Genomic DNA, 139,047 nt, shown 5'->3' with positions numbered 1-139,047 from the left:
TGGGCTCTGCAGGGCAGGCGAGTGTATTGCCCAACGGAGGCGGGGGTGCGCTAGCGGACGTCGGAGCTGTCCGGAAGTCTTCGGGGCTCCGTACTTAGGGAGGCATAGGTAATAAATTGAAATGAGGGGGTGGTGACCATCGAGGGGTACCGAGAGGATTGCCGAATACGGGGGCTCCGAGGTTAGTGAGGGAGGAGCGGAGTTAGAACGGAGGGATCGGAGGGAACGGAAGTCGATGGCCGGGAATGGATATGACAGACCTGGCCTTCCACACTCTGAAGGAAGCCATCACCACTGCCCTGTCCTGTCCTTCCCCACTGACTCCAGGCGCTTCAGGCTCAAGTGTGACACCTCCAACTTCGTGACCGGTGCAGTCCTCTCCCAACTCCAGTTGGATGGGGAGTTCCACCCTGTTACGGATACGGAGTCTCCAACGACCATATCCGTCACATGGTCAAAGACCCCTCCTCACTATCGTTCCTCCTTTCTTTCTCCCTTTCATCCTCTATCCCGATACTCTATCCTCCTTACCCGTTCTACCCCTTTCCCCCCCCCTCGTGCAAAGCTTTCCCCAACTGGGGTTTTGGTGCTGGCTGAGGTTATTTGTGTTTCGCGGGATTTCCCGCGACCTTACCATTTGTAGATAGTCACGCGTCATGTACGGAAACCGCCGAAGGCGGTTCCCGCTAACTAACAACTGCTCTACAACTGCTTCGTGTACCGTCTTCTGTAACAACCCTCCCTGTGACTCAACTGAACTCGTGTGACTGTACAACTCTCAATATGTCTTATAAGTCTGGGTATATCGAGTCCTCTAACGGCCCTCGCCGCGAGAACTCGAGGTCGAGAGTCGAAGACTCTCGACATGTGTATCGCCCTATTGAATCTGTACCCTATGGTTCTTCATCACTACGCTCTCCCCCCAGTACTCAACATACGACATCCCATCACGATCATAGTGATCGCGAACTCTATGAGGCCCCCTCACCCGCGATGCCGGCACGCTCGCTACGCGAACGCCAAGTAGCCGCCCATCCGCCGTCTGTTACTTCCTTTGCCAGTCAACACGTGTCCCCGCCAACGGTACGTTCCCCTTGGGAACGCCAAGTCACCGAAGGCCCTAATAGCCAGTCCTCATTGCACGCCTATGATATTAACCCGTCACCGGTACGTTCGCACTGCGAACGCCAAGTACCCGATGGCAACTACACGAGGTTCTCGTCCATCCCGCAAGTCGTAACCTCGCACACGGTACGCTCCATTGAGGAGCGCCAAGTACCCGTGGCTGGCCCATCTGTCCTGGTATCTCCGACTACATATCATCAACCCCTTAATAGCTCACTACATCACCCATCACGATCGATGGGAATTCGATCGTCCATTCCCGGGCAAGACTCATCGATTACACTTCCAGTTATGGTACAAACTATACATGACCCTCGTCATCCCACTATAAGAACGGATCGAGGAATGGGGAATTTCCCCCATCCCCGTAACACACCCAGTGGCGTTCATGTCCAAAAGCTTCATGGATGTAGAATGCAACTACGAAATATACAACAAGGAGATGCTTGTGATCGTCTGAGCCCTCAAAGAATGGAAACACTTCCTGGAGGGCACCCAAGAGAGAGTCGAGGTCTACACAGACCACCGTAACCTGGGGTACTTCTGCACGGCCCAGAGGCTGAACCAGTGCCAAGCACGATGGTCCCTCTTCCTCTCCCGCTTCTACTTCACCCTCGTCCACCATCCAGGGAAACTCATGGGGAAACCTGATGCACTCTCCTGCCGTTCAGACCACCTGAGAGGGAAGGACGACAACAAAGGGCTGACACTCCTTCAACTGGCCTGGTTCGAAGCCCAGGAAATGGAGGCGATCTCAGTAGAGGGTGAAGAGGCAGGCATCCTAGAGAGGATACATGAGGCAAAGGATCATGATGAGAGGGTGGTGAAAGCTATGTGAGAACTAGGAGAGGGAACATGTCACGACCCGACATATCCGACACTTCCCTCTACGTGTCCTAGTGCCACTTGGCCCGTCCCTCCCGCTATCATCATCATCCGTCCACCCATCCGTCCACCCGTCACCCTCATCCGCACTTCCTCCCTCACGCACGTACCTTCCAACCTAGGTTGCCCGCTTCATTGTTGTCCACCCCCAGCCAGACGGCTTGCTAGACGGCCGGATCGCCTTTTCTCTTTTGTCCACTTGCGGACTATTGTTCCTCCTATTGTTCCTTGCTTGCCTTTTGTTGACCAAGTTTGCCGATATTGATTATTTGTTCCTTTCTTCATTCATTAATATCGCGCTTGATCCACCACTCCTTCCGGGCTGGTCTCATTTAGTTACTTGTGTTTATAACGCATGTAGGTTACACCGGATGTACCTCAGTTCGTATATCGACTTGGATTCCCCCTCTAAACTCTTATCCTCATCGTAAGGCTTCTGTCTGAAATTGGGACACCAACGTAAGAACGAAGCGCAGCGCTCCACCTGAGTCACTGAAGCTAAAGTCCCGCCCCTCCGACCTTACGAGCCCAGACGACTTCGCATGCCTTGCAGGTCACCTGGATATGTGTCTGACACGTTCCTGACAGAACACTTAGGTCAGATGAGTGGGAGAAGCAAGGAGAGCTGGTCCTCTACTGGGGGAGGGTGTACATCCCAAAGGACCCTCAACTCTGCCATGATCTGGTATGGCTACACCACGATGCACAGGTGACAGGGCACCCAGGGCGATGGAAAACCCTGGAACTTGTCTCCTGCGACTACTGGTGGCCCCAGATGGCAGAGCATGTCAGGCAATACATATGCAGGTGCGACACCTGCAACCGCATCAAGCCCTTCCCCACATGCAAGGTTGGGAAGCTCACCCCAAACAAGATCCCTACCCACTGCTGGCAGGTGATCTCAGTAGACATGGTGGGAGAACTCCTGGAGTCGAAGGGCTACAATGCTGTCATATCTGTGCATACCCGACCCCGACCCGACTTCCGGACCTCCACCCTCTTCACCTCCGGAGTCATAACCTACCGCTGCCGTTCCGATACTCACCTTCGGTCCTGGCAACACACCTCCTCCTTACCTCTCGCCACCCTCCTACTACTCCGCTCCCCCTTCACAACACCTCCACCCTCCCGTTATCCTCCTACGCTTCCCCCGTCTGCTCCGATACTCACCTTCGGACCTGACTACTCTCCTTTCCGCCACTCCTTCTCCCCTTACCTGTCCCCTCTCTCCTCCCTCCGTTACTCCTCTGCCACCCTTCCACCAAGTTACGACCCTCCACCGCTGTTCCGTACTTCGCACTCGGACACCGCTCGTACCTTACTCCGAGCCTCCATCATAGTCCCTACCTCGGACTTTGACTCCACCTCGGTCTTAGTCCATTGCATTGGTGACCTCATACTACGTAAACACCATTGCCAATATTCCTCGGACTTTCAACCCCGCCTCCGTAACCTCCGTAAGCTCCGCAATCCCCGAGCTTCGCGGACCGCCTTCGGCACTCTCGCCACCTGTAATGTATTTCTCACGTTTTCCCTTCATCCCTATTTGGACTACTGCTTCCTTCTATTCTAGCCAGTTAGTCATCATCCCCACTTCCCCTCATCCTCTTGCCCCTCTGGGCCTCGCCCTCCCTACCTCCTTTCGGATGTATCACAGGTCCTGCCTTATGACCTTCGGTACCTATCCGCTCCTTCTACCCTTTGTTCCTGTTCGGATGTCTTCGTTCCGATTCGGTTACCCTTTGTTTTCCTTGTGCTTTTGCCCCTTCCATTATATATATCGGCGCTTGTACATACTCGTTTTGGTTTAGTCCGAAATCGACCTGAAATGCCCCCTAGAAACTTCCTGCTCACCTACTGTGAAATTAAGGACCAAATGGACAAACAGCAATGGCACAGCGCTCCGCTTGAGTCGCTGAGGCCAAGGTCCCTCCATGCTAAGTCTCCGATTCCACTTCGGAGTCATCCGAATCCGCCCGTTCTAACAAATGCCATCCTAGTTGTAGTGGACTGCCTGTCCAAACGTATCCATGCGATCCCCACCATGACATCAGTGGACTCAGCTGGTATCACGTGGCTCTTCCTGGATCATGTCTGGAAACTGTTGAAATCCTTGTTTTTCTTGGTATGCTGTGGACCGTCCATTGAGTCCGTCGGACTATACATCTTGCACACGGGCATTTCCATGAAGGATTGCCCGATGCTTCTACTTTTGGCATCCATGTTGATGAACACAGTCGAGGATGGCTTAAAAGCCACCTTGCGTGATTTTTCTCTTTCCTCTCTCCTCAGTTCACATCCTTGGAACTGAGGTGAGATTTCTTTTCATCACTTGGAGCAGACTTTAGTCTGACGCTTGTATATATTTCCTAGCACTAATTCGCAACTAGGTAATGACTAATAATATTAGTTCACATCCTTGGAACTGAGTGCTAATTTGCGACTAGTTCATAATTCCAATAGGTTATTTGCCCAGTCAACTCTGAACCTAGTGAACTCCGGACCCTATCCTTCCTTCCCCACTCCCCATGTCCCAAACCAGCTCAAATCCAGCTGCTACTGCAGCCGCTACCACCACTTCCTCATCAATCGACAACCCTAGATTTCCTATCATGGCCTTAGATGCTGAGGGTAAGAATTATCGAATATGGGCATCAAGAATGGAATCTGTCCTCAAAGTCGGGCATATGTGGAACATAGTCAAAGCTGTGTTGGACAGCGGAGAACCTACACCGTCAATGATGGATCAGAATTATACAGAATGGATGGAAAAGGACGAACGCACCTATGCCTACATCAAATGTCACATAAACGACGAGTGTATGACTTTGATCGATAATGCATCTCACGTGCGAGAGGCCTGGAAGATACTTCTGGACCGTTATATCAGTACAGGCCCCAACCAGGCAAACATGCTACATACCTCTCTCTATCAATTCCACATGGAAGATACCAGACCACTGGAACCTCAGATCAATGAGATATGATGAGTACGTGACCAATTGGCAGCTATGGGCTGCAAAGTCGATGACCAAGACTTTGTCGCTGCCCTCTCCTCAACCCTCCCCAGTACTTACCACAATCTCAAAACCTTCACCATCGTCAAGATGAAACACTCCAGACACCTAGATTCCCTAACCTTCATTGACCACATACTTGAAGAGGAACGCATGAGGCGAAACGATCCCACTATCAGCGCAATGTTCACCAACTTCGCAAAGTCCAACTGCTGGGAAAAGAAAAAAGGTGAGTCAAACTCTAACAATGCAAAGTCGACAGTCCGCTGTACGAATCCCAAGTGTGGCAAGGAAGGCCACACTTTCGAGCAATGTTGGGTGGAAGGTGGCGGGTCTGAGGGTAAAAGACCGAAAAGGCCGAAGGGGAAGCGTGGTAAATCTTTGGGAACGCTGAAGGAATCAGCTAAAGTGGCGACCTCTTCAGAAGCCAATGATCAAGTCTTGATTGCTGATGTATTGGAGACACTAAGCACGGCACTCACAGAAGCTCGGCAAGGACAATCCAAGTGGATCATTGATTCTGGAGCTACTGCTCACTTATGTGGTAACCGCAAATGGTTCACCACTTATTGTAGTCTGAACCCCCCTTGGAGGATTGTTCTAGGAAATAAGAAGGTGATTTTAGCACCGGGTATTGGACAAGTAAGAGTTACGTTCAACTCTGGACACTCACCACAAAATGCGACAATATGCAATGTCCTTTATTGCCCCAAAATAGCCCACAACCTCCTATCCATCATCCAACTCAATTCTTCTGGTGCGTATGCAACTTTCCAACATGGAAATTGTCAAATCTTCAACTCAGCAGATCAACTGATTGCTGTTGCACGCACCGAGAATGGTCTTTATAGACTACCCGTCACCGTCACTGCCCTTGAAAAGGCTTACATAACTACCTCCCACTCTGACGATGCTGCTAACATGGCATGCACCACTACTGCGAGTGCTTCTATTGATGTATGGCACAAACAACTAGGCCACATCATGAAAGACTCTATTTTTAAAATGATGCATAGTGGAATGGTTAGAGGCATGGATGTGATTGGACACAGAAACAATGATGGAGTGGCTTACTGTCCAGAATGTGAGCCCTCATCCCATCACCATAACCCCATCCCTTCTGAAACCTGTCATATCTGTACATACTCGATCCCGAACCGACTCCCAGACCTCCACCTTCACCACCTCTGGAGTCCTACCCTACCACTGTCCATTCCGATATTCACCTTCGGTCCTGACACCACACCTCCTCTTACCCCTCATGCCACCTCCACTCCTCCATCCTTCTCCTGTCCTATCTCTGCCCGCTCTGATACTCACCTTCGGACTGAACACCACTCCTCTCGCCACCCTCCTCCTACTCTTCCTCCCACTCCTCCTCTTCCTCCTCACAACACCTCCACCCTTCCGTCATTCTCCTACCCTTCTCCTGTCTGCTCTGACACTCACCTTTGGACCTGACACCTTTCCTCTCCTCCACCCCTCTCCCCTTTCCTCTTTCCTTTCTCTTCCCTCTGGCCCTCTTCCGCCGACCTTCCGCCAAGTTATGACCTTCCGCTGCTGTCCTGTACCTCGTACTCAGACACCGATTGCACCTTTGCTCTGAGACTCCATCATAGTTCCTACCTCGGACTTTAACTCCACCTCGGCTTTAGTCCATTGCATTGGTGACCTCATACTATGTAAACACCATTGCCAATATTCCTCGGACTTTCAACCCCACCTCCATAACCTCCATAACCTCCGCAACCTCCGAGCTCCATGGATCATCTTCGGCACTTTCACCACCTGTAATATATCTCTCACATTTTCCCCTCATCCCTATTTGGACTGCTGCTTCTTCCCATTCTAGCCAGTTAGTCATCATCCCCACTTCTCCTCATCCTCCTGCCCCTCTGGGCTTCGCCCTCCTTACCTCCTTTCAGATGTACCACAGGTCCTGCCCTATGACCTTCAGTACCGCTCCACTTCTGTCATCCCTTTGTTCCCGTTCGGACGCCTTTGTTCCAATTCAGACCCCCTTTGTTTCCCTGTGCTTTTGCCCTCTCCATTATATATATCGGCGCTTGTACATACTCGTTTTAGGCCTTAGTCTAAATTCGACCTGAAATGCCCCCTAGAGACTTCCTGCTCGCCTCATATGAAATTAAGGACCAAATGGACAAACAGCAATGGCACAGCGCTCCACTTGAGTCACTGAGGCCAAGGTCCCTCCTTGCTAAGTCTCCGGTTCCCCTCTGGAATCATCTGCCCTTGCCCAGTTCTAACAGTGAGCTAGATCACTGCCCTTATTCCTACTGTTGGAATTCCACACACTCTCACCAACTCTAGCATGTCCTACATCAGCAAACCCAACCAGGAGGTATGAGAGCTCATAGAGCTCTCAGAGCTTTTAGAGCTCACAGAGCTATGAACTTTGAAAATTGCAGGTCCCCCTCTCTGAGAGCTCGGGAAAGTAGCTCAAAGCTCTGAGAGCTCATAGAGATATATTTGCCCACAGAGGACTATTAGCTCTATGAGCACCCTGAGCCCATGTTTAATTCAAAAAAATAAAAAAGCTTGACTACAGTATCATGTGACTGGCCATAGTCAAGTTCCTACCCTAGGGTCAACTGGACAACAGTCTACTTAACTTGCAACCCCTCATGTGGCACTGCACACCAAGGGCACACAACCCAATTGATATATACACTGAATTTAGGGTTATAAATAGGGTTAATCCGAAATTACTTAGGGGAAAATGGGGGAAAATGGGGGGGGGAAATGAGGGGGAAAATGAGGGGGAAAATGAGGGGGGAAATGGGGAAATTTGGAGGGGGGATGAGGGGGGAATGAGGGGGAAAATGGAGGGGAGGAATGGGGTGATATTTGGAGGGGGCAATGAGGGGGAAATGAGGGGAAAATTGAAGGGGGGAATTGGGGGGGGAATGGGGTGAAATTTGGAGGGGGAATGAGGGGGAAATGAGGAGAAAATTAAGGAGGAATTGGGGGGGGGGGGAATGAGGGGACAATTGAAGAGGGGGATGGGGGGAATTGAGGAGGGAATTGAGGGGGGGAATGAGGGGGAAAATGAGGGGGAAAATGAGGGAGGAAATGGGGGGTAATTGAGGGGGAAATGAGGGGGGAATGGGTGAAATTTGGAGGGGAGAATGAGGGGGAAATGAGGATTAAGGAGGAATTAGGGGGGGGAATGAGGGGAAAATTGAAGGGGGGGATGGGGGGAGAATTGCAGAGGGAATTGGGGGGGGAATTGAGGGGGGGGATGAAGGGGGAAATGGGAGGAAAATGAGGGGGAACTGGGGGGTTTCTAAAAACTTGAAAAAAAGTCAGGGAAAATTAAGGAAAATTCAGGGAGAAATGGGGGACTTTCAAAAAAAATTGAGAAAAGGAAAATTTCTAAAAAATCAGGGAAAATTAGGGAAAATTCAGAAATCTTGGGGAATGTTAGGGAGAGAAATTTCAGGACATTTAGAAATAATTTTAAAAAATTGAAATCACCCTTCTATCATAAAATTTTTGCTATCTGAAAATTTCAAGGCAAACTCCAAAATCCAAAAATTTACACTATATATTTCATCTCCTTTCTCACCCAAAACTCACCCAATTTTGACAATTCAAAAGGCCTGGTATGGATGTATGGATGATATCTGAAGGATACATCAGCTTTCTGTTTGCTTTATTGGGCTGTATTTTAAATTTACTCTTTTTGGGACACTTTTCAAAACTGATTTATACCCTACATAACATGCATGGTTACATTGCCACACTTAAGTGCTTTCCAATGCACACAGATAGAATCATCAAAATTGGATGAGTTTTAAGCAAGAAATGAGATGAAAGATAAAGTGCAAAGTTTTGAATTTTGGAGTTTTCCTCAAATTTTACAAATAGCAATAAACAAAGTGCCATATCTCAGCATATTCCATGGATACATCAGTAAACACAAAAGGTCTGCTGAGATCATAGAGCTCATAGAGCCTTTGGAGCCTTTGGAGTGATGAGGATGGCTATTTTCCACACATTTACAGAAACATATATCCATATTACCATTGCACTACTGGTGCCAAGATAACTCAGCAGATTCCATGGAGACATGGAGACCATTCATTAGTACAAAAAACACAAAGCTCTATGAGCTCTATGAGCCCACTGAGCTCATAGAACTCATAGAGCTTTTCGAGTGATGATGATGGCTATTTTACATGCATTTCCAAAAATGGATATCCATATTATCTTTGCACTTCAGCATCCTTATGAGAACAAAATCATATATATATTTCATTTTCTTGACTCTATGTGTAGAGGGTGCACAGCAAAAGACTCAATTTGCTCACAGAGCTCTGAGAGCTCTGAGAGGTCTGAGAGGTCCATACCAGGTTTGCTGATGTAGCACCTTAGAGAAATTGGGGGAGGGGAGAACTTCTCTTCAAAAATCCGGTACATACAGGATTATATCTAATAATTATTTTTAGAAATAATAGATAGCAAATATTCGTCCCATATATGGAATTAAGAGCATGAATTGGAAATGAAGCCAGAGATAACTCTCACACAGCGGATAAACATTTATTAGATGCTGTGGGAATGAGTGAGGCTGGAATTCTGGGTTGCCACTTGAGATTCCCATGCCCACACATACTCATGACCTGCCATCCCTGACCTGTCCAACACATAACTCTGTCAATTCTCCACTGATTAGGACATTCTTGATATCATTGGAATCGTAAGAATTAGGACTATTTTTAGATGTCAAATTTGTATCGGGTTGTAGCATGAATGGAAGGGGTTTACTGAATGGTGGAAGCGGGTATCTGTCAGGGACAGTACAGGAGAGGTGGGGGTAGCGGCATAGCCCCTGGCACTAGCGGCCCAGGTGGTGGTGGAGTGGCAGGAATGTATAGTGAATGGCCCTCACTCAGGCTTGCGTCCCTGTCTGGCTTCTTAGGCTGAAGCAGTGGTGAGAAGAAGGCTGCTTCTTCGGTTCTGCTTCGGCTCGGTTTATATACAGGTGGGAATGGGTCATGTGGGGGGTGCCATGTCAGCCTGGGTGGAGCCGGGTTATCGTGGATGGCTCTGCAGGCAGTCCCGAGTGTCAGAGGGGAGAAGTACAAGTGAAGATGTGCAGCATATTGTCAGGGCACGCCTGACCTGGCTCCACCCACCTGTCAGGGCACACCTGCCTGACCCGGCCCCACCCGGCCCCACTTCACCCGGTACCCCGCCACCCAGCCTTCCCCTACCTCCTCCCCCCTCCTTTCTTTCCTTCTTTCTCCATTCCACTCCCTCTTTACTTATTTCACCTTCTCTTTATTTTCTCCTTATTCTACATGGACGACCTTTCCTTGTATCAATGTACCATTGACCCACCTGCAGCACGCTCACAACACGCCCAGCCCAGGCGCCTCGGGCGACCCCTGCTATCTCCAGCTTGCGCGTTCACAGCGGACGCCCTCGGGATCCCCCACGGGGACACCCGGGTGACTACGGCTGTACACGAGGATGACATGGCACCCGTCATGTGACCTAAGCCACATGTATATAAACATACCTGAAGTGGGAACCGAAGAAGTAGCCTTCTTCTCATCCTTTCCCACTTCAGGTAAGCAACATAGTGTTCCCTTTTAATAATAATAACATCCTTTCCCACTTCAGTCTAAGTGGCCAGGGACTGCCTCCTGAGCCGGGCCTGCCAGTACGCACGCCCGCTCCACCCCCCGCGAGACTTCCAGTGTCAGGCGTCTCACCCGGGCCCCCTCTACCCCGGACGCGTCCCTGACACCACCCTGACCTGGTATCCCACTCACCTCCACCCCCCACCCTTCATCACCTTTCCTCAACTCTTGTTCTTCTTTCTATCCCTTTGTCCTTTTATTCTTTTGTTCTTTCTTCTATCTTTATCTACACAGACGACCTTTCCTCATACCTATGTATTATTGACCCGCCCACAACACGTGCACAACACACCCAGCCCCGGACGACCCGGACGGCCTCGCGGTGCAACCCAGCATGTGCGTGTGCAGCACATGCACGGGGACACCCAGATGACTGCGGCTGTACGTGGGGTGATGTGGCAAACCTCATGTGACCCAAGCCACATGTACATAAAAGTACCTGGGGTGGGAACTGAAGAAGTAACCTTCTTCTCACAGTTCCCACTTCAGTCTGAGTGGCCAGGGACCATCGTCCCAGACTGGGCTTGCCAGTACGCTGAAGGAGAGAACAAAGGAAAGTCAGTTGGGAGGTTCAAACGAGACCACCACCAAGCTGTTCCCTGGTTCTCTAGTTAGGATGGGGAAGTGTACTAGTGTTATTTATTGTAAATAAAGTACCAATCCGAGTGTTTTGGCTAATTCTATTTTTATGAGTTAGTTTTAAAGTTCCTGGGAATTGACTTACAGATAAACCGAGCCCTGCGGAGCTGTTTCTTTATTGAAATTTATTAATTTGTCTAGGTGTAATTCTGTGTAGCGTTGTTTAATTTGGATTTAAACTTGAATTTAATCTTCTACTTGGTGAAGTTTCAAAGATTCTATTCAGTTAATGAATTTGGATGGTGTCTGGAGTGTCCCTTGAGTTCGTTTTTATTTTTGTCTTATTTTATTGCTTGTTTTAACAGTAGCAAAATAACTGTTTTGTGTTTACACTTTGAAATCTGGAGTGTTAACCACCTCTCCTGTTGAAATATCTACTTAATATTTCTCTCCTTATTTGCTGCCTTTTACTACAGTGGCAATCTTAACTGTATATCACTTTTTCGCACTGGAGTGACAACCAGAAATGCTTGAGAAAAATAATACTCTATTTTCTTACTTCTCTAAGGGGGGCGAAAAGTCGCAGAAAGGGTCTCCCTTTTATACTCCTTGGGTCGCCTTCCTTTTTCACGCTCTACCTTCTATTTACAGGATTTATTTACAGTGTATTTTTCTTAAACTGAATAAAAATGAAATTTTCATGCTATAGTTCTACTGTGCTTTTGCTGCACTGAACTGCGGTTCTACTGCGGTCAGACTGCGCCTAGAATTCTTATTGTCCTCCCTCGCCTAAGCTATTTTAATGGTTAATTAGAACTTGGCTGCGCTGCATTTGCCGCAGTTACCTATTTCAAATTCTATATATATACCATTAAATTTGCTATGACTCGATGACTCTGAATTCAAACTTCGCATTACTATGCGTACGGCTGTGTTGAGACCTCCAGCTGATTTATTCCATTTTTATTTAGTGACATTTAGTTAAAATGAGACTGAAATGGTAAATGAGTGAATTATTCAGGTTTGAAACTGAAAGAAAAAGTTGGTAGTAGTCAAGAATTACTCAAACGAATGTGTTATAGCTCTCCACCTCATTAGAATATCGTTCCCTAAAATTCCCGCCATGGTCCGTCGTAGTTTAGTGGTTTTCGTGAATTTTGTTCATATTCTCTGATTTCCTTTTGTATTATCGCATCCTAATCCTCCATATGTATCGTTGGTTGTTATAGTAGGTTGTCCTTGAAGATATCATATTTTTATCTATTTTATTTAGGACTCTGGACCTCTTGAAGCTGTTTTCCCGCGCATTTTCAGGTTTCTAACTTCATGTCCTTGTATCTCATTCATTTCTGGATGTTTTCTCACGTTCTTAGTATCATAAATTTTCATTTATTCCCACCTTTCCAATGGTACTAATATTGTGTCCTATTTCCTGGTATTCGTTGAGTTAGCAAAGATTCGCGCGCACATTCGGTAATCACGTGCGTCGTTCGTATGCGGGAGCCGTTTTCGTTTATTTGTTCGGGATTTATGATATGCGCGGGTGTTTATTTCTTTCATATGGGCTTCTGTGATTTATTTCAGATTTTTCCCTCATGATCTAAGGTTGTTTTGCACTTTCCGTGCTTTGTTTTGACCGGGCTCTTCCTTATTTGGACGGAAATTGGTCTTCGCGATCTGCCGAAGTGCGGATCTCGGTTCCGACGGCCGGTTCCCTGCGCATCGCCACCCTCATGTGTCATTACACATGATGCGGATTCCTATATTCCCGTCATGGGTATAACTTCACAACGGCTGGACCGTTTGGGCTGAGAATTTGCATAGCTATAGTTTCCTATTTTTCATAATTTCCGTGTAAATTTCGTTGTATGTTTTAATTATGGATCCTACGCAATCATTGTCTTGTCCCTGAGCTCGGACTTTTGATGTCGCTATTCCCGTTATTGGATTTCTCATTAACGCATGATCCTTTTATTATGGAAATTTGGGAGGATTAAGAGTAGATCCCTTCCTTTCTAATGGGCTATCAAGCTTGTCTCGGTTGTTACTAGTTAATCTTCGCGCTTGCTTTTTAGACATTGTCCTCGTTTTGCAGGAGTTTTAGTCATATCTCCGTCGTTTATGGGTAGTTTCCCCTGTAATTACTCTCATTGGTTCCGTTTGGGGGACATCTACATTTCCTATTATAGACACGACTTTGACTTTTGCATTAGTTCCTGAGGAATCTTTGTTCCGTGGTACTTCCATCCTTGCTACGTGTGCGGACGTGGGAAAGTAGTTTCCATGGAGGTTCTCTGATTATTTTTATAGTCAAATCTTGGTCGATTGTCCTAATTCTTGGTTTAATATTTGCTATAAATTCCCCCGAGAATTCCGTCTCGTTGATGGTAAGCTTGAAGTATTTTTGTTATTTTTCTTTCTTTCGATTTATCGTGTATAGTCATAATAATTCGTAAAAATTCGTAAAATTCGTTAAAATTCAGGTTCTTCTATGTTCTCATATCTACTTGTCGTATGAGGTTTTGTGATTTATCTGGCATATTTCCATAATGGGTTTCCATAGTGTGGCCGTTATTTCTCCTACAACGCATGCCTGCTCCACACCCCGCGACAGCCTCAGTGCCGGGCATTACCCTCTGGCCGCCTTGACCCCAGACACATCCCTGACATGTATCCGGCAGTGTAGTATCCATGCAGGGTACTCGGTGCCGGACATGTCCGTGCTACATGGGTGAGGGGAGAGGTCGTTGTAATGGGTCTATCCAACTAGACTCACAACTCAGGTCTGGGGGGGTAGGTCTCTCTCTCTCAGGTAGATGTGGGTCCTGCGAGTACGGTGCTGATACTCTCTCTAACCTCTAACTAACTATCTGTACAGTTGTCATGGAAGAGTCCGATACAAATATAAAAGGAAAGTCACGTGTGTGAATGAATGAAAATAGTAAGGAAAATAAAGAAAAGGTCATATCTCCTCAACCACTCCACCAAATCCGACAATCTTGGACTCGTCAGAACCACCTCCACAGTCTACAACTCCCACTATTACCACGACCCACCAATCCTAGTCCCTGATGCAGTAGGGGGTGAAATGCGTGATAAGGGTTGGTTTGACCTGCACGGACTTGTCCCCACAACATCGTCTGTATAAAGAAAGAAAGGAAAGAAAGAAGACAAATGAGAAAGGGAAAGAGGGAGGAGAAGGAAAGAGGGAGGAGAAGGAAAGAGGGAGGAGAAGGAAAGAGGGAGGAGAAGGAAAGAGGGAGGAGAAGGAAAGAGGGAGGAGAAGGAAAGAGGGAGGAGAAGGAAAGAGGGAGGAGAAGGAAAGAGGGAGGAGAAGGAAAGAGGGAGGAGAAGGAAAGAGGGAGGAGAAGGAAAGAGGGAGGAGAAGGAAAGAGGGAGGAGAAGGAAAGAGGGAGGAGAAGGAAAGAGGGAGGAGAAGGAAAGAGGGAGGAGGAAAGAGGGAGGAGAAGGAAAGAGGGAGGAGAAGGAAAGAGGGAGGAGAAGGAAAGAGGGAGGAGAAGGAAAGAGGGAGGAGAAGGAAAGAGGGGGCAGCGGGAGGGTCCAGCGCGGTGTGCCCTGACATCACCCCCTCCTTAAGCCACTTCGCCTCGAAGTGGTTAGGGGGTTTTCTCGCTCTCTTCCCAGGGCGTCTGGGTGTGCTCTGTAGAACTCCTCAATCCGGTCGCATGCGTTGGCCAGGTTGTTGCAAGGGAGCCACTCATTTTCGGAGTTTGGCCAGCCTGTGAACTTCACCAGGTACCAGAGCTTCCTGTGGCGCCAGTGGGAGTTGAGGACCTTCTCGACTTCATACTCTTCCCCTCCGTCTACAATTTTGGGGCCTGGGCAGGGGTCAGCAGGTCATTTGGCAATCCCATCTGGACGGTAGGGCCAGACATTTGTCACTGATACCACTGGGTGGACTCCCCTCTGTCACGCTGTGAGCTGGAGTTTGATGGCAGTGGGGGATACGACCTTAAGGATTTTGAAGGGGCTGGTCCATTTGTGGTCTAGCTTCTTGGTAGGGTGGTCCATGGTGTAGTTTTGGGTGCTGAGCCAGGCTTGATCACCTTCTTTGTACTTGGGCGCTACTTCTCGGTGTTGGTCGTAGTAGCGGGCCATCTCTTCTGCTGCGTGCTCTAGTGCCGCCTTCGCCTCTTCCTGCATTTTCATCAGTCTCGAGGTGAATGCGTCTGCGGCTTCGACTTCTGATACACGCATGGGTTCCGTCCCCATCCTGGGGTGTTGGCCTGTGTCGAGCTCAAAGGGGGTGTGGCGGGTCGAGGCATGGATGCGGTCATTATGGGAGAACTCCGCTAGTGGGAGCCAGTCTGCCCAATCATCCTGGTGGTGGTTAACGAATACTTGGAGGTAGGCTTCTATCTCCTGGTTCACTCGCTTCATCTGTCCATCCGTCTGTGGGTGGTAGGGCACCGAGGGGGTCAGCTTGACCGCTAGCAGGGCCGCTAGCTCTTTGGAGAACTGAGAGACGAAGGTGCTCCCTCTGTCGCTGAGAATCTCTTCAGGGAGCCTGTGATGCTTCCAGACATGTTCGAGGAAGAGTCAGGCGATCCCGGCCAAGTCTACCGCTGTGACTGTAGGGATTGCGTGGATGCACTTAGAGAGGCGGTCCACCACCACTAGGATGGCATTGTAGCCCTTAGACTCAGGGAGCTCTCCAATCATATCCACAGAGATTACCTGCCAGCAGTGGGTGGGGATCTTGTTTGGCATGAGCTTCCCCACCTTCCACGAGGGGAATGACTTGACTCGATTGCAGGCGTTGCACTGTCAGGGTCGTGCGTGCTCGCAATGAAGGATGCCCCAGAAACCTAATGATATCAAAGCTGGGGGACATGCCCATCCCAGCATGCGGTCATATATACACGATAGAGATGGCAACTAGTCAACTAGCTAATAACCGGTAGTATTGGATCAAGAATGATAGAAGATCATGTGGCATCATAACTGACAGCCGCAGATCGGATCAGATCGGAGATGAAGAAGAAGAAAAGAAGTAGAAGCTGATGGAGATACGGGTCATGTGGCAATGTGCTACTTACGCTAGCAACCCGAAGGTGTGCCCTGACACGCACCCCACTGCGTAACGGCCTACATACTCTGCCATCCAGGGCCACCAGTAATCGCAGGAGATGAGCTCCAGGGTTTTCCATCCCCCTGGGTGTCCTGTTGCCCATGTGTTGTGGTGTAGCTGCACCAGGTCGTGGCAGAGTTGTGGGTCCTTCAGGACATACACCTTTCCCCAGTAGAGGACCAGCTTGTCATATCCGTGCATACCCGACCCCAACCCGACTTCCGGACCTCCACCCTCTTCACCTCCGGAGTCATAACCTACCGCTGCCGTTCCGATACTCACCTTCGGTCCTGGCAACACACCTCCTTCTACCCCCCATGCCACCTCTACTCCTTACCTCTCCGACCCTATCTCCTCCACTCCGATACTCACCTCGGACCGAACACTGCCCCTCTCGCCACCCTCCTACTACTCCTCCTCCTCCTACTCCGCTCCCCCTTCACAACACCTCCACCCTCCCATCATCCTCCTACGCTTCCCCCGTCTGCTCTGATACTCACCTTCGGACCTGACAACTCTCCTTTCCGCCACTCCCTCTTCCTTACCTTTCCCCTCTCTCCTCCCTCTGGTACTCCTCCACCACCCTTCCGCCAAGTTACGACCTTCCCCGCTGTCCCGTACTTCGTACTCGGACGCCGCTTGTACCTTTGCTCCGAGCCTCCATCATAGTCCCTACCTCGGACTTTGACTCCACCTCGGTCTTAGTCCATTGCATTGGTGACCTCATACTACGTAAACACCATTGCCAATATCCTTCGGACTTTCAACCCCACCTCCGTAACCTCCATAAGCTCCGCAAACCCCGAGCTTTGCGGATCGCCTTCGGCACTTTCGCTGCTTGTAATGTATCTCTCGCGTTTACCCCTCATCCCTATTTGGACTACTGCTTCTTCCCATTCTAGCCAGTTAGTCATCATCCCCACTTCTCCTCATCCTCCTGCCCCTCTGGGCCTCGCCCTCCCTACCTCCTTTCAGATGTATCACAGGTCCTGCCTTATGACCTTCGGTACCGCTCCGCTTCTTCTACCCTTTGTTCCCGTTCGGATGTCTTCGTTCCGATTCGGTTCCCCTTTGTTTCCTTGTGCTTTTGCCCCCTCCATTATATATATCGGCGCTTGTACATACTCGTTTTGGTTCAGTCCGAAATCGACCTGAAATGCCCCCTAGAGACTTCCTGCTCACCTACTGTGAAATTAAGGACCAAATGGACAAACAGCAATGGCACAGCGCTCCACTTGAGTCGCTGAGGCCAAGGTCCCTCCACGCTAAGTCTCCGATTCCACTCCGGAGTCGTCTGTATCAGCCCCGTTCTAACACAGCTCTCCATCTCTGCTCCATTCATCCATCCTGAGGGTTCCATCTCCCAGCTCCTTCAGCGCTTTCACTACCTTCTCATCACGGTCTTTTGCCGTGCGTATTCTTTCCAGGATGGCTGCCTCTTCTCCCTCCACTGTGATGGCCTCGGTCGCACGGGCTTCAAACCATTCTGGCTGTAGGAGGGTCAGGCTGTCGTTGTCATCCCTTCCCTTCAGGTGGTCGGCGCAGTGGGAGAGGGCATCTGGCTTCCCCATGAGTTTCCCTGGTCGGTGGATGAGGGTGAAGTGGAAGCGGGACAGGAACAGTGACCACTGCGCTTGGCAGTGATTCAGCCTCTGCACAGTGCGGAAGTAGCCTAGGTTGCGGTGGTCTGTGTAGATATCGACCTTCTCCTCAGCCCCTTCTACGAAATGATGCCACTCTTCTAGTGCTTGGACTATCATGAGCATTTCTTTGTTGTAGATTTTGTAGTTGCGTTCTACTTTGGTGAAGCTCTTGGACATGAAGGCGATGGGGTGGAACTCGCCATCGGTTTGGAGCTGGGACAGAACGGCACCAGTGGCAAAGTTGGAGGCATTGCATTTGAGTTTGTAGTGGCCAGTGTTACAGGAATGGGTTCCGGGGAACCCAACCTGAGCCGTTCAGCTCACTAATGGAGGTGGCTGCATAGCCATCGGAGGGAGAGCAGAATAGGATGAGTGTATGGAAGTACAACCTGTGTGTCGGCCAACGGTAACTTGGCGCTCCTGGGAGCGTACCGGTAGCGAGTATGATGTGGGCTCCTTGAGGGAGCCACCTGGCTGTCTGCTAATGGGGACTTGGTGCTCCTGGGAGCATGCCAGTAGCAGGTGTGCTGGGAGTGTTTGGCTAGCGGTGATTTGGCACTCAATGGAGCGTACCGGTAGTGAGGGATACTGGGACTCCCAAAGGGAGTCACCCAGTTGGTGGCTATCGGTGACTTGGTGCTCATGGGAGCGTACCGGTAGCGGGAGTTGTTGGGGAAAGCGGGCTGGTGGACCAGTGCACGGTAGTGGGTGACTGTGGGAAGTGGGACCCATGGGTGTGTGGCCAGACATCCTGGAGCTGCCTGGACTGTATCCTTCTCCTGAGGAGGTGGGATAGGCTACAGTTCCTGATAGGGAACTTCTGGTTGGATGGGAGTAATCACTCGACCACCCAGTGGACTGGTGGGAGTGGGCAGCAGGAGGTTGGGCATGTGTGAGGTCTTTGGGTAGCTCAGCACACAAAGCTGTAAGTGATACAAGAATGTGTATTTTATGGTGGTGTGTAAGCAGTTACCCGGAGGTTCCCGCTTACCCACGTGACTATATGTATCTAATTTACATATGACTCGGGGTTCGGGGCTATTGCCCTGACATTCTCCCCCCTTGCGTTGCATTTGCGACGCATACAAGGTTGATAGTGAAATAAAACAAATTTTTAATAATTGATTTACATTGAATTTGGAATTGTCAATGAGTGTTTTTGTTGTCGCCACTTTAAAGTGGGCGATTTTATACATGTCGGTGAAGGAGAGAGGAAAGGTTTGAGAAGTAAATGAGTGTGGGCCGTTACTTTGAAGTGAACGACGATACATGGGTATTGCAGGGAGAAAGATAGTGGAGTTTGTCGAAAATGAATTTTGACCCAAAGGTTGTATGTCTTTGGTGTTCCTCACTTGTTCCGTGAGGGTTCGTGTGTAAGTGGTGTTTACACACGAGCAGTGGTGGATGTGGGTCTTTTGGTGGAGTGGAGATTTCCGCAATTGTTACTTGCAGTTCCTCACATACAGTATTGTGTGTGGGGCCTCGAGTTGGGGGAAGGTGTTTTCACGGGCGCCTCGATGGCATATTACCATGTCACTTTCCCCTTTTCTCAAGGGTGGAGTCATTGCCCTGGAGGAGGGTTTTCCTCCGGGTTGTTCATCTGGACATCCGATTGCTGCGTCGGATGCGATGACATAGCCTGGGCTACATTGTCGGGCTGTGGGCTTGACGAAGTGGGTGCTCCCTGGGTGGGAGCGGGTTGTTGTGTTCCTGAGCTACTTGGCTCAGGTGTGGAGTACGGTAGGTCTACCGTTCTTCCCATGGGGAAGGGTGGTCATTGGGCTGGTTGTCCAGCGCAGAGACTTGCGTCTCTTTCCCGGTATTTGGAAGCTTTCGCTTCCCGTTCCGCAGTTCTTGCAGCACATTCCTCAGGAGTCCTGAGTGGTTTGAACTGGGACTTTAGATAGGTGGCTTTGCCTAGGCTTTCCCAGGAGATTTTTCCCTTATTCTCCAGGGAATTATACTCCTCCATGAGTCTTGCAATACTCAGGAGTCCCAAGAAGTATTTCTCGGTTTCCTTCGCTTTATCGCAAAGGGTTCTGTGTACCTTGCCGCTTTTGAAGGCGGCTTCGGCCTGTTCGTACCAGTGTATGAATTCTTTCCCACTCATGCTTGTCCACCAAGCGTATGCGGCGTCGTGCACCGCTTCTGACCCCGCTATTCTCCTCATGGGGAAGTTGGGGTCGAATGTTACATCGACTGGGGCTTCGACTTTGCCGAACTCGTTGAGTTTGGCGGTCTCGTATAGCATGTGGACACTTCCCTGCAGGGTAGCTTGCCCATAGGGTGCTGAGGTACTCAGCGGCCCGCTGCCTCTGGCAGTGGTCCCCGTTTTAGGGTCTGCTGTTGGTTGCCTACTGCTCTCCCTCTTCCCCTCGACATGGGTTTGCCCTTCTGAGGGTGGGCCCTTATGCAACCCGGACAGGGTCGCCTGCCCACAGGGTGGCGGGATAGTCGGTGCCCCACCCCTTGATGCGCTAGTCCCCATGTGGGGTCGTGCCTCATGAGGCCTGGAACCGTATCCCCTCCCCCTGACCTGGGAGGCCCCCATCATGATGGGTTTGGCAGCGAGGTCTGCCAGTGCGCGTGCCTCTCTGAGCTCGCGTTTCAGTAATTCGATCTCCCTTTTTTGGAGATCGACTTCTCTCTCTGTGTCTCTCAGAGAGTCGAAGATGCCCTCAGCATCTCTTCGTGCTCTGTTGTATTCGCGCCTCCAGTGGGCGCAATGGTCGCAGGCATCTTCTGACGCCCTCAAGTTATCAGACCATGCCCATTTGGATGGTCTGGACGAGGAGCCGCTGTCGCTCCCTCGTCTCCCTCCTATGAGGGACTTCATTTCTTTCAGCTCCTTGCGGAGCTGACCTGTCTGAGCAGCTACCGCTGACGCGATGGCTGATTCCCAGCCTGCATTTGGCTGGGGTGTTGTTGGACCTGGGCTGAATTGGCTGATCCAGGGGTTAATCTGGCCAGGGAAGTTCCCTGGGGTGTATGCCTGGGGCTGCAGCAGCAAATGCTGCCCCAGGAATGGCGCTTGTTGCGCCATCGGTGCAGTTTTCACCGCATATGGTTGGAAGCCCCTCTGAGGAGGCTGAGGGTATGCGGTGCCTGTTAGCAATGTGGATGGTTGTTGGTTCGTGGCACTCATTTGTGCTGCGTGTGTCGTGTAGTCCATGGCACTTATCTGTGCCTGGTGTTGTTGTTGTTCCGGGGAGCCTTGCTCCCCAGGTTGTCGTATTTCGATATCCAGTGGCTTATTTGGATCGAACCAAGGGTTGCCTCCCCCAGAGAACGACATTTTGTCATTATGTTTCTCGTGGTGGTGGGAGGGGTTTTCGTTCTTGCATGCATGGGATTCGCCGCAGTTGTGTGTTCTTTTGCACATGAGCCTGTGGTTCACGTGGTCTAGGCGAGTTACTCACCTAGCCCATGTGATCTCTAGTACATGGTGTGGCTGTCCGGGCAAGTTACTCGCCCAGAACTTTCCCACGCTCTTGGCTGTGGGCCATTGTCCCTCGGCTTTACTTCCTCCGCCTCCGTTTTTGGGGGCGTAGTGATGCCGATAGTTCCCTGTCTTCTTTGATAGGGAGTTTTTCTGGTTCCCTTACATTTTGTAAGGTGAGGTACTCGTCCAGGTGGATGAGGTCGTTGCAATTTCCTAGGGGTTCCCATGTGGTGTCCCCATTTGACCTTAAACCAGAGTTCGTTGTGAACCCACGCGTGGTTTAGGATTTTGCGAACTACTGCTTCGTGATCGGGGTCTTCCCCAAAATCGTAGAATATGTTTACTTCCCTATTTGGGAAGATTTCCTGGTCATTTGGCTCGTGAGGTACGAGCCGGGATATGTGGAATCTTGGGTGGATTCCGCGTTGTTCAAGTTGTGGTGGCAACTTGAGGATGTAGTTTGACGTCTCTGGAAATGTTTCCAGAATTTCGTAAGGCCCTATGTATAAGGGCTTTAGTTTTCCTGCCCTTCCTTTGGGTAGGTTCAGCTTATCTGTGGATAAGTATGCAAGCTCACCTTTTCTCAAAGGCGGGTCCGGGCGTCTTTTCTTATTCGCCTGGATTGTTTGGGCAGCGCGATTGTGTATTATCGCATCATGTGCTGCCATGAGGTTTTCCTTCGCTTTTTGGGTGAAGTCATTTACTCCTGGGTAGTCCGAGAGTGGTGCTGTTAGGCACATCTTTGGCATATGGCCGTAGATTAATTCGAACGGGGCAAATCCTGTTGATGTGTTCGAGCTCGCATTGATCGCGAATTCCGCCATCGACAGTTTCGCTGCCCAGTCGCATTGATCTGGTCTAACCATCGTGCATAGTATTTGTACTACTTTTTGTATCATTCTTTCCGCTTGGCCGTCACCTTGCAGGTGGAATGCAGTTGTGAATTTCAACTGCACACCGAGTATTTGGTGTAGTTTGCGCCAAAATTTTGATGTGAATTTCGAGTCTCAATCTGATATGATCAAGTGTGGTAGACCAGGGAGTCTTACAACTTCACGAAGAAATACGAATGCTAGTTCTAGTGCATTCATTGTTGTCTTTATTGGAATTAGGTGGATGTTGGACGTCAACCTACAAATGATTACCCAGAGGTAATCATATCCCAAGCTTGTTGGGAATGGACCTGTGAAGTCCATGGCTATTGACGACCATGGTGTCTCCAGGGTTGGGAGTGGGTGAAGCATTCCGGGATTTCTCCTGGTGCTTTTCTTTGTCGTTTGACAAGTTCCGCAAGACCTACAGAACTTGTGGGTATCCTTCCTCATTGACTTCCACCAGAAGTGTTGACAGAGGGTTTCCACTGTTTTCTTGGATCCTAGGTGTCCAAGTGTTTCGTGGATGTTCTCGAGGATTATTCCTCGAATGGACTTCCTCTTGTAGTTCCCTTTCGGGACTACTATTTGGGTCGTTCCTCCTTCTCCAAGTTGGGTTATCAGCCCATCTTTTACAGAGAAGTTTTTGAAATTTCCTGGGTTCTCTAGGATTTCCTGGTGGATCTGGCTTTTCGAGTATCCAGATTTTATTGCCTCAATGAGGTCTTCCTCTTCGAATTGTTTTCGAAGGTTCTCTTCTGGAATTATGATTTCTTCCAGATTTTGGGCACTCCCCCCTAGAGCTTCCTCTAGGGTATTTCTCGTGCATATCACTGCGAGTCTCTTTCTCTCTGAGTTTTTACTCAGGGTACTGCTTAGTAGCAGTTCTTCGTATTCCTCGATTCTGTCGGGGATAATGTCTTCTGCATTTTTGTCCAGGTGGATGTCTGCCGACACATAGTCATCAAAATGCAGATCCTCGTCCGTTGACGAGTCGTAGTATCGTGAGAGTGCATCTGCCACTTTGTTCTTGTGGCCTTCCACGTATTTTATTTCGCAATTGAAGCTTGCAAAAAAGGCTTGCCATCTCAGGTGTCTCCCTGAGTTGTGGTTTTTTGCTTTGAAATATTCCAAAGCTTTGTGGTCCGTGATTACTGTGAATTCACAGCCTCCCATGAGGTCGTCTTGCCATCTCATGAGTGCTTTGAGGACGCCCAGTGCCTCGAGCTCGTAGGTGAAGTACCTACGTTGTGTGTTTGTGAACTTTTTGGACATGAATGCGGCCGGGCGGCAAGTTTGCCACCTTTCGCCTTGTCTGTTAGAATGGGCGGAAACGGACGACTCCGGAGTGGAATCGGAGACTTAGCGTGGAGGGACCTTGGCCTCAGCGACTCAAGCGGAGCGCTGTGCCATTGCTGTTTGTCCATTTGGTCCTTAATTTCACAGTAGGTGAGCAGGAAGTCTCTAGGGGGCATTTCAGGTCGATTTTGGACTGAAACCAAGATGAGTATGTACAAGCGCCGATATATATAATGGAAGGGGCAAAAGCACAAAGAGAACAAAGGGTGACCGAATCGGAACGAAGACGTCTGAACGGGAACAAAGGGGAGAGGGAGCGGAGCGGTACCGAAGGTCATAGGGCAAGACCTGTGATACGTCCGAAAGGAGGTAGGGAGGGCGAGGCCCAGAGGGGCAGGAGGATGAGGAGAAGTGGGGATGATGACTAACTGGCTAGAATAGGAAGAAGCAGTAGTCCAAATAGGGATGAAGGGAAAACGCGAGAAATACATTACAGGCGGTGAGAGTGCCGAAGGCGGTCCGCGAAGCTCGGGGGTTGCGGAGCTTACGGAGGTTACGGAGGCGGGGTTGGAAGTCCGAGGAATATTGGCAATGGTGTTTACGTAGTATGAGGTCACCAATGCAATGGACTAAGACTGAGGTGGAGTCAAAGTCCGAGGTAGGGACTATGACGGAGGCTCGGTGTAAGGTACGAGCGGTGTCCGAGTGCGAAGTACGGAACAGCGGTGGACGGTCGTAACTTGGCGGAAGGGTGGCAGAGGAGTAACGGAGGGAGGAGAGAGGGGAAAGGTAAGGAAGAGGGAGTGGCGGAAAGGAGAGTAGTCAGGTCCGAAGGTGAGTATCGGAGCGGATGGGGGAAGCGTAGGAGGATGACAGGAGGGTGGAGGTGTTGTGAGGGGGGAGCGGAGTAGTAGGAAGGGTGGCGAGTGGGGTGATGTTCAGTCCGAGATGAGTATCAGAGCGGACGGAGATAGGGTCGGAGAGGTAAGGGGGAGGTGTGTTTGCCAAGACCGAAGGTGAGTATCGGAACGGCAACGGTAGGTTATGACTCCGGAGGTGAAGAGGGTGGAGGTCCGGAAGTCAGGTAGGGGTGGGTATGCACGGATATGACATTGTCCAATTAATGCACCCATGCCCGCTGGGCATGCGTCTGTCATGACCCAGACATGGAGTTTGGTCCTCTCTTCTTCTGAGAGGCTTTCCGGTGGGTTCCACTGGATGGGCTTCAGGATCGGAGCCCTGCATGCTAGACGTTTGATCTCGTCGAAGCATTTCTGGTGGAGTGGTGTCCACCTGAATGTCTGCTTGTTTGAGCAGATTGTTTGCAGTGGTCCTGTGTAACCGCTGACGTTTGGCATGAATATCGATAGATATTCTACCATTCCCAGGAATCTTAGGACTCCTGTGTGGTCTACTGGCTCTCGCCAGTTGCGGATTTTTTCCATTTTATCTGCTTGAGCATGGATGCCCTGTTTGTCCACACGGCTTCCTAGAATGTCTAGGATTGGGGCAAATGGCTGGAATTTTTTCCGGCTTATGTAGAATTTTGCCCCTTTCAGGCAAGTGAACAACCACAATAGTGCTTTATTGTGGTTTTCCACCAAGCTTGTGCTGGTGAATATATCGTCGAACCAGACGTGTAGGCATCTGCCTACTTCTCCTTGTAGTTCCCAGGTCAGTGCATGCTGGAAGGTGCAGGGAGCATTGCAGTCTCCTTGCTGCATCGTGTTCAAGTTGTACGTCCCATGGGGCATGGAGAATGTTGTCCTATGGACGTCATCTGGGTCCACACGTATTTGTTCGTACACGTCCGACATATCGATCTTGGATTGGTATGTTGCTCTGGCAACTGATTCTTGGATCAGTCACATGTCTGGCATTGGTGTGACGTCGAGGATCGTGTTTGAGTTACGATTCCTCACGTCTATTACCGTGCGCAAAGATCCATCTGCTTTGCGGATGCACAGTAGCAGGCATGCTTGCTCGCTGTTCACAGGATACCACCATCCTGCTTTTACATAGCGATCTATTTTGGTCGCTAGTGCTTCCTGCAGTGCTGCAGGACATCTCGGGGTGTTTTCCCGAAATTTCTTGTTCGGATCCTTCAACGGGATTTGATGGTTCACCTCCCTCAAGGGAGGCATTTCTAATGGCACTGGCACCATTACGGTTTCGAATTTTTCTCTCCACCACTCCCTGAGTGTTTCGAACTTGGGGTTGTTCATGGAGAGACCTTCCAGGTGTGGTACATCTGGAAGTTCTAGTCCTTCCGGACTAGGATTGGGCCAACCTTCAGGGTATTTTCTTTTGATTACCCTGAGGTGTGTTTCAATCCCGCCTCCCTGTCAGGGGGGCTTCTTTTTTGGTTGTTCTCGAGCTCTTGCTCGAGTTTTCCATCTGTATGATCTCATCACACAGTCTTCGCTTATTCCAAGGGTGTCTATGTTGCCCTTGTTCACTGTTCTCACTTTGTGGGACCGGAAGTCTAAGCTTACCTGGTTTTTGTTTAACCAGGGGGCACCGAAGATGGTGTTGTATCTGTCGATGTTGATTACATCGAAGTAGTGTTTTTCTACGTGGCCGTTGATCTCAATGTCCACGTTTGTTCCAAACAGGATCTGTGATCTTGTTCCTTTCGTCCCCATTTGAAGGATGACTGGGTTCTCCAATTGGAGAATTGGGATGTGGACCGCGCGGACAAAGTCCGGCGATAAAGTGTCCGTTTCGGCTCCACTATCGAATAGCGCATAGGCTTTTATGCCTCCTATTTTTATGTGAGCCATTAGCGTTCTCTTCGTTGAGAGCGGTCTGTTTGCGGGGTATTTTCCCGCGTCTTTTGAGATGCAGAATTTTGCATCAAACAAGGGGGACTGGGTTTCGATGGACTTTTGGTCCTTCTTCCCTTTGTCCTTGTTTTCCTTGGGTACTTTGGTGTATTTCCCCAAGGTGTCTTTTCTTGGTGCTTCCACCAAGGCTCGGCGACTTTTTTGTCTGCTGTGTTTTCTAATTGGCATGCTACAGCCAGTTTGATTTTGTAGTTTATGTCGTCGTGATCGACGACTGACATTGGGCCCATCCTTATGGTCCCGACGTTGACTTCCTCACCCTCTGAGTTGGGTGAGTATTGAGGTCCTTTGTATGGGTCCTCTACTTCGAAGCTTGATGCTTCGGAGTTACCAGAGTTGTTCTCTGGTTTCTCATCTGATGAGCCTTTCAACTCTTCATCCGTTGAGGTCGCGATCTCCATGGCAGCTATGCGCCTTGGTTTTTCATTGCCCGTTACATTGTGTCTTGGGCAATCTTTCGTTTGCCCTATTTTGCCGCATTTGCCGCAAATTGGAACTGACTATTGGTCAGTTTTCCTCGAGTTTTTCGAGGATGTATCCTCTTTCCATCTGGGTTTCAGCTCTTCAGCCTTTTTTCCTGATGGGAGGACTCTACCGCGGCTCGTGGTTGCCGTGGTAATTGTTCAGGTATAGTAACCTGATTTGTAGGCTGAGGACATCTTCAGCCCGTCGATTATCTCATCTACACGAGATATTGCTTTTAACATCTCCTCGTTTGAGGAGAAGTCTGCTCTGATTCTATCATGAGCAATCATTTCCCTCTTCCATTCGAGGGGAATGTAGTTTAGGAACCTGGCGTTGAAGGACGCCTGGTCTGGCAGCATCACCATCTGGGACGCTGCTTTGGACAGCTCTAGGTAGAACTGTTTTAGGCCTTTTTCCGCTTCGTATTTGACGTTGCGGTACTTCTTTGTTGCATTCAGCACAGCAGAGGCTTTAATGAAAGTTCTCATCAATATGTTGAGAACTTTGAGGAACATGCCCTCGTCTCCTCTGAGGAGAGTTTCGTCTCGGAGTCTAATTCCGAGGTCAAATGCGGGCCACCCTAATCCACGAATCAAGCAGTCCAGGTGGACTCCGTCGAATTGGGGACCTTTGCATCCTCGTGAGGCGAGGAATCCCAGTAGTTCTGTGAACCACTGCCAGAACAATTCCATGTCGTTCTCCCCTGACCATTTCTTGTCAGGGAATGCCGGCCCATTCTTTAGGGCTTCAGGCTTCACTCCTTCTGGGTAGGGAGTGAGTATTCTCACTTCGGCCATTCTTATGGCCTTTTCGTACCATTTCTCCAGGTACTCTTCTTGCTCCCCTGCCTTCGCAGGGTCACTATCCAATGGAGATCTCTCCTTTGGGGGGGTTTTTGCTGGGGGAAATCTTCCTCACAGCATTTCTTTGGTTTCAGGCGAATTTGCCTGAAGTTGTATTTGTATTCTCTCATTGTTTTGAGAGGGTGTGATTGAGTTACCTCTCTGTTTGAGAGGTCCATCATAAGTGGATGATTGGCCGAACCTTTGGTACGTGCCAATTCTCCTCCTAATCTCTGAACGATGCCTTCTTTCAGCATCGTCTTCTCCTATCCTTGGGAGAAGGATCTCCTTAGCGTCTCTGTCAAGTCGCTGATGATATTCCAGTGTGCTTTCACTGGTGGTTCTTTTCGTGAAATTTTCACGAGTTCTATTTATGTCCTGGACCGTGGTCCAGGGGTGTTTATTTGTTTCCTCACTTTTTTGTGAGAAATTTATTTCCTTCAGCAAGTCTGTTTGTTCGCTGATTTTTTCAGTCAACGCGTCTATTGCATTGGCCATTCTTTCTAGAGTTATCTCTAGACGAGCCGTACTATTATGGTTCATTTCCTCGATCTTTTTTTGGATCGAGTTTATCGCGTTTATTATGCACGATTCCTGGTTTTCCAGGAGGAAGTTTGGTTGGGCAAGCAGAGACTCTCCCCAGTTGACATTTCCGCTTCTGGGGGTTCCAGAATGGGTTCTTGGAGTGAACACTCCATGCTTGCTTTGTTTAGGTGAGGCCGTTGCGGAGGGTGCTTCCCTTTCATAGAGGGGTCTGTTCGCTGGTTTTTCCTTACTTTTACGTAAGGCTTCCTCAGCGAACTCCCTCATTTCAGTTTGCCTCCTCTTCATTATCTCGGAGACCTCCTCCGAGGTTGGCGACCTTGCCTTGTCTGGCATGGTGTGTGGGAGTGTAAACTGCGGAAGTTCTTTTGGAGCTTCCGCGCTCTGGGAGATCCTGCTCTCAGGGCGTATCTTCGCACCTTCTCAGGCTTTTAGCCTGAGAAGAAGTTGGTCTTCACTTTCCATCCTCCATTCAGACGGAACCTGGAACAAGTCCAGTAGTTTTTCAGATAGCTGATGCGGGGGCTCTTCCCTTTGTCTGCCTTTGGGGCTTGACTTGGGGACGTGAGGGGGGACTCCAGGGGATAGTGGGGCCCTGGAGTTTCCTGCGACTCTATCCGATCAGCTTTTTGGGCTGATCGTTTGGCGCTTATGCGTTTTTCGCGCAAGTCAATCACCTTGTGTGGAGGTGAGGGATCTTCCCCAGCTTGGGTTAGATCGGGATGTCGTGGAGTTCTGGGGGTATTTGGCCCTGCACTTACTCCACATAAGTTTCTAAAACCTTCAGGGACCAGCCCTGAGGTGGTTGCTAATGCCGGATCATGTTGATCCTCGCCGTCGTCTGACGATGGCTTTTGGTTTGAATCTCCCATCATGGGAGATTGCGGTTTCTTAATAAACTGCTCGTTTCTTTTTAGTGTCGCTGCAGATGCGACTTTGCCCTTGCAGGTGTGTTTAGGTGCCATATGTGCTACCGAGTCAGAAGTTAAGATTATGTAGTTGTTGTGGGTTGTGTTGTAAAACACACCTCATACACTTAAAAAAGTGTGAGGTCTTTGGGTAGCTCAGCACACAAAGCCGTAAGTGATACAAGAATGTGTATTTTATGGTGGTGTGTAAGCAGTTACCTGGAGGTTCCCACTTACCCACATGACTATATGTATCTAATTTACATATGACTCGGGGTTCGGGGCTATTGCCCTGACAGGTACATCCGAAAGGAGGTAAGGAGGGCAAGGCCCAGAGGGGCAGGAGGATGAGGGGAAGTGGGGATGATGACTAACTGGCTAGAATGGGAAGAAGCAGCAGTCCAAATAGGGATGAGGGGGAAATGCGAGAGATACATTACAAGCAGCGAAAGTGCTGAAGAAGATCCATGGAGCTCAGAGCTTACGGAGCTTACGGAGCTTATGGAGGCGGGGTTGAAAGTCCGAGGAATATTGGCAATTGTCAGGGATGCATCCAGGGTGGAGGGGGCCCGGATGTAGCGCCTGGCTGAGGGACCCTCTCGGGGAGCGAAGCGGGTGCGCATACTGATGGGCCCAATCTGGGACTGTAGTCCCTGGCCACTTAGACTGAAGTGGGAAACGTGAATTGTTATTAAAAGGAAGAACTACGCTACTACCTGAAGTGGAAAATGTGAGAAGAAGGTTACTTCTTCAGTTCCCACTTCAGGTACATTTATGTACATGCGGCTTGGGTCACATGATGAGTGCCACGTCATCTACGGAGGGAGCCACAGCCATCCGGGTATCCCCATGGGGGATCCCAAGGGCATCCGCTGCAGGCGTGCGTGCTAGGCAAGTCGTCCAGGGTGTCCGAGCCGGATGGGTCAACAGTACAATGATACAAGGGAAGGTGGTCCGTGTAGATAGAAAGAATAAACAGAAAGGGAGAATGGAGTAAAGGAGAAAGAGGAAAGAGGGAAAAGGGAGGAAAGGGAAGAGGGGGAAGAGGGTGGGAGGAGGGTGGAGGAAGGATGGGCAGCGGGGAGCGGGTGAGGTGGGCCCAGGTGGGCCCAGGTGGAACCGGGTCAGGCGGGTGTGCCCTGACAGCAATGGTGTTTACATAGTATGAGGTCACCAATGCAATGGACTAAGGCCAAGGTGGAGTCAAAGTCCGAGGTAGGGGCTATGACGGAGGCTTGGAGCAAAGGTACGAGCGGTGCCCGAGTATGAAGTACGGGACAGCGGTGGAAGGTCGTAACTTGGTGGGAGGTTGGTGGAAGAGGACCAGAGTGTCAGAGACGGGATTATTGTCGGAGTCGGGAGTACTGTCAGAGTCTGGAATATTGTCAGAGTGAGGAATATTGTCAGAGCCAGGCAGACTGTCAGAAGTTGGACTGAAGACGGAATGGGTTTCTGTCTGAGTCGGGGTCGGAGTTGATGCAGAGGTCTGTTGGAGCGTGCGCGCGGATATGCGGGTGGAAATGTGCGGCGCGTCCGGAAGCGCTGTTCAAGGTTAGCAGATTGGGATCGCGGCCTCAGCGACTCAGGTGGAGCGCTGTGCCCTGAGCTTGACGTTTGGGGGAGATCCCGTATTTACGGATTGACACTCACAGCGGACTTCAAACAAGACTTGTGGGCGGAGCGGACCTATAGGAGGAGCACGGACTCCGCGAGCACGGACTCAGAGGGGGGGAAGCCCCCTTTGCAGAAGGAGGGACTCAGACCAGACAGGGGGGTACTCTAGTTGATTTCAGACTGAGGTCCCCAAAAGTATTTACAAGGTATATAAATAGGCAAGAGGGAATATAGAAAGGCCGGTCAGTCCGGCGTGGTCCGGCGCGGAGATAAGCGGGGATTGTCAAACTAAATAAGGACAAGAGCCCGGGAACTGGAAACGAGGAACAGATCAATAAACAATAAGTGGCAAGGGTTATTGATGAATAACTGAATGAGATCAATAACCTAGTGCCAATAAAGAGGGGATCGAATGCCGATATTGGCAGGGAAGCAAACAATAAATGGCACTCGGCAAGGAATGAATGATAAGCCGCCAAGTGACAAATGGCCAGAGGAAAAGCAGAGGTCAGCGCGCGGCACTGATACAAGTCCGCAAATCAGGATGCGGGGTCGGTGCGATGCCGACACAAGTCCACAAAGGGATGCGGGAATCAGCATGGTGCTGATGGGTCCGCAAAAGGGGGTGGTCTGTCAGTGCTGTCATAAAAGGACAGCATGATGGCCAGCAAGATACAGAGGGGAGTGTTGACCTGACCAGAGGTGTCAAGGACAACCAGAAATGGACAGAGGTTGCGGAAGGTGCGGAAGCGGTGCATGGTCGATAGAACAGACATCGGGTTGGGGCTGGTACGGATGGGTTCGGGTTGGATGAATCGCCTGTCGGCATTGATTCGCCGCTGACGGAGCCCCGGGATTTGTCAGTCGTGACACAGAGGGAAGAGAGAGGAGAGAGGGAAGAGGAGGAGTGGTGGAAAGGAGAGTTGTCAGGTCCGAAGGTGAGTATCGGAGCAGATGGGAGAAGAGTAGGAGGATGACAGAAGGGTGGAGGTGTTGTGAGGAGGGAGTGGAGGAGTAGGAGGAGGAGTAGGAGGGTGGCAGGAGGGGTGGTGTTCGGTCCGAGGTGGGTATCAGAGCGGATGGAGATGGGACAGGAGAGGGACAGAGGAGTGGAGGTGGCATGGGAGGTGAGAGGAGGTGTGGTGCCAGGACCGAAGGTGAATATCAGAATGGACAGCGGTAGGGTAGGACTCTGGAGGTGGTGAAGAAGGAGGTCCAGGAGTCGGGTCAGGATCGGTATGCACAGATATGACAATTTCTATATTCCCGTCATTGGTATAACTTCACAACGGCCGGACCATTTGGGCTGAAAATTTGCATAACTATAGTTCCCTATTTTTTCATAATTTTCGTGTAAATTTCATTGTATGTTTTAATTATGGATCCTACGTAAACATCGTCTTTTCCCTGAGCCTGGACTTTTGATGTTGCTATTCCCGTTATTGGATATCTCATTAATGTGTGATCCTTTTATTATGAAAATTTGGGTGGATTAGAATTAAATCCCTTCCTTTCTAATGGGCTATCAAGCTTGTCTCGGTCATTACTGCTTGTTCTTCACGCTTGCCTTTTAAACATTGTCCTCGTTTTCTGGGAGTTTTGGTCATATCTCTGTCATTTATGGGTAGTTTTCTCTGTAATTCCTTTCATTGGGTCCGTTTGGGGGACATCTACATTTCCTATTATAAACACAACTTTGAATTTTGCATGAGTTCCTAAGGAATCCTTGTTCCGTGGTACTTCCATCCTTGGCTAGGTGTGCAGACGTGGGAAAGTAGTTTCCGTGGAGGTTCTCTGGTTGTTTTTATAGTCAAATCTTGGTCGATTGTCCTAATTCTTTGTGAAATATTTGCTAAAATTCCCCCGAGAATTCCGTCTTGTTGATGCTAAGCTTGAAGTATTTTTGCTAATTTTCTTTCTTCCAATTTATTGCGTGTAGTCGTAATGATTCGTTAAAATTCATTAAAATTCAGGTCCTTCTATTTTCTCATATCTACTTGTTGTATGGGGTTTTGTGATTTATTTGGCATATTTCCATAATGGGTTTCCATAGTGTGACCATTATTTCTCCTACACTGCCGATACAGGTCGCTTCAAACTCGAGTGCGACACCTCTAACTTCGTGACTGGGGCAGTACTATCCCAGCTCCAGACAGATGGAGAGTTCCACCCCATAGCCTTCATGTCCAAGGGTTTCACAGATGTAGAGCATAACTATGAGGTGTATGATAAGGAGATGCTTGCAATAGTGTGCACCCTCAAGGAGTGGCAGCATTTCCTACAAGGAGTGGAGGAGAAAGTCGAGGTCTACACTGACCACCGCAACTTAGGATATTTCTGCACCACACAATGGCTAAACCGGTGCCAAGTGCGGTGGTCCCTCTTCCTCTCCCAATTCCACTTCACCCTCATCCACTGCCCTGGGAAACTCATGGGAAAGCTGGACATGCTCTCACACCATGCAGACCACCCAAAAGGCAAGGACAACAATGATGGGCTAACCCTCCTCCAACCTGCTTGGTTTGAGGCCCGTGCAGCGGAGGCAGTCTTGGTGGAGGGTGAGGAGATGATTATCCTCGAGAGGATCAGCAGTGTTATAGGAATGGAGTCTCTCGCGACCATGTCGACTGAACATCCACCACAGCGGGCCCTCCTTCTCCATATCCTCCCTTCTCTTTGTTACCTTCTCCCCACTTCCCCCCTTTTCTTACATGTTCACTCCACACTAAGCTTTCCCTTATCGGGTTTTGGTGCTGGCCGGATTATTTATTCTATTTCGCGAGATTTCTCGCGATCATTTCTTATTCAATAGTTAGCGTCATGTTCATGTATGGCAACAGCCAAAAAGACGAAACCTAATGAATAACACACCATCCTCTTCTGTGCAACAACTGTAAACCTCCTTGTGCCAACACTGTATCGTCTGTGTAAGATTGTGTATGTCTCGGTCACCATCTATATGGGTCATCCCTGCTGAGGTTGACGACTCTAGCCATGGATCATCAAGTTTGCATGCGACTCAACTCAGGTATGCACGAACACCTTTTGTTACGACTCACGTCGCTCGCCCAGGTACTGGGCTCACGTCTGTCTCACCTTATGGTGAGCATCTGGTTAATTCTACGGACAGATTGGTATTCGATACAAGCCCGTTCCCCTCGTCACCGGTACGCTCTCGCGAGCACCAAGTAGCCATCGAACCCACCATGTGTCGTTCGACCTACGATCGACTAACCCCTCCGTCACCGGTACGCTCTTATGAGCGCCAAGTACCCGTTGACACATATACAGACCATTTGCCAGATGAACGGTCTCATACCTCGTTGCCGGTACGCCCATCTAGGCGCCAAGTATCCGTCAACCCAGCCTCTAGCAGCTCCCTCAAGGAGCTAGAACATCACTTGTTGCCAGTATGCCCAATTGGGTGCCAAGTACCCATCAACCAATTCTCAGGAAGCTCCCTCAAGGAGTCGTTATCTCACTCGCTACCGGTACACTCCCCCGAGCGCCAAGTACCCGCTAGCCCTATGTCCTCGACTAGTCCCATTCTGGACATTCTCTCAACCTGTTATCCTATACACCCACACATGGTACGCTCACGTAACGAGTGCCAAGTATCTGTCGTAACAGACTCCCATTCACCGCGAGGTCTCAGCTTTCTGTCAAAAGCTCCAAGGCTATCGGACAATTCTAATTACACGACTAGGCCACCCTACATACATGAGGTGGACGATTCCAAGTCATTTATAAGGATGGAAAGAAATGGATTGCCCTTAACCCATTTCTTTAACAAGCAGGGCAAAAGACCTGGATGAAAAGGTGGTGAAGGCGATGTGCAAACTGGGGGAGGGCACGCTGAGGTCGGACGAGTGGGAGAAGCAAGGAGAGCTGGTTTTGTACAGAGGGAAGGTATATGTCCCGAAAGACCCACAGCTCCGCCACAACCTGGTGTGGCTACACCACAACACGTGGGCGATGGGGCACCCAGGGCGGTGGAAAACCCTGGAACTCATCCCCCGCGACTACTGGTGGCCACGGATGGTGGAGTATGTTGGGCGGTATGTCCGTGGATGTGACACCTGCAACCATGTCAAATCCTTCCCCTCCCACAAAGTGGGGAAGCTCACTCCAAACAAGATCCCTGCCCACCGCTAGTGGACATGATTGGAGAGCTCCCCAAGTCGAAGGGCTACAACGCTGTCCTAGTCATAGTGGATTGCCTATCCAAACGCATCCACACAATCCCAACAGTGACGACAGTGGACTCAGTGGGGATCACACAGCTTTTCCTTGAACATGTCTGGAAGCACCACAGTCTCCCTGAGGAAATCCTCAGCGACAGAGGGAGCGCCTTCATCTCACAATTCTTGAAGGAACTTGTGGACCTCCTTGGCATCAAGCTCACCACCTCGATGCCCTACCACCCCCAGACAGATGGGCAGATGGAGAGAGTAAACCAAGAGGTAGAAGCCTACCTCTGGGTATTTGTCAACCACCGCCAAGACGATTGGGCAGACTGGCTCCCGCTAGCAGAGTTCGCCTATAACAACCATGTCCACTCCTCCACTCACTGCACCCCTTTTGAGCTCAATACCAGCCAACACCCCAGGATGGGGACAGAGCCCACACGCACATCCAAGGTAGAAGCCGCTGATGCCTTCTCATCAAGGATGATGAAGATGCAAGAAGAGGCGAAAGCGGCACTAGAGCATGTGGTGGATGAGATGGCCTGCTACTATGACCGGAACCGCAAGGTGGCCCCTACATACCAAGAAGGCAACCAGGTCTGGCTCAGCACCCAGAATTACACAACTGACCGCCCAACCAAGAAGCTAGACCATAAATGGACTGGCCCCTTCACGATTGTTAAAGTTGTCTCCCCTGCCACTGTCAAACTCCAGCTCACCACCTGACAAAGAGGGATCCACCCAGTTGTATCCATGATGAACATCAGACCGCACTGCCCTGATGAAATTGTGGAACGCTGTAACGGGTCTATCACCACTAGACTCGAGACAGAAGAGAGGGGGAGGGTTGGAGTGGTTGCATGCACAGGTTCGTTGACTGGGAGTGGATTCCACTACTCCTCACTGTCTAGCTAACTATACAGCTGGTCACGGTATCACGGAAGAGTCTGAAAATGACAAATAAGGAAAGAACAATAAGAAATATGCAGGAGAGAACATTGGCTAAGGGTGGTAGAATCGCAGGATTTGGCTTGTTTATGGTACACCAGCAAATCCCCGTTACAACGCCCCGCTGACCCCCACCTGGGCCCAGACCTCATAGATGGAGAAGAGGAGTATGAGGTTGAGAAAATCCTGGACTCTAAGTGGCTACGCCGAAAACTCTGGTACCTGGTAAAGTATACAGGCTGACTGCACTCGGAAAACCAATGGCTCATGCACGACCACCTGACCCATGCCTCCAACCTAGTTGAGGAGTTCCATTGAATGCACCCCCATGCCCTGGGGAGAGAGAAGGAGAACTGCCCAGCCGCTTCAAGGCGAAGCAGCTTAAGGGGGTGATGTCAGGGCACACCCACCTGACCCCATGCTGCACCCCACACCGTACTGCACTACTCCGCTTCCCCCACTATCACTCCCCATCTCTCCTTTCCCATTTCCCCCCTTTCTCTCTATTTCTATTCTATGGTCAATTTCCCTTTCTCCATGTACCACTACATACCTAACCCCACCCCCCCTAATCGCTGCATGCGCTGTGCACACTCCCACCTACTGAGTGGCCACCTCCGGGATCTCCCATGGAGACACCCAGGGAGGTGCGGCTGTGTGCGGAGATGATGTGGCTTCCTCCACATGACCCTAGCCACATGTATATAATAGCACCTGGGGTGGGAACAGAAGAAGCAGCATTCTTCTCAACTTCCCACTCCAGGTAAGTACCATAGCTTTTCCCCTTTAATGATAATTCAACTTCCCACTTCAGACCAAGTGGTTGGGGATGCTCACCCCACAACAGGATCGCCACTACGCATAGCCAGTATTCGTCCCACCGAGTCCCACACACCAGGACCTTGCCGCTTTTGGAGCTGTCCCTCACAGAACCGAAGAAGTAGCCTTCTTCTCACCCTTTTTCACTTCAGTCTAAGTGGCCAGGGACTGCCTCCTGAGCCAGGCCCACCAGTACGCATGCCCACTCCACACCCTGCAAGGCTTCCAGTGTCAGGCGTCTCACCCAGGCCTCCTCTACCCCGAATGCGTCCCTGACACTGTGCCCTGAGCTTGACGTTTGGGGGAGATCCCATATTTGCAGACTGACACTTACAGCAGACCTGTAGGAGGAGCATGGACTCCGTGAGCACGGACTCAGAAGGGGGGAAGCCCCTTTGCAGAAGGAGGGACTCAGACCAGACAGGGGGGGTACTCTAGTTGATTTCAGACTGAGGTCCCCAAAAATATTTACAGGATATAAATAGGCCCACCAGTAGTCACAGGAGACAAGTTCCAGGGTTTTCCACTGCCCTGGGTGTCCTGTCGCCTGTGCGTCGTGGTGTAGCCATACCAGGTCATGGCGGAGCTGCAGGTCATTTGGTATGTATACCCTCCCCTGGTACAGGACCAACTCTCCTTGCTTCTCCCATTCATCCAACCTCAGTGTCCCCCCTCCCAGTTCCTGCATGGCTTTCACTACCCTCTCATCATGGTCTTTTGCCTGACATATCCTTTCCAGAATGCCTGCCTCTTCACCCTCTACTGAGATCGCCTCCGTCACCCAGGCTTCAAACCAGGTTGGCTGGAGGAGGGTTAACCCCTCGTTGTCGTCTCTCCCCTTCAGGTGGTCAGCCCATCGTGAGAGTGCATCTGGTTTCCCCATAAGTTTCCCTGGATGGTGGACGAGGGTGAAGTAGAAGTGGGAGAGGAAGAGGGACCACCGTGCTTGGCATCGGTTCAGCCTCTGAGCCGTGCAGAAGTACCCCAGGTTGCGGTGGTCTGTGTAGATCTCGACTTTCTCTCTGGCACCTTCTAGAAAGTGCCACCACTCCTCAAGGGCTCGGACAATCATGAGCATCTCCTTGTCGTACACCTTGTAGTTGCATTCTATGTCCATAAAGCTTTTAGACATGAACACCACTGGGTGGAACTCCCCATCCGACTGGAGCTGGGAAAGGACTGCACTGGTCACTGTCATATCCGTGCATACCCGATCCCAACCTGACTCCCAGACCTCCTTCTTCACCACCTCTGGAGTCCTACCCTACTGCTGTCCATTCTGATATTCACCTTCGGTCCTGGCACCACACCTCCTCTCACCCCCCATGCCACCTCCACACCTCCGTCCCTCTCCTGTCCTATCTCCGTCCACTCCGATACTCACCTCGGACCGAACACCACCCCTCTCGCCACCCTATTACTACTCCTCCTCCCACTCCTCCGCTCCCCCCTCACAACACCTCCACCCTTCCATCATCCTCCTACTCTTCTCCCATCCGCTCCAATACTCACCCTTGGACCTGACAACTCTCCTTTCCACCACTCCTTCCTCCTTCCCTCTCTCCTCTCTCTTCCCCCTGGTCCTCTTCTGCCGACCTCCTGCCAAGTTACAACCTTCTGCCGCTGTCCTGTACTTTGTACTCAGGCACTGCTCATACCTTTGCTCCAAGCCTCCATCATAGCTCCTACCTCGGACTTTGACTCCACCTTGGCCTTAGTCCATTGCATTGGTGACCTCATACTATGTAAACACCATTGCCAATATTCCTCAGACTTTCAACCCCACCTCCATAACCTCCATAACCTCTGCAACCTCCGAGCTCCATGGATCTTCTTCAGCACTTTCGCCACTTGTAATGTATCTCTCGCATTTTCCCCTCATCCCTATTTGGACTGCTGCTTCTTCCTATTCTAGCCAGTTAGTCATCATCCCCACTTCCCCTCATCCTCCTGCCCCTCTGGGCCTCGCCCTCCTTACCTCCTTTTGGATGTATCACAGGTTCTGCCTTATGACCTTCGGTACTGCTCCGCTTCTGTCATCCCTTTGTTCCCATTCAGACGCCTTTGTTCCCATTCGGATCCCCTTTGTTTCCTTGTGCTTTCACCCCCTCCATTATATATATCGGCACTTGTACATACTCGTTTTAGTCCTTAGTCTAAAATCAACCTGAAATGCCCCCTAGAGACTTCCTGCTTGCCTACTGTGAAATTAAGGACCAAATGGACAAACAGCAATGGCACAGCACTCCACTTGAGTCACTGAGGCCAAGGTCCCTCCTTGCTAAGTCTCCGGTTCCCCTCCAGAATCGTCCACCCTTGCCCAGTTCTAACATAATCCTTCCTAATTAATAGTCCACCATATTCTCATCTAGCTGCCCTCAATTTGGTTTCCTCTACAGGGTAGTGGGGCACCAGGTGGAGTGGGGCCAGGTGGAGGTGGGTCAGGCAGGTGTGCCCTGACACCATGGTAACATCTCCTGCATACTCTGTCAGATATGACAATCACAGTGATTTTAATTCTCTAAGTCCTTGCTCAGCTGACAAAATAGAACCCTTCACCAAGTTCCATCCAAAAGAGTGGAGGCTCTGAGGGAGCTCACATACAGGAGCCTCAGTAATAAGGTTCCCAACCCCCCAAAGGTCAACCTCTGCACCATGACCATCCTTAAATACTTGTGGTGCATGTGTTTCAGAATCCAAATTGAGGGCTGCTTTTGTTGGAGGGATTGCAGCATCTTCCCAGTCAATGAGGAACCACTGCTTGGAATTGGTGAGGTTTTGCATGACATTTGGCCAGCGAATATCTCGATGAAATACTGGTGGCTCAGTGTGTAATACCTGCAGACTACATGAACTCAAACTAATGGTCCAATATAAATACTTACTTGGAGAACCTCAAGAACACAGATGACTGCATTTTTAACATCTTCAGCAGACTCTGGACCATGGTGGTTACCTCGAGGTGCAAGTTCCACAAAGCAACCATATTCTGGATGGGACATTCCAAATTTCATAAGGGTGTCAACATTTGGCACACTTTTTGCTTTGAGTTTTCCATATATAGATTCAAGAAAGGAAATCTTGAGTCCATCTTCTATGGGATAAGTCTTCCGTATCTTGTCCCGGAAAAATTCAATGCATTTCCTATTTTCACTGGCTTCGCAGTTAGGTTCATGCAAACAGGATACACAAATGACACTCACCGACCCAATAGAAACATATCAGTATCCACATCTCTGTCCACAATACATTCTAATGCCCGGAGAACCTTGACGAGTCTGATCATCATTGTCGCATTTCTAATACGTCCCTGCCTTGTTGACAGATCTGCCTTTAGAATGTCTTGTACAACAATTTTTTGGATCCCCTGTGCATTTATGACTGGCTGGATAGCTACAAGCGTGATATTAGCACCAATGGCATAGTAGCCTAAATACATGGGTCAACAACAGGTGGTGTTGGAGAAGAATCACATACCGAGCACATATGGAGCACGACCATAGGCCCAGCGAGTCTTGTCAACAAGCTCCTGACGAGGATGTTTTCCGAAGAACGATGGACATTTCTCCTCCCCCCGGAATAAGCAGACCGACTGCAAAAGGAGACCCAAGCCAGGGCGGAAAGATCCAGTATTCGTGCCACGGTTGTTGTTGCGTATCCACTTGAGTTTGCCAAGACCGGCCTTGAGGATTTTCAGAATGTTTTCGTCCCAGAATGAAATGAAAGAGCTTTCAGTTCCATCTGAGTCCGGTGGAGGGCCGTGAATTGCCACATCTAATAGACGCCAGACGAAGCTAGCCGTCTCGTCCTCATTCTCGATGAAGAGCATCTCCAGGTCTGCTGGAAAACAAAGAAGCTCAGGACTACGTGGATCTGTGTGCAGGAGGCTCCGCCATTGCGGATGGGAAATCGGGATTTTTTCTTCGGTCTCAAGAGGTGCGTCCAGATAGACACCCAAATCGGTAACATTCAGAAGTCTTGGGAGGGGAACGTTCCATTTAAGGTACAGTTTTGCTGAAATATCGACTGCAGACGAGTGAGGAGTTTGGCCATAAAATACAAAGTCGCAAAGACCTACCCGATTCCTCACGCTTCCTCTTTCTATCATGAGGCACTTGGACGATGAGATGGAGATCGCTTTCCTCGGGACCGTCCTGCCAGTATCTGGATATCTTTTGTGCAGGGCTGAGAACCTGCACGGGGCCATTCCCCTCCAGCGCCTCGGAGCGTGCAGGATTAGGGAACTCAATTGCTTTGATCCTTTGATTAAAAGTTGTGGCTTCGGCTTCTGTAACCCCCGTTGGTATTGGTGGCGAGAGCTTCCACAAAACCAGCTGGTCTGCATCCAGGTGATCCAGTTGGTGGGATTTTTCAGACTTGATAGCCCTGCGAAGATGGCTAACCAATGCACGAGGCGACACATCCATAACAAACACGGTACCGAGGGGGTTTCTTCCGCGGTCAACCGCCAAGCAGGTAAGAGTGATGGAAGTGGCCATGGGCAACAAGCGTTCGCTCTGAGCAGTAAATTGCACAATGCCAACTTCGCCAAATAATCAGTAACCATAATTGTATTGACAGTAGGAATAAAGGCTTCAAACGCACAACGGCCTAATATTAAGCAGTCACAGAGGATGGAGGCCTGGCGATGAATGCTGACGTCACAAAAAATGACTCAATCGGCTTGCACCGAATATTGACCATAGCCTCAAACTAATCTCTCACGCCAGGAAGAATAGTAACACCAGCACCTGCAGAAATAGATCCATTCTCCCAGCCCAATCACAATGCCCCGGGCTAGTACGATTTCATGAATATTTTTGCGGTGTGCCGGGACACGAGTTCGCCCAACGACGATCGCAACCTGTTCCGTGGGGCGATTGGTGGCACCAAATCCAACGAGATGCCTGAGCCGAATGAGGCGTTATGGCTTCTTTCACTCAGTGGGCACCCGTGAGCACCGGAAGGTGTTGTGCTATACATTCCATGTTACGCTGCCAACCGTGACATCTCTACGACCCAGCCGTTTGCACGCTTACAGGCCTCACTCGTGTTGCTGTGAATTTTCGTAAAACAAAATTTTCGCGCTGTTTAACTTCGACCGTAGGCTTGTTGGGTTACCCAGCACTGGTGGCGACGTCGAACCATCGTCAAAGCAAGATTATCAACGCAGCGCAGGCTCGACATCAGTGCCGCGAACGCGAGTGGAGACCGAATGCAAATATTTCGTCGCGAAACTAATGATAATTCGCGGTTTCCGAGCAACGGTGTAATGTGAACGTACGATTCCCAGAGGCATTGACAGCCCGTTCGGGCTCCGGTGGACCGTCGTGCTCGACGGCACAGGTACATCGGCTTCGGGCGTGGCTCGTCGGTTTGGGCTTTGGCATTGATGGATGCGGTGCAGTTTGGCGGTTTTCGTGAGTGGTCAAACGCACTGTTCTCGAAGCGCTTCGCCCCCCGACAAGCAAATCCGGAGCCTTACCGCTTGGATGGAGCGGACATGGTATCATATTCGATCTTGGTGCGTTTGGCTTTTTTCTTATCTTATCCTCATTGCCGACGTCCTGATGTTTTGTTCAGACGTCATTTATGTGTGGTGAAATTGCCCAATATCGGCAGCGTTCAACGCTCGCCCTTTAGCTTACCTCGACACAGCCCACCCCACCCGACCAGTATAGGTGTGATGAAATCGCCACACGCTAGCAGTGTTCATCTCACCTCTTTTCTCGCACCAACCCCCATCCTGTCGTTTCGGCTCCATGCATCTTCGGTCGCTTTCGCTATGCCACCTACCGCCCATCCTGGCATGCCTCGCTTCCAACAACATTTTCACGAACCCCTTTCTTTTTTTCAGGTACAATACTACCAAGGTGCAAAAAAAAATCGTGCTGATGTTATATACCATAGTGGTGGTGGTGGCAGTGGTGGAAAAGGCGCCAAAGGTTTACCATAAATGATTCCAGTATCTAAATATCAAATGACAAAACTCATTAGCCCCACGAAAAACAACCACACTCCACATTATGAAATCAGAACTGAAAATGTTAATGGTTATCTGCACACCACGCTGGCCTCAGGCCGCGTTACTCAGCAGGACTAAGGTCGAATCATCACATCATGAGACAGGAGGTTTGATACTCACCCGTGACACGAAGGCCGCGGAAACCAAGACATTCCTTGATGTCAATCACATTTGGACAATGTTATGGGGAGCGAGAACCACTGGATCTGAAATTCATGTCGCTTAACCGATCGAACAATAACAGCCTGCTCTTCAGCTGGCTGGTTAACGTGAATAACACCTATACCGCCCAAGAGCTGTTATCAAACAAGACACTGTCATATCAACAAATGAATCGTAACGAGAAAAATTGTTCTTAGAAGGATAAAATCGATTGGACTCCAAGTAGGAACAACTCACAGCCATCTCAGTCACCGTGTCCATTGGACTGCTCGGAAAGGGAGTCTTCGAAATCCCGAATAACCCTACCCTCCGCGACAACATCCTGAGCCGCGAAGCCTATTTTTTCCAGGCAACATGACAAAATCGTCGTATGTGAAGCCACCATTCTTGATCGAGTCGATGAGCTCAGCTGCAGAAAGCCCATCTTGTTGTCATTCATAATTTTTTAGCTCACCAAAGGATCCAGGTAGGGGGAGCGAGCGAAATGTTCGGCATGGCGCTGCAGGAGGGGTGAAGTGGCATAGGCATTGGATCACCTTATATCCGAAATTTGAATCCGGTTTGGCTGGATCGCCGGTGTCGTTTTTTTCCCACCCCTGCCCTCGGCGCTCTCACGAGCAGCCTAAAGTTTGCAGGATAAATATCCAGAATAAACAACAACAACAACACGCAGCTGTGTTGGATTGATACGTTGTGGTGTTGTTGTACACGCACCAAGGCGTTTAGAAACCATGCCTAGGACACCAAGGAATGATTCTCTTATCTGGTTTTGATCATCGTTACCCCGAAGCTTCCTTGACCTCCGCTTGCTCACCCGTGTCATGCGTGTGTATACAGCTGTGCATCAGATGGCTCCCACCCGCACACAGCCTCGACTGCTGGAGTCCCGTGCATAGCACAGAAACCTGTCGCAATGCCATTCTTTGTAAGACTGAAATATGATTCCAAGGTGATGTCTCCTATCCAGAGCCCGGTACACGAGAACGAGCCGGACTTCGGCTGAAGAACAAGAAAGTACCAGAGCATCATTGGGTGCTACTTAAGCATCATTCCTGTGACTTATAAGGTGTGAACTATAAGACCTCAATATCACGTCCGGAATGACACCTGGGCCCTCTGCAGGCTATCGCAAATGCCATCGGTGAACGCCCACCCCGCTCAGGAGCACACATAAATCTCGTTACCCGTTCAGATTCCCACCTTCCCGCAGTGGGTACAGCGGTTCGTTCCAACCCATTTGCGTCTTTCGTTCCATGCCACCGGGTCATTGAATCAAATCCTGGGATTTTTCAATGAATCAGGGATAGTAAGGTCTCAAGCAACCCAGTGAAGTCATGAGCCCCTCTTAGAGGTGTTCGAGCTTTTTCCCATCACCCGTGCCTTTCGGGTACGTGAAAAATTTCATGTTGTGATTTCGTCGACGTTGCGTCTCGTCCGGCCTTCCCGAGCCACGCACTCCCTGTCCTCCTGGCCATGGTCCGGCATACTTACCTTATCGCAAACCACTGTGCGATACCGGAATTGGTCGTTGACGTTAGGGCAGAACATGTCAGATTGTCAGCGCAAGCGCAAGAAGATCAAGGGGTTGATCAGCATGCACCAGGATTTGCTAAATTACTTCAATAGATGCAGCAGTAAAAGAGGCCATCAAATGGGTCCAGTGTAAAGGGGTGGAACAGGCGCTGTGAGTGTAAGGGGTGGGAATCCAGACCCCCAATCAGGAATATTGCCCACGGCCACACCTTATCATCTCCAACGATCTCTCGCCTTGTCGTCGAACATGGTTACTTACGCAATAGCCGATCCTGCCTACAAGGGGCCTGAGCCATGCGGCATAATGGCATCCACGAATTGATATTTCAGCCAACATACGAATCAAATACACCCGTGTGGCAATTACCCCTTGGTGCCCCATGCAATTATGGGAGGTGACGTGCGGGGTGTGAACTTTCCGAACGTCCATCGTGACCAGTAGTCAGTTCGCGCAGAAGCCCGCATACTATGGCTCAGAAATTCTTGCAAGTGAAAAGGCCTTCATCTGTCTGATAGATATAGAGACAAAGGCAATTTCCTTCTCTTAAGAGTGCTTGTCCGAACAATACTTGATTGCAAATATTGTCATTTGGGGGTAAAGCATCTTATGAAAACCACAAGGGCAGCGTTCTGCCTACCACCCCACCCAAATCTTCCAAATGGAAGGTAAAGGACCGTCCCAGATGAGAGGTTTCCTTGTATCAACGGGTCGTTCTGGCCAAGCATTCAACAATCCGTCCCAGAGCTCTACATCCGACACCCGCACGCTGGTGGCATTCGTTCCGCCTGAAGACACGAAGCCCACACCCTTCGAGGCGGCAAGCCAAGGGTAAGCTCGGGTAGTGATGACAGCTTGGTCGTTCGCATAGACTTCAACGATGGAGCCATCAACAAAGACAGAGAGAACAAGGGGTTCGGGCGAACTTGTACCCCCCTTTTTCGAGTTAATACGGTAGAGGCGGAGCTTAGCATACTCGGCTTCGTTCCCATCTATCAGGTGAGATAGGTAAGCAAGACAGGAAAATGACGAGTGCTAAAGACAACGCACAGGAATTGATGAGAGAGTGATGATCACGTTGGACAACAATGGACTCATTTGCGGGGTCGTAGTACACGTCGGTCCACTCGGAATCGCTCGCAAGGACCCTAAATCCGACCATTGGCAAGGTGTTAAACTCACGGACCGGAAAGTTGAATGTGCCCATGACAGCGTAATGCTTTCCCGATGGCTGGATGGCGAACGGAACGTATCCTCTATTTGCACTGAGTATGCGAGGCTGGGGTTTACTAATGCGTGATGCTGCCTTGTAAGCGCCTAATATCTCAGGGATGACTCTTTGCCCCAGCGTAACTACTGATATACTGCCATCTGGTTCAGTGCGCGTGCCCCAGCTTGACGGCTCGTGGAGGCCAGGCATAGTAGAATCAACATTCCTAATGACCTTCACAAAGAGGTCTCGGTATAGCGTGAAGGCACCTTGGTAGCCTCGCTGCTTCGTCAAGACCAGATCCTCATCATCTTCCTGTGCCCATTTCATAAGACATTATGCCAACAGCCAGGGGAGGTACTCACGTATGTCCATCCAACCATCACCATGCGCTTCCATTTCCCCTTCGTTACGGGGAAGAACGTAAACGCATAGGCCCTCCCCCAATCCAACACCCCAGCAAACTTGATCGTACTCTGTACCGATCCATCGGCTACATTAAAGTCTACCGCACTCCAAAGAGGCCAATGATCCTCGTGCGTGCCATCCCTCCCCAACTCTGTCCCATAAGTGATAATGTCCAAAGCATCCGGGTCTGTACCAGCATCAGTAGCATGTCCGTGCTCATTCAGACGGGTAACCGCGGCCGTCTCGAAGTTAGAGCCAGCGTTACCTGACCAAGGACTGAATGAGCCCCAACGCGAGAGTGAGACGACAGGGCCCAGGTACGTCCATTGAGTCACATCATCAGGATAGGTCTGGCGATAAAGGAAGAGGCGAGGCCCTCCATCGGGATAAGCTTCTGGACGGAGACCGCTCGATATGGCTATAAGGATGTAGCAAGGTGAGCAGACCAAGAATAGGGCCGAAGAGCTGGGAACAGTTTACTAAGAAAGTAATCTCCGGAGAGGAGAGACGAATTTCCTGGCGCCGACTTTCTAAGAAGTCGGGAAAGAATCGGCGACTCGAACGCATACGGATCTCGGAACCCAGTCAGATTCGTCATAGGCCATTTATCTGAGTCGGAGTTTAGATGAAGTGATTCCTAACAACAGAAGCAACGACGCTCACAAATAACTGGATTGACACCAAAATTCAGTTTGACCCAGGTTGCACCCCCATCAGTTGTGTATGCGAGAGCTTGCGTCTCGGTTCCTTCTTGCTCCGGAGGTTGTACGTCTGCCCCAAGAGGGAAAACAGTCGTCGCTGCGTAGATGGTTGTCGGATAGCTGTTCCAACCTTTGATTATCATGCTACCGTCAAACACGCCTCGAATGTCGTAAACTCGATCAGGATACTGGCGTAGAATCGAGTGAGCACGATGGAAAATTGGTGCGACCACAAACTAGATCTACCATCGTCCGAGGGTCTTCCCAGCGAGGCAGATCAATCCAAGTGACTAGATCCTTTGAGTAGGCAGAGCACTGGCTAATATTCCCCCACAGAAGATGCTGGGGATTACATTGATATCCAGCATGGAACGATCCATCAGCACGTTGAAAATGGCCTTGAGGGTCATTTTGCCACCCCTCGGGGGCGATGAACCTAGCCTTGGGCCGCCAAATGAAAAAGAGGGTACTGTTCCCGCAGGCTGTGAGATCACCAGGGGGCTTGGACTGATCAAGGCTACAGGATGAGTTGTTAGCTCTACCAAAAGACCCCCTACTCCCCAGGCCAGGGGTGTCCCACAACGGGAAGAGGGCATTCACGGCGACCGCCAATGACACCAGTTGAAGAAAATGGTACATTGCAACTTTCCGCACCCAAGCCAAACGTGAAAGGCTATTGAGGATAAAGGCGATGGGGGGTTTTAAGAGACGTTATCGGGGTAGCTGTGGAAATCCCCGCAATACATCCATATTCCATATCGCAACCATGGGAATGGGAGCGGAGAGGGAAAACGTCGGCCAGCCGACAAGTTGAAGAGTAAAAATTGAATTGAATGACCAGTTCTGATTGATTCGCTTCGTGACCAAGCCTCGATCCCAGCAAGGTGTTTTTCCGTGGATCCTCTGGCGCTCTGGCAGTATATCCTTGTTACACGGGTGGGACGGCCACGCTTATGCCTAGTTCAGCTTTTTTGGTCGAGCTGATCAGGGAATCGTCAAAGACGCTTGAAAAGCAGAGGGAGGCGGAAGAACGAGGAAGTCGACGTCGCACTTACTCTCTCAGGCACTTCCTCCCCTTACTCCCACATTTGATGTACAGATGCCCACGGATCTCATAGATAGCTGAGAAATTCGCCACACTGAGCTGGCGTCACTGGGCTCTTTGGTGGGCGGCGTGTTCGGTGTAACAATTTCTCGCCTCTGTATTCATTTGAGCCTGCCCCCAGAGTGATTATGATTTCCCCTTTGATGGCATGTGCTCTCCGGCGCGAACGTCGTTAGAAGCATTCACGCATCTTCCTCTACAATCATAGAAGCTAGAGGCTGGAGTCCTATGAAAGACGCAGACATGTGACCCCTTTTTCAAATGATGTGCCATCTTGAATAACACACTTTCTTTGACTCGATCTCGTTGAAGCAGCTATTCGATCGTGATGAGTGTAACGATAGGTGTCTTAGGTGCCGCATACTCATTTGCCTCTACTACAATGGGCCCTGCGGCTCTATCCATGTATGTGCGCACACTTACGATTCTTCTACAGCATTGCAAGGTGCATTCGCAGAGCACATCTCAGCCCTCACACGGTTTTCCTCTCCATCCACTTCTGCTTCCCTCAAGACATGCATTCATCCGATCCCCGTTAAAACTTGTTCTGATCTCCTACGGTGTGAAGCACTTATCATACCTGGTGGAGAATCCACGACGATGGCTCTCCTGGCTAGACTGAATGGTCTTCTGGAGCCTTTGAGAGATTTTGTGAAGAGTGGGAAGCCTGTGTGGGGGACGTGTGCTGGAGCGATCTTGCTTGCCAATGGGGGTGTCTGGGTGGGAAAAAAGGTGGGCAGGAATTACTGGGTGGTGTGGACATCAGCGTGGAGAGGAATGGATGGGGGTCTCAGGTGTGTTGTCCTCGTTGTTATTTTTTCATATTTCTCGACTGACGATGAGCCGATAGTTGGAGTCTTTCGAGACTGAATTGCATATGATCGGAATTCGAAACGAGGATGTGCCATTCCGAGGAGTCTTCATTCGTGCACCCGTGAGTCCCAGTGCCATCTTTCCCTTTCGTGACAATCTGATATTGTCATTCGATGCGTAGCTCATCCTTTCTCTCACGTCGACCGGTGGCCCCGATTCAGAACCCATAACCATCCTCTCCCGAATCCCACTCTCTCACCTCCCAAATTCGCGCATTCAGTTATGGACCGCCCCTGAAAATGGGCCTTGCCGTCGACTGTCAGAAGATGACCCTCGCTTGATCGTCGCGCTACGCCAGGGACGGAAACTAGTGACAACATTCCACCCAGAATTAACCTTGGACGATAGGATCCTAGAGTATTTCGTTAAGAATTGCGTACTTGACGATCCGGAAGAGGCGTTGGATATTTAGTAGGAATGCGATATTAAGCTTTGGATATAGATTCATAGACTAATTTTAATCCCAACTCGTTCATTTAGCCCCCAGTGGGGACGCGCTATAGCTTGTCATATTAATAGCAAATTTGTTCCAACAGATTGATTCAGGAACCGTACCTCGTCGCGCAGATGAATTTGGATATTATATGACTGTGGGCGTCGTTGCGGGATGTGCCCGCCACGCAGTGCTTGGCCAGGGGCCCACTGTTTCTGGTTAGGAAAGCGAGGCGACAGCTAGAGGAGATAGTGAAGCCACTGGCAGTCCAATCCTATACTCACCCCACATAGGCACAGCCACTTCAAACTTGCTCCGCAAGCTGTATGCAGAGCAGGTCACCTGTTGGAATACAGTGGGTTTGAGTGGAGCTTAGACATGGAGCTGGGATTCAAAGGATTCAGAAAGCGAGGAGATAGTAAAGGATCTAAAAATAGATCGTCGCATGTCATCATGAATCATCGCTTCGCCAAATAGTTTTTTACGCGACATCGCCAGCCGGTACTTGTGAAGCGAGTGTCAAGTTATGTAGCTACGCGAGCGCGCGGGAGAGCGCTTCTCGTAGCTCCTAGAATGTGTGGAGTGGAGAACATTGCATGCGGTAACCGCGCGGTCTTGCTCGGTTCTTTCATCTATCTACAGAGGCTGGTATCTTGCCTAGTTCCTTCACTGCGCATCCATATGTAAATGAAATGAAATGAAGAATATCTTGCCCGGTTGCGCTGCGCTGTCAGATAGCATGTTGATACATTCACCATTGAATCATTGGTAGTTCAATGGTTGAACACGATTAAAATGGCAATGCGATCGAGACGGGTTGGCCCTTATCAGAGAAGGTGCGGGAAAACAGTGATATTGGTTCCTGGTACAAAATGACACCGGCCTCACCGTTTTCCAGCGATGAAGGGCAGGCTGGATTGAGCGATCTTGACGTTCTCGCCAGCGTCGGCCTTTTTCGCTCATTTGTCATTCAATAATTGAATTGAAGGAGCGCCTTATGTAACTTCGGATAAATTAAATTCGAGAAATTGCTTACATAGCCACAATTGAACGGGCGGTGGCGACGGGGCTTGATCGCCATATATAAATAAGAATCATCACATGACTTGACAAACCGCAGCCTCGCTAAAATCACCGGCCTATAAGCCTCAGACCCAACTTGTCCGTTGATCCTTTGCTTACACCTCTTCGTTCCAGTCCTTCTACTTGGACTGTCTCCTCCTCGTCTTCTTTCTCTCTGCTGTGCAGGTTCCTTCGTTTCTTGCTCCGAGTTTACTCTCAGACCCCTTGAACTGTATGTACTTGGTTCCACATACGTAAAACATCTGCGTCCTCCGTCTCACATCTGTCTCGCCCACTTCTCGCAGTATTAGATACTCTCTCATCCTCACCCTTCCCCCATGCCACACCACGCGCGCAAGGACGTCCACCACCACCGGTATAAATCTGCCGATAGTCCGGACTTTGAAACGATTTCGAAACAGTCCATTTTCGGCGCTTTGCTCTCTCGCACCTTGCCACAGTACCATGGCCCCCTCCCAGTTGGCGTTTGTGACATCGAGGTACCGGTACCTCACCAAACATTCGGCAGCTTCAAGAGTAAGAGGCTTGGGAGTGATGTCCATGGTGCGGTGGCTTGAGTTTGGACACTGTTCTGTTTTCGCTCTTCTACCCTACAAGTCAGACGGAGAGCAAAGAAAAAGTTGTATGGTTCCCAAAGTGAGTGGTTGTCGTCTGGAAATTATGATCTGGTTGCGAGCGCGGCTAATTGATCAAACCCCGTAGTTTGCCTCAGACTATTGACGGTTTCTTACGAATGGCACGTCGAACACCTAATTGGCTCTATCGGGCTTTAGCATGTAAGTCCTCCCCTCCTCCGTGTGTATCTTGATCAATTCACGCCGGCGGTACATTTCAATCCTCGCAGACCCAATAGCTGCCGCTGCAATTTACGGAACTACATTCCCCGCGATACCCAATGCCCCTTTTCTTCCCCCACCTTCCATCCCAGAGGACCCACGTATAAATGGCCATTGGTCATATTTTCCCATGGTGTCGGATGTAGTCGGTTGATGTACAGTACCTTCTGTGGTGAGATGGCTAGCAGGGGTTACGTCGTCTGTGCGATCGAACACCGTGATGGAACAAGTCCGAGTAGTGTGATCGTCATGGAGGATGGAAAAAGCAAGAAAGTCAATTTTGTTTGTCATCAGGATCTATTGTGAGTTTATTTTCCTGCAGGGCTCCCCGTTTGACGGGATCATTTATGTTGACTGATTGTTGCATTTTGCATTTTTACTCATTCGATCCAATCGGCGTGTCAAATTCCGCCATGGTGCTGCGCTCATCTTGCCCGACCGGCTCCACCGGTTCGTACTCGGCGTTCCGAATGATTCATTCGGCGATTATGTTCTACTTAAATCAGTTGGCCGGATCTCCCACCCCACGCTCAACCCCCAGACGACACCCACCTCCGGCACGTCCAACTTCGAATGCGTCTGGCCGAAATCGAACATGTCATCGCCGTAATGCGTTGTGTGACATCCGGGGAGTGTTCAAAGAAGAAACCGGACGTTCGAACGTCAGTTGGTAAAAAGCAAGAGTACGATTGGTCGAAATGGACAAATGGCGTTGATTGCAGGAAGGGGAAGGTCATTATGAGCGGACATAGTCTTGGGGGGAGTGCGGCCATCTTGGCCTGTGCGGAGAAAAAGAGGTTCGATTTTGCGAGTGTTATTGCTATGGATCCCGCTATCCAGCGTGAGTCGGTTCGGATGTGATGATTCGCCGTGGCGAGAACTGAAGTTACTTTTTTTTTTGCTTTAGGGATCGATCCTTGGAGGTCTAAGCTTCCTTGCCCATTGTTGGTGGTTAATTCGGAGGAGTTTACGCGTTCAGATGATTTCCCAAGGTTACAAAGGCTTTGCCGGTATGCTCAGAAGGGCGAAGGCGTGTTCTCGATAGGTACGCCTGTCATACGGTTCCATTGACTAGCTAGCCGCTAAGTAAGAACCACAATTTTTCGACCAGCTGGCTCTACGCACCCTTCATTCTCCGATGTGTTCCTCATTGTTCCTGGGATTATCAACCGAATGATAGGCCTTAGCACCGAGTCGCCTCGGGTCCTGTCCCTTGCAGTGAATGCTACCGCTGCGTTCCTCCAGCATGGAGGCGACGGGCGGAATCATGAATTCAATACAGTCACTTCTGAAGAAGAGACTCCCACGCCCACCCCTCCATCACGCTCGAATTCGCACTCCCATCATCACCATCGTCACAGCCATTTGGAGAGTCCAACTTCGCCAAAGAATCTGGCCAAAAGTGCAGGTATCGTTATTCAAGTAAACACAGACGACGATGGTGAAGCGAACGGATTCGAGGATACTGCTTCCGTTACTTCCTCATCTTCCTCTCATCCATCTCCTACGTCACCTCTTTCAACATCTTCCCACCCCCCACCTCTCGATCCCCTCGCAGCACTGGATGCCAACGAAGCACTCCGACCGCTCCGTGAACGTCGTGGAACAGTGCGCGTCTCCGGAAGAGGATACTTCTCCGATCGGTACGGATCTGGCAGCTCGGCACCAGCCTCTACATCTCGAATTAATCTTGGGCAGTACCATACTAATGGAGCAAGTAGGGTGAGCCTTGCAGTGAAGGATTGGAGCTCGAGGGTAGGTGGAAGGATCAGAGGATGGAGCAGGAGTACTTCGAATACGTTTAGTTTGTCGACTCCTTTCGGGACTCCTAAACCTATTCCGAGGCCCATGGGTCCTAGTGGTGTGTCTAGCAGCACAAGCGGAAGTGCAAGCGGGAGCGGGAGCGTTATTGTGGACCCTCCTAGTGACGACGAAAGTCCATCTCGCTCGCGGCGAGCTGAAGGGTTGACTCTCCCCCTGCTGCTCCGTCGACTAAATATCCCCCTGGGCTTGATAAGTCCCGATCAAAAGCGCGAGCCACATTGACGTAGCAAGTACGACAGCCTTAAATACCAGTGCGAGCGGTGGGGATTCGTCCCCAGAGAAGCACCCCGGAAGTCTTAGAGGCTTGAAAAGGTTGGAAATAGTGGAGATCGATAGGATGGAGGAAGGGAGAAAGTCATCAAGACTGGAGATTGGGTATGGCATGAGATGAACACTGGGAGATGTTAGCGACCGCATACTCGGTCGGTGCTCTCGCGCAAGCCCCCTTATGTGTTTTTCTGCCATTACTGCTGTCAGTTCCTTGGTTTCATTACCACCCCTCCCCCCTTCCTGCGCCCCGCGTGCAGATTACTTCTCTTGGGCGTATATACCCGTCACATAATCCCTATATACCTCTCTTCTTTTCCTTAGATTCGATTATTTTCACGGATTCACACTTTGGACATTTGTTGCTTGTGTAGTCAATCATGTATATGTACGATCGTACGAATGCATACTTCCCAAGGAGAGCGACTTATCAGGACACGAAAACATCTTTGCCAAGGGAATGACCTTACCGACTCCCTGGCGAAAGAAGGCACACTCCTGCCCTCCGACTAGCCTTTTGAATCATCGGCAGCATTCATGCGGGACATTGACAAACGTCGACTTGACCGCCTGGAATACTAATTTTGCAAGTGCATTGGGCCACAAATCTGCCCTTCCGGACCCTCAGCCGCAAAACATTTAGCTACCTGGTTCAATTACGCACCGGACATGCCTTCCTAGGCCAATACTACCAACGATCCTACCTAGCAAAGACCCGAGTTACAGCTGCGGCGCACCCATCAAGACACAAGAGCACATCCTTATGGAATGCCCTCTGAAGAGGGGATCAAGCGAGTGGCAGAATTCTTAAATGAGATCGGAGCATTTCAAAGAAAAAAACGCTACTTAGGAAACAACGGAGGAAAAATAACGCCCGCTTGCGTAAACCCCTCCCATTTTTTTGGCACCGGAAACACAATATCCGAACATTTGTAAGTGACGACTCACCAGGGGGATATGGTTTGGGGACGAATGTTGCCAGATTGTACTTATCTGTTGTTTATTTGCGTGTATTTTTCTCGACCCCCTGTCCTGTAAGTGTTGCAGTTAAATATCCAGAATAAAACAAACCAACGACGACGCACAGTATCGGCATTACTATATCTCTGTATTGACGATCAGCAAGCATATTCGCAAGATTAGCAAACAACCTCCACGATTGGATAGGTTCTCGATGGAGCAATCACATTTTGCAACAGTCGAATTCTTCGATCGTCGAATCGATCTGCCCCATACACGCGATTCATACGTTCAACCAAGGATTTGTGACCTGGAAATAGATCTATGCCATCTGTCGAGAGACAGACGGAGCTGATGGAGGCCCTTAGCTAGCCATGTAGGTTCAGGGCATTTTGATAATGTGCTAATTACCAGCATCTATGGTTTTAGGTGGGAATAACGTATCTGGTTGAACAGGGTAGTGGAATACATCCAAATTTCCTATATCCGCGGCTTTGTATCATGAAGGGTCATCAACACATAATGCCCACAGGTTTTCCGGATGGAGCGTCAACCGATTGATAACGTCCAGACTAACATATTTTACATCATGTCCTCCCCCCCCCCGGCTCCGCGTGATCTGGGACATGAGGAAGGAAGGTGCTTGGCAGGGTGAATGAGTAAGGAGTCAATCGGGGGAAATTCTTGGCTTCGGGAGGGTAGACATTGAGCTGGCGTCTTTTGGGGTGCCACATCCTTCACATCGCTTGCGCTAATACTTAGGAGGATGATAGTTATAAGTCGCTGGATTGGGGGGCCTATGCATTTACGTTCTTTCCCGTGGTGTAGGCGGAAGCGCATGGTGGCGGTTGGATGGGTATATGTGAGTCTTTCCCCTGGCTGCATGGGTATAATGTCTTATGGGGCTGGAATAGGAAGACGATGAGGATTTTGTCTTGACAAGGCAGTGGGGTTACCAGGGTGCCTTCGTGCTTTGCCAAGACCTCTTCGTGAGGGTCACTAGGAATGTTGATCCTACTATGCCTGATCTCAACGAGCCGTCAAGCTGGGGCACGCGCACTGAACCAGACGGCATCCCAGTGGTCGCGCTGGGGTAAAGAGTCTTAAGTCAGCATCACGGGTCAGTAAACCTCAGCCTCGCACACTCAATGATATGTTCCGTTCACCATCAGGGCAGCATTACGCTGTCATGGTCACATTCGCCTTTCCGGTCTCAAACACCACACAACTAGGAGAGCCAAGACACTCATTTCATTTCTTATCACACGATGACATATCCCTCGCGTGTCTTTCCGCAGTTTCTGTCATTTGTGGTACTAATCAGGACAAACAGCCACACGTTCTCTTGGCTAGTGTACAGAATTTGAAATAAATCGCACAGCAATGTTCTCGATCCAGACTCCAGATGCAGCGATCTGTTGGATGTTACACAGGTTTCTCCGCTGACCCTTCATTGTCCCTGGATAGGAGAAAACACATGAGGCTAGGACTCCCAAATATAGGAAGTCACTTTTGTGCCTGAGTGGCATCGCAATTTCCGCCCTCAAAGATTTCTGGAAGGTCAACTGCTTTCCCTTCGGCGTTCTTCACTTGCACCGGGACGGCATCGATTAGAACAAATGCGATTCTCGACCACGTATTACCACGATTAATCCACTGGTGAATGTTGCCTCGTTGAACGACCACAGTTCCCGGTTCCGTGAGCCTTCGTTCAAGGCCATCATCGAGAAGAAGGGTAATCTCCCCAGCAACTAAAAACAAATGTTCGAGAAGGGTTCTAATTGTGCCAACGATTGTTAGGGACTCACGAAGAATTCCGTAATCAAGGGAGTTGAGACGATGCTAGAGTTGTTGAGGAGAACATGAATGTACGTCGCCCGCAAGCGCAACCGACTGATGCGTGGTCACTCACAGTAGGTGAACCACCTCCAGGTGCTACGTCGAATATTATAAAGTGGGATCCCCCAGTTTGCGCCAAGTTGAAGCGATCGGGGACTATATCTTTGCGGTCAACACTTTGAGAAGCAAATCATTAGGTCTTAGATATGGGTTGAGAATAACTGGGCTTACCGTTCAACAGAGTTCTTCACGGGTGTTTCCTTCTCCACCCAGACGGTAGTTTTGACAGCGTCCTCCACTCCGGGCCCAACAGGGATCCTTTCAAGCTCATCATCCCAGATAATAATGGCTTTCCCCTCCGCGCTATGGCCAGTAACAATGCGCTGCGTAGGTTTCAGTGGGTTAGGAGGGATGCTCGTAGCCATTGTGCGTTGTTCGTTGCTGGAGGGAAACTCAATTAAGTTGCATTCTTCTTGCCCACAACTTGCAATGAACGTCGTCGAGGGGACTTACTATAGGTTCTCTGGGAGGATCCTGGTGATTGATAGTGACGCCAATCACTGCGAAGTTGCGAATGTGAACACCCCTTGAGGGCAATTCCCCAGTATTTATACAGATTCAGCGAATCACGAGATTTCTGGGCGTGGGAACTGTCACCAGCCTGTCAGAAGTCCATAGGCATTTGGGAGTCCGCGACATATGCATCGGCGCGCCAAATGAGACTTTCCTAAATGGTCTCTGTTGAATATGGTAAATGGGACCATCTTTTGAAGTGGCGCACACATTGATGTGTTGACCCTTGTGGTCTCGGGATCACCATGTTGGTGATGACTTATCTTTAACGCGGTGTTAATGCGAGATACCTCCGATACCAATTTTTCTTATTCCTATTTGCCTGATGTAATCTTATCATGGGTTGGACATATCTGATCTAGCACAACGTCACATAATCATTAGGACGAAGCTTACTGTAAATGTTCCCTTTCCCTCAGTCCTCCCGTGCGAGTCTGACCCTATGCCCTTTAGCTGCTGCTCAAGCTTTTATACTCATTATATTTCTATGCATGTAGTACGAGCTCGTGAAGCTATCTTCAGCATCAGTAACTCCTCAGGAAAGTATACCAATCCTAAAACTCAACTTTATACATATACGTGCCGCCTCCTAACAACACGCGCTCCCTTCCACCGAACTAAAAAAACGGGAACCACCGGGATGCAGGTCCAGGCTCTCTCTTCGTGGGATGCAAACAAGAGGAATGAGTGCTCGCAGCAAATTTGCTTAAATCAAATTTGCACTCGCGATTTCAACAAGTCCGTCTTCTCACACCCCGGCCAGCGGGATTCTTCGTGAATTAGGTCGGTGTCGGGAGAAAGATCAGGTATGTAGGGTCACCATAGATTGTGCCCTAGTTTATTGAGAGTAGTCATGACGCAACTGACATGGGCTCAGTTTGTGCCGCCACTGGATATGACAACAGCCATCTTCCCAAAGCACAACTTGACCTACACGCATTAAAAATTCTATCTTAGCCAATGGACCTAGCGGACCATGGGAACTGTGTAGAGTATGGGCATTATCCCGATGGACACAACCAAAACACGTCCTAGGAATCGTAGCTGTTGTGGAAGAGCTCATTGTGGCACAGCATCCAGTGATATGATGTGCAGTTCGAAAGGCCCCGATTGTTCCTGTATTGATGCAGAAAACTTTTCGGTTAACGGAAACAGAAACATTCATCCTTGACATACCCCAAAGTCACTTCGTGCCATAAAGCTGATTACCTTCACTTCCGAGGGGTCTAAAAGAGGCGCCTTGTCCCTCGGAACTTCTTTTCCACGATGAGTGGGCACGAAATCGGACCACGATGCACCTAAAGTAACCAACTTCGTCTGTCCCAGCACTGTTCGGCCCCCCAAACTCGTGTTCCACGATGCCATATCAATCCGATCACGAGCAGCTTCCAAAGCCGAACGGGACCAAGGGCTGGAAGGGTCCGGAGAAGGGCTGGATGGTTCGAAGGCCAAGTCGTAAGTGATGACGCTTCCCCTTCCACCATCTGGTTCACGTTGTGGAGCGTTGGTCTTGAAGCTTAGAACGTATCTCGTTACGGAATGAAGACCACCTCCAGGAGTGAAACTGGATGTTTTGGTGGCATCGACGCCACTAGGTTCGATTGGGACCAGAAGGGTGAGTTTGATGCCGGAGTGAGTCGAAGGGGATAACTCGGCTGGCAAAGGGCCATAATATGCATGAGAAGCGAAGCCTGCACCACGAAGGGTGGTTGTATCTGCTCAAGGATTAGACACTGCAGGAAGACCACGGCGCTCGAAATAGACATGCTGAATCACAGACAACTCACCAAGGAACCCTTGAAAACAGGCGGTATCGGCATGAGGAAATTTCACTACGGTCATATAAGACTTGCTGGTTCCTCCCTCCCTCACAGTGTCATCGACCGCACTAAAATAGGTCAGCGTCTCAGCCCATGAGCTTGACCTAGGAGGGAGGATGCTGAGTGTTGACATGATAGTAGGATGTACCAGATTTGACATTGGCGAGGACATCCACTTTATATCATAGTTGTTGGAAGGGAAGTACTCCTGCGGACCCGATCGATTCCGCTTGCGGCTTGGCGCAGACGTGGACATCGATCGTGAACGTACAGATTAAAACCGTCCTTCTATGTCTGCCAGCCTAAAATCTTCGTATTGTTGGAACATTTCATAAACCAGACAGGGGAGACAAATGCTGTGGGCATCTCACCTCGCTTGTCATTGGGAGGAAGTAAATATGTTATGTACATACATCAACGAGTGAAGAACACCTCAAGATGCGTGAGAACGCGTCCGGGGCACAAACCTGACTATTGGCATGGAAGCATGTGTGCAACAGAGCTTGCGTCCAGTGTTCGACTCAATATAGCTACTCATATCATGAGAATTCAGCGTCGATTGGATATGTGTGAGGGGAACACAAAGATAGGAGAGATGGCGGGCGAGACCGAGTCCCCATGCAAACGACAATTCCTAAACCAACCAATCTGCTTTATGACCGACCTAGACTTCGGTCTAAATCCCCATCTTCCTAGGTTCAGTCACATCGGCCCTCGGCATAATCCCCGAACTGCTTAACCGGTTGTGCTACCTTGGTGGAAACCGCTGGCTAGGAACTCCTCCGTAAGAGTAGATCCCAAGCAAGTCGTGGGGCTTTGGCTGGAATGGATTTTCAATCCCTGTACAAAGAAGTTAATGTCGCGTGCATTGAGACCACTCATGGAACCAATAGAGGGTGCAGGGAGAAATAGTAGGGAAAGCAGAAGACAAGCCTTGTCGTAGCCCATACAGCAGATGATGGAGGTCGGCATAACGATCATGCCGATGGACAGAAGCGAGATTCTTCCGAGGAATTCCCTTATAGCTGCTGTGGCTTCAAAGGGCAAAGTGTAGAATTCGTACTTCGGGAGTCCCTTCAAAGCCGCCGACGGGTCAAGGGTAAATAGTAAGCGACGACAACATCCCTTATATAGCTTTGGCCATTGGTCAACATACGCCTCGGAACCATAGTCTTGAAGACTGGGATGCACTTTGAAAAGATGAGAAGGGGACCACTTCTGCAAGGGTTGTGTTTTACGGAACTCGAGCAAAATGAGAATGGCTAATTTTGCTACCGAGTGTCGAGAGGCAGGTAGCTTGGAAGGTCAATTAAGGCCTTTAATACTGCCGGGAACCGATGAGAGGCTAGCAGTTGTATTTGTAATAACATGTTACGAGATATGGCGCTAATAGCTCCTAAGGGTTTTTAATCTAGCGAGGGAAATTTTACGTAGAACTTCCACGAAAGAGTGGGATTTCAACGTATAAGACCTTCTTGACCCCTCCACCTCATGATATATACCAACTAGCTATATACGGCACCAATTAGACTGCACCTCAGCCTCCGACCGTGGGCTCCAATAACAGTTGAAGAAGGATGTTGAGTGTGACAGCGGCTACACGTCATTCAGGGGTGAGAAGCCCAGCTCGAACTCCTTTGTATTATAGTTATGAGAAATAGAACAAGATTAAGAGATATGCCAACTTTGGCGCTGTTCCTTGCAGTGCTAGTCTCGCACTTCGCTTATCATGACACTGCTACCAAGAACACGTACACCCAATCATGCAGTTCAGCAAGAAGAACGGAGGGTCCGAGCACATATGTATATAATATAATAGAAATTGCCTGCTAATCCGTTGCGCAGGATGGTCACCACATGCAAGTAGCACTAGTACTGCAACAGGTGATCAAGCACGAGAGGTAGAGATCATTTGACGGTGTGCCGGCGATACTTGCACACTCTAAATTGAAAAGGAGGCTAACCATCGAAGCAAGTCAAGGTTGTAACGTTGGCTGTTTGACCATGACCCTTTCCCACATTTACCCGGGGCTGACCGAAAAGTCGTTCAACCCCGTTGTTCAAACATTGGCACCCACCCCTCGATTGGGACCTTGCATTATCAATGGATACACTGTTGGAGCTCTTAGATCCCCTTCCATCTCCTGCGCTCACGTTGACATCTCCAAATGACGCTGCGCGTCACGTTAAATATCTCACACTCAGAGATTTCGTGTCCGGTTTTAGGAACAAACTTGTGCAAGAGTTAGGCGTTCGCAAAGGAGATGTCATTGCTTCGTCGTTAGTCAATGGCCTGGAGTTTGTCGTGACATTTTTGGGGACTGGCATTGCCAGGTAAGTCCAAGCCCAATTCTGGCATCCACTGGTCAGATATTTAACCTCATTCAGAGCTATTGCAGCACCTCTAAACCCAACCTATTCCGTTGACGAAGTGAAGTTTTACCTTGAAGATACGAAACCAACGCTTCTCGTCCTCCCCGTCTTATCAACACTCTATCCAGGTTCGGGCATCTCAAAAGGCGCTCAAAATGCCTTACAAGCCGCAAAAGAAGTGGGTGTGCGAGTAGCGGAAATCTCTATACTTGAAGAAGATAGAGATATTTTGCTCAGAGTGATCTATCGGTCGGGGCTTTTTTCAGGTGTGAAGGATGCTGGGAGGAAATTGGCGACGGTTGGGGTGCCGATTAGGGGCACAAAGCTTTATAAGTATGAGAATCCTTCTCCAGATGATATCACGCTCGTCCTTCATACATCAGGTATGCATATTCTCTTTCATGCCCACGGACCCTTCGACTCTAACAATGTATTATTCACACCACAAGGAACAACTGGACGTCCAAAAAGTGTTCCCCTCTCCCACCTAAATCTAATCACAACGATGAAAAACATAACTCAAACCTATTCCCTCCAGCCTACAGATAAATCCCTCCTCGTTATGCCACTCTTCCACGTCCACGGTCTCTTAGCAGGTCTCCTCTCCCCCTTACGTTCTCGTGGGACTGTTGTTATCCCTACGCCCTCGCTCTCCGGCTCACCCTTCTCGGCATCGACGTTCTGGAAGGATTTTATCTCTGAGGGATGCACGTGGTACACAGCCGTACCAACAATCCATACCATCCTTCTGAACACCCCACTTCCGAATACCTTGCCCAAGATAAAGTTTATACGAAGCTGCAGTAGTTCCTTGAGCCCGAGTACTTTGAGGGCACTCGAGGAGAGGTTCAAGGCGCCTGTATTGGAAGCGTATGCAATGACGGAGGCTGCACATCAGATGACGTCTAATTTAGCTCCGTTCAGTCGTGTGAAGAGTGAAAAGGGAGAAGGAGGAGAAAGGGTGCCGGGAACCGTTGGGGTTGGCGTCGGTGTGGAGGTTTGCATCAGAGACGTGGGTAATGGGAGAGAGGTCAAGAGGGGTGAATTGGGCGAGGTTTGTGTCAGAGGGAAGAATGTTACGAAGGGATATTGGGCTGGCGAGAGTGTGAATAGGGAGGCATTCTGGGAAGGGGGTTGGTTTAGGTATGTCTCACGATTTTTGCGACAATCTGCGATGCTTGACAATGGCACCTTCAGAACGGGAGATCAAGGGTTCATCCAACCAAATCCACCCCACCATCTTCAATTAACAGGACGCCTCAAAGAACTTATAAATAGAGGGGGAGAAAAGGTATCACCTTTGGAGATCGATCATGCGTTGTTGGGGATCAAAGGTGTAGGAGAGGCTGTTGCATTTGGTGTTCCTGATGATAAGTATGGAGAAATCGTTTGGGCGGCTGTTGTGCTCAAGAGTGGCAATGCTGGTGAAGCGTTGGGGAAGAACGGGGATGAAGTGGAGAAGAGACTTCAAGGGGAGTTGGGGACCAAGTTGTCCAAGGTACGCTGGAATATCTCGGGAAGTGCTGGATGGCCTGCTGACACGGCTCTCTTGGGTTGATCAGTTCAAAATTCCCACCAGGATCCTCGTTACGGAGTCTATCCCGAAAACCGCGACAGGAAAGGTACAACGTAGGCACGTCCGAGATGCCTTTTTGGGTCGGGAAAAACGGTCTAGCGCTGTCAAGGCGAAGTTATAGGGATTTCTTGTCATACCGCGAAGCTCGGGTCCTAAAATGTATGCTGTGGAGTTTGATCATAATTAGGTCAAGGTTACAGATGGATTCCTCTTCCGTCATAACCTATGGCAGTTGTCCACACATGGTGCCGGATCTGTTAAGAAATAGCGTGTACCGATGAAGCACCACTTTCACCTTCTTGACCGTTCATCTTCGTCGTTATTACTCCAACAATGTCTTACACTTTGTCCCCCATTTCCCTTCTAAGTGACCAATTTAACTACGGTATCATAACTATCATACATCCAACAACCTCGAGCCTGACGGGAAACTCCGAGTCAAACATTCCGATTGGGTTTCTTGAGCCTTCTTGTGCAGCAGCGCCTCTCTAAAGTTCCTGTAACTCAACCACTCGTCCTTGGACGTAATACCCACTGTATTTCCGGTCCTCAGCCTGTTTCCAAAATCCTTTGCATGGATTGTTTCGGTTGAGATTTGCCAGAAGGGGCCCGTTATCCCCGAAGCAGAATTGACCCGTTGTTAGAAATTCCTCGGCCGCACCGTGAGGCAGGGCCGGAGAGCTCGGTATCAAGGTCGATGTCCGACAGTCTGATAACGCGTATCAGAGAGGCAAAGACTACGCGTCCCACTTTGACTAAGTACTGGACACCGAGCTATAGGCGCGGGCATGCAGGAACCAAAACACGAGACCCGAATGGAACATGTAAATCCGTGCAATGTCGAGATGGGTTAGGGGTAAAGGGCCTTCCGCCCCCTGACAAGGTCTAGGGGTTTAATCCACCCTAAAAGTCAGATGCAAACCCCAAGCGCATAAACTTGAAAGACGACTTGGGCAGGAGTCTGGGTGGAGCTTAGATCTATCGATCTTACGTTCAACTAGGTCAATAGAAGTTGGAAAATCACAGCTCCGTCACCATGCATTTATGGGACCCCCCCTTCGGGAAAGAAGTCTGCTCCCACGAAGTAAAGTTGTCAGATAGCAGGCACATTACGTACCTGGCCTCCTATCGACTGTCTTCGAAGATGACCAGTCTTAAAGACGCAAAGAATCTCGTGACATTCTCCTATCTCTATTTTTTTCAGCGGTACTGGATGAGTAATTTCATCAACTCTTGGTTCGCCATGCTACCCTCTCACTTCTGGCTGCCATTCGTGCTACATGTGACTCATTCGTGGGATCTGTCTTCTAGTCCTGAAACCTCCTCCTAATGGGGTTGTAGCACCACCTCTCCTTATTATAGCTACTGCAGGATCCTCGGCGACGTTGCAGAAAGTGCAGACATCTCACCACCCGCTTTGAGACCCTACACTGGCTAAATACCTTCGCTGGAACGGTGCTCGACCCTCTCTCAGGCTCGTGCTCCTAAGCATTCCCAGATTCGAGAACATACCACCGCTTTTCACAACTCGGCTGCAGGAGCTTTGCCATGAAACCTGAGTGACAGACTTATATCAACTTCAAACTGAGCAGCTTATTGATTGGTTGCTCAGCGCCGCTGAAAGCGTGCGTTCAGCGGCACCTCGCTCAACCAATGTTTATTCGAATAGTAAACAACACAATTCAGATCTACTTCCGAAGAACTATTCCCCCCGGTTTGGCTCATGATTCCTTTGAAACTTACAGGCGCACTATTCTCGCTCTGGCGACTTGATGGACTTCTACCACTGCGAAAAACTGATTCAAGTGGGGCGAACCCTCAGGAGTGGGCTGGTGTTCCGATGACTGTCAAATGTTACATTGTTATTTGGCCAAAAGCATCGCATATTCGTTGAACCGTGTACATCGACCGGAAACAAAGTAGAACTAAGTCTTGGTCAGCGATTTCCTCCAGCTGCTATAGGGCTTCCTTCCGCTACTATGCTTCGCTGAGGCTCTGACCACCAAAAATCATGTATGAACTTGGTATCTAGGAAGTCCCTTTGCTCCACGACTTTCCCGCTGGCGTTGAAGCGGAACCTGTGTACGTATGAAGTAGCGATCGGGTTTCCTTCCGCTGAGACGGCAGAAGGCTACATTTAGGGGCTATTCAGCACTCCAGTGCAAAAGCATAGTCATGAATGGACGCACCCCCAGCTTTGTGTAGAGGATTACGTTATTTTCGTTTTCCACCATGTTTAAGACGATCATCTAAACGAGAAGTTTCTCGGTGCGCACTTATCACATGCATAATCGGACTGCGCACCTGCATTCCTTTCATCGCTGGCCACCAAGCGGTACCGAATGCCTCGATGAATTCTGACTTTTTCATCTGATTCCATCCCGGCAAGATGATGGACTCTGGAAGTGCGTTCCAGACATAGTCGTCCACGACGCACTCATCTATGATGGCCTTCATGGTGTCATAAGAGTACGAGGTCCAGGCGTCACACAGCCGCAGAGCAGTTTTCAGATTGGGGGATGGCTCTTTGAGAGCGGCGGCAAGGTGTTTGGTGAGTTGAGTGGCAGGCATGTCTCGATAGTGAACACCGTCGGACCTTGGGACTCTGACACTTATATTGCGTGTTTCCTTAGAATTTCATATGCATGATGCACATTGCGATAAGCCCTATATTGATAAGCCAGAAACCAGTAGCTCAGAGTCGGAAGGTTCTGGAAATTGGAATGAAGATGCCCCATTGCGCGATATGCAAAGATGATATACTTACAGTAAGAGCAGATATATGCGGTTGTGTCGAATCTTTAAATTCACTTTCAGTTTGATTTCTCGACTCCACCTGACGTCCCGCTCTGCAAGCGCAGCAGTAGATATGTACTTGGGTGAAGATCACATCACCCATATCAAGAGCTTACCCCGCTCATCGTCGCATCATGTGTGGTCTGGCCCTACGCTGGTCGCAGTACGCTGGATTCATCCCCTCTCCCCGGCTGAGAGTGAACGAAAAGAGATGGGGCTAATCTTGATTAATTTGAATTTTGTTAATGCTTATTTTGACCCACTTCACCGAGCAGCTTGCGGCTCAAGTGTCCAGAACAAAACATCAGGACAGATCGGGTTTTTCTGTTCGCCACCGCATGACCGAGGCGGACAAACACTTCATCTACGCCGACGTGTATGCGGGGTGCAGGTACATATGTCATTGCTGGTTTGGTGTGCTGGCTCAGATCAGGCGATCGATCAACTCAGTTGTGTGCCCTAATCCCTTCCCTTGGATGAAAGCAGCCTTGTTTGGCTCAGGCTTGCAATTAACACAATTCCAAACCTGCGGCCTTTGTGCTAAAGAACGGTCACTCCAGTCCGTTCGCGTACAAAAATGCATAGTGATTTTGTATCACAATTGAGTTACCTTCAACTCTAGGAGGCCCACTGATCACTATTTCTGTCGGCCTCTGGACAGGTTGCATCAAACACTTATTCTGGGTGCTAGAGATATCGCTTCAAAGCGAATAATCATATGTTGAGGCACACACTCGATCTACCAGTTAGGGGACGACCTTTTCTTAATCGGTCTCATATGCATGGAATATAGCTATGTACCTTCAAGAACTCGCATGTGGACGGAGTACAATGGCATAAGTGTCGCCGAGATACAAGTTGTATACCTGCCCGCACTCTGTTCCGTTGGGCCACCAGATAACGAAGATCAGTCATGCGTGTCAGCGTTACTCAGAGTTTGGTATTTAGACTCGCGGAAGCTTGCTCCGGTACCAGTCTACAATTAATCACCCTATCAGAAGAAGTCGCAACAGTCCCAGGAGGTGTGGTTATTTACACGAAGCTGACTCTAGCTAGAAGATGAAACACGTACCTGCTTTCTGATTTCCGAATTTTTTTGAAACGTGGGTAAGGGAAGGTTGTGATCGGTGGCTAGAAACACTTCGCCTCCACCCTATGTTCGAGGACTGAAACCTATCGTGATAGAGGGCGTTGTACCATTGTAAACAGATCGGCCCATAGGTTAGTGATTACGCATTTTGGGTGCGCTGTTGACTGATCAAATTCGTCCTGCGCTGTGGTATCCCTGTCAAGGCTGGCACAGCGCGGCGACGTCAAGTGCCATGCAACGGGTGCTGCCCCACTGGATCCATGCTGATCAACGATAAAGGCATCTATCTCGCAACCGACGCCCGCCCTACCCCTGCAGGTCGATGCCTCCTGCCTCGTGTCATCCTCTCACCGACAACCTCCCATCGTTTCTACCATTGCTTGGAGTCGACGACAGGGGCGTGAGGGTACCGGCCCTCATCGCAGACATCCCTCTATCCCCCATTGGGAGGCGCGGGATGGGCTTTAGGTGGGCCTGGTCCTGCGGATCCGGTCTTTAGTACGTTGCAACGGATTTCAAAAGTAAAGGTGCTCGTTGATTGTGTATTTTATGTCATATGGCGCTATGTGCGAATTAGACATTCTAACACCCATGTATGGGGCGCTGGTAACATCGTTGTCGGGCAACGATGAAACTGTGGCCTTCGATCTTGCATACTGCGCTTGATGACCGGAGCACGCTAGCGCATTCCTCAGCTGCATGTCAACACGAACACCAGTGAGCGGAAGTACAACGCTCTGTTACAGCTATCAACTTGAAGAGGGATGGAAAGATAATAAACATGTATCATCCATGACATTGACGCACTCAGACCATTCAGAGTCACGTCGATGTGCAGTCAAAATTCTTGTGCAACAATACATTGCGGCTTTTATGATGGACTTGAGATGGAAGGGCGCATTCCGGCTTCTCCAATGCTGGTGATGAAGACCGATTCCAGCTGCCACAACCCAAAAGGTGGTGTCCGGTACGCCGTCTTGTTGCTTCATATCGTTCTCACATGGGCAGTGCGGCTATCACAGCGGAGCGCACGGCAGGGGGCCGTATGTAGAATGCTCTGGCTGGTATAGTTTGGGCTTGTGCGATCCTGCTTTGTGTCTGGCCCCAGAACCGAACCGAACCACCGAGTGGCGTCGGGTTCAATTGAGAATCTTCGGTGGCAGTGCAAGAATTAGCTGTTTTCGTCAACTGTTCCAGCTCAGCTCCACTGGTCTCTGCTCTTCCAATACTGAGCGGAATATTTGTGGAAAAACATTGGTGTGACTGAGGGGAGGCATTGTGGAACCTCGGTGATATGAAGTTGCATGCTTGCCTGGGCTCGTCGTTTGTGTCAGCAACATGTAACCACCTACCGCCAATTCCTGAGTTCTCGATTGGTGCGTCATGTAGTTTGTCAACCCGAGAATTCCGTTTCATCTTGTCAACTTTTAGCCATGTGGATCTTTTGGCGTCGTTAGGCGTCTTGCTTTTGTTGCATCAGAGTCCTTCAGTCCCCCACAGCCGGGGTTCCCACAGACAAAACTTCATCATCTTCCCCTTTTATCAACCCTAACAGCTCCAAACGGGTCGGATGTGTCACGCGCGGAGATCGAGCGCACAATCAGCGCCCAGATTCGAATGGCACTCCAATCTGGCCGTACTGCTGAGGCTCTCGACGTGTACAACCAATTTTGTACAGTCCAATCCCCAACCCATAGTCTTCCTCCGCCTCGAAAGCTCTATAATCCCGGTTACACTAGTTTCAGATCTCCCTACCCTCGTCTTGCGACCGCCACGCTCATTCACGGGCTGATCCGCTTGCAATGGACGCACCATCTTTTCAAAGTTGTTTCTGCCGTCGTTGAAAGAAAGCCAAGGATCTCTTTTTGGAGCGGGGAATCCACTTTTGGCACCGTAACACTGGATACGATTAAGACAAAGACGCTGGAGGCCACTATCAATGCACTCTGTCGTCCCTGTAGAGACATGTCGACAACGGAGAATTTGAGCATAGCCAGCGAAATGGAACGCTTGGGTCAAGCCTTGCACAGAGAATCTCGGTCGGGATTAACTTCATCCGATCCGAACGTCGAACTTCCCAACGTGTCCTTCTCGGAATCCAAAAAGCATACATACCGGTCCACACGGCTGAATGAGGGCACCCAGCGTGCTATTACTCTCTTGCACAAGTTCCGTTATTACCGATGGCGCCGATCAAGGTTCATGTATGATCGTGTATTCAATGCCTGCCTGCTGCAAGGCGAGATTCTCACTGCCACTCTGCTTTTTGCGGTGTTGGTAAAAGATTATCAAGTTCGTTCTGTGTTGCGCACTGCTGGTGCTAAAGTGGAGGCGTATGCGCCTGATGACACAGATGCTCAGAATCTGGCACCCCATACGCCCAATTCCCCTGATCCAAGCAAGGACACGGGAGTGAAGTCCGGCTGGGACTGGAGCGAAGAAGGCCTTTGTCGCATTAGCCAGGATGGTCGTTCTCGAATCGTGTCCGGCCAGGCGCTCAAACATATCGCAGGAATACCAATGCAGGACGTTGTCAATCACGGACTCCATTATTCTGAACTCCCAGTACCTTTCCCTACGTCAAAGATGTTGGGAAGAATTGTTTCCGCTCTCAGCCTTCCGGATCTTCGAGATTCGAGAAAATCATTCGATCCCGGGGGTGGCGTTAGTGTGCTAGACTCCCAAGCCGCCCTAGGTATCTTGGCTCTGTTGCTTGAGGAAAGAGCATTGCCATGTGGCCACCTGGCCCCTCTCCTTGGGGTCTTGCAGCATGTCTCCGGTAGAGCGTGTGGAAATGGGCCTTTCAGGATAACCACAATACAATCAGATCATGAAGATGAGGTCACCTTCAACTTCTCACGATATCATAGAGCTTATCGCGTCGAACTTGGGCTGCGGAAGGGAAGGCGAAAGGCCGATGTATCTGGGATGGAGAACATTCTCGATAATTTGATCCTCTGGCCTCCTAGGTTCGATCCTGTTGCGCATACCTCGGGCAGCTTCTCGCTTTCCCGCTGGACCCCAAGCCCCTCTGATCCCTCCATGCTTCAGCCGTTGGATGAATATTCCCTGAATACTCTTTTAAATTACGCGTTGCGATATCGTTCAACACCCGATCCCTCCTTAGCTATCAAGGTCATTGGCCAAATGCGCAGAAGAGGATACAAGCTAGGACATGTGACGACCGCCATTCTAATAAGGGGCTTAGCCAAGCTACGACCCAGTGCGGAGCTTGAAGCCCTGCTCAGTTTCGTGCACTCGATGGGAAGATGTGTCGACGATGTAAAGACCACGGAGTCCCACACTCATTCTTCAATAGATTCCTCAATCAACATGGGAGTCCCAGGAGATGATGTTTCCAAACCTGGATCTCGTGAACGTTTAAATTCGAACCTGGAGATCTGTGCTCCTCTGCCAGACCCAACGAATTTCTTTGACACTTCTACCCTAATTTCAAGTATTGACACCTACATCACGAAACGCAATGTCCTGCTGTCAATTATCCACCACCAATCCTCTTCGAATGCTCCCCGCTCGTTTGCGCTTGCTATTCTGCGACGAGTTCGAGATGTCCTCAACCGTCCCGCTCAAACACCAGCAGATCAGACCTTTTTGAAAATGCTTACATCTGGTCCAGAGCTCTATTTGGCGCTACTCAATCTTCTCGTCAAAGTTGGTCGCCCAAGAGACGCAAAGTGGCTGTTCTCCCAAGCCCTCTCAGCGCAGAAGCGATCATGGGAGGAGCGTAGAACGCAATTTTCTGCTCTAATGAAAGGGGAATGTAACTCCTCTACAACTCTTATTTCGTGGGAACCGTGGTGTCTCCCAGTACATGCCTACACCATCATGCTTCAGTGCTACGCCGCTGAAAGTCGTCGCGGCATTTACTCCGTTTCCTGCGATAGCTCCCCATTTCTCTATGAGCTCCGGTTGAGGGTTGCACGGACATGCCTGAGAGATGGAATGCGGCTGTACCAATTAATGCTCGAGAACAGTGCAAAGATCCTGGAGGTTGATGAACATGTGAAGACTTGGCTGATGACGCAGAAGTCGATGTCTCCTGCCTCTCCACGGAATATACCACGCTTCAAATTGGGTGGGTCCGTCCCAGTCCCTGATGAACACTTTTTCCGAGCCGCCATAGCTTTATTCGCCCCTCGCGGAGACCTTTGGCACATGCGGGAAATGCAACGAAGCGTGCGACGACGAAATAGGCGTTTGTTATTGGGGAAGAGAGTCGATTCCAGGCCTGTAGGGATAGACGCACTGCCCGGTGTACTGAGAGCCCACCACAAGAAACAGCTACAAGCTCTGGCGACGGTGGCACAAGACATGGAAACGCATGGTCTGTCTGTTCCTTCTAAATTATCCATTTTCCTGGCGACTGGTCTTTAGTTGTTTTTAAATGGAAGTTGATTGATACAGCGCTTTACATTATGTATATATGCACATTATTAATTCCTTGATTACGCCGAAGTGAGTAGGGTATAATTCTAATAGCCGTGGTATCGATACAGTTCTGAGTTTGAGCGGTGCGCCACATCCCGTTTTTATGGGATGCATGAGCCGCGTTTTATCAATTATAAGGCTTAGGAAATTACTTCGACATCGGGAGGAGTTCCTCCCTCAAAGAGTACTAATGCTTTGAGGTAATGAGCAATATCGTCGTCCAGCGGAGCAAGAGGTGTTGATGGAGTATGAGCGGAATGTTCCGACGCCGTCTCTCCATCCGACAGGACCACTGAAGCATTTGATAAGTAATACACTTCCGGGTAAATTAATCACATACTCACTTTGAGGAGTTTCTAGAATCACCGGCTCCATTTCTTCGGTCTCTTCTTCCGGGAAGGTCACCTGGTCTTCTTGGGATTCATGGGCGTCATCATCGGGAACTCCCCCTTCGTCGCACTGATCTTGGTGACTGGAACCCACAGGGTGGGCAATAATTGGGCTATTCTCCTGAACCCAGGCCGATGCAAGATCTTCTCCCCATTCAGAATCGTGCTCGGCCAGCTGTTTTGCCATCCACAGAGCAAATGAAAGGCTAGTCCCATGTCGCTTCTAGGAGTATGACGCGTCACAAACGTGCACTTCGCTAGTCCTGCGGCTGACGACTTACTCCCCACTTGTTTCCGAACTCCCATTTCTGGACAAGTGCGTCTAACGTGTGAAGAAAATCAATAAACGGCTGTTCTTTCCCAAAAGCGATATCCGCGGCGGTGATGCTGTTCAGATATTCGTCCGAGCAATCTGTTTCTGCAGAATTCGGAGCCTAGGCACAGTCATCAATTCATAGAGAAACTTTCGCCTGGGTTTAGATTTACTCACCCCCTCATCGCCATTCTCGAACTTTCCATGTTCTAAACGCAACGTATACATCGAGCCACCTGGCTCGGCAAGCTGTAAAAGAGCATAGCCTCGGCCGGAACCCAGTGCCTCCCTGACAGTGAACCGCTCCACCTGAGCGTGACTAAGATCGAGTTGGGTCTCTGGATATGGGGAGAACAAGGGTTTGGAGAGAGATATAAAACGTAAATTAGGAGGGACTCTTGCAGGAGATGCTGTGTTCCCCGAGGGATGCAAGTTCCCGACCTCGCATGAGGAGCTGGTGGGAAAGTTATGGAGCCTTTTCAACGCGGGGAGGATTGATGGGACAGGGCCAAAAAGGATCACACTTGGATCAAATCGTGGAGGGGGATTGTAAGCGCCATCAAACAGTAGTGCCAGTCTTGGGGCTGGCACCTGCGACGAGTCACTAGAATGGGAGTGGAATGATATGGGGGAGGTTGCACCAAGAGCGCGAGGAATTGAGTGCGCCGATGGTGAGGCGTTGGGAGCACTGCGTGTGCTGCTCGCCCTTGAGCGTGTGCGTTTTCGGACCTTCGACCACCAGCTTGATAGAATCGAGCCACCACTGGCGGCACGCCTCCTAGATCCTAATGAAGCACTGTCAAACCGTATGGAGTTTATTTGGGATGAGGGAAGGGAATGATCCATAGTGGAGGAAGCAAGGGTGTGATGAGTCGGCGACTGACACCGAGAGAGATATGAATTATTACCGTTGAGACATACGCTCCCTTTCGAGCCATGAAGCCTATATACGGTTGCACACTACCATGAGGCAAGACTGCAGCACCGAGAGATTCTGAGGAAAGCCCAGCTACAAAGGACACAACTCGCGCGCAGCCATACTAAACGTTCGGCGCCCTAATACTCCCAAAACGATCCAACACGCGGTAGACATGAGGCAAAACACACAAAATGTTTTTCATATGGCCGAAGTGAATCAAACCTCGCCATCAGTCGGCGCGCGGCAAAAGTATCGGATCTCGCCTTCCACGTGTCCACCCGCAGGCGAACCAGAGTTCGCACCTGTATCCAATATTATACTTCCATTAGCGTAAGCCAAAAAGCACAGTGGTTTCTAGATGTCACGCCATGGTTCCTTCGACTCTTCGGAGACACGCCTCACGGACATCATGGCTTCTTCCCTGGAGGTGGCCTGAAATACATTGTTGACAACTGCGAGCCGATGGACCTTGCGCCAACATCTTCCCTCCCAAAAAGCTTCAACATTTCCGCAATCACATCCATCTTTTCCATCTTCTCCCCTGGAGAAGGTATCGGCATCCCCTTTTTCCTGCCTATCACCAGTTCCACTGTGACATTTCGGTCCAGTTCTTTCTTAACTTTGTCTAACTTCCGCTCGAGATCTTCTCGCTCGATGCTCCACGTAATCTGAATCTCTTTTGGTGGGTACGTGCGTTTGGGTTTAACGGCAGCTTTATCTTGTTTATGAAGTTCTTTGAGCTTTCCCTTACTAATGACACGGACAATGGGTTCGGGTTCGGAGAGGATGAGCTCAACGCGTTCATCGACTTTGTTGATGTTTGATAAGACGGTGGATAGGGGCGTAAGTGGTCCGACTTCTCGTGTGGATTCATCTCGGATGCGGACATATTGGTGTGGAATTTTTTTATCAAGGATTCGTTTCCGAACTTGTATGGATCTATGCCGTGACTGGAAGATGAATGTTTTGATCTGGATGGAAGGAAGACCAAGTGTGAAGTGGGGGTGATGGGTTGTCCCAGGCAGCAAATATCTTGCCAGTTGTGAAGCTGAAAGGGACGCTGAGATCATCTTAAGGATTCGCCAAGTCCCGACAGCTCTAGTTCCACGAGTTGACTTCGACGGTGAGACCCCGTTGTCCCAACGTCGTCAAGAAATTTTCAAGCGTGCCGTGAGAGAGATTTTCCCACGGTTTGCTGTTTGATTACCTCCGTCAGTGCCAGACGAAGGTCGAGGAGAATTGGATAGACAAAACAGCGATCTGTACAACAGTTATACAGCAGAAGTACAAGTCACGAAACAAAGTGGCCTCTCCTGAAGTAGAGTGGCTCACGAAGTTAAATATACACAACGCCAGGACTTCACCCATATACCCTCACAATAAATGGATACGCTAGAACGGCATCCACCCTTCATTCCCCTGCGGTCTTACCAAAAGCGTCCGGACCTTTCCCATCAACCACGCCTTCTCCCTTTCGTCAATAGGGCCCTCAATACATAAACTATCCAAAGCATTCCTCGATTGCGTACTGACCACCCGATCACCCAGCCAGCCTGCTGCTTCCAGATGCCCAGATGAGTTACCGAGTGGCGAGCAACTGAGCCGATACCTCCGCCTGGTTCCGTTCAGCCATTGATCTTCGCCCGATCTCGCCCTCAGCAGCGCTGTCAGTTCGCGACCTATCATCTCATAAGAGCTCGCTCCAAGCCTTCTCGGTCGGCTAAGTGTGCTAATATGCATATCAAGGCCTATCTCGAGGGAATTCAGATTGGGGAGGAGAAAAGGTGCCTGCGAGATGCCTTCGACGGAGCCAAACGGTGATATCGCCCTGGCAAGGGACGTGAGCACATCATGAGTGAATTGGAAATCACTCAGGACGGATAATTGCTCAATTTTGGGGGCTTGGGTGAACTACCATAGAAGGATGACGTCAGTTTCCACCAAACTCATGGCCTTGAACTCTTTTCTGCTCACAAATGATTCCATGAGCTGAATAGATATATCATACCGCCTCGAGAAATGTTCCACCTTTGGTAAGTAGACGCTCAGCTTCGTCAAATCCGGCGCAGAGATGTCTTCGAACAGTCTATCCAAAATGTACGCCTCGGTGTTCATAATAATCAAGTTCCGGAGTGTCTTCGGCATAACGACCGTCTTGTCCTTTGATGAAGGACTGTAGCGCCACACCGATATACACAACCGTTCGAGTCGAGTGCACGACCAGCAAACCGCCTTCAACTGCTGATAGTCCAATCTTGAAACGGTAAGATTCACTAGCTGTTTCCCAAGAGAAGCGTAGTTAAACTCGATATGGAACTGACCCATGAGGCGTAATGTATGGAGATGTGGGAGTTTATGCCCGAAACAGGTGCTTCCTATGCCCCAGTCACCTCCATTAGGAGCTAGATTCAGCATTTCTAACCCGTGCAGCCGATCATCAAATAATGGGGAATGGAATAATTTAGGAGTGTCGTGGCCCATAGCAAGGAACTCGTAATGGAGGGACCTCCACTTCGAGGTGGTGTTAGCGGGAGTAATGCTCTTTTGGTCGTCAAGTGAATGCATAACAACGTCCAGCCGACGCTGGGAGCCCGCGCGCGATCTCCATAATGAAATGAGGCTATCCGACCAAGAAAGATCCAACAATGACCAGAGACTGCTATGTCCAATCGCAATCTCTCGCCAGCGCGTTGAAACCTGTGAGAGGGCCATCACAGTTGAGCGAACCGCCTTAGAATCATCGACGGCTGTGATGCAATTGCTAAATATTTGCCGCATGATCTCTACAGGGATGAGATTGACAGGAGTTAAGGAAGACTTGACCTGCGCAATGCGTAGCCGGATGCAGGATTGTGACACCCGCAATAAATCCTGGACCTTCGCGAGATCGATGGATACCTGCTCGAGGGACTCCAGGCGCCCGATTGTCTCTGGGCTCACCCTAAGTAGACGCTGGGAGGAGAGGTCGCTGGGGTGAAGCAAATGAACGTCATCATTCTCGAGGAATTGACGCAACGCTGTGGCTTCCCGAAAGAGCCTGTTGAAAGTCGGGACGTATTCTGAGACCATCCCCTTTGATGACAACTATGAACTTCAAGATGGAGTAGGGTGCGCGAGAGGGACAACGGTGCCCCGGAGGATCCGTCGCTCATTACAGATTCCAAGCTGAATTACCGCTATTCGGCGGTCGTGGCTGTTCCACGCATAAACGGTTCGTGCCGGTCATGCTTCCTCTTCATCCTCGTGTGACCCACCTCAAGGCTGTACGTGCGGCTTATGGGCCAAATGTTCCCGATACAGTTAGTTCGCAATGCAGCATCCCCGCAGATGACTGAAGCCATTGCATGCAATGCGCTCCACTTGCCCACGCACCTGCCACGTCTATACTAATAGAGGCTGGTGACCTGCCTACCTGCCACGGGCGGTTGATACCTTGCTTGCTAGGATTCGAGTGCTGAATAGATATATATGCATATGTATGGCAGCACGGACGCTACTCCCTTGAATGCTCAATACGTTCTGCATTAGTTCCAAAGGGGAGAATTTCGTCTGGGATGGCAATCCGCAAAGCGTACACCTATTGTAAGGCCATGTGCGTTTGTTGGTATTGATATTCTCAAGTCGTGTCAGACGATAATTGTTATATTAACCGATTGGTATATTTGTCCGCCGCTATATTTGTGAACACAGTTACGCTGGTCTTATGTTCGTATCGCCCACTGCGCTCCCAGGTCCAGTCTACCTGCGCATATTGTGCTGCATCTTCGATACAATAGGGTACTGCCCTCAAGGAACCTTACAATCATGCCCTTGCTTCATGCGCACACCTAAGCTTCAACCCCACTGCTACATAGGGTATGTTCACCTGGTATCACGATGCCCTGCCGATTCCTTGTTGTTTGCTTGGTGGGAACACTCATCACAGCTCTCGATAGCAGCTGATCACAACACCTTGGGCTTCACTTGCGGATGGGATTAGCCTTTCGGTGCCACGTTCCATGTGGTCAATTATTTTGCCACCATCAGAACAAGAATTCGTTAGTAAACTGCAAATATACGGGCATTCGTAGAATTGATGCAAATTACACGCTTTAAGCACCATTTCGCTCTTGGTATGTACTCATCTAGCGCCACCTGTGTCTCATCGGCATTCGTGTAGGTGACTAGCATTGAGAATGACGGAGATGACTCTAACCCGGCAGAACCATGATTCTCCCACTGGTACGCGCTTCCTCATTGGACGAAGACAGTTCCTGGTTCAGTAATTGTTAGTCCGTCTCGGGGACGGTGTTACAGCGTTGGTTATCCCGATACTGCAGCACGCTAGAGTCAATTTTCGCAGTATGGCCGAAATTCAACCTGTGGTGGCTGACTTAGAATGTCATGGCCGAGAGTACTCGTTAGGTGGTGGAGCAGCGAGACTTTGGCCCATCGGAATGGCGGTGCCTGGGGAAATGTCACCGATAATGAATTAGTCTGGAAAAGACGAGGACGCTCCGCAATTCCATCTTTCATGTTTTTGCTGAGGGTTCGCGGATTATTCAAGTTTGCCAATGGATCTCCAACAACAGCTGGTGGGTGACTACTGACTTATCGCCAGAATTATCTGTTGGACATCCCTTAATCTCGTGCGAGCGTTGGAAGCTTTGAGAACTTCGCCATTGAAACCGATGCTGAGTATGACCAGTGGCGATACGGCGCGTTGGCCCAAAGGGAATGGGTGGTACGAAAGTCGTTTCAGACATCTTGAAGACAAGATATGTGGAAGATGGGGCTGGGAGTTGGCACGGACAGGCCGGGTCGTTTGCACGATACATTAGTGTACGCAGCTAGCTGTGAGAACGAGCGGTAGCGCGCGTTTTCAACCAGACCATGGAAGCGATCCGAAGCCAATGAGCTACGATAACACGAATATCTGATCACCAGTGCAATGCGTTCTGTTGGAAAGCGTAGGTGTCAACCGGTATTCTGCCGTGCCGTGCAGCGTGCAGCAGGGTGTTGCGTCAGGTGTTGTTGTATGGGGAATTGAAAACCATCGGAGACGGCACGATTTATACGATGTCAAGAGGCATCACAGGCTACTTATCACGTTGGCCTCCATGAAAATATCGGTATGTGTTTGATAATATAACGGAGCATCTGCATGCCTACCGCCCTTGTCCATATAAGTTACAGATGGGATTAACCTAGTCAACCGCTTTGCCACCATGAGAACAAGATCGAATTCGTGAACGTCACATAACAAGTATTTGCAGTATCGATGTGTGTTACAAAAGAGTGATCTACATATACGTTAAGTAGGGGCTTTCGACCACGAGTGGTACTCCTCCAGCGTCACTTGCGCTCCATCTGCATTCGTGTAGGCGAAAGGTTTAGCATCGAGGATGACGAAGATGACTCTGACCCAGTCAGGACCACGATTCTCCCACTGGTGTGCGGTCCCTCTTTGGACAAAGACAGTTCCCGGTTCAGACAATGTTAGGGGAGGACCATCCTCAAGAACCAGCGTCAGTTCTCCTGATACTGCAGCAAGCCAGAGTCAATTGAGGAAATCTTTTGTGTGATGGTTGAGATCCAACCCGTAGTGGCTGACTTACTCAGAATACCATAGTCAAGAGTACTCGTTCGGTGCTGTTCAGAAACGTTTCGACGAACAATCTTGGGAGTGCAGCGAGACTTCGGCTCTTACCATTGGAACGACGGCACCCGGGGGGACGTCCTGGGCAAGAAAATTTGTCCCATTAGTCTGGAAGATACCAGCACGATCCGGACTTTCATCTCTCAAGTCTTTGCTGAGAATGGGAGGTGATCGAAATTTGTCAACAAATTTCCGAAAACGATCAGCGCATAGATACTCACTTATCTCCTGAATTATCTGTTGGCCATCCTTTAGTGACCCAGAATCTCGTGCCAACGTTGGGGGCACTGGAAACTTCCCCATCGAAAATGGTGGTGCTCTTCCCATCGGGAGTATGGCCAGTGACGATACGACGCGGTGGCTTGAAGGGATTGGGTGGTATTGAAGTCGTTTCAGACATCTAAGGATGAGATATAAGGCTAAGCCCCACAACGGACGGTGAGGGTCGAACCTCTATACCAGTGCGTGCTATCAAAAAGGGTCAGACATAGGTGCCAAGCGGCATATATACTGCCGTGCAGCGTGCAGTAGTAAGGAAGCTGCGTCAGCTAATAATATTGCTGTGTGGGAGATCGAAGACTTGCAATTGGGGACGACACTATTCGTAAAATGAATGTGACGGACGGAGCATCATCATTTAAGTGAAGCCGCCGTCAAGCGCGCGGTGGGTCTCGTGACTGTCTAAAAATGGTAGGGAATCAGGGTCAATAGTATATTACGTCAGAAATTTTAGCGCTCTGTGTGCGGAACCGCTCCGCACTTGTATATAAACTAGTTGAATGCCTTCGGCTGGTCGCGAACTCATGAGTGCGACCGCAAACTCACAATGTGAGCCATTCTGACGCAGGCTGTGCACGAAATGAAGAATAGACACAATCCATTTTGATTCTCATTTTGAACCGTGTTACAGACAGTATGTTATACAGAATGTCAGTCAATTCAAATCATTTCCAATGACCGATGGTTTCAGACAATCTCATTTTCCTCGGTTGTCTTGGGAGGTGTAAGCAGGTGAGGTAGGGAAGGAGAGGGAGAAGGAATTTCATTCAACTGGGAGCAGTGGGTGAATCTCTTCAGTCGACAGTGGATAGGAATACTGTTACGGGCCTCACGGAGCTAAGGTGCAAGAGATGTGGACAAGGTCGGAAGCAAGGGCTCAGATCATGAGGGAACAAGACAAGAGAGACAAGGGCTAGATGCTGAGATCAATTGAGGTGAGTAACCTGTGTTGATCAGCTGAGGGTAACCTTAGCTGATCAACGGTCTATATATACATCGAGAGTTACAGTTTGGATTAGGCTGAATGCAAAGTGTATTGGCTTTGAACAAGTCCGACATGTGAGTCCGTTAAGTCCATCGGTGTTATGCTAACGGTAACAAATACATACTTCCAATTGGTTGTTAACTTGAAAGTGCCTGAGGTGAAGAGTGATGCATTACCTTGCTTGCAAGGTCTCTTGCATGTCCACAATTCGTGGGAATTCTGCAAATATATTGGTGGGAATTCTGCAAATATATTGACCTGTTCTTCGTCATCACATGTTCATGTATCCATGTGTCCTTCCTTACTATAATATTAATATTATTTAGAGCGGAGGTGTCCATCATAAAGTAGTACTAGTGTAACGTGCACACTGCACACAACCAACGTGACTTCATTTCCATCATCGATTGTTCCATCATCCACATCCGTTCAAGCGCTCTGCAACTGGAACCTCTCCCACCTGATTCTCGTTGCCTCATTCTCCTTCTCTAATCTTTTATCTTCCGCCTCTAGAATTCTGCCTGGTGTTTGTCTCAGTAACTTCTCGTCAAACTCTCGCAGAAGCCATATTGTATCACACCCTGAGCTCCGCGATAATGCAACATAGGCGTTGAAAGGTGTTAGCCCGCCTGTTGGTGGGGGTGCAAGATCAATCACCACATATCGGATCGTCTGGCCTTGTGCTCGATAGTCTGTGAAGCCATATGCCCCTGTCATAGGTAGCTGCCGTCGCTTCACCGACTTTGTTTTTCCATCCCCCATAGTGATCCGGTAATTCCGCTCCTCTGGAAAAATTGGAACAACACCATTGTCTAAATCCCCTACCCGCTGTTCGCTTGCATGGTCTAGCTTAACCAGCACGCAAATGGGGAGATGGCATAGCTTGATCCTTTCTACGTTGTCCGGTAGCGTTGGCTCGTTCTCGTTCATCATAATCTCAATGATTTCTCCCCTTGAGCCATTTGCGATGTTCTTGTCCGTGTCAACATTTGTAGTGACCATCACTTTGGCTCCCAGTGCAATTTCAACAACGTCCGAAAGCTTTGTCCCATCATTCTTCTTCTCCTGATTCTTGCTGGCTTGAGTTGCATATGCCCACTTCTCTGCAAGTCGTAGTGGCCTTCCTTTAATGGTGTCCTCTGCCATACATGCGAAAAGGGTATTTTCCCCTGTCGACAGTGCTCCTCGAGTGCTGCCTTATTCCATTCCAGACGTACACCATGGTGTGGTGTGACAAGGCTCGCACGACTCCATGGCACATTCCTGAAATCGGTAGATGGACATTCCTTTGATGAAAGCACTAACCCCTTTAACAGGTCGACGTGCTGTTGAGTACACGTTCCATGACGTGCGTGGCGCAGTAAGTCGATCCATTTTTCATCTGTAACTCGCATCTGCTCTTTAAGGATGATGACCACATCGAATTTTTCATATAGGGCTGATCCCAAAGCTTCTTCGCCACTGTCCCCAGCAACTGAGGGCCAATAGAGCGTCGCGCGTGGGCCGCCCACAACAGGGGGAAACTGATGGAAGTCTCCACACATAATCACATTCAAGCCACCAAATGGCGCATCCTGCCGCTCCCCTTTCACTTCCGACATAATGAGACCAAGAATGGTGGATAGTTTTCCAAGGAGACGCCGTGAAATCATTGAGCATTCGTCAATGATGACATATCGTCGAGTTGACCACCACTTCGATTGCTTCCGAATTTGTTCCATGGTTGGCATTTGTTGGTCACTTCGAGGCAGGTTGACCAAGGTGTGTAGTGTCCGACCTCCGATATGACATGCAGCGATGCCGGTATATGCGCCCTTCGCTAGCATATTCGCTTTTCCATGTGAGTTGAAGAAGGAAGTGAGGGTGCTGATCACAACTGATTTTCCTGTGCCACCTTCACCCAGTAACAACATCAATAACTGTTGGCCTCCCCCTCCTTGCATTGTGTTCAGTGCGTGAGTTGATATGATGTCAAATGCACGCTTCTGATCTGTGCGAAGATGTGATATGTCCAGAACGATAGATGGCTGAAATGGATCCAATGTACTCATGGCTACAACTCCGCTGCTGGTGTTGGCCATTTGACTGAGTGTGAGTGGGTTGACTCCGCTGCAGTCTCCTCCAACATTTGGACTGATGTTCTCAGATATCTCAGTATCTGCCCATTTCATCGCATCCTTCCACTTCGCGAGTTTCTGAAGGTCACAACCAGTAATTCATGATGAAACTGTGTCTGCTTGCCATGTACCCATCCCACTGAAAATCTGTGCCAATCTCGCACATTCAACGGCGTGTTCACCATGAAGAACTTCCCATGTCTTGTTCCTATCTTTCAAGAACCTCTCCAAGCTAGCTTCGGACCAATCTACGTTGTCATCATCCAAGCCTCCATCCTCCATGTCCTCCATCTCATCATCAGTACCCTCTGTATGTGCTTGGCCCCTGGGAACGGTACTATCTGAGTTTTGGCGTGTTGCAGCGTCCTTGCAGTCATAATAAAATTGTGCATTCCCAACTATAGCTGCAGTGCGATCGTCCATTCTTTCTGAATTCAGAAAGTTTTCGTATGCTGATGTCCACGTCTCGCCTTCTCCTTTCAGTGTAGATAAATTCCTCCAAGGCTTGAGCAGACATAGCATTGAGGCATGGTGACTGTCGACGAAATCTGAGTTGTCACCACGAGGGAACCATTTCCCGATGATGTTCGCAATGGTTCGGTGACCAGAAGAACGCACAACTCTGAGTTTTGTTTTGTGGCTTTGATGCGATACTAAGTACTGACTCCTGGAGTTTGCTGGACGACCACGCCTTGTCGTGGTTGTGGAGGTATTGTCTGTAGGTTGATTCACCACTTTATCTTGACAGGTATTGCGCTCGTAGCTGTCCGTGGTGAACTCCAATAGTGACATATCTTCTAGTTCATATCCTCGGTGGGAATAATCCTCAAATTGCGACCTCGCGACCAAACTCCTGTTTGGGCTGACATCGATATTCAGAAGCTCGATGCCTGTCTCATCATCCTTGAATTCCAAACAGTCACCTCATGTTGAACACGCTAATTACCTCAATTCCCCTCCCCGGAGGTTCAGCCCTTCTAACATGGGCTTCCATCCCATCGGTGGTGGACCCATCCACTGATGGGCTACCACCATCATTAGCCCTCGACCTTGCAGCTCTGATGGTGTGTATGTGAGATCATATATCCCCAAAAACTTCGGCAACTCATACCTAGATGCTTTTTTTAGTTCTGGGAATTCCCGTTCAAGATGATGAGAAAATGTTGTCCAGTAAAGCGGCACGCAATGATGGGATTTGAATGAGTCACCCCATCCCATCAAATAGCTGATAACTTGAGGAGCAGACTGTTCAGTGTTGCGGTTGAGCGTCATGAAACAACGGAAAACCAGGAGTCGGTTCCTTTCCCGAATATTATCGATATACTTGTTGTCATCAAGATGATATTGGAGTTTCTGAGCCAACAATGCTGACAGATTTGACATTTTTGATTGTGCCTTCGTCGCATATTTGGTAATGTACCAACAGACATTCTTTGTGTCCTCACCGTTTGTCAGCAACTTGATGTCGTGATTACAACGGAGGTACACGAGAAGATTTGGATTGTAGTTGTTGACAAATCCATATGACCGCCGAGGGTACCATTCACCGTTAGCTTCTACCTTATCGGTATCGCATAGTTCAAAAGGTGCACGTCGCTTGCATGTCCACTTCCCCGTTGTCCAATCCTGACGAAGACACTGATACTTTTTGCACGAGTGTATTTGATTGGACCTCATTAGACATCGTTCAAGGGATTCGAATTTCGCATTGAAGTTGGGTTCATCAGGATGTGGTGGCTGACAGAACGCTGCATCTTTTTCTCGCTCCATCGCTTTGATTGCTTGCTCGTCCATGCCAGGTAAGTGAGCGCGTATATTAGCTTCGATGTATTGTCTCACTGTTTCACGGAATTTGGGTGAGAGGAATTTGGATCGCAGTTCACCAGCGCTTGGTGCATCCTCCAGCCACAAGATCATGTGCAGGTGAAGGGTTCCTCGGTTTTGTGCCTCCACCATCCCGATATACGCCTCGATCCAACCCAAAATACCGCAAGTTCTATGGATACTGTTTGCTTTCACATCAATGCCCAACAATGTTTTGAGCATGGTCTTGATCAAGAAGTGAAAGAATTTAGCAGCAGCAAATGGATCTTTCGCTATTGCACGTTCCCGCTCGATTGAGTTGCTAATCGCTGCATCAAGGGCCTGCATATCAATCTCCTCCCCAACGAACAATTGCGCGAGGGGGTCATGGATGTCGCTTGGGTTGATTGTAAGCCAAATACTTGGTGGGCCTTTGGTAAGTGTTGTACTCCATATCTGACTTCGAATTGCAGCCCACAATGAGTCAGTCCCCATGATTTGACTAGATGTGGCTCAGATGTGTTTCATCAATTGGGAAACTTGTCTGTTTGATATCCGTTCTCCTCGAGCTTCCTCCTGGCTTGCTTCTTGTAAGTCTGTGACCATGAGTTGGGAAAGCAAGTTGCCATCTGCTCTGAAATCCCTCTGGCCCATTTGTATGCGTGCTGACGACAGGGCTTGCCTACGCTGCTCGATACCAAATGCGAGGAAGGGGAAAGAATGGTGTGTGCGGAATCGCCGCGAATGGTGGGAAAGGCAATATCGTATGTGCTCATTAAATCTCACATAGACTTGCCATGCTTCTTCAATTCCACCCTCACCATATGGGAATAATGTAGGAAATGCCAGCGCCCAAAAGTTGTGCATAGGCTGTGATGCAACACTATTGCCTTCGGTGCGCTCTTTTCCTGGTCTGTATCCAAAGTCACTAACAGGATGCCAACCATGTCAAACTGCATATCCTGGCTCTTGCCCTAGATTCAAAAGCCCATACATGAGCAGTTCGGAGGCTGAAGTGGTGGAGATGTCGGTTTCCATACTTCCTAGTTGCTGGATTGAGACCACGTCACCATTATCTTCATTCCTTATGAGACATCGGCAAAATTCAAGGTATGTCAATCTAATCTTACCATGTTGAGTCTCATTCACACCCTCGTCCATATCATTCTCATCATCACTGGTATCTACGCTGAAATCAGATTGAAAATTTCGCTTTGCTCACCAAGAAACAACTTACATGGACCAGGAACATATGAATCATGCTCCCTGCCGAGAATATCTGCTGCGGTTTCTTGACGGATGGATGCAATGATCTCCACTGGTACATCATCCTCGGGTAAGCTCCCAAGGATCTGTTCGTCGATAACATAGTCTGAAAACAACTTGTTGTTTTGAACCAACCAGGTGAGTGCCTCCAGAACCACTCGACGTCGAACTCGGAATGTCGACTTGAGCCAATTTGCAGGAAGTTGTCCAACCCCGACATAGGTTATGGCGAGAACCGACGCGAGAATTGATGCTGGCCATGGCATTTTTGCCCCTTTCAGCATCTCAATGACATCGTCAGTGTTCATCGGGAATCTGGTAACGTTCCATCGTAAACCAGACTGCTCATGCGTTGGATCCCCAGTAGAACCAGCCTTAGGATGGAGCTTATAAATGAAGCATCGTGGGTAAACCGGTGCGATCAGGAGTTGTTCTGGCACCGTAAGTCTACTCAAGACTTCAGGAACTGGTCCAATCCACATTTTGTTCGACAGCGTGAAGGGGGGAAGTTTGTTTGACGACAAATGCTGAAGGCACTCGCTGCAGAGGTATGCATGTGTTCCTTCGCTACCAGTATCATCCAAAATTCCTTCGGGGTCCAGTAGCATCCCATCGATAAGTACATGTGCAGGGTGAGGATTCTGTATGGGACGTAGGTGATGCAAATGAGGAATATTGGCTATGCTGATGGTCTTCGATTCTGCTAGCCAATGAAGTCGCATGCATGATGCACACACAACTTCAGCGACAGCATCAGATGAAAGTGCATCCAGGAACTCGATGCGATGGTCACGAATCTCCTTTGCACTAGGAAGTTGCATGAACAAGGGCACTGACACTACTTCGGCTGTGTTGGGAGTCGCGCTGGGTGTCGGATATCGTTCATCACCTAATTTTGTCTTCTTTGTACCACTTCCTCCAACAGATGACTCGGTTCGTTTTCGCTTATTCATGGGTGTCAACATCATGTTGGCTGTATTGTGAGTTGCACTGGGTGTCGGGTATCGTTCGTTGCCTAATTTTGCCTCTGTGCTGCCCCCTCCAACAGCCGTCTCTGTCTGTTTTCGCTTATCCATGTCGTTTCTAGAGAGTTTCCTCTCTCTCAGTAACTCAAGCTCCGTCTTTTTGTCAACTTCGAGGCATCGCAAATAGTCCACTAACTTCAAACGATTCCTGCATGCCGCACTGCTAAGTGTTATGTTCAGCTCACGGCACTTAGTCCTGATCTCTTCCATGTTCAGAGGAGAGAGCCAATCCTTCATGACGAGAAGCTGTTAAGGTGGTGTGGGGATATGTTTTGCTAATGTGTATGTTTTAACGTGCGCAGCCCCAAACAGGTATTCTAGTACCAAATAAGTGTGCTCATGGATAATCTCATAATGTCAAGCGAAACAGGCACAACCAAAGAATTCTCTGTCGAAATGTAAGTTCTTTCCATCAGAACATTGGTTCATTTTTCACACCTATCAAATAAGATCTCGACACTCCGCCCATTGTACACCCACACAGGCCCGACTGACCGACCTGAAAGCTGAAAGTAAGTTTCATTTATTCAAACTCCACTGTGTATTCTTTGATAATCAGTGAAGGTGCACTGAGTAGTGCTTAGAGACCGTCACGTCGCACATCTACGGTGAAATGTAACAGGTCGGATTTGTCTCGAGTTGAAGATAAGTATTTTCCATCAAAACCTCGCACTCCATTCTTCGCTAACAATTGTACAAGATCCCAGGTCACTTTGACCAGTACCTGGACACTATCGCATTTCACCTTGACAGGGATGTGCTCAAGCCCATTTCCGATAACCCACAAAGTGAGATTAATGCATCGAGTTTGCAATCTAATAAACTGATATTTGTCACCCATGTCAGAATGACGAGATCTTGAACATGGCTATGTCTACTACGAGGACTAGAACACGTAAAATGCAGACATTTAATGGACTGAGTTCAGTATTGCCAACATAAGTGCACTACTTCGACATGGTGAAGCGGTGCCGAATTGTGCCCATATTCAAATGCTCTAGGTCCCCGGTCTTGGCCCTGACATAAATATGTTTGGCATCGGATTGGTCTTGAGAGGCTAGGCTGACAGGAGGTGATTACCTGCTTGACTGAGGTGTGCCCGGACATTGCTAATCAGGTTTGAAAAAAAACCACTCTGTCAGGGAAGACTCATGAATTACGCCAGTTTTTAAACGACAGAACAGCCGCTAGGGACTGTGCTGGCCGTTTTATTTCACTGATGGCGCTTACATGTGGTGGTCGATGTGAAACTGTATGATGCCGACTTAGTGAGTGGTTTTCTCTGTCATACACACCATATGTGAGTTGTGATGAAAATGTGTCCAAATTCATAGATTTAAAAGTAGGCAGCATCTCCCCACCGACTTTCCTCCCCACAACACCCTTCCGTGCACTCACACAACCCATGCCCACTCTACCATCCAATGACGAGCTCCGCAGTCATATCGATGGCATCTACTTGGGCGACCCAGATGTGATTTCTCAGCTCAAATGGTCATATTCCAAAGGTGGCCGATGCCATGTGCTCACTCACAAATCGACGCCAGCTGCACACAACCCTCCCCCCACTTTGTTGCACGGTTGTTTCAAAGTTGTCCGAAGCCCTTTTTACTTCTCTCCTGATGGTGGATTCAAAGCTAAAGCTGCGAGTGTGAACTTTGGTGGAAGAACTACAGAGGAAGAAGCCATGGGCAAGGCCAATTCCTGGGCTCGACTGGAACGTGTTGGAGATGAAGATATCCTTGGATATGAAGATTTCCCAGTGTACGTTAAGAATCTGAAGGCACTGGAAGGGCAGGTACGCGAAGGACAAACTTCGGTTTACTCCATTGTCACGGACGAGGGTACCCTTGGCACTGAAATAAAAATCATCCACCGGATGTTTGAGGTAATGTCATTTTCTTATATTTCTGCAGTCTTCAACTTGTTCACTTGAGCATCATAGTCGGCTTTGGCCAGTAAGTAGTCTGAAGTTTCGCTCCTCTGTATTCTTCCATATTTATGACACTAGGCACTTCGCATACGCCAACACCCTCCACTCTCGATGGGGGAAAGGGTATGAACTTTGCAATCCTGGCACATAATGTTTTCATATCCGGATATCTGGTTTATTTGTTACATAGGCAGCGCGTCGACTCCTGGTTCCGAACCATCAGGGAGTAAGCAACCAGTTGTGGCTGAAGATAGTGCCGACATAGTGAAGTCCGGTGCTCCACAACTGGGCCAGAAAAGTATGTACATGAATTGAAAGACTTGATATAATCTGATAAACATTCACAATATTAGGAAAAAGAGCGTGTACACCCCCAGCTCAGACAATTGGATCTACGACAGCTGGGCCACGCATTCTTGTTCCTCGCACTCCTGAGTCAACAGTGAAAAGTAAGTTTACAGTGAAACTATCTAATTCACTTTATATTAACAAAACCCTCCAGCTACCGGTGGGATTGATCAGGAGAGTGACGACGTTGATGTCGGCAAGGATGACCCTGGTGTGTTCCTACAGTTAAGATATAAGTATCAATGGACTGACTAGCTTTCTGTATAGACGATGCATTCCTCGGGGATGAATTTGGCCTGCAACACTGGCCAGTGTCCAAGTCGAATATAGGCATTCGTGATCGCATGGTAGCAAGTGGACACTGGTATACGAATCCCCTCAAAGCCTATCGTGAGGGTATTGAGGGTGTGATCCCCCCCTCTGAATACGAGTCTGTGCTACGGGGGGCAACTGTGCAACTCTCCTTCACTCTAACATGCCACCTGATTGGAGGACATGCCACATTTTCGGTGCAAGTTGGTGAAATTATTGTATTGAAGGAAGCTGAGATCATCACTGCTGGCCGTGCAGAGAACAGGTCACCTTCAAAGCGTGCATTCTCAGGACCATCATTCTCCCTGGCAAAGTGCCAGTGCTGCCACTAGAAAAGAACGTCAACTCTCACCATGCTTTTGACTCTGCGCTACACACTCTTTCTGCTAAATGCGCACCATTTGATATTTATTGCTCCACACACAAAACATAACTCTCATTCTTAAACATTTATTAGAAAAAATTTATCTCAATCCTCATTTTACTCAGTATCGATAGTGTCAATCAAAATAACTTATGTTGTGGAGGCAGTTTACGTTGTCAGGAAGCGGATGCAAAAAAGTCGGGTCTCAAGCAAGGTCAGGGCTGCATAGCAGGCATTTCTAGTATCAAGGCATTTGGTTCAAAAATTTCCAAAGCTACATCCAAATTGCTGGGATGCTATGGGAGTAATAGGGGGATTCACAAAGGCAAATCTGGAGCAAAACTAAGACACAACTTGAATGCAACTCCATCATGTGTGGGTACAGTTTTGCCTCAATAGTTTTCACAGTTTAGGATTAGTTTCGAACTAGTTATGGGGCGTTCACAAAGATGGTCCATATCTTAGACTAATTAATATTTCTTTAACACCATCTGCCCTGAGCATGAATGACTTATGTAAGAACTATACAGCTGATGCCGACTCTCAGCCCCCATGAACAACTGATTTTTGCGACACTGAAGCATGCTGTCAGAGTCCGCATGTCAGTTCACGTGTAAGAATCTCCCCGGGAAACTAGTCGTTGTAAAAGCTGGGGGGCCAACCCAGCTGGCGATAAGGCCTTATATACATGAGTTCCGCAACTCATAAGAGCGCGGCTACATTGGGAACACATGGTAGCTGATAGGAGAATAGATCATGTGGATAAGGGGGCAATAACGGGTGAGGGATGATGCAATAGCGGAAATAGCGCATTGAATACAGCCTGCATTCTAACTACGGCAAATCACATGCAGATATCGGCTTATGGGTACTCAACCTATCCGGATAGGGGTCCGGGCCGGTGTCAGAGATCTGGATTGCTGTCGGAGTCGGAAGTACTGTCAGAGTCTGGAATATTGTCAGAGACGGAATACTGTCAGAGTCGGACAAACTGTCAGAAGGCGGATAGAAGACGGATTGGGTTCTGTCTGAGTTGAGGTCGGAGGTGATGCAGAGGTCTGTTGGAGCGCGCGCACGGATATGTGGGTGGAAATATGCGGTGGGTCCAGAAGCGCTGTTCAAGGTTAGCAGAGTGGGATCGCGGCCTCAGCGACTCAGGTGGAGCGCTGTGCCCTGAGCTTGACATTTGGGGGAGATCCCGTATTTACGGATTGACACTCACAGCGGACTTCAAACAAGACTTGCGGGCGGAGCGGACCTGTAGGAGGAGCGCGGACTCCGCGAGCATGGACTCAGAGGGGGGGAAGCCCCCTTTGCAGAAGGAGAGACTCAGACCAGACAGGGGGTACTCTAGTTGATTTCAGACTGAGGTCCCCAAAAGTATTTACAAGGTATATAAATAGGCAAGAGGGAATATAGAAAGGCCGGTCAGTCCGGCGCGGTCCGGTGCGGAGATAAGCGGGGATTGTCAGACTAAATAAGGACAAGAGCCCGGGAACTGGAAACGAGGAACAGATCAATAAACAATAAGTGGCAAGGGTTATTGATGAATAACTGAATGAGATCAATAACCTAGTGCCAATAAAGAGGGGATCAAACGCCGATATTGGCAGGGAAGCAAACAATAAATGGCACTTGGCAAGGAATGAATGATAAGCTGCCAAGTGACAAATGGCCAGAGGAAAAGCAGAGGTCAGCGCACGGTGCCGATACAAGTCCGCAAATAAGCGGGGTCGGTGCGGTGCTGACACAAGTCCGCGAACAGAGGTTGATCTGCCAGCACTGTCACACAAGGACAGCATGAAGGCCAACAGAGGTACAGAGGGGAGTGGGAGTGTTGACCTGACCTGAGGTGTCAAGGGCAACCAGAAGTGGCCAGAAGGTGCAGATGGGCAGAGGGTGCGGAGTGGGCAGAGGGTGCAGAGTGGGCAGAGGGTGCGGAGTGGGCAGAGGGTGCGGAATGCACGGAAGTGGGGCATGGCTGTGACCACATAGCGGGAAGCGATGAGTGTGGTTCGGATGGAGACAAGGCAGGCATGACTGAATGCTGGGAGCGCCAAGGGCTCAGGAACTGGAGGTAAGGTCGGAATACCGGCAGGGTCTAGGTTCTGATTACTGGCCAAGTCTCACGCAGTAAGGCAGGGGGCCAGACATGGGGTTGGGGGCTGGTTAGGATGGGTTTCAGGTCAGCGGATTCGCCTATCGGCATTGGTTTGCTGCTGACGGAGCCCCGGGATTTGTCGGTTGTGACAGCCGGCCAGATAACTGTCTGTGCCCTGACACATGCTTACAGTCTCCAAAATTCCTACTATCAGCGCCACCATCGCTTAATCCTGTCCCAAACCTCTACTGACATAGATGGCTCAGAGTCTAGCAGTATGGATACTGTTACGGTTAAGCCATAACCCTGGATGGATTTGACGGACATTGTCATATCCATACAACTCCAGACCTCCACTCCTGATTCTGGACCTCCATCTCCTCCTCCAGAACTCCACATTGTTACGGTTTAGCTGTAACCCTGAGCGGGAGTGGACTTGACGGATGTCTCTGTCAGGGCACACACCCTGACTAGCCCGGACCCGGACCCGCATCCGGACCCGCTACATTTCCCGCACGCATTCCCGCGCCGCATGCTCCGTGCGCTTCATGCTCCGTGCGCCGCATGATCCGGCCCCGGATCCTGCCTTCATGTGACTTCTGGATATTCCCGGAAGTTTTGCTGATATTGTGGCCACTGTGGGAAGATGGGAAGTTAGCTTCCTTCTCATCTTCTTACCCACAGTAGGATTGTGCCCTGGATAGGGCTGGTTACACCTCAGGGCTGTGGACCATAGGGGAGGGTTGTTACGGGGATGGGGGAAATTCCCCATTCCTCGATCCATTCTTATAGTGGGATGACGAGGGTCATGTCTAGTCTGTACCATAATGGGATATGTAATCGGTGAGTGATCCCAGTCTTGCCTGGGAGCAGATGATCGAATTCCCATTGATCGCGATTGGTGATGTAGTGAGCTATTAAGGGATTGATGATAGGTAGTCAGAGATACCAGGACAGACGGGTCAGCCATGGGTACTTGGCGCTCCTCAATGGAGCGTACCGTGTGCGAGGTCGCGACTTGTGAGATGGGTGAGAACTTCGTATAGTTGCCATCGGGTACTTGGCGTTCGCAGTGCGAACGTACTGGTAGCGGGTTGATATCATAGGCGTGCAATGAGGACTGACTATTAGGGCCTTCGGTGACTTGGCGTTCCCAAAGGGAACGTACCGTTGGCAGGGAAACATGATGACTGGCGAAGGAAGAAACAGACGGTGGATGGGCGGCTACTTGGCGTTTGCATAGCGAACATGCTGGCATCATGGGTAAGTGGGCCTCAGAGTGTTCACGATCTCCATGATCGTGATGGGATGTCGTGTGTCGAGTACTGGGGGGAGAGCGTAGTGAAGAGGACCCATAGGGTACAGATTCCAAAGGACGAAATTCATGTCAAGAGTCTTCGACTCGCAACCTCGAGTTCTCATGGCGAGGGCTGTTAGAGGACTCGATATAACCAGACATATAAGACATATTGAGAGTTGTACAATCACACGGGTTCAGTTGAGTCACAGGGAGAGTTGTTACAGAAGATGGTACACGAGACAGTTGTAGAGCAGTTGTTAGTTAGCGGGAACCGCCTTCGGCGGTTTCTGTACAAGACGTGTGACTATCTACAAATGGTAAGGTCACGGGAAATCCCACGAAACACAAATAACCTCGGCCAGCACCAAAACCCCAATTGGGGAAAGCTTTGCATGAGGGGGGGGGAAAGGGGTAGAACGGGTAAGGAGGATAGGGTATCGGGATAGAGGACGGAAGGGAGAAAGAGGGGAGGAATGATAGAGAGGAGAAGTCTTTGACCATGCGATGGATATGGTCGTTGGAGACTCCGTATCTGTAACAAGGGTCATGGGGACCCAGGAGTCGTCCCCTGACAGTCATATCCATGCATACTCGATCCCGATCTGACTCCTGGACCCCCATCTTCATCACCTCCAGAGTCCTACCTTATCTCCGTCCGCTCCGATACTCACCTTGGACCGAACATCACTCCTCTTGCCACCCTCCTCTTACTCCTCACAACATCTCCACCCTTCCACCACTCTCCTACCCTCCTTCCGTCCACTCCGATACTCACCTTTGGACCTGACACCTTTCCTCTCCTCCACTCCTCTCCCCACTCCTCTCTTCTCTCTCCTCCCTCTGACCCTCTTCCACCAAACCTCTGGCAAGTTACGACCTTCTGCTGCTGTCCCATACCCTGTACTTGGACATCACTTGTACCTTCGCTCAAAGATCCCGTCATAGTTCCAACCTCAGACTTTGACTCCACCTCGGCTTAAGTCCATTGCATTGGTGACTTCATACTATGTAAACACCATTGCCAACATTCCTCGGACTTTCAACCCCACCTCCACAACCTCCGTAAGCTCCGCAACCTCCGAGCTCCATGGATCATACTTGGCACTTTTGCTGTTTGTAATGTATCTTTTGTGCTTTCCCCTCACCCTTATTTGGACTGCTGCTTCTTCCCATTCTAGCCAGTTAGTCATCATCCCCACTTCACCTCATCTTCCTGCCCCTCTGGGCTTCGCCCCCCTATCTCCTTTCAGATGTACCACAGGTTCTAAACCTATGACCTTCGGTGCCGCTCCGCTTTTGTCTTCCCTTTGTCCTGTTCAGACGCCTTTGTTCCGATTCGGACCCTCTTCGTTTCCTTGTGCTTTTGCCCTCTCCATTATATATCGGCACTTGTACATACTTGTTTTAGGCCCTTAGTCTAAAATCGACCTGAAATGCCCCCTAGAGACTTCCTGCTCAACGGCTCTGAAATTAAGGACCAAATGGACAAACAGCAATGGCACAGCGCTCCGCATGAGTCGCTGAGGCCAAGGTCCCTCCTTGCTAAGTCTCCAGTTCCCCTCCAGAATCGTCCACCCTTGCCCAGTTCTAACAATAGGTCGATTTATTTTGATGGACTACACAACACGATCCAGGCTTACTTGATCATTAACGTGCCTGACAATTTGGACATATTGATGGCTAAGTCGATTGAAATTGATCTGTGTCTGTCTCGGATGTGGGAGCCCATCTCTTGGAAGAGGTGGTTTTTTTCGATGGCACAGACTTGGCCAACGCAGGATTCACCAGGCCAACCCTGGGGATTACAATGGTTTGGGGGAGAGTGGGCCATGACGAGGGAGCAGAAGATTGAAGCGGGGTGGGTTTGGGAGACGCAGGGCATCCCCTTGCCATGCATGTGACTCTAAAGACATCCTCGTTGAGTTTGTCGTTAGCCTTATGGAGGGATTTGATCTGTTGATGGGGACGGTTGTTTTCAGAATGCAGGTCATCAGCCTCGTTCTGCAACATTTCATACTTATTCCTGAGCTTGTCGAGCTCATCATTCCTATGTTCGTCTTTGAACATAGTCTCTTACTGTCATATCCATTCCTGGCCATCGACTTCCGGTCCCTCCGATCCCTCCGGCCTACCTCCGCTCCTTCTTTACTAACCTCGGAGCTCCTGTATTCCGCAATCCTCTCGGTACCCCTCGATGGTCACCACCCCCTCCTTTCAATTTATTACCAATGCCTCCCTAAGTATGGAGCCCTGAAAACTTCCGGACAGCTCCGACGTCTGCTAGCGCACTCCCGCCTCTGATGGGCAATACACTCGCCTGCCCTGCAGAGCCCACCTTCAGGCCCATCCCTCCTTTCTGTTTCTGGGTTATCGCCTGCCTTTCTGTTAACCCCATGACCCGACTCATCGGTAATATTCAGTCGGCTAATGTTTAACCCCATTAGCTCCGCTCTGTTTGGCTCCGCCATTTGCGGACCCGTCTTCACTGTAACCATATATATATCCAGCTTGTACATAGGTTACACTTCAGTAATAAAATCGACTAGAGTTACCCCCCTTCAGTTCTGGTTGCCAGTTAGTAAGTTGAGGCACGGACGTGTTACTAGGCACAGCGCTCTTGGCATAAGTTGCTGAGGCCGAAGCCCTCCGCCACAGAGACTTTCCTTCGTCTTGAACCTGGTCTCTGACAGGATTTTATTACTCCCTGACTAGTACACATCTTGTATGGCACCAAAAGTCCTCTGCACTGGTTCACAACTATGCACATTAGTTCCCAACTCTGCCTCACCTTCCCCAGAACCCTCTCAGCCTGGTCCTAGTCGATTGGCGAGAAACCCAGTTGAGTTTCGAAGCTTTTCTAATCTTGAAACCCCTCTTCCATCAACTCCGATCATGTGCCCCATTAGGAATCGATCACCAGTTGCAGATTCCGACTTCGGAGACACCACGGAACAACCCATAGACCCCACCCACTTCTTTGGACTCGGTTCTGAGGTCCCCGACTTCGTTGACCCTCCTCCTGCTGATCCTCCCATCCCCACTGTCCCAACCACCAACGATGCCGAACCCACCTCCAACGTGGCTATTGCACAATTAGCCCAAGCCATTGCCAGTCTGGCTTGTCACACTGGGCGCCCACCACCACCACCATCCTCTGCTCTCCGGACCAAAGTCTGCGAGCCCGAACAGTTTGACAGAAAGGATCCCCGAGAACTCCGAGTATTCTTGGTCCAATGCAAGCTCAATTTCCAGGACCGTCCCCTCGCTTTTACTAGCGACCACACTAAGGTCATCTTTGCGCAGTCCTACCTCAAGGGAATGGCCCTCGATTGGTTCGAGCCGGATCTATTATTCGATCAGAATTCTATGCTTCGTCCGCGATGGATGAATGATTATCAAGAGTTCGTTAATGAACTCCAAACTAACTTCGGCCCTCACGATCCTGTGGGCGATGCCGAGGTTCAACTGATGACCCTGGACATGAAAGACAGGCACCACATCAATAAATACGTCATCGAGTTCAACCGACATGTGTCATATTCGTGCATACCCAACCCCGACCCGACTTCCGGACCTCCACCCTCTCCACCTCCGGAGTCATACCCTACCGCTGCCGTTCCGATACTCACCTTCGGTCCTGGCAACACACCTCCTTCTACCCCCCACGCCACCTCTACTCCTCCCTTCCTCTCCTACCCTATCTCCATCCGCTCCGATACTCACCTTGGACTGAACACTGCCCCTCTCGCCACCCTCCTACTACTCCTCCTCCTCCTACTCCGCTCCCCCTTCACAACACCTCCACCCTCCCGTCATCCTCCTATGCCTCCCCTGTCCGCTCCAATACTCACCTTCGGACCTGATGACTCTCCTCTCTGCCACTCCCTCTTCCTTACCTTTCCCCTCTCTCCTCCCTCTGGTACTCCTCCGCCACCCTTCCGCCAAGTTACGACCTTCCACCGCTGTCCCGTACTTCCTACTCGGACACCGCTCGTACCTTCGCTCCGAGCCTCTGTCATAGTCCCGACCTCGGACTTTGACTCCACCTTGGTCTTAGTCCATTGCATTGGTGACCTCATACTACGTAAACACCATTGCCAATGTCCCTTGGACTTTCAACCCCACCTCCGTAACCTCCGTAAGCTCCGCAACCCCCGAGCTTTGCGGACCGCCTTCGGCACTTTCGCCGCTTGTAATGTATCTCTCATGTTTACCCCTCATCCCTATTTGGACTACTGCTTCTTTCCATTCTAGCCAGTTAGTCATCATCCCCACTTCTCCTCATCCTCCTGCCCCTCTGGGCCTCGCCCTCCCTACTTCCTTTCGGACGTATCACCGGTCCTGCCTTATGACCTTCGGTACCGCTCCGCTCCTTCTACCCTTTGTTCCCGTTTGGACGTCTTCGTTCCGATTCAGTTTCCCTTTGTTTTCCTTGTGTTGTGCTCTTGCCCCCTCCATTATATATATCGGCGCTTGTACATACTCATTTTGGTTCAGTCCGAAATCGACCTGAAATGCCCCCTAGAGACTTCCTGCTCACCTACTGTGAAATTAAGGACCAAATGGACAAACAGCAATGGCACAGCGCTCCACTTGAGTCGCTGAGGCCAAGGTCCCTCCACACTAAGTCTCCGATTCCACTCCGGAGTCGTCTGAATCCGCCCATTCTAACAGTGATTGTCAGAGTACCACCCCTACCCAGTTCATTCAATTCCGACTTACTCCTACTTCTTTGATATTCTCTCACCTGTGACCTCCACCTTTATGTCATTGTTTGTATGTCATGATACCTCCAACACCCATGCCTGCACATCCCACAGTCCTGGTTCCCCACATCCCACTCCCCTGGTTCCCCATCACTGCCTTATCTACCACCTGGCAGCAGAGTGAGAACCAACTCTCTTCTCTCACTCTCATCGCTGCCCAGCCAACACCTGCCTGACTCCCCTCTCATAACAGAGCCTGTCAGGCCGACACTTTGGTTCAGTACCCCAACAGTGATCACATTCAAGCCCCGATAATTGACACACAACCTTAGCGATCCATTTGCTTTCTTCATGAACAAGATTGGCGATGCAGTGGAGGATGTGGAGGGCTGGATAAACCCTTTCGCTAGATTGTCAGCTAGATAGGTCCGTAAAACTTCCCTCTCCTTGTCCATCAACGAATAAATCGGCCCAAATGGTGGAACTTTCCCTTCTTCCAACTCGATTCCTATATCATGAGGCTGATGAGGAGGGAGCTCCATAGCCTCCTTGTCAACAAAGACTTGTGGAATTTGGCTGGAACCTTAGATGCGACGGAATCACCTGAAGGCTGAAGAATATTCCTTGAGCCAGAAGATGCAGTTGCTGCACCAAGAACTGAGACTGGAGTTGGGTCATAAGCAAGAAGGCCAAATTGAGAAACATCGTTGATTCTAAAGAAATCACAAGCTGAAAGCATTGAAATATCAATTGAATCAACATTTCCCGATTTTGATGAAACAGCACCTGGGTGGCTGGAGTTGGAGTTGCAACAAGAGAACCAAATGGAGCTGACACTCCAATCTATGTCAGGATTATGCTTCCGAAGCCAATCGACACCAAGAAGAAGATCCCAAGGCATCTTTACAACGCCAAATGACTTGAATTCCAAATGATTCCCAATCTTAATATTGAGAGTCACAACTTAAGATATGGAGCCATTGGACAGAGGATTTCCATCCAAGCCCCAGATGGGAATAGCAGGATTCAATGCAGCACAGTTTAACTGGTGTTTTTCGACAAAATCTTCGGATACTAACAAGGACTGCGAGCCACTGTCGATCATTGTTTGTGCAACAAATGCTTCATATTCGGTACCCGGACTATAGCATTACATAGCAAGTGTTGTGATACTAACAATTGGAACTTGAATGGGCATTGTCATATTGTCAGGGCCCAGCCCTCGTTCCATGATGGACCCAGGGGAATCCTCCTAGTCGCTGGGGTATCTAGTCCCAGTCTGAGGTCCTCAAACTCACTGAGGGGGCTAGCCCCAGGCTTCACAGGAAATGAGTTGCTATGCATTTAGGGAGTAGCTAGTTACACTTGCCTTCACAGGAAATGAGTTGAGAAGAAGGGTAACCTTCTCAACCTCCTGTGAAGCCACTACAAATGGGAGCCAGGAACTATACAGTTTTCGGCTCTTTGCCGACTTTCCATAATTGGCACCCCCCCGTGGGAAGATTCTGGGTGAGCTGCTCACCCAGAAAGTTCCCACGGTTGTGGCTGTGATGGTTTCTGGGCAAGTACAGTTGAGACCAGGCAAAGTCTGAAAATTTCCCACAGCAAGATCTAGTGAATATATAAGCTTCATTTCTGCACCAAACAACTCCTTTTTGCTCTAGTGACGTAAAAATACAATGTTCAGATTTTTCCCTGTTTTATTTTAGCCATGGCAAAATTTTTTGACCCAATTTCCAAAATAAAATTGATAAATAAGTGTAATTGGTACCCAGTAGGTTATGAGAGGATTAAATGACATTTGAATACAGGAGTTAAGCTCGGTTGAAAATTGACATATGTAGTCGAGTCAACATCAGTCAGAAGCAATTCGGACTCAACCAACAAACCAAGACACCCCTCCAGCTGCCACATTGTTGCATGTATCATTGGCACTTGTTTGGAATCATGTTTACTTTCAAAAGACCTTTCAAATGGTACCAGAGTTGGGCCCCTGTTATAGAGATGGACTAGATTCTTATGGTCCGTGACTGCAAGTAGGTAGGTTGTCTCTGCCCTCCTTCATTATATTTCTCTGTCAAACTCCATGCCAAGCTTTCCCACTGGGTTTTGGTGCTGGCTGGGGGAATTGTTAAGTTTCAAGGGACTTCCCTTGACCATTGAGACTTTGATATTAGATAGAAACCAGTCATATGACATGTAAAGGCAAATGCCGAGGATGTTGATCATTATCGAATACATAACCCACAAACCTTGTACTGTGATTGTAACATCCTCACCATTGTGCCACCACTGTAAACTCAACCTGTAACCCTGGAACCATGTCCACCTCCCTATTCATCCTCTCCATGACAAAACCGCAACGAGGGGGGCATTCCCATGCCCAACCTCCTGCTGCCCGCTCCCACCAGTCCACTGGGTGGTCGAGTGGTTACTCCCATCCAACCAGAAGTTCCCTATCAGGAACTGTAGCCTATTCCACCTCCTCAGGAGAAGGATATGGTCCAGGCAGCTCCAGGATGCCTGGCCACACACCCGCAGGTCCCACTTCCCACAGTCACCCACTACTGTGCACTGGTCCACCAGCCCGCTTTCCCCAACAACTCCCGCTACCGGTACGCTCCCATGAGCGCCAAGTCACCGATAGCCACCAACTGGGTGACTCCCTTTGGGAGTCCCAGTATCCCTCACTACCAGTACGCTCCATTGAGCGCCAAGTCGCCGCTAGTCAAACACTCCCAGCACACCCACTACCGGCACGCTCCCAGGAGCGCCAAGTCCCTGGTAGCAGACAGCCAGGTGGCTCCCTCAAGGAGCCCACATCATACTTGCTACCGGTATGCTCCCAGGAGTGCCAAGTTACCGTTGGCCAACCCACAGGTTGTACTTCCATACACCCATCCTTTTCTGCTCTCCCTCTGATGGCTACGCAGCCACCTCCATTAGTGAGCCGAACGGCTCAGGTTGGGTTCTCCAGAACCCATTCCTGTAACAGCTCCAGCACTTATTTTTTCGCCACTGGCAAAAATTTCATGGTTCAATGAAAATAAATCTTTGATTTGGGCAATTGTGACATACGGAAATGATACCGACACACAAAAGAAAGTGGTTTATACATGTTCAGGGAGTTTCCTTGCATCGGCAAGTTTTTTTCAAGTGTTTGCTTGGGCTCAACTGTAACTCACCCAGAACTTTCCCACGGGTCTGCATGCATGCGGGATTGTTCCCTCACCTCCACCATATCCTCCGGTATACCTCCAGTCCACCTCTGCCTCCGATCTCCAGTACCATCTCTGGTACCCCTTATCCTCATCTTAGATGTTTATTAATATTTCTACCTACCCAATATTACTATGGACCTCCTAGGACCTCCGCCAACCCCACAAAGGTTTTCCAACTATCCAATAGCTGTCGCTAATTCCACCCTTCATCTACCCACTCCACAGTGCTCAATAAGGCAATTCTCTCACAAGTTTGCCAACCCAGCAAGTGGGTAAGTCTATCTTGGGTTTTCCCTTTGTTCCTATTTGTCTTGTATTATTGAAAGGATTCTTACTTGTTTTGGGGACGGTACGTTCCGTTCCCCCATTCACCTCAGGCCTCAGTTAGTCTGTCTAAGTATATGCTTTGATGGGCTGTATATTAACAGGGTAGAAGTAAAGGCTGATCCACCTTTTACAGCTGCCCCGAAGGTTTATATACATTCTAATGCATTCTCAGCACAAATAAATAGAGAAGCTTCCACGACGCTAAATTAGTGTTGCGACATAATTATCAGACAACACAACATCAATTGATGTTGTGGGTGGAATATAGACATGGGCCAGGGCCTCACATCCTCCTCCCTTGCGATATTAAATCGCAGACAGGGTACAAGCATATATACACAAGGGGAAAACAAGCATTTTAAAGAAATAAAATTTTAATGTTCTACATACAAAAGATGTATGCAAACGGGGGCACACTCATTGCAGGAGGCTATAATAGTAGTTTGTAGGCAAAGCCCACTTAGAGTTTCTCCTGGAACATATGCACCCAGATCTCAACAACAGTTGTCGATGATGAAACGACTTTCTTGTCGTTGTGAGTTCATTAAATACCATCGTCAACAGTGATGATGTTGACAGTGGAGTCAATGGCAGAGTTGTCGTCGACAAAGAGGAAAGTGAATAATCAACAACGTTGTCATTGATGAAAGAGGAAAGGTACAATGCAGATAATCAATGACAGCATTGTCGTTGACGAAAGTAAGAAGTTAATAATCAATGACGGCCCTGTTGTTGATGAAGGTAGGGATATGAGGGGATCAGTTCCTCATCTGTTTATGTGGCATAGACCCGGACAGGCCAGAGCCGGATGGGCGATTCAATGTGGTCCTACGAGTCATCATGGACCTTGCTGCATCGACAGCGACATCGTTGCTGAGATAGTTGTCGTCATAGTGATGAGTCTTGACGTCAGTGTCATTCATGGACGAATCCTCATCTTGATGACGGTGCAAGTAATGGGCATGGTGCACGGGATGGCTGCATCCATGGGAAGTGGAGGGAGCATGCCCACACACTGGTGGTGCGTGGGTGGATTCGTACACTGACGAGTGTGCATATGTTGGAGGGGGGTACTGTGGCAGAGGTGGGGCATTTGAGTATGCCACAGGGTGTGGGCTCATGTACATCATAGGTGGGTTTGAGTATGATGTTGGGGGAGGGTTCGAGTACATAAGTGCTCGTTCCTGACATTGAATCTTACGACACTCACGAGCATTGTCAGTCATTGGTTTTATCCATCGACACACAAGGATGTACATCCGTGCAATATGAGCCGGGGGGTACTGGTCAGGAAGTCTTTTTGCCTCCATCTCAATGTTGTCGCACGACATATGCATTCATGAGGCGTGGCTGTTTGTAGCCACCCTGTACCAGTTGGTACAGGTGTCGACATCCTCTTGCGAGGGCTTGCCCATCTTGAATGACCAGGCAAGATGGTACATCATAGCGTAGAATCTCACACCTTCTTTGGTGTGTATGTAGTTTCGGACCAATTTGAACCACTGTCAGGGGACAACTCCCGGGTCCCCATGACCCTCCCCTATGGCCCACAGCCTCAGGTCTGGCCAGCCCTATCCAGGGCACAATCCTACTGTGGGTGAGGAGATGAGAAGGAAACTAACTTCTCATCTTCCCACAGTGGCCACAATATCAGCAAAACTTCCGGGGATACCCAGAAGTCACATGAAGGGGTAGGAACCGGGCCCGGAGCATGTGGCATGTGGAGCGTGCGTGCATGCGGGAAGCGTGGCGGGTGGAAGCGGGTCCGGACGTGGGTCCGGGTCCGGGCTAGTCAGGGTGTGTGCCCTGACAACCACTTAGGTTCTTTGTCACGGAGGAGCGCAGCTGTGTCTGGGAATTCAATTCTATTGACATGGTCAATGTCATAGAAGCGGGTAGGAAGGGCCACTGATTGACAATATGTTGGTGGGGGTAGGGGCTTGCCATGCACTTCAGTGAGTTTGGCATCGTAGTATTTGTAGTAGTGGTAACCAGGTGGACGGTTCACGATGAATTCCTCGAAGGGGGCATCAGGGTCAACGACCCAATCGCCTTCCATCTTGTCATCATCACTGCCACCCTAGAAGAGCACCGGAAGGTCGTCCAGGAGGTCCTAGAGACGTTGTGGAGGAGGAAACTCTTTCTAAAGCCCAAGAAGTGCAAGTTCGAGTGGACAAGGATTGAATACCTTGGCCTTGTCATTTCTGAGGGCAACGTTGCAATGGACCCGGTGAAGATCTGTGGAGTCCTCGACAGGCCAACCCCCACCAAGGTGAAAGAGGTACAATCCTTTTTAGGATTCATGAATTTCTACCATCAGTTTATTAAGGATTTCTCTGAGAAAGCGCGACCCCTCCACTCACTGACCCGGAAGGCCCAAGCCTGGAGCTGGGGCCTGGATGAGGACCGGGCCTTCCATGCCCTCAAAGAAGCTGTCACCTCTGCCCCCGTCCTCTCCTTCCCCACAGACTCTGGCTGCTTCAGGCTCGAGTGTGATGCCTCCAACTTCACAACCGGTGCAGTCCTCTCCCAGCTTCAGTCAGATGGAGAGTTCCACCCAGTAGCATTCATGTCCAAGAGCTTTACGGACGTGGAGTGGAACTACAAAGTGTATGACAAAGAAATGCTCGTGATCATCCGGGCCCTCGAAGAGTGGTGACATTTCCTAGAAGGCATCGAAGAAGAGGTTGAGATCTACACTGACCACCGGAACTTAGGGTACTTCCGCACAGCCCAAAGACTGAACCGACGTCAGGCCCGGTGGTCCCTCTTCCTCTCCCGCTTCCACTTCTCCCTCGTCCACTGCCCAGGAAGGCTCATGGGGAAGCCAGATGCACTCTCCCACTGTGCAGACCACCCAGAGGGAAAGGATGACAACGAGGGGCTGACACTCCTCCAACCAGCCTGGTTCGAAGCCCAGGCGACAGAGGCAGTCTCAGTAGAGGGTGAAGAGGCAGGTATCCTAGAGAGGATACATGAAGCGAAGGATCATGATGAGAAGGTGGTGAAGGCCATGCAATAATTGGGGGAGGGGACGCTGAAGGTTGGACAAGTGGGAGAAGCAAGGAGAGCTAGTCCTCTACCAGGGTAGGGTGTACATCCCAAAAGACCCACAACTCCACCATGATCTGGTGCGGCTACACCATGACTTGCAGGCGATGGGGCACCCAGGGCGATGGAAGACCCTGGAGCTCATCTCCCGCAACTACTGGTGGCCCTGGATGGCAGAGTATGTCGGGCGATACGTACGCAGATGCGACACCTGCAACCGTGTCAAGTCCTTCCCTGCACGGAAGGTTGGAAAGCTCACCCCAAACAAAGTCCCCACCCATCGCTGGCAGGTAATTTCAGTGGACATGTTGGGGGAGCTCCCAGAGTCGAAAGGCTATAACGCCATCCTGGTCGTAGTGGACCACCTATACAAACGCATCCATGCGGTCCCCACTGTAACATCAGTGGACTCAGTGGGTATCGCACAGCTCTTCTTAGAGCACATCTGTGTTAGAGATGGGCAGATTCAGACGACTCCGGAGTGGAATCGGAGACTTAGCGTGGAGGGACCTTGGCCTCAGCGACTCAAGCGGAGCGCTGTGCCATTGCTGTTTGTCCATTTGGTCCTTAATTTCACAGTAGGCAAGCAGGAAGTCTCTAGGGGGCATTTCAGGTCGATTTCGGACTGAGCCTCCACGAGTATGTACAAGCACTGATATATATAATGGAGGGGGCAAAAGCACAAGGAAACAAAGGGGGACCGAATCGGAACGAAGGCATCTGAACGGGAACAAAGGGATGACAGAAGCGGAGCGGTACTGAAGGTCATAAGGCAGAACCTATGATATGTCCGAAAGGAGGTAAGGGGGGCGAGGCCCAGAGGGGCAGGAGGATGAGGGGAAGTGGGGATGGTGTCACGACCCGGCGTTCCCCGGGGCCAGACGACCTCCTCCCTGACCTTCTCCCACGCCCGAACACTCCCCACACACTCCACTCGCCGCCCGTCGCCGTCTAACCACTTCCCGCCACCTCTCCACAACACCTTTCCTCCTTGTCGTTGAACGACCTAGCAGCGCAGAGCGCCGCGACCCGTTGTTCCATGTTTCGCCACACCTTGTTATCTCGCGGCGAAGGTCACGCTTGACCTTCGCTGTCTTGAGCACGTGCTCTTTGTTTGTTTTCCTGTTTCTTTTCTCTGCCCGCAATCTCCGCGAGATCTGGCGACTTATTCCTTATTCAGTTCCCTAGCGCTTATATACGGCTTGTAACTAATGCCTGTACTGTAGTTCGAAATCAACTAGAATTACCCCCTAGAGCTTACCTCTGTCCCCGCGAGACCTCTGACCTTCTAAGTATCGGGACCACGTCGAGAACGAGGCGCAACGCTCCTCCTAGAGTCGTTGAAGCCGAAATCCCGGCTCACTCGCCTAAGTAGCCCCGGCCTCGAGATCGGTGGGGTTTATCCCTCGCTAAAGCTCGGTCGGGTGTAGGACGCCTTTATCACTAGCGGGCAATGCTCGGTTGCCTATGGCTACCCTCGGCGAACCTTCGCATGGTTCTGACAGATGGTGACTAACTGGCTAGAATGGGAAGAAGCAGTAGTCCAAATAGGGATGAGGGGAAAACGCGAGAGATACATTACAAGCAGCGAAAGTGCCGGAGATGATCTGCGAAGCTTGGAGGTTGCGGAGCTTACGGAGGTGGGGTTGAAAGTCCGAGGAATATTGGCAATGGTGTTTACGCAGTATGAGGTCACCAATGCAATGGACTAAGACTGAGGTGGAGTCAAAGTCCGAGGTAGGGACTATGACGGAGGCTCGGAGCAAAGGTACAAGCAGTGCCTGAGTACAAAGTATGGGTCAGCAGCGGAAGGTCGTAACTTGGCGGGAGGTCAGCAGAAGAGGACCAGAGGGAAGAGAGGGGAAGGAAGAGAGGGGAAGGAAGAGAGGGGAAGGAAGAGAGGGGAAGGAAGAGAGGGGAAGGAAGAGAGGGGAAGGAAGAGAGGGGAAGGAAGAGAGGGGAGGAGTCAGGTCCAAAGGTGGGTATTGGAGCAGACGGGAGTAGAGTAGGAGGACGACGGAAGGATGGAGGTGTTGTGAGGAGGGAGCAGAGGAGTGAGCGGAGGAGTAGGAGGAGGAGTAGGAGGAGGGTGGCAAGAGGGGTGGTGTTCAGTCCGAGGTGGTTATCGGAGTGGACAGAGATAGGAAAGGAGAGTGATGGAGGAGTGGGGGTGGCATGGGAGGTGAAGGGTGGTGTGGTGCCAGGACCGAAGGTGAATATCGGAACGGACAGCGGTAGGGTAGGATTCTGGAGGTGGGGAAGGAGGAGGTCCGGAAGTCGGGTCGGGATCGGGTATGCACAGATATGACAATCTGGAAACACCATGGGCTCCCTGAGGAGATCCTCAGTGACAGGGGAAGTGCCTTCGTCTTGTGCTTCTCAAGAGAACTCGTGGACGTCCTGGGAGTCAAGCTAACCCCCTCGACACCCTACCACCCCCAGACAGACAGACAGACAGAGCGGGTCAACCAGGAAATTGAGGCCTACCTCCAGGTGTTTGTCAACCACCGCCAAGACGACTGGGTGGACTGGCTCCTGTTAGCAGAGTTCGCCTACAACAACCGCGTCCACTCTTCCACCTGCTGAACCCCCTTCGAACTAGACACCGGGCAGCACCTCAGGATGGGGACAGAACCCACATGCACATCTGAGGTAGAGGCTGCTGATGCCTTCTCATCAAGGATGATGAAGATGCAGGAGGAAGCAAAGGCAGCACTGGAGCATGCGGCAGATGAGATGGCCCACTACTATGACCGGGGCCATGAAACAGCCCCTGAATACCGGGAGGGCGACCAAGTATGGCTCAGCACCCAGAACAACACAACTGACTGCCCAACCAAAAAGCTGGACCATAAGTGGCTGGGCCCCTTCAAAATCATCAAGGTTGTCTCCCCCACCGCCCTCAAACTCCAACTCACTGCATGACAGAAGGGGATCCACCTGGTCATATCCGTGATGAACGTTAGGCCATACCACCCGGACAAAGTCACAGAGTGACCCGCTGACCCCCGCCCAGGCCCAGAGCTGGTAGATGGAGAGGAAGAATATGAGGTCGAGAAAGTATTGGACTCTAAGTGGCTGCGCTGAAAACTCCTGTACCTGGTGAAGTTCGCAGGCTGGCCCAACTCAGAAAACCAATGGCTCCCCCATGACCAACTGACCCACACCCCCAACTGGATCGAGGAGTTCCATCAGGCACACCCCCATGCCCCAGGAAGAGAGAGAGAGAATCGCCTGGCCGCTTCGAGGCAAAGTGGCTTAAGGAGGGGGTGATGTCAGGGCACACCCACCTGACCCGGGCCCACCCAGGTCCACCCGGCCACACCTCACCCGCTGCCCCGCTGCCCATCCTTCCCCTCCCTCCTTCCCTCCTCTTTCTTTCTTTCTTCTCTCTCCCTTCTCTTTTCTTTATTTCATTCTTCCCATCATTCCCCTCCTGTTTATTCTTTCTATTTACATGGACCACTTTCCTTTGCATCAATGTACTATTGACCTGCCCGACCCAGACTCCCCAGATGGCTCCCCGCTGTGCCCAGCACGAGCGCCTGCACTGGATGCCCTTGGGATCCCCCACAGGGACACCCAGATGGCTGTGGTTGTCTCCGAGGATGACGTGGCATCCATCATGTGACTCAAGCCGCATGTACATAAATGTACCTGAAGTGGGAACCGAAGAAGTAACCTTCTCACCTTTTCCACTTCAGGTATGTAAGTTAGTGTAGTTTTCCCTTTCAATAACAATTCACCTTTTCCACTTCAGTCTGAGTGGCCAGGGACAGCTGTCCCATATCGGGCCTGCCAGTATGCATGCCTGATCTACCCCCCGCGAGGTCCTCAGTGCCAGGCACTATACCAACTCTATTCTCGATGTCACACCCATGCCTGACATGCATTCCATCATGGACAGTATGGCTCGGGTAACTTATTGATCGAAAATCGATATGACAGACACATATGAACAGATTTGTATCGAACTGGACTGCATACAATACACCGGGATGAGTACCCTGTACAGTACTTGTCAGGGACAGCTCCGAAAGCGGCAAGGTCCCGGCATGCAGGACTTGGTGGGACGAATAGCGGCTGTGCATAGCGGTGATCCCATTGTGGGGTGAGCGTCCCTGACCACTTAGTCTGAAGTGGGAATGTGAGAAGAAGGCTACTTCTTCGGTTCCCACTCCAGCTGTTATTATATACATGCAGGATCGGTCACGTGGGGTGCGCCACGTCACCCTCGCACACAGCCATGGCTCTCCAGGTGCCTCCGCAGGAGATCCCGAGAGGGCCTGCTGTGGGTGTGGGGAGAGTGCAGCGGCAGTGGCGGCGATATAGGGATGGTAAGATACAGGAGGGGAAATGGGCATGCGTGCCGGTGATACATTGAGCAGCAGGAAAGGTGGTCCATGTGAGAGAGAGAGAAAGGAAGAAAGGAAGAAAGGAGGAAAGGAGAAAGGAAGAGGGAGAAGCGGTGTGGAGCGGGGGTCGGGCAGGGCGTGCCCTGACAGTACTTTCATATCCAATGTGCTGCAACAAGGGGACTATAATGGCCCCTCCACATTCCAGCACGATTTGACTTGGATCCTAAGGGACCAAATCGGTTGAGCCGTCCACATATGGTTCGACAACATCTTCACTGGAACTACAACAGTGAAGCTGTTGGAGGACAGCCTCGAAACATGTATTTACATATGTTTGTGCCGACAATTTTATTTAGCGGTCTACTGTCATCTTGTCTGACCCCGGCCCTGGAACTGCCATAACCCTATATTTTCTATAGAAGCAACACAACGAAAAATTCTTGTGGATATATACTCATCTAAAAGATGAGAAGCTCTACGTGAGCCCAAGAAAATTTGAGCCATTCACCCCTGTACTCGACATACTAGGGTGTAAAGTGGACTCAAACAGAATCCATGCAGATTCCGATAAATTAGACAAAATAAGGAACTGGCAAATGCCAGAGAACCACACCACAGTTCTTCGGTTCCTGGGTCACATTGAGTACCTAGCAAAATTCCTGCCCAACATCAGTGCATACACTGGACCGTTGCAATCCATATGTACCAACCATATGCCATTCCACTGGAGCGCCCTACATGAAAAGTGTTTTGTGCAAATCAAAGTGATCGCATGCAAGATGCCGATTCTAAAGCCCATAATCTGGGATATACCAGATTCAATTCCTTCAGAAGACCGAGACAAGTTCTGTGTCTGGGTCATCACTGACACCTGCCCAGCTGGCATCTGTCATATCCGTGCATACCCGACCCCGACCCCGACCCGACTTCCGGACACCACCCTCTTCACCTCCGGAGTCATAACCTACCGCTGCCTTTCCGATACTCACCTTCGGTCTTGGCAACACACCCCTCCTCTTACCTCTCCGACCCCTTCTCCGTCCGTTCCGATACTCATCTCGGACCGAACATCGCCCTACTCGCCACCCTTCCTACAACTCCGCTCCCCCCTCACAACACCTCCACCCTCCTGTCATCCCCTACACTTCTCCGTCCGTTCCGATATCCACCTTCGGACCTGACTACTCTTCCTTACCTGTCCCCTCTCTCCTTCTTCGGTCACTCCTCCGCCACCCTTCCGCCAAGTTACGACCGTCCACCGCTGCTCCGTACTTCACACTCGGACACCGTTCGTACCTTACTCCGAGCCTCCGTCATAGTCCATACCTCGGACTTTGACTCCACCTCGGTCTTAGTCCATTGCATTGGTGACCTCATACTACGTGAACACCATTGCCAATATTCCTCGGACTTCCAACCCCGCCTCCGTAACCTCCGTAAGCTCCGCAACCCCCGAGCTTCGCGGACCGCCTCCGGCACTCTCGCCGTTTGTAATGTATTTCTCGCAATTCCCCCTCATCCCTATTTGGACTACTGCTTCTTTCTATTCTAGCCAGTTAGTCATCACCCCCACTTCCCCTCATCCTCCTGCCCCTCTGGGCCTCGCCCACTCTACCTCCTTTCGGTTGTATCACAGGTCTTGCCCTATGACCTTCGGTACCGCTCCGCTCCCTCTAACCCTTTGTTCCCGTTCGGACGTCTTCGTTCCGATTCGGTCACCCTTTGTTCTCCTTGTGCTTTTGCCCCTTCCTTATATATATCGGCACTTGTACATACTCGTCTGGTTTCAGTCCGAAATCGACCTGAAATGCCCCCAAGAGACTTCCTGCTCACCTACTGTGAAATTAAGGACCAAATGGACAAACAGCAATGGCACAGCACTCCGCTTGAGTCGCTGAGGCCAAGGTCCCTCCACGCTAAGTCTCCGATTCCACTCCGGAGTCATCCGTTTCCGCTCATCTCTAACAGCATCGGGGCCGTGCTCGCACAGGGTGAAGAGTGGCAAACCTCTAACCCTGCTGCATTTATGTGAAAGAAATTCACCCCAACTCAACAGGCATATTTTGCCTATGAGCTGGAAGCTCTAGGCGTTCTGGAAGCGCTCACCAAATGGCTCGACAAGCTGACTGGTGGGTGAAAATTCACTGTGGTCACTGACCACAAGGTGCTTACTTCAAAGAGAAGAACCATACTGTGCCACGTCACATTCGCTGGCAAAATTTCTTTCATGGTTTCAATTGTGACATTGTGTATGTGCAGGGCCACACAAACAAAGTGGCTGACACCCTGTCACGGTACTATGAATCCTCATCAGACAAGGATGTCCACTATGATGATTATGTATCTGCAGATATACGGATTGATAAAGAGGGCGATGACTTGCCCTTGGCACGTGCTGAGGAAGCACGAGAATTGTTACACCTGCACAGGTTAAAACTGCAGTGCATACGCCTGGCTGCATCTCACTCTATTGGAGATGCTCAGGAACCATGAGATCTTGAGGCATCCAAGCTCAATCCCCCTGACGATCGCCAAGGGAGGAGGGAGCTTTCCCTCGAAGATGTACTGCTGCCATTGGCAGAACTACATCCTCATGTAGAGGACAATGCTTTCATCGCAAGTGTGAAAGACGGCTACTCCAGGCACACTGCTTGGAAAGGAATCCTGTCAGGGCACACACCCTGACTAGCCCGGACCCGGACCTGCATCCGGACCTGCTTTGACCCGCTGTGCTTCCCGCATGCGTGCACGCTCCGTGCGCTGCATGCTCCGGGCCCGGTTCCTACCCCTTCATGTGACTTCCGGGTATCCCCGGAAGTTTTGCTGATATTGTGGCCACTGTGGGAAGATGAGAAGTTAGCTTCCTTCTCATCTTCTTACCCACAGCAGGCAAGTGTACATTACTTGCCTTTATCTTATTCATCTTCTTACCCACAGTAGATTGTGCCCTGGATAGGGCTGGCCAGACCTGAGGCTGTTGTCAGGGCACACCCGCCTGACCCAGGTCCACCTGGACCCACCCGGCCACACCACACCTGCTCCCCACTGTCCATCCCTCTCCCTCCTCCTTCCTCCCTCTCTTCCCCTTCCTTTTCCCTCTTCCTTCTCCTTTCTTTATTTCATTCTTCTCATCTTCCTCTTCCTGTTTATTTCTTTCTATCTACACAGACCATCTTCCTTTGTATTGATGTACTATTGACACATCCGGCCCACACACCCTGGATGGCTTCCCGCTGTGCCCAGCACACGCACATGCAGCAGATGCTCTTGGGATCCCCCACGGGGACACCTGGATGCCTGTGGCTGTCTCTGAGGATGACGTGGCACTCATCATGTGACTCAAGCCGCATGTACATAAATGTACCTGAAGTGGGAACCGAAGAAGTCACCTTCTTCTCACATTCTCCACTTCAGGTAAGTAGTATAGTTTTCCCCTTTAATAATAATAACACATTCTCCACTTCAGTCTAAGTGGCCAGGGACCATTGTCCCGGATCGGGCCTGCCAGTACGCATGCCTGCTCCACACCCCACAACGGCCTCAGCGCCGGGCATTACTCCCGGGCCCTCTCGACCCCGGATGCATCCCTGACAGCAGAAGAAGGTTTTAACCTTATCTCCCCCACCTCCCCCATCTCCCCAGCCATGGTGTTAGAAGAACAGTATGACGACCTGCTGGCCCACTTCCAGGAGCTCCAAGCCATTGTGGAGAGCCAAACCCGCAACCACCCCCCACCCGCACCTGCACCCGCACCCGCCCCTGCACCCGCACCCATACCCACACTCACGCCTAGACCCAAACCACCGAAGGTCGCTGCCCCCACTCCCTTCTCGGGAGCCAGTGAAGACCTCGATCGTTTCAAGGCCGAGTGCGGGATCTACTTCCATGTCTGCGCAGCCGAGTTCCCTACCGAACTATCCCAGATCCTCTTCATCCTCTCCTACATGAAGGGAGGACCCGCAGGGGCATGGGCAACACAACGGACGATCACCCTGTTGACAGCTGGCTCCCCCACCATAACCATGGACGAGTTCAACACAGAACTCGATGCCATGTTTCAGGACCCGAACCAGGAGGCCACAGCTCGGCAGAAGTTGGCAGTCATCCGCCAAGGGACTGACTCCGTGGATAAGGTCATCCAGGAGTTCGAGATATTGGGACCCGCCTCGAGGCTAGGCGATGTCGGACTGGTCGACCGGTTTGAGCAAGCGATTAACTCCCAGCTCAGGGAGAGGAGTATATACCGCCTCCGCCCCATGCCCACCACTTGGACTGAGTGGAAGTGCAAAGCCACGCTTCTGGACAACCAGTGGCGACGTTTCCAAGCCACCCAACCATGCGCACCCCCACCCAGACCCCCATTTCTGCCAGCTCGACCTCCGCTGACCGCGACCCCATCCCAGACGCGACCCACACAGACCCCCCCACGACCTGCTCCCGCACCTCCACCCCCACCCCAGCAGCCCGTCCTACACCAGGGACGGGCCCCCAGCCGATGGATCTCGACAGGTCGAGGACTGACCAGAGGCAGTGCTACAATTGTAACACCCCGGGTCATCTCACGCAAGAATGCCCACACCCCAGGGTCAGCCGAGTACGACGTCTCCACCTGGAAGACCTGAGGACACTGATGGAAGGGCTGAAGAGACAGTTGACCGAAGGGACAGAGACAGTGGAGGGGGAACCAGAGGTAGAACCTCAGGGGGATTTTCAGGCAGGTGACCAGTAAGGGATGCGTCCCAGCCGCCCATAGAAGATAGCTCGTGTAAATACCACAGCGTGCATAAGCCAATGCCAATGCCAAAGTTTCACTGAGTCATCACGAAGAAAAAGAGGAGAAACGCATCCTCCACCCGTGAGAACGAGAAGACCCCAGGGGCAGTAACGCCTGAGGTAGCAGTCTCCCCCCCGGCCATTTATGTCCTTTCCAAGCAGTCCCCCAGATCCCTTAACCTCACAGTGAAGCTGACCGCCCTAACCTCCCTCGCGTCAGTATCTGTGTCAGCCCTCCTGGACTCAGGAGCCACCGGGAACTTCGTAAGCCCCAAGTTTGTCCGAAAGCACAACCTAGAGACAACCCCCCTCCCCCAGCCCATTCCTGTCCATAATGTCGATGGGACCCCGAACGAAAATGGAGCTATAACAGAGGAGCTAGAAGCCCTCCTGACCTTCGGGCGACACACAGAGCAGGCACGCTTTGTGGTTGCAAATCTCGGGTGACAGTCCCTCATCATAGGACACTCGTGGTTGCTGCACCACAACCCAGAAGTGGACTGGGTACGACAGAAAGTCGTCATGTCCCGCTGCCCATCCTCCTGCAGACAACTGTGAATACAAGATGATCAGGACCCTGTACTGGAGCCTGGGGATGGGATCTACGCCGCTATCATTCCCCCAAGTTGGGGCCATGACCTGAGAGCCACCACGACCCCCTCGCAGTGGATGGCCCAGGAGGCCTGCGACCTGGAGGCTGAGCCTGCGTCGTTTGAGACGCTAGTACCAGAGCACTACCAGGACTTCCGGGACGTGTTCTCCAAAGAAGCCTTTGACCAATTGCCCCCCCGGAAGCCCTGGGACCACGCTATAGACCTGGTACCGGACGCCAAACTGCCCAGGGGAAGACCTTCCCACTCTCGCGCCCGGAACAGAAAGAGTTGGACGAGTTCCTATGTGAGAACCTACAGAATGGGTGCATATGGCCATCCAAATCCCCTATGGGAGCACCAGTCTTCTTCGTCAAGAAGAAGGACGGGTCCCTACGCCTGGTCCAGGACTACAGAAAGCTGAACGAGATCACGGTGAAGAACTCATACCCGCTCCCCCTCATCTCGGACGTCCTCACCTGCCTCCGCAATGCCAAATACTTCTCAGCCTTAGACCTACGCTGGGGGTTTAACAACGTCTGGATCAAGGATGGAGACGAGTGGAAGGCAGCATTCACGACCAACCGGGGGCTGTTTGAGCCCATGGTGATGTTCTTCAGCCTGTGTAACTCCCCGGCAACCTTCCAGACCATGATGAACGACATCCTGAGGGATTTCATCGACCGGGAGGTTGTCATCTGTTACATGGACGACATCCTGATCTTCATGGCCACCCTGGAGGAACATCGAAGGGTCGTCCAAGAAGTCCTAGAGATGCTGAGGAGAAGGAGGCTCTTCCTTAAGCCAGAGAAGTGCAAGTTTGAGCGAACCCGGATCGAGTACCTGGGCCTCGTTATCTCGGAGGGTAACATCGCAATGGACCCGGTGAAGATCCAGGGTGTCCTCGACTGGCCCCCCCCAACCAAGGTGAAAGAGGTACAATCCTTCCTAGGATTCATAAACTTCTATCGCCGGTTCATCAGAGACTTCTCTGAGAAGGCCCGCCCCCTTCACAGGCTGACCCGGAAGACCCAAACCTGGAACTGGGGCCTGGATGAAGACGATGCCTTCCATGCCCTCAAGGAAGCCGTCACCACAGCCCCCATCCTCTCTTTCCCTACTGACCACGGCCGCTTCAGGCTCGAGTGCGATGCATCCAACTTTGCAACCGGTGCGGTCCTCTCCCAACTCCAACTGGATGGAGAGTTCCACCCGGTAGCATTCATGTCCAAAAGTTTCACGGATGTAGAGCGCAACTACGAAGTGTACGATAAGGAGATGCTTGCAATCGTCCGAGCCCTCGAGGAATGGTGACACTTCGTGGAAGGGTGCTGAGGAGAAGGTCGAGATCTACACCGACCACCGTAACCTGGGCTACTTCCGGATGGCCCAGAGGTTAAATCGATGTCAGGCCAGATGGTCCCTTTTCCTCTCCCGCTTCCATTTCACCCTCGTCCACCGCCCAGGGAAGCTCATGGGGAAACCAGATGCACTCTCTTGCCGCACTGACCACCTGAAGGGAAGGGATGACAACGAAGGGCTGACCCTCCTCCAACCAGCCTGGTTCGAGGCCCATGCGACAGAAGCAGTCTCAGTGGAAGGTGAGGAGGCGGATATCCTAGAGAGGGTACAAGGAGCGAAGGATCATGACGAGCGGGTGGTGAAGGCCATGAGGGAACTGGGAGAAGGGACATTAAGGTCGGACGAGTGGGAGAGACAGGGAGAGCTGGTCCTCTACCAAGGCAGGGTGTACGTCCCAAAAGACCCACAACTCCGCCACAATCTGGTACGGCTACACCACGACACGTGGGCGACGGGACATCCAGGGCGATGGAAAACCCTGGAGCTCGTCTCCCACGACTACTGGTGGCCTCGGATGGCAGAATATGTTGGGCGATACGTACGTGGATGCAACACCTGTAACCACGTCAAATCCTTCCCCACATGGAAGGTTGGGAAGCTCACCCCAAATAAAATCCCCACCCACCGTTGGCAGGTAATCTCGGTAGACATGGTGGGAGAGCTCCCAGAGTCGAAAGGTTATAACGCCATCCTAGTTGTAGTGGACTGTCTGTCCAAACGCATCCACGCGATCCCCACCGTGACATCTGTGGACTCGGGTGGTATCGCCCAGTCTTCCTAGAGCACGTCTGGAAGCACCATGGGCTCCCAGAAGAGATCCTTAGCGACAGAGGGAGTGCCTTCATCTCGCGCTTCTCGAAAGAACTTGCAGATCTCCTGGGGGTCAAGCTAACCCCCTCAATGCCCTATCACCCCCAGACTGACGGACAGACAGAGCGGGTTAACCAGGAAATCGAAGCCTATCTTCAGGTGTTCATCAACCACCGCCAGGATGACTGGGCGGACTGGCTCCCACTGGCAGAATTTGCCTACAACAACTGCGTCCACTCGTCCACCCGTCGAACCCCCTTCGAGCTTGACACCGGGCAGCATCCCAGGATGGGGATGGAGCCCACACGTACGTCCGAGGTAGAAGCTGCCGACGCCTTCTCATCCAGGATGATGAAGATGCAGGAAGAGGCGAAGGCAGCCCTGGAGCACGCAGCGGACGAGATGGCCCGCTACTACGACCAGGGTCAAGAGACAGCCCCCAAGTACCAGGAGGGCGACCGAGTCTGGCTCAGCGCCCAAAACTATACAACTGACCACCTGACCAAGAAGCTAGACCATAAGTGGCTAGGCCCCTTCAAAGTCGCCAAGGTCATCTCCCCAGCTGCTGTCAAGCTCCAGCTCACCGCACGGCAAAAGGGAATTCACCCAGTCGTATCCGTGACAAACGTAAGACCCTACCACCCAGACGAGATTGCAGAACGACCCCCCAACCCCCACCCGGGCCCGGAACTCGTAGATGGAGAGGAGGAATATGAAGTGGAAAAAATACTGGACTCTAAGTGGTTACGCCGGAAGCTCTGGTATTTAGTAAAGTTCGCGGGTTGGCTGAACTCAGAGAATGAATGGCTCCCCCAAGACCAACTAATCCACGCCCCTGACCGGATCAAGGAGTTCCACCAAACACACCCCCACGCCCCAGGAAGGGAGAGAACAAACCCCCTGGCCGCTTCGAGGTGAAGCGGCTTAAGGAGGGGGTGATGTCAGGGCACACCTGCCTGACCCAGGTCCACCCGGACCCACCCAGCCACACCACACCCGCTCCCCGCTGTCCATCCTCCCTCCTCCTTCCTCCCTCTCTTCCCCTTCCTTTTCCCTCTTCCTTCTCCTTTCTTTATTTCATTCTTCTCATCTTCCTCTTCCTGTTTATTTCTTTCTATCTACACGGACCATCTTCCTTTGTATCAATGTACTATTGACCTGTCCGGCCCACACACCCTGGACGGCTTCCCACTGTGCCCAGCATGCACACATGCAGTGGATGCTCTTGGGATCCCCCATGGGGACACCTGGATGCCTGTGGCTGTCTCCGAGGATGACGTGGCACTCGTCATGTGACTCAAGCCGCATGTACATAAATGTACCTGAAGTGGGAACCGAAGAAGTAACCTTCTTCTCACATTCTCCACTTCAGTCTAAGTGGCCAGGGACCATTGTCCCAGATCGGGCCCGCCAGTACGCATGCCTGCTCCACACCCTGCGACGGCCTCAGCGCCAGGCATTACTCCCGGGCCCTCTCGACCCCGGACGCATCCCTGACAGCTGTGGGCCATAGGGGAGGGTCATGGGGACCTGGGAGTTGTCCCCTGACAAATCCTTGCAAAACCCGAGGAGTTCCCCAAGTTCTCAATCATCAATGGCCTGATTTTTCGTCTGAATGATTCAGGCAAACCATGACTTGTCCTCCCTGAATCTATTCATAAAGGGGAGAGGATTACGGGCATTGCGATCGAGCACACACACAGAATCCTTGGTCACCTCGGCATCAAAAAGACGCTCGAGTACGTATGCAAACACTACTGGTGGTCTTTGATGTCAAAAGACATCGAGAAATTCTGCACATCCTGCAGGACGTGCCAGACGACCAAGAAAAGCAAACTCAAATATCCGGGACTGCTGCACCAGCTCCCAGTCCCTGAGAAGCCTTGGGAGTCAATCGCCATGGATTTCGTCAGACCATTCCTGACGAGCCTGAGTTATAACTACCTTTGGGTAGTTTTGTGCTGTCTAATGTGCCAGGTTCACCTAGTGCCTGTGACGACCCAGGTCAAGACAATTGAGCTGGTGCATTTGTTCCTGCAACATGTCATGCGTTTGCATGGCATGCCAACATCCATTGTGTCAGATCGCGACATGAAGTTTACGTCTCAATTCTGGACTGAGTTACACTGACTAATGGGTGTTAAACTCAAGTTAACCACTGCATTCCATCCTCAAGGGGATGGCCAAGCAGAACGAGCGATCCAGACAGTGGTCCAGATCCTTCGGTCATTTGTCTGACCCAATCAACGAGATTGGGCCATGCATATACCCATGGTAGAATTCGCATTGAACTCAAGTGCGAATAAATCAATGGGATTTGCCCCGTTTGAGTTGGTATACGGATACCTCCCACATGTCATATCCATCCATGGCCATCACCCTCGACCACCTCTGCTCCTCCAGATTACCTCCACTCCTCCACCACTAACCTCAGAGCCTCCGGTTTCCGCAATCACCTCCGACCCCCCCGATGGTCACCACCCCTCCAATTCAATATATTACCTATGCCTCCCTAAGTATGGAGCCCTGAAGCTCTCCAGACAGCTTCGACGTCCGCTAGCGCATTCCCACCTCTGCTGGGCAATTCACTTGCTTGCCCTGCAAGTCTACCTTCGGGCCCATCCCTCCTTTCCACTTGTGGGTCTTAACCTGTCATTCCATTAAACCTGCAACCCGACTCATCGGTAATATTCAGTTGGCTAGCATCTATCCCCATTAGCTCCGCTCCGCTCGGTCCCGCTATTCACAGGCCCACCCTCGCTGTAACTATATATACTTAACTTGTACATAGGTTACACTTCAGTGATAAAATCGACTAGAGTTGATCCCCCTTTAGTTCTCGTTGCCAGTAAGTAAATTAGGGCACAGATGTGTAACTTGGCACAGTGCTCCTGGCCTGAGTCGCTGAGGCCAAAGCCCTCCACCATGGAGATGACTCCTTCATCTCAATCTGGTCTCTCACACCACAGATGACCGTGTCTCTGCCATCATCTGAATTGCTGGGGGTAAAATCCTTTGCCCAGCGGGCCCTGGACAACATCCAGGCCACTCACGACACTATTATTAAGAGTCATGTAGAACAGGCTATCCAGGCAAACCGACATCAGCACCCTGATTCCCCCAAACTGAAGAAGGGGGACTATGCATATCTTTCAATGAAAGATCTGAACCTCCCCAAGGGGAGGGTGCACAAGTTGTTGCCAACATATATTGGCCCTTACGAAATACTGGAGGTACTTGAGGACTCATCAAACTATGTCCTCAGGCTTCCCCCCATGTTGACGCAAAGAAATATCTTTGCAAAGTTCCATGTCTCATGGCTCGCACCTCATGAGCCAAATGATTCTGTGTTATTCCCTGGGCACGCCATAGAAGTATTTTACGACTTTGGCGACGACCCAGAACGGGAATACCAGGTTAAGGAAATCATCGACCATCAGTGGGACGATGATAAGTCTTTATGGTTCCGTGTCCAATGGGGACTTGGTGACCTTACTTGGGAACCCTTGGTCAACGTAAATGATCTAATTGCGTTGGATGACTACCTAATAGTACAAGGGGTAGAGAACGTTGAGGAACTGAACCGTCAATGATGGGATCAGACACTGGACAATAGATCCAGCGGACCATCATGACCGCAGTGTGAACGTCGCCTACCGGTCTGATACCAGCAGATATCAATGCCTTATCATGGCCAACTATGGCATTGAAGCCATGAGTTGCCTAAACTGGCAAGTCCGGGAATATCCGAATAATATCGGATAAATGCAATGAAAGCGGGATCAATCCTGCTTCCTACCATTAAATTTGAAATTGCTCAAATGAACGTGACTGAATCCCCCTCACTGATTCTTCCCTCAACCTTTCCCCCATCAAGGAGGCCCTTGTAGACTCCAGCCCAAATTCCCCACCTGTAAGTCCCACCATGGATGCTGCCATGTCGTCAATGGACGATAACTCCACAGTCGCTCAGACTGTCGCCCCTGAAGTGCCCAGCACGGGCATTTTAACCCCAAAACAGTGTCAGGGCACACACCCTGACTAGCCCGGACCCGCACCTGCATGTGTGCTCCGCCCCACATGCTCCACGCGCCACATGCTCCGGGCCCGGTTCCCACTCTTCATGTGACTTCCGGGTATCCCCGGAAGTTTTCACCATATTGGGCCACTGTGGGAAAGTGAGAAGTTAACCTTCTTCTCACTTTCTTACCCACAGTAGCTATGCCCTGAGATGGGCTGTGTTTACAGGCCAGACTGTGGACTGTAGAGAGGGGTCATGGGGACCCGGGGTCCGTCCCCTGACAAACAGGACCCTTCGGTCCTGCCCACTCGCATAAGCGCGAGTGAGAAGTACCCCCACCTGCCGTGTTCCATGCAGACAGGGCTCGATCAACTCAAAATGATTACAGAAGTCATGTGGGCCTGTATTGAGAAGAAACTTGAGAAACATAAGTGTCAGAGACCAGGTTCGAGACGAAGGAAAGTCTCCGTGGCGGAGGGCTTCGGCCTCAGCGACTTATGCCAAGAGCGCTGTGCCTAGTAACACGTCCATGCCCTAACTTACTAACTGGCAACCAGAACTGAAGGGGGGTAACTCTAGTCGATTTTATTACTGAAGTGTAACCTATGTACAAGCTGGATATATATATGGTTACAGCAAAGACAGGTCTGCAAATGGCGGAGCCGAACAGAGCGGAGCTAACGGGGTTAAACATTAGCTGACTGAATATTACCGACGAGTCGGGTCGCGGGGTTAACGGAATGGCAGGCAATAACCCAGAAATGGAAAGGAGGGATGGGCCTGAAGGTGGGCTCTGCAGGGCAGGCAAGTGTATTGCCCATGGGAGGTGGGAGTGCACTAGTGGATGTCAGAGCTGTCCGGAAGTCTTCGGGGCTCCGTACTTAGGGAGGCGTTGGTAATAAATTGAAAGGAGGGGGTGGTGACCATCGAGGGGTACTGAGAGGATTGCGGAATACGGGAGCTCCGAGGTTAGTAAAGAAGGAGTGGAGGTAGGCTGGAGGGATCGGAGGGACCGGAAGTCAATGGCCGGGAATGGATATGACAGTATCCCCTTCTTAGGCCTGAACCCTTGAAGGCCCAGAATTAGTAAGATGAGGGGAGCTGCACTTACAGAAAGAAAAGAAAATGAGGAAATGAAAATGAAAACGGAAGTGAGGAGTGGAGGGGAAAAGGAGGAATGGGAGAGGAGTCGGGGTTCCTAAGGAGCTTCGGGTCCAGGCTTCGCTGGGTACCGAGAGTGGAACGCTTCAACAAGGTCGGAGGCGTGATCGAGTTCGCTGGCAAGGAGCCATTGGGTCTCCTCATCGGTCCCTTCATAGCCTAGCCACTTGACCAGGTAGAGCAACTTATTGCGTCTATGTCAGTCGATCTTGGAGTCGAGTATCTCCTCGATCTCGAACTCCATCTCGCCTTCGATTTCTACGGGAGGCGGAGGTGGCTGGTGGCGATTCGGAATGATGTTCGGGATGGAGGGTTCGATCTGCGAGACGTGGAACACCGGGTGGATGGCTCACATGTTTTCTGGCAGGCAGAGAGTGAGGGAGTGAGTTCCAACGCGGGTGATGATCTTGAATGGGCCGAGGTTGTTCTCGGAGAGCTTTTTGGAAGGTCAGGTGGAACGGAAATACTTGGCCTTTACATAGACCGAGGTTCCTACTTCGAAAGCTGGGGCAGGACTCCGACAGGAGTCTGCCGGGCCCTGATAATGGATCTGAGCAAGATGCATTTCCTTGCGAAGGAAGTGGTGGAGGGAGTCGAGATTGACGGAGTACTCTTGGGCGCGTACTGATGTCAGGTCTCGCTCTGGGTGAACGGTGATGTTCGGATGGTAGCCTTTGTTGGCGAAGAATGGGGAGACGCCCGTGGTGGCATTCGGAGCGTTGTTGTATGCGAACTCTGCGAGAGGCAGGAGTTCGGACCAATTGTCCTGCTGGTAGTTACTGTAGATGCGCAGGTACTGCTTGAGCATCTGGTTCATCTGTTCGGTCTGACCATCTCCTTCCGGATGATAACCAGAGGTGAAGTGGAGGCAGATGTCGAGGGCCTTACCAAGTGAACGGAAAAAATGAGAGACAAACTCGGACCCCTGTCGGAGGTGACGTGGGATGGAACTCCGTGCTTGGAGAACACATGGAGGAGGAAGAGCTTGGCCAGTTCCGGGGAGGTGATGGTGTTGTGGGTAGGAATGAAAATGCACTGTTTGGACAGGCGGTCCATGACGACCAAGATGGAAGTGAATCCGGAAGAGGAGGGTAGCTGTTCGATGAAATCCATGGAGATGGAGTTCCAAGGACGTTCGGGGATGGGGAGTTGTTTGAGTAAGCCATAAGGCTTATGACGGGGGACTTTGGCACGGGCACAAGAAGTGCAGGAGGATACGTAACTCTTGACGAAGTTATGGATGCCCGGCCAGGTATACTCACAACGTACTAGATCCAGAGTCCGGTTTTGCCCGAAGTGTCCGGAAAGTTGGTGGTCGTGTTTGTCTCGCAAAACGTGGAGACGGAAATCGTTAGAGTCCGGAATGTAAATGCGATTGTCCAGCCTTAAGAGGCCTTCGGCATCAACGGACCAGCGGGAATTGGGGAGGTTGGGGGAAGCGAGATGAGAAGAGATTGTGGTGTCGGAGGAGAGGGAGGTTAGGATGTCTCGATGAAGAGCCTCTGTGTCGATGAGTATGGCTGCTCAGATTACTGTGGCAGCTAGGAACGTGGCTCGTAAGGATGCAGTGAGCTGCTCTGAAGTGAAGACCGGTCGGAAGTTCTGCAGATTGACGCGAGCGTAGTCCATATCCCCTTCTTTGGGATAGACGTCCCAGCATCTAGTCAACGCATCTGGTTTAACTCCGAGTCTTCCGGGACGGAATCAGACAGTCATGTGGAATTGGGTGAGGAACTCAGACCAGCGGGCTTGCCGCCAGGTCAAGAGTTTGATGGTGGAGAAATACTCGAGGTTCTTGTGGTCGGTGACGATGTCGATTGGGGTTCCTGAACCTTCAAGGTAGTGACGCCATGATCGGAACGCATCATGAATGGCGAGCAGTTCCTTGTCATGGGTGTCGTAATTGAGCTCCGGCGCCGAGAGTGTTCTAGAGTGGAAGGCGACGGGGCGAATCTCTCCGTCATCACAATGAATGGAAAGGATTCCGGAGATCGCGTAATCGGGGGCGTCAGTTTCTACAATGAGGGGGGCGTCGGGTAGCCAATGTGTGAGGATAGGAGCAGAAGTGAAGGCTTCTTTCAAGGTGTTGAAAGCAGAGCGACAATCGTCAGAGAATAGCCAGGGGGCTCCTTTATGCGTGAGGCGCATCAAGGGGACCACAATGTCGGAGTATTGGTGGATGAAACGCCGATAGAAGTTAGCGAAACCAAGGAAGGATTGGACATCCTTGACTTTACGGGGCTTGGGCCAATCTTGAACGGCTTTGACCTTCTTGATGGACATGGTGAGTCCGGAAGGAGAGAGGCAGTAACCGAGATATTCCGTAGTGTCCGTATGAAACTCGCATTTCTTTGGATTGGCGTATAGGCCGTGTTTGCGGAGTCTCCTAAGGACTTCTCGGACATGCTCCTGATGTGAAGCCATGTCTTCCGAGTAGGTAAGGATGTCATCAAGGTAGACTACCACAGAAACGTCCAAGAGGTCGGCAAAGATCGTGTTGACAAATCGCTGGAAGGCCGCAGGTGCATTTGTGAGACCGAATGGCATGACAAGCCACTCATAGGAACCATAGCACGTGCGGAAGGAGGTCTTCCATTCGTCGCCTGCTGCAATGCGAACCAGGTGGTAAGCATGCCGGAGGTCGAGTCTGGTGTAGACCGTGGCATGGCTAGGTGCGTCAAGGAGGTCGGAGATGCGGGGAAGTGGGTAGCGATCCTTTTTGGTGATCTTGTTCAGCCCTCGGAAGTTGACGCAAAGACAGAGGGATCCATCCTTCTTGCGGACGAAGAGGACCAGTGCCGCATGAGCGGAAGTAGCAGGGTGAATGAACCCAGAGGCCAGGTGTTCGTCTAAGAACGCCCGGAGGGCCTCGAGTTCCGAAGTAGAGAGAGAGTACGTAGTACCCAAGGGTGGGGAAGTGCCTTCCTCAAGGTCGATCTTTAGGTCATGCTCACAGTGTGGTGCCAGCGTCGAGGCTTTGCTCTTACTGAACACATCTGCGAACTCGTGATACTCCTTCGGAACGGCTGAGAGGTTGACGGAATCGGTGTGGGATGAGGCAGCCCTCAAGCGGCTTTCCTCAGAAGGGATGGTTAGGCTGAAGGATACCGATCCTTCAAGTCGACAAGCCTTCGCAAATGCGGAACGGCTGATGAACTCGATAGATGGTAACGGAGGAGTAGTAGCCTGTGACTGAGGTGCTGGCAAAACATCAGATGGTTGGATGTCAGATGATGGCAGTGGTGCCGGAGACGACGGGGGAGAGCTCGGAGTGACTGTCTTGGTAGGTTCGGAAGTTCGGAACGTAATACTGCTTGAGACCCAGTCAATCAACGGATTGTAGCGGGTAAGCCAGTTGTGTCCTAGGACTAGGGAACATGATCCATCCAGCGATGTGACAAAGAAAGTCGTGGGGGTGATGTTTCCGGAAGCGAAGTGGAGGGGAAGATCAACGGCACGGGTTATGATTGAGTTGGTGCTACCATCGAATAGGCGTAGTTGTAGGGGTTTAATCTGGTATGTCTTCAAGGCCAACTTTTTTACGAATGTGTCGTCGATGAAGCAGTCCGAAGACCCAGAGTCTATGAGTGTGGGTACGTTCTCATAGGAGCGGAAAAGTTTATTGTGTGTCCTAACATTGGATGGAGGAGAAACAGGAGGAGTGAAAGAAGAGAAGCGGAGAGAGGTGGATCGATCTATGGAAGTAGTCGGAGGGGGCGGAGGAGAGAGTGGTACATTAGCAACACTATCTACAACGAGTAGAACATTAACCGAAGGGTCAACATTGAGAGGGGAAAATAGACCATTTGAAAGAGAAAAGGAAACGGGAATGTGGAGGGAGGATAAATCAGAAATGGAAGACGTGTTTAAACACACTTCTTTGAGTGCACAGAAGGAAGGATCGCAACCCCTGGTCCGTGTGGAGTCCATGGGGGTGCGGACTAATTTTTTGCTTCTGCGGAAGCGGCTCCTTGCTCCTCGGTCTGGGCCGAATGGGCCTTAGACGCACGAGAAGAAGACTTGGGACAGTCCTTGACCATGTGGCCAGACTGACTGCAGAACATACAAAGTTTCTTGTCGAGACGACGCTTACGCTCTTGTGGCATGAGCTTGCTGTTGTCTCCGAGTTTAGATGAGAGGTCCGGCTTAACGGAGCTGGCCTCGGACTTCTTATTGTCCCTTGGAGGCCTACTACCGGAAGCGGAGTTGAAAGAGGAGGAAGAAGGGTCGGGGTCGGAATGAGAAGCGGCGGTGGACTTGTCGAAAACGTTAGAGGAAGAGGGTTTCGCATGATGTGTAACTTCCGATTTACGCTCCCAATAGCGTGCATCAAGAGTTTGGGACAGGGTGCAAAGTTCGGAGAGAGTAGAGGGTTTACCTACTCTGGCAATATCGTCCTTGATATGTTCCGGCAATCCGTTATAGAAGAAACGACGAAGCACAGCTTCTCCGTAACCGTGAAGTTGAGAGGCGTGTTGTTAGAATGGGGCTGATACAGACGACTCCAGAGTGGAATCGGAGACTTAGTGTGGAGGGACCTTGGCCTCAGCGACTCAAGCAGAGCGCTGTGCCATTGCTGTTTGTCCATTTGGTCCTTAATTTCACAGTAGGTGAGCAGGAAGTCTCTAGGGGGCATTTCAGGTCGATTTCAGACTGAGCCTCCTGCAAGTATGTACAAGCGCTGATATATATAATGGAGGGGGTGAAAGCACAAGGAAATGAAGGGGAACCGAATCGGAACAAAGGCGTCCGAACAGGAACAAAGGGGTGACAGAAGCGGAGCGGTACCGAAGGTCATAAGACAGAACCTGTGATACGTCTGAAAGGAGGTAAGGAGGGCGAGGCCCAGAGGGGCAGGAGGATGAGGGGAAGTGGGGATGATGACTAACTGGCTAGAATGGGAAGAAGCAGCAGTCCAAATAGGGATGAGGGGAAAATGCGAGAGATACATTACAAGTGGTGAAAGTGCCGAAGAGGATCTGCAAAGCTCAGAGGTTGCGGAGCTTATGGAGGCAGGGTTGAAAGTCCGAGGAATATTGGCAATGGTGTTTACATAGTATGAGGTCACCAATGCAATGGACTAAGACCGAGGTGGAGTCAAAGTCCGAGGTAGGAACTATGATGGAGGCTCGGAGCAAAGGTACGAGCGGCACCCGAGTACGAAGTACAGGTCAGCAGCAGAAGGTCGTAACTTGGTGGGAGGTCGGCAGAAGAGGACTAGAGGGAAGAGAGGGGAAGGAAGAGAGGAGAGGTGTCAGATCCGAAGGTGGGTATCGGAGCAGACGGGAGAAGAGTAGGAGGATGACAGAAGGGTGGAGGTGTTGTGAGGAGGGAGCGGAGGAGGGGGCGGAGGAGTGAGCAGAGGAGTAGGAGGAGGGTGGCGAGAGGGGTGGTGTTCGGTCTGAGGTGGTTATCGGAGCAGATGGAGATAGGACAAGAAAGTGATGGAGGAGTGGAGGTGGCATGGGAGGTGAAGGGTGTTATGGTGCCAGGACCGAAGGTGAATATCGGAATGGACAGCGGTAGGGTAGGATTCCGGAGGTGGGGAAGGAGGAGGTCCGGAAGTCGGGTTGGGATCAGGAATGCACGGATATGACAATCACGAAACGAAATCACTATCCACTGCCCCTGGTCAACAACCTGTTGGAGGCAATCCATGGTTGCAAAGTATTCATGAAGATTGATTTGAAATCCGCATTCAATCTGCTTCAAGTCGCTGCTGGGGATGAATGGAAAACATGAAGGGCTATTTGAATATCTGGTCATGCCTTTTGGTCTCACCAATGTGCCCACAGCATTCCAGAGTTTTATTCAATGGGTTTTGCAGGAACATCTGGGAATCTTTTGCATGGTCTATCTGGATGATATCTTGATCTTCTCACGATCCCAGGAAGAACATGATCAGCATGTTTTAAAGGTCTTACAAGCCCTTAGTGACCATGGGCTGCTTGCCTCAGTGGACAAGTGCGAGTTTGATAAGGATGCGTTAGAATACCTGGGATTCATTATTGGATGGAAAGGCATTTCTATGCATCTGAAGAAACTCAATACAATTATTTCTTGGCCGATACCAAAGTCAGCAAAGGAAGTTCAATCTTTCCTTGGATTCACAAATTTTTATTGTCGGTTTATATCCCACTATTCCAAAATCACATCTCCCCTTATTGAAGTTACTAAGGAGGGGCCTCTTGAGAGATTCCCGCTCAAGGGAGATGCATTGGAAGCGTTCAATGCGCTGAAGGAAGCTTTCACAACCATGCCCATCCTTGCTCATCATGATCCTAGTCTCCCTATCTTCTTGTTCACTGATGCATCCAATTTCGCGATTTCAGGAATCCCCCACCAACCAGATGAATCAGGGAACCTGCATCCGTTAGCATATTTCTCAAAGAAACTATCTGAATCCGAACCAGCCGGGCAATCAGGTCCTACTTTTGCGGTGTAATATTCACACCACAAGGCCATCAAATAAGCTCAATTACCGGAAAATCGGGCCCTTTAGGATTTTGGAATCTGTGGGGAAGAATGCTTACCGGCTGCAACTGCCTCCATCGCTCTCCCGACTTCATTCGGTATTCAACGTGAACCTCTTAGAATGGTATGTGGACCCAAAGATTGTGGACGGTCATGCAAATCCACCATGGCTGCAACCCAAAGTCATATTTGGAGAAAACCTGCTGGATATCAAAAGGATATTGGACATACGGAAAGTCGGATGTCGCTTTGAATACCTGGTGGAACATGTCAATAAGCCTTCTTCTGAGACTAGTTGGTATTTTTTGACAGACATTCCCAAACCTTATGATGAAGTAATCGAGACCTTTCATCACCGACATCCAAAATTCCCGCATCCAGCATTCTTAAACCCGAGCCCAAAGTCTAAGCAGAGGGAACCACCTGACGGACCACAAGACGTACTTGCACCAGTGCCAAGCACTGAGTGGGTGACAGATCCAGGTTATTATATGCCTCCCACTTGGACTATGACTCGCTCAGGACATGTGGTGCACCCACCAAATCGTGACAAAATCTTGGAACAGATTTCCAGATAGCTATTCTGGTTCAGGACTTGAGGATGAGGGCTATGCATTTTTGGAAAGAAGGAAGGTAGTGTTACAGTTAAGCCATAACCCTGGATGGATTTGACGGACGTCTCACATGTCTCACGTGTCTTGTTCATCTCAGTTTCATCTCAAACCATGTAGCCTTGTGACTACCTGTACGGCTCGGATGTTTGGTCTGTTTCTCCTGTCTCATCTTGCATGTCTTAGCCTGCTGTCATGTATATAAGGGGTTGACCAGTGAAGACAGATTCTTCAACTGGTCAACACAGGTTGCCAACCTGAATTGACTTCTTGTGATCTTGTGACTTGTGACTTGTGATCTTCTTGCTCATGACCTCGCTTCTCATGATCTCACAACTCTCGCTCTGCTCTGCTCCGTTCTCATGCTCTTAGCGCCAAGAGGTTTGTGACAGATACCATGAGCTCAACATCATCCTCATCCAGCAGCACCAGTACCATCACCTCCACCTTTGATAGCACTAGTGATTCCACTCCCATATCCAACCTCTCCCCCCCTGAATCAGACTCACTCGATGCGGCGCTTATATCTATCCACTGTGCTCACTCTGCTGCTATGTGGCAAGTTCATAAATTCTTAATATTACTGCTCACTACCTGTGTCCTCCATCCTAATGAGGTTGCAAAATGCACTCAGTTGGGCCTTGTCCTCGAATGCTTCAGACTTAATGACTCCACCCACTTCCATCACAACCTCCAAGTATCACCACACACATTTCACACTCTCCTCTCCTTGATTGAAGACCATCCAATTTTCCACCCAGAGATGAATGCTCCTTCACTCCCTGTCTCCCACCAGCTGGCCATTGCACAGTGGGCTGGTGTCACAACCTGGCAATTCCCACAGTCAGGTGCCCACTCCCCACCCCTTCTCCCACCTCCACTCCAACCCCATCAACTCTGCTGCCTGCCTGATGCTGCCTGGATGAGCCCATCACCCCTCCCTGTCATTATTACCATTTCCATGGCCTGCAATGGGCCTACGAGTCATTCCCTATTACTCTTGTTTTCTTGACAGCCATGCACAACCATCCTTCTCCCATGTTCTTTGTTTGTTTTTATCCTTCTTAAAGCTGCCTGCAATCTCCGTGAGATCTGGCGACTAATTCCTATTCATTTCATTATACTTAAATACCGGTTGTATACTACCTCGTACCTTAGTTCAAAAATCAACTAGGGTTACCCCTGTGCTTCTTGTCTGACTCAGTTGCACCCTCTGCACTCTGAAATATCGGGGCTGCGTCAAGTACAAGGTGCAACGCTCATGGATGAGTCATTGAAGCCGAAACCCCGCTCCACCGCAATTGTTCAACCCCACCCTTAACGGGCTGTTATGCTGAGACAGCGGACCTTAGCGGTCGCTGATGGCAAACCACGGTGATGTTTCCCATGCCCTGACAGTATTTTCGAACTCCCCTCGCTCTTGACGTTAACACTATGTCTTGCAAACCCACAACCCATTCTCAGACCTGCCCACCAGTGGATGGTACTTCCACATCACCATATACGCAGTATACCTCCCATGTATTGTTCGATAGGGAAGAGTCGGACAAACCTCTGTTCAAGAGTTTCATGGCAGACTGGGCAGACTTACAGTCCTGTTAGAACGGGCGGATTCAGACGACTCCGGAGTGGAATCAGAGACTTAGCGTGGAAGGACCTCAGCCTCAGTGACTCAGGTGGAGCGCTGTGCCATTGCTGGTTGTCCTGGGGGTCCCTAATTTCAGATCTAGCAGAGGGAAAGTCTCTTGGGGGCATTTCAGGTCGATTTCGGACTGAGGTTACAAGTTACTAGGTACATTGTATATAAGGAGGGGTCCGGAATCAAAAGGAACAAGGGTAGGACGAAAGGAGACAAAGGGAGATGGAAAGAGGAACAACACCGAGGGTCAAGTGTTTGACTCAATGGTGTTTCCCAAAGGAGGAATGAAGGGCCAAGGCCCAAGGAGGAAGGAAGGAGGATGGGAGTGGGGAATGGCCAGCTGACTGAATAGAAAGGAAGCAGCAGCCCAAATAGGAATGAGGGAGAATAGCGGAATTGAATAGGACAATGCAATAGTTGCAAGGTCCGAGGTAAGTCCGGAAAGTCTGAACTCGGAAGTTAAACTCCGGAATATTGGCAAACATAATTAAATGGAATGAGCTAACCAATACAATGGGTATAAGCGGAGGTGGGGTCAAAGTCTGAGGTCGGAGCTAAGACTGGAGGTTCCAGAGATGGAGACGCCAACAGGGTTCCGGAGCGGAGGTCCGGAGTCGGGAACATAGGTGTTGCATGCTTGTCTGGTGTCAGAACTGTGCAAAGGTTCACCGAGGGTGGCCGTAGGCGACCGAGCATTGCCCACTAGTGGTAAAGGCGTCCTACACCCGACCGAGCTTTAGTGAGGGATAAACCCCACCGATCTCGAGGCCGAGGCTACTTAGGCGAGTGAGCCGGGATTTCAGCTTCAACGACTCTAGGAGGAGCGTTGCGCCTCGTTCTCGACGCGGTCCCGATACTTTAGAAGGTCGGAGGCCTCACGGGGACAGAGGTAAGCTTTAGGGGGTAATTCTAGTTGATTTCGAACTACAGTACAAGCATTAGTTACAAGCTGTATATAAGCGCTAGGGAACTGAATAGGGAATAAGTCGCCAGATCTCGTGGAGATTGCGGGCGGAGAAAAGAAGGAGGAAAACAAACAAAGGGCACGTGTTCAAGGCAGCGAAGGTCAAGCGTGACCTTCGCTGCAAGGTAACAAGGTGCGGAGAAACATGGGACAGCAGGTCGCGGTGCTCTGCGCCGCTAGGTCGTTCAATGACAATTAGGAGAGGGGTTGTGGAGAGGTGGCGGGAAGTGGTTAGACGGCGACGGCGACGGGCGGCAAGTGGAGTGTGCGGGGAGTGTTCGGGCGTGGGAGAAGGTCAGGGAAGAGGTCGTCTTGCCCCAGGGAACACCGGGTCATGACATCTGGAAGGTGTTGAGGTTGAGGTCGAACCCGGAATGTTCCGGAGTCGGACCGAAGGTGGTGTTGGAGCCGGAGGTGGGATAACCTCTTGGAAGTCGGCAAGGAGGAGGTGGCAGAAGGGAAGTAGGACTCTGGAAGTCAGGTTTGGAGTTCCGGGAGCCCGGAGCGGAGGTCAGGATTGTACAGATATGACAGGTCCTCAATGCCAGTGAAACACCGTCAATACTGCCAGCAATGAATGCTGAGCGAAGTTGACAGCGATTCACTGGGCAATGAGGCCGAGGTAACAGCCCAGACCCCAATTGAGCTGGTGCCAGAACCTGAGCCAGAACCCGAGTCAGCGCCACAGGAGGAGTTACCTGCCAATCCGCTGGATATTGTCAATGAGGAAATCAAAGAAATCGACACTGAGCAAGCTGAGCAAGCCCTGCTAAAGGGACGAATGGTCTTCATGCTTACCAGGGCGATCACCGACCTTGCTCAAACCACTCATGACATCCACCAAATCATTCCACCACCAGCACCACCACCAGCTCCTCCACCACCACCTCATCCCGAACCGGCCCATAAGAAGGTCCGTGAACCTGAACCATTCGACAGCTCCGACCGAAACAAACTTCATACATTCTTTGTTCAATGTGAAGTAAATTTTATGACTCACACCTGACCTTTCCTGACCAAGGCTGACAAGGTCCTGTTCACCATCTCCTACTTGAAGGGAGCGGCACTGGACTGGTTTGAGCCCAATATCCTTTGTGGTCACTGCCCTGGTCGAGAACCATGGTGGATGAATGACTGGGCAAGGTATGTAGGAGAACTCGAATGTAACTTCAGCCCATGCGATCCTGTCGGCAAGGCTGAAGAACGTTTGTTCAACCTAATGATGAAGGATGGACAAACTATTGGGAGGTACATTACTGAGTTCAACCACTATGCAGGTAGGTTGGACAACTGGGGCGAGGGAGCCCTCCGTGCCTTGTTCTACTGCGGTCTGCCCAATCATATCAAAGATGAAACCACTCGGTTTGGTAAACCAACGTCATTGTATGACCTATGGGACCTCGCCGATGAGATCGATATGCACTACTGGTGTCATATCCATCCCTGGCCATCGACTTCCGGTCCCTCCATTCCCTCCGGTCTAATTCTGCTCCTTCTTCACTAACCTTGGAGCTCCCATATTCCGCAATCCTCTCGGTACCCCTCGATGGTCACCACCCCCTCATTTCAATTTATTACCTACACCTCCCTAAGTATGGAGCCCCAAAGACTTCCGGACAGCTCCGACGTCCGCTAGCGCACTCCCGCCTCTGCTGGGCAATACACTCGCCTGCCCTGCAGAGCCCGCCTTCGGGCCTATCCCTCCTTTCCGTTTCTGGGTTATCGCCTGCCTTACCGCTAACCCCGCGACCCGACTCGTCGGTAATATTCAGTTGGCTAATGCTTTAACCCCATTAGCTCCACTCCGTTCGGCTCTGCCAATTGCAGACCCATCTTCGCTGTAACCATATATATATCCCGCTTGTACATAGGTTACACTCCAGTAATAAAATCAACTAGAGTTACCCCCCTTCGGTTCTGATTGCCAGTCAGTAAGTTAGGGCACGGACATGTCACTAGGCACAGCGCTCCTGGCAGAAGTCGCTGAGGCCAATGCCCTCCGCTACAGAGACTCTCCCTCATCTCAAATCTGGTTTCTGACAACTGGGAATGAAAGGCCCAGACCGATTGGCACAACAAACCTGCCTCCGACACCCATGACAAAGGCTCCCAAAAACTGCACCCTGCCAAATCTCAATGATCTGCTGCACCTTCCCCTGCCACACCCTCCACATCCACTAATAGTAAACCAAAGGACAAGCATCCTGACAGTAAGCCAAAATCTGACCTCGCCGCAAAACTTGGGAAAGATGGGAGGCTAACCAAAGAAGAGCATCAACAGCACTTCGACAACAACCTATGCATGTTCTGCAGTAAGCCAGGACACATAGCTAAGGATTGCTACAAGGCTGGTTCGAGCACATCCAAAGCCAGGGCGGCCAAGGTTTCCACCCCAGAACCGGCCACGACACCAGAGCCGGAGTCAGACTCATTGTCTGATGCAAAAAACTAACTGGCAACCCTCCGGATGCCGCACGATCAGAGGGTTGTGCTCAACCCCTTCATGCGAAGAGGGAGGTATGCTTGAACGCATCCGCCCTATCTGACCCCAATTCTCGTTCTTTCTCTGTTTCTTTTGGTTCCTGCGATGGTCAATTTCCTGCTTCAAGGGGGAATGCCCCTGGCTCTCCTTTGTTTTCCAATTCCGGGGCCTCTATCCCCTGTCCAAAAATGTTTTCTGCTAATGGTCTACCCTCATTTTCTTCTACTAACTGTGATCCCTCTTTTGTTTTTCCTGCTCTAATCGATTCAGGCTCTTCCAATTGTTTTATTGATACTAAGCTAGTTAATAAACACAATTTACAGACCCACTCCGTACCTGCAATGCAGCTCCGCCTGTTCGATGGCACGACAAATCACATGATAACACATGCTGTCGATCTCCCTGTCCATTTTGCTACCAGCAATGTTACCCTGACAACATTCTATGTCACCCCATTGGATGGCTCTTGTGCTATCGTCCTGGGACACAACTGGCTCACCTGCTACAATCCGTTGATTGATTGGGCAAAGAGCAGTATAACCTTCTGGACATCTAAACAACCCAGGCCGACCTCCCAGAGCTCTCCTGAAACCCTGCCGCATGTAGTCCCACCAGCAGACACACCAGCCCCTGCCACCAACACACCATGTAACCCCAACTGCCAGGCCCCCTCCATTGAGCTTGTTAGCCCAGCAGCGTTTGCCTGGGCCGCAAAACTCTACAGCTCCATAACTTTTAGCCTGAGCATCCCATCTCAAGCAAGTGAGCTGTGCACAACTGCAACCTCTGAGCCTGCTGACCTTGATGCTGTACCAAAGGCCTATCATGAATACGCCGATGTGCCCAGCAAAAGCAAGGCTAACACTCTGGCACCACATCATGAATTTGACCTGAGGATCAAGCTAGAGGAAGGTATGCACCCTCCATTGGGAACCTTGTATTCCCTATCCCTGACCGAGCTTGAGGCCCTTTGAGCATTTCTCGATGAGCACCTAGCTACCGGCTTCATTAGGCCGTCTTTGTCGGCACACACCATGCCGGTGCTCTTTGTTCGCAAAAAGGACAGTTCACTCTGCCTTTGCGTGGACTTTAGAGGCCTCAACCAGATAACCAAGAAGGATAGATACCCGCTGCCATGCATAGCAGACCTACTGGATGCCCCGAGCCAAGCAAAAATCTATACAAAGCTCGATCTGCGGCATGCATACCACCTTGTGTGTATTGCCGCAGGTGACAAATGGAAGACCTCCTTCCGCACCTGCTACGGCTCCTATGAATGGCTAGTCATGCCATTCGGTCTCACCAATGTGCCTGCAGTGTTTCAGCAGTTTGTCAATTCCATCTTCACCGACCTCCTCAACATCTGTGTCATCGTCTACCTAGATGACGTCTCATATACTCAGAAGATGAGGCCTCCCACAAGGAGCATGTCCAAGAAGTCCTCTGCCAGTTATGACAACATGGCCTCTTTGCAAACCTGAAGAAGTGCGAATTCCACACAGACACCATGGAATACCTTGGGTATGTCCTTTCTCCTAACAGGCTAACCATGTCTGCAGAAAAGGTTAAGGCCATCCAAGACTGGCCCTGTAAGGGGTTGGTGTAGGTTCCAACCCCAGTTCTCCTCAATCCTTAGGTCATCAATAAAGTTCTGTTCCTTTTCCCAAATTCCCACATTATTGTATATACATTGTTTATACATGTTTATTATGAGACACATATAGAATGAAGATAGGAATTAAGGGGTGGGGTTACCACTCCTTACAGGCCTGAACCCTGTAAGGTAAAGGATGTCCAGTCCTTCCTAGGATTCGCTAACTTCTATCGGCATTTTATCCACAAATATTCTGATATTGTGGTACTGCTGACCTGACTCACCTGCAAGGGAGTCCCCTGGGTGTTCTCTGATGGCTGCTGCATGGCATTCCAATGCCTAAAGCAGGCCTTTACCTCTGCCCCCATCCTAACCCATTGGGTTCCCAATGCTGCAAGCGGGAGCCGTGACCAAAACTCTGAAGATGGTAGGAAAGCACTCTCACTCACTCCCCAAAGGATTAGGGAAGAAAGTAGGGGCTAGGGGTGCAATGATTGACAGGTCCATGAAATCAACTAGGGGGAGAACTCGAGGTAACACTAAGTAATCTTCAATTTCTTGTCATGGTGGATTTCCCTAAGGGCCTCTGTTGCCCTTACCAGTCAAGTGGCCACTCACAACACACTAAGTACACAGACTTCAAAAATGGAAGGAGAGGGGGGAATCGTCTATTCCGTTTCAATCGCTACATACATATACCCATACAACAAACATACAACTTGTGAAAAGAGTCCGAAATATATGGGTTTGGCTGAGCTAAGCCTCCACCAACAATGGTGGTAAGGTTCAGCTGCCATTGGCTTAGAATAGAATTCCGAACAACAAAAGAAAATGAAAAGAAAACACAAACTTCCTCATACCACTCCAAACACCTCGTCAAAACTCCGTCCCTTTATTCCATTCGACTCTCCTCATCCATAGCTTTCTAATGATACCGACTTTGTGAATTTGGTGGAGATTTGACTGAGAACGGGAATTCTCAGAAATGGAATATATATCTTGATTATCCATGCACAGGGAAACTTGGACCAAATAATATGCAATAATTCCAAGACTCCTCCAATGACTTCTTTAGCATTTGTATCATTTAACTAGCCCATATTCTCTTGGAATTTCACTGAGACTAGCTTGCACGTGAGCATCTGCATAGTTTATATCGTCCCATGACTCCCATCATGCCCCAACAATCAGAATATCTCCACAACCACTGAGCCGATTAGGGTGAAATTCAACACTGAGTCTTTGGGCATTTTTGTGGATTTAATGACTCCAAGATCGTCCTCTTCCGACAACTTTTGACCCTGTTCTCATGGTTGGTCAAGTGCACAGACTTTGCACATGAGGACATCTCAGGTTGAATTTCTCCACCAAACCTCAACCGATTCCTTCGCGGAAAGGCTCTTTCGGTTCGTACAAAAACCCTCTTTCTTTTTTCTTATTACTCCTCCCTATAATTCCTTTTTCCTAATAATGTACAAAGGCGAGTGCCCAATTTTGACATATTTGCTGCATAAGGTTCCATGAAATTGAGCACACCTGTTATGCACTCCTACAACATGCCAATCATCATCGAGACAGATGCCTCCGACTATGCAATATCAGGCATCATCTCCATCCGCTGCCCAGATGATGAGATTTGCCCTGTTGCTTTTTGGTCAAGGATGCTGATGGCATGTCATGGCCCCACAAAGTCCCCACCCTTCTACCACTTCTATCATCTGCACCCCCATTCTTGCACCTGTTAATTGCACCCATTAATCATGCCATTGTCCATCACTTAGCGGTGCCGATAGTGATTCCCGTCTACAGCCCTGTAGCAGCGCCTCCTTCTTTCTCCTGCCACCACTTGAGTTCCTCAGCCATTTGGCTGACACCATTTTATTCTTATTCATTTGCTTAACTTACTAGCAGTCGATATTGTCGCCGCTGATCTGCTCCTTATTGACATTCGGTTTATTCCTTTATTGACACTTGGTTATTCCTTTATTGACATTTGATTTATTCGTATATTGACATTCTGATCCGCCACCATATTGGCACCTAGATTGTTGGCCTATTCATTCTGCCTCCCAACTTCACCATCCTCTGTTCCAGTCATTTCTTCTGTTCCATTTCCCTGGTCCTCATCCCCCTTTTAGTTTTGTCACACTTACCATTCCGCTCCCATCCTGCGCCGGACCAACCAGCCCCTTCTCTGTTCTCCTTTTGTACTTATACTTGTAGTTTACTGTCGATGTACCTTAGTTCGAATATCGACTAGAAATCCCCCCCAAGTCTTCTCACCTCTAAGCTCATCCCTAAGTTCCAACTTCGTCTGAGTAAACGTCACTGCAAGGTCCTCCCACTACCCTGAAATATGGGACAGCCTTGGAACGCGTGGCACAACGCTCCAGCTGAGTCGTTGAAGCCGAAGAAGTCCCACCTCCTAAGACGCCTTGCAACAGAGTTGCACATTAGCTAAGTGAACACTCACGCCACCGCACTCCACTCTGCTTCCTGCAATCACCTCGAATACTGTTTCTGACACGGTGCCGGAACTCAATTATGACACCCACAACAAAGAACTTCTAGCCATCTATGAAGCCTTTTGAGGGTGGTGGCACTACTTAGAGGGCTTGGGAAACACCCATTGACGTGGTCACTGACCACAAAAACTTGGAATATTTTTGCACCATGAAACTCTTGACCCACCGCCAGGCACAGTGGTCAGAGTTTTTATCCCAATTCAACATGGTGGTCCGTTTCCACCTGGGAAAACTGGGTGCGAAACCGGATGCGTTGACAGATGCTGGGACGTCTACCCCAAAGAGGGGAATAGGGACTACACTCGCGTTAACCCTCAAAACTTCAGACCGGTGTTCACACAGGAGCAGCTCGCATCCTCCCTAAGAGCTACATACCTTGTCAAACCTGTCCTCCATGCGAGTTCCCTCATTGACGTCGATGCCATCCATAAGGACATCATCACCGCCCTTCCCAACGACCCTGCTGTTGCGGACTATCTCACTGCCATGATACCAGAGGATTCCCGTTGGTCTAGGGACGCGGACGGCCTCGTACGGCTAGACAACCGGATCTACGTCCCAGATGCCAACGACCTCAGGCTTCACATGCTGAGGTACAAGTACGACCACCGGCCATAGTTTCATCGTTGCCCGACAACGATGTTACCAGCGCCCCAGACATGGGTGTTAGAATGTCTAATTCGCACATAGCGCCATAATACACAATCAACGAGCACCTTTACTTTTGAAATCCGTTGCAACGTACTAAAGACCGGATCCGCAGGACCAGGGCCACCTAAAGCCCATCCCGCGCCTCCCAATGGGGGATAGAGGGATGTCTGCGATGAGGGCCGATACCCTCACACCCCTGTCGTCGACTCCAAGCAATGGCAGAAACGATGGGAGGTTGTCGGTGAGAGGATGACACGATGCAGGAGGCATCGACTTGCAGGGATAAAGCGGGCGTCGGTTGCGAGATAGGGGGGAAGATGCCTTTGTCGTTGATCAGCATGGATCCAGTGGGGCAGCACCCGTCGCATGGCACTTGACATCGCCGCGCTGTGCCAGTTTTGACAGGGATATCACAGCGCAGGACGAATTTAATTAGTCAACAGCGCACCCAAAATGCGTAATCACTAACCCATGGGCCGATCTGTTTACAATGGTACAACGCCCTCCATCACGATAGGTTTCATTCCTCGAACATAGGGTGGAGGCGAGGTGTTTCTAGCCACTGATTACAACCTTCCCGTACCACGTGTCAAAAAAATTCGGAAGTCAGAAAGCAGGTGTTTCATCTTCTAGCTAGAGTCGTGTAAATAATCACACCTCCTGGGACTGTTGCGACTTCTTCTGATAGGGCGATTAATTGTAGACTGGTTCCCGGAGCAAGCTTCCGCGAGACTAAACACCAAACCCTGAGTAACGCTGACACGCATGACTGATCTTCGTTATCTGGGGGCCCAACGGAACACAGTGCGGGCAGGTAAATAACATGTATCTCGGCGACACTTGTGCCATTGTACTCCGTACGTCCACATGCGTGTTCATAGCTATATTCCATGCATATGAGACTAATTAAGATAAGGTGGTCCCCTAACTAGTAGATCGAGTGTGTGCCTCAACATATGATTATTCGCTTTGAAGCGATCTCTCTAGCACCCAGAATGAGTGTTTGATGCAACTTGTCCAGAGGCCGACAGAAATAGTGATCAGCGGGCCTCCCAGAGCTGAAGGTAACTCAATTGTGATACAAAATCACCACGCATTCTTGTACGCGAACGGACTGGTTCTTTAGCACAAAGGCCGCAGGTTCGGAATTGTGTTAATTGCAAGCCTGAGCCAAACAAGGCCGCTTTCATCCAAGGGAAGGGACTGGGGCAACAAACAGCCGAGTTGATCGATCGCCTGATCTGAGCCAACACACCAAACCAGCGACGACATATGTACCCGCAACCCGCATACACGTCGGCGTAGATGAAGTTTTTGTCGGCCTCGGCCATGCGGTGGCGAACAGAAAAACCCGATCTGTCCTGATGTTTTGTTCTGGACAGTTGAGCCGCAAGCTGCTTGGTGAAGTGGGCCAAAGACCCAGGGGTCGAAACAAGCATTAACAAAATTCAAATTAATCAAGATTAGCCCCACCTCTTTTCAGCCGGGGAGAGATGAATCCAGTGTACTGCGACCAGCGTAGGGCCAGACTATACATGATGCGACGATGAACAAGGTAAACTCTTGAGATAACTAGCGGGATGATGTAATCCTCACCCAAGCACATATCTACTGCTGCGCTTAAAACCTGTGTGAGCGGGACGTCAGGTGGAGTCGAGAAATCGAACTGAAAGTGAATTTAAAGATCCGATACAACCGCATATATCTTCTCTTACTGTAAGTATATCATCTTTGCATATCGCGCAATGGGGCATCTCCATTCCAATTGCCAGAACCTTCCGACTCTGAGCTGCTGGTTTCTGGTTTATCAATATAGGGCTTATCGCAATGTGCATCATGCATATGAAATTCTAGGGAAACACGCAATATAAGTGTCAGAGACCCAAGGTCCGAGGGTGTTCAC

General features: G+C 50.3%; 21 protein-coding genes across 21 annotated transcripts in view; 9 read left to right on the top strand and 12 right to left on the bottom strand.

The window, feature by feature from the left end:
- Positions 1-39,299: 39,299 nt before the first annotated feature.
- EI90DRAFT_3072322 (uncharacterized protein) lies at positions 39,300-41,482 on the bottom strand (the record flags this gene model as incomplete). Its single annotated transcript, XM_039061365.1, is given in 7 exon segments — positions 39,300-39,636; positions 39,684-39,952; positions 39,968-39,970; positions 40,006-40,227; positions 40,276-40,824; positions 40,877-41,304; positions 41,412-41,482. 6 exon segments carry the CDS (start codon positions 41,295-41,297, stop codon positions 39,301-39,303), a joined length of 1,800 nt encoding a protein of 599 aa, XP_038912413.1. The 5' UTR covers positions 41,298-41,304; positions 41,412-41,482.
- Positions 41,483-41,743: 261 nt separating this feature from the next.
- On the top strand, positions 41,744-42,869 carry EI90DRAFT_2108558 (uncharacterized protein). Its single transcript, XM_039052596.1, has one exon. It carries the CDS (start codon positions 42,191-42,193, stop codon positions 42,752-42,754), a length of 564 nt encoding a protein of 187 aa, XP_038912412.1. The 5' UTR covers positions 41,744-42,190; the 3' UTR covers positions 42,755-42,869.
- Positions 42,870-45,050: 2,181 nt separating this feature from the next.
- On the bottom strand, positions 45,051-47,915 carry EI90DRAFT_2108984 (glycosyl hydrolase). The gene is made up of 7 exons (XM_039052597.1): positions 47,891-47,915; positions 47,082-47,801; positions 46,798-47,023; positions 46,615-46,743; positions 46,092-46,552; positions 45,567-46,041; positions 45,051-45,508 (listed from the first exon to the last, which is right to left on the bottom strand). Exons 2-7 carry the CDS (start codon positions 47,472-47,474, stop codon positions 45,153-45,155), a joined length of 2,040 nt encoding a protein of 679 aa, XP_038912411.1. The 5' UTR covers positions 47,475-47,801; positions 47,891-47,915; the 3' UTR covers positions 45,051-45,152.
- A 277-nt stretch (positions 47,916-48,192) lies between these two features.
- On the top strand, positions 48,193-49,690 carry EI90DRAFT_3281818 (SNO glutamine amidotransferase). The gene is made up of 5 exons (XM_039066850.1): positions 48,193-48,293; positions 48,377-48,652; positions 48,673-48,734; positions 48,791-48,874; positions 48,935-49,690. The coding sequence occupies exons 1-5, from the start codon at positions 48,269-48,271 to the stop codon at positions 49,223-49,225; spliced, it is 738 nt and encodes a 245-aa protein (XP_038912410.1). The 5' UTR covers positions 48,193-48,268; the 3' UTR covers positions 49,226-49,690.
- Positions 49,691-50,773: 1,083 nt separating this feature from the next.
- EI90DRAFT_3018971 lies at positions 50,774-53,211 on the top strand (the record flags this gene model as incomplete). Its single annotated transcript, XM_039057284.1, has 8 exons — positions 50,774-50,872; positions 50,931-50,965; positions 51,032-51,105; positions 51,174-51,282; positions 51,327-51,467; positions 51,672-52,006; positions 52,073-52,210; positions 52,277-53,211. 8 exons carry the CDS (start codon positions 50,774-50,776, stop codon positions 53,209-53,211), a joined length of 1,866 nt encoding a protein of 621 aa, XP_038912409.1.
- A 1,434-nt stretch (positions 53,212-54,645) lies between these two features.
- On the top strand, positions 54,646-55,512 carry EI90DRAFT_3072300 (uncharacterized protein). Its single transcript, XM_039061364.1, has 2 exons — positions 54,646-55,078; positions 55,131-55,512. The coding sequence occupies exons 1-2, from the start codon at positions 54,983-54,985 to the stop codon at positions 55,311-55,313; spliced, it is 279 nt and encodes a 92-aa protein (XP_038912408.1). The 5' UTR covers positions 54,646-54,982; the 3' UTR covers positions 55,314-55,512.
- A 210-nt stretch (positions 55,513-55,722) lies between these two features.
- Positions 55,723-56,616, bottom strand: EI90DRAFT_3291675 (uncharacterized protein; the record flags this gene model as incomplete). Its single annotated transcript, XM_039067292.1, has 5 exons — positions 56,569-56,616; positions 56,287-56,496; positions 56,129-56,231; positions 56,025-56,058; positions 55,723-55,967 (listed from the first exon to the last, which is right to left on the bottom strand). Exons 2-5 carry the CDS (start codon positions 56,478-56,480, stop codon positions 55,723-55,725), a joined length of 576 nt encoding a protein of 191 aa, XP_038912407.1. The 5' UTR covers positions 56,481-56,496; positions 56,569-56,616.
- A 1,071-nt stretch (positions 56,617-57,687) lies between these two features.
- On the bottom strand, positions 57,688-58,704 carry EI90DRAFT_3128490 (uncharacterized protein; the record flags this gene model as incomplete). Its single annotated transcript, XM_039064103.1, has 3 exons — positions 57,688-57,744; positions 57,805-58,343; positions 58,416-58,704. 3 exons carry the CDS (start codon positions 58,702-58,704, stop codon positions 57,688-57,690), a joined length of 885 nt encoding a protein of 294 aa, XP_038912406.1.
- Positions 58,705-58,958: 254 nt separating this feature from the next.
- EI90DRAFT_3072295 (uncharacterized protein) lies at positions 58,959-59,489 on the bottom strand. Its single transcript, XM_039061363.1, has one exon. The coding sequence runs from the start codon at positions 59,427-59,429 to the stop codon at positions 59,184-59,186; it is 246 nt and encodes an 81-aa protein (XP_038912405.1). The 5' UTR covers positions 59,430-59,489; the 3' UTR covers positions 58,959-59,183.
- A 1,063-nt stretch (positions 59,490-60,552) lies between these two features.
- On the top strand, positions 60,553-62,518 carry EI90DRAFT_3146656 (uncharacterized protein; the record flags this gene model as incomplete). The annotated part of the gene is made up of 5 exons (XM_039065440.1): positions 60,553-60,782; positions 60,837-61,204; positions 61,271-61,964; positions 62,019-62,319; positions 62,384-62,518. The coding sequence occupies 5 exons, from the start codon at positions 60,553-60,555 to the stop codon at positions 62,516-62,518; spliced, it is 1,728 nt and encodes a 575-aa protein (XP_038912404.1).
- A 1,815-nt stretch (positions 62,519-64,333) lies between these two features.
- On the bottom strand, positions 64,334-64,968 carry EI90DRAFT_3128488 (uncharacterized protein; the record flags this gene model as incomplete). The annotated part of the gene is made up of 3 exons (XM_039064102.1): positions 64,334-64,528; positions 64,587-64,646; positions 64,702-64,968. 3 exons carry the CDS (start codon positions 64,966-64,968, stop codon positions 64,334-64,336), a joined length of 522 nt encoding a protein of 173 aa, XP_038912403.1.
- Positions 64,969-67,900: 2,932 nt separating this feature from the next.
- On the top strand, positions 67,901-70,678 carry EI90DRAFT_3128487 (uncharacterized protein; the record flags this gene model as incomplete). The annotated part of the gene is made up of 1 exon (XM_039064101.1): positions 67,901-70,678. One exon carries the CDS (start codon positions 67,901-67,903, stop codon positions 70,676-70,678), a length of 2,778 nt encoding a protein of 925 aa, XP_038912402.1.
- A 194-nt stretch (positions 70,679-70,872) lies between these two features.
- EI90DRAFT_3128486 (uncharacterized protein) lies at positions 70,873-72,280 on the bottom strand (the record flags this gene model as incomplete). Its single annotated transcript, XM_039064100.1, has 4 exons — positions 70,873-71,024; positions 71,077-71,344; positions 71,403-71,555; positions 71,612-72,280. The coding sequence occupies 4 exons, from the start codon at positions 72,278-72,280 to the stop codon at positions 70,873-70,875; spliced, it is 1,242 nt and encodes a 413-aa protein (XP_038912401.1).
- A 555-nt stretch (positions 72,281-72,835) lies between these two features.
- EI90DRAFT_2883472 (uncharacterized protein) lies at positions 72,836-73,279 on the bottom strand (the record flags this gene model as incomplete). The annotated part of the gene is made up of 1 exon (XM_039053938.1): positions 72,836-73,279. A coding segment is annotated over one exon (444 nt), but the record flags the coding sequence as incomplete, so codon positions are not given.
- Positions 73,280-73,584: 305 nt separating this feature from the next.
- On the bottom strand, positions 73,585-75,847 carry EI90DRAFT_2107720 (uncharacterized protein). Its single transcript, XM_039052595.1, has 3 exons — positions 74,675-75,847; positions 74,328-74,626; positions 73,585-74,264 (listed from the first exon to the last, which is right to left on the bottom strand). Exons 1-3 carry the CDS (start codon positions 75,420-75,422, stop codon positions 73,746-73,748), a joined length of 1,566 nt encoding a protein of 521 aa, XP_038912399.1. The 5' UTR covers positions 75,423-75,847; the 3' UTR covers positions 73,585-73,745.
- A 1,599-nt stretch (positions 75,848-77,446) lies between these two features.
- EI90DRAFT_3291669 (uncharacterized protein) lies at positions 77,447-78,391 on the bottom strand (the record flags this gene model as incomplete). Its single annotated transcript, XM_039067291.1, has 5 exons — positions 77,447-77,573; positions 77,612-77,876; positions 77,951-77,984; positions 78,043-78,145; positions 78,213-78,391. The coding sequence occupies 4 exons, from the start codon at positions 78,389-78,391 to the stop codon at positions 77,647-77,649; spliced, it is 546 nt and encodes a 181-aa protein (XP_038912398.1). The 3' UTR covers positions 77,447-77,573; positions 77,612-77,646.
- Positions 78,392-81,471: 3,080 nt separating this feature from the next.
- EI90DRAFT_3018963 (uncharacterized protein) lies at positions 81,472-82,366 on the bottom strand (the record flags this gene model as incomplete). Its single annotated transcript, XM_039057283.1, has 2 exons — positions 81,472-82,275; positions 82,319-82,366. The coding sequence occupies 2 exons, from the start codon at positions 82,364-82,366 to the stop codon at positions 81,472-81,474; spliced, it is 852 nt and encodes a 283-aa protein (XP_038912397.1).
- Positions 82,367-84,123: 1,757 nt separating this feature from the next.
- EI90DRAFT_3018962 (uncharacterized protein) lies at positions 84,124-85,703 on the bottom strand (the record flags this gene model as incomplete). The annotated part of the gene is made up of 4 exons (XM_039057282.1): positions 84,124-84,251; positions 84,306-84,359; positions 84,413-85,082; positions 85,179-85,703. 4 exons carry the CDS (start codon positions 85,701-85,703, stop codon positions 84,124-84,126), a joined length of 1,377 nt encoding a protein of 458 aa, XP_038912396.1.
- Positions 85,704-86,871: 1,168 nt separating this feature from the next.
- Positions 86,872-88,391, top strand: EI90DRAFT_3018961 (uncharacterized protein; the record flags this gene model as incomplete). Its single annotated transcript, XM_039057281.1, has 7 exons — positions 86,872-87,359; positions 87,383-87,424; positions 87,478-87,522; positions 87,594-87,697; positions 87,753-87,848; positions 87,902-87,958; positions 88,015-88,391. The coding sequence occupies 7 exons, from the start codon at positions 86,872-86,874 to the stop codon at positions 88,389-88,391; spliced, it is 1,209 nt and encodes a 402-aa protein (XP_038912395.1).
- A 38,376-nt stretch (positions 88,392-126,767) lies between these two features.
- EI90DRAFT_2931604 (uncharacterized protein) lies at positions 126,768-127,256 on the top strand (the record flags this gene model as incomplete). The annotated part of the gene is made up of 1 exon (XM_039055057.1): positions 126,768-127,256. A coding segment is annotated over one exon (489 nt), but the record flags the coding sequence as incomplete, so codon positions are not given.
- An 11,749-nt stretch (positions 127,257-139,005) lies between these two features.
- The window catches only part of EI90DRAFT_3072244 (uncharacterized protein), a 702-nt gene continuing 660 nt past the window's right edge, over positions 139,006-139,047 (top strand). Inside the window, exon 1 of the mRNA XM_039061362.1 lies at positions 139,006-139,031. The gene's annotated coding sequence lies outside the window, so the exon portion shown is untranslated. The remainder of the gene's footprint in view (positions 139,032-139,047) is intronic.

This window comes from Cantharellus anzutake (assembly GCF_015039405.1).
Source record: "Cantharellus anzutake strain C23 chromosome Unknown EI90scaffold_50, whole genome shotgun sequence".
In the NCBI taxonomy this organism is placed as follows: Eukaryota; Fungi; Basidiomycota; class Agaricomycetes; order Cantharellales; family Hydnaceae; genus Cantharellus; species Cantharellus anzutake.
This window is presented reverse-complemented; position numbering and strand designations above follow the sequence as displayed.

What these genes read in the sequence shown, in the direction of transcription:
- EI90DRAFT_2108984 (XM_039052597.1), bottom strand. Translation starts at nt 47,474, where the DNA reads ATGTACCATTTTCTTCAACTGGTGTCATTGGCGGTCGCCGTGAATGCC. An exon ending in TGGTGTCAATCCAGTTATTT is followed by an intron (nt 46,744 to 46,797) that starts GTGAGCGTCGTT and finishes ACTCCGACTCAG; the next exon opens with ATAAATGGCCTATGACGAAT. An exon ending in TGATGGTTGGATGGACATAC is followed by an intron (nt 46,042 to 46,091) that starts GTGAGTACCTCC and finishes AAATGGGCACAG; the next exon opens with GAAGATGATGAGGATCTGGT.
- EI90DRAFT_2108558 (XM_039052596.1), top strand. Translation starts at nt 42,191, where the DNA reads ATGGATGCGGTGCAGTTTGGCGGTTTTCGTGAGTGGTCAAACGCACTG.
- EI90DRAFT_2107720 (XM_039052595.1), bottom strand. Translation starts at nt 75,422, where the DNA reads ATGGTCTCAGAATACGTCCCGACTTTCAACAGGCTCTTTCGGGAAGCC. An exon ending in CCATACATTACGCCTCATGG is followed by an intron (nt 74,627 to 74,674) that starts GTCAGTTCCATA and finishes GGAAACAGCTAG; the next exon opens with TGAATCTTACCGTTTCAAGA. An exon ending in TTCAGCTCATGGAATCATTT is followed by an intron (nt 74,265 to 74,327) that starts GTGAGCAGAAAA and finishes CTTCTATGGTAG; the next exon opens with TTCACCCAAGCCCCCAAAAT.
- EI90DRAFT_3281818 (XM_039066850.1), top strand. Translation starts at nt 48,269, where the DNA reads ATGAGTGTAACGATAGGTGTCTTAG. An exon ending in TGTAACGATAGGTGTCTTAG is followed by an intron (nt 48,294 to 48,376) that starts GTGCCGCATACT and finishes ATTCTTCTACAG; the next exon opens with CATTGCAAGGTGCATTCGCA. An exon ending in GAGTCTTCATTCGTGCACCC is followed by an intron (nt 48,875 to 48,934) that starts GTGAGTCCCAGT and finishes TTCGATGCGTAG; the next exon opens with CTCATCCTTTCTCTCACGTC.
- EI90DRAFT_3072295 (XM_039061363.1), bottom strand. Translation starts at nt 59,429, where the DNA reads ATGATCGTTATGCCGACCTCCATCATCTGCTGTATGGGCTACGACAAG.
- EI90DRAFT_3072300 (XM_039061364.1), top strand. Translation starts at nt 54,983, where the DNA reads ATGATAGTTATAAGTCGCTGGATTGGGGGGCCTATGCATTTACGTTCT. An exon ending in TGGCGGTTGGATGGGTATAT is followed by an intron (nt 55,079 to 55,130) that starts GTGAGTCTTTCC and finishes GGGCTGGAATAG; the next exon opens with GAAGACGATGAGGATTTTGT.